Genomic DNA, 127,098 nt, shown 5'->3' with positions numbered 1-127,098 from the left:
GCCAACCGTGCTAGTCGGGGTGCGGGGGATGGACTAAAAATTAAACACTCAAACAGCAGTTTTAAATAAGTAGGTTTTCAATATAGATTTTAAAAATGCATGGCTCCAGGGGCTTCCTAACATAGTAATGTTGGAAGGAAGAGCGTTCCAGACGGCCGCAGAAGCACATCCGAAAGCGCGCGACGCTGCGGTGGCCGTCTTTGTTCGATGGCCAGCCACAAAAAGCCGCTGCTGCTGCTGCGAGGATGAGCGGAGTTCGCGCGATGGTTTGTGTTCCTTGACGAGATCAGCAAAATATTGCGGCTCATTAGTGGCAAGCACCATGGGAACCTCATTTGCCAGTAAAAATATGATAATTGGTTTTTAAAAACCCTTCTATCTGCAACAAAACTGACACCTTTTTACAAGGAGTCATGTTTGCATAACCGCAACTACCTGCAGTCATAATACAAACAAAAGAAATAACTCTGATAATGTGCACTGTCCTTGAAGTTGATCGTGCGCCTTTTGGCGTCATCTGGTCCAACCCATGTGAGACTAGGCTCTAAGGAAAGCTGTCTCGGGTGTGGACCAATCAACTTCAAGGACAGTGCACATTATCAGAGTTATGTCTTTGTTTGTATTATGACTGCAGGTATTGCGGTCTATGCAAACATGACTCCTTGTAAAAAGGTGTCAGTTTTGTTGCCAGATAGAAGGGTAAAAAAACAATTATTAGTGGCAAGCACTTTGTGTGTAACCAGTGCGACCTTATAATGTAGTCCGTTCAGTTTTGCATGGCCCTTAAAACCACCCATTTAACAATGGGCAGCCACTAAGCAATGGGTTCTTCACCTGGGGTGCACGCACCCCTGGGGGTGCGAGATGCCCTTTCCTGGGGGGTGCGAGACATGGCCAGATCTTTTTAGAAGGCAAATCGTCAAAAAACACAATTAAGCACGGGCGCGTTAAGTACAACTACTTTGTTTCATCGAACCTGTGCATTTATTTACATTATAACAGAAATAATTACGATTGAGAACCAAAGGGGTGCAAGACTGCAGTAAAATTAAAGAACCACTGCACTCAAGGAAGAGCTCATCAAATGATTCAAAACCTGCTGGAGTCAACAATGGGGGGGGAGGAGGCTGGATGCTACGAAGTCATCAAGAACCATTTACAACTGAGAGGAAAGGAGAGGGGGGGGGGACAACAACAGGCGCCATACATTTAAAATCCTTTGAAGATTTCTCACAAAGGTTTCCTCCCATTGCGGTGCAGCAACCCAACCAGCACTCTGCGAACAAGCCGTCGACATTGATTGTTCAAAGAACCATATTTAAAGTAACTACACACCCTGTGTTCAACCGTACAGGTATCATCATCACCATGGTCAACCCACTGCTGGATGAAGGCCTCCACGAGCCGTGTCCAGCACCTGCGCACGAGCCGATTTAGTCGCTCCATCTCCTTGTTGCGCGCGTTTCTTGGACGCGTTCCATTCGTTGGCTGTCGCTACGTCATTTATTCTTGACCCGACCGGCCATCATCCCCTTTCGCGACGTGTCCTGTTCAAGCTCACGTTACTCACGTTACTTTCAAGCTCACGTTACTCACGTTACTTTCAAGCTCACGTTACTCGCGTTACTTTCAAGCTCACTTAACTCACGTTACTTTCAAGCTCACGTTACTCGCGTTACTTTTAAGCTCACGTTACTCGCGTTACTTTCAAGCTCACGTTACTCGCGTTACTTTCAAGATCACATTACTCACGTTACTTTCAAGCTCACTTCACTCACGTTACTTTCAAGCTCACGTTACTCGCGTTACTTTCAAGCTCACGTTACTCACGTTACTTTCAAGCTCACGTTACTCACGTTACTTTCAAGCTCACGTTACTCGCGTTACTTTAAATCTCACGTTACTCACGTTACTTTCAAGCTCACGTTACTCGCGTTACTTTCAAGCTCACGTTACGCACGTTACTTTCAGGCATACGTTACTCACGTTACTTTCAAGCTCACTTCACTCACGTTACTTTCAAGCTCACGTTACTCACGTTACTTTCAAGCTCACATTATTCACGTTACTTTCAAGCTCACATTACTCACGTTACTTTCAAGCTCACGTTACCCACGTTACTTTCAAGCTCACGTTACTCACGTTACTTCAGACATAAGTTACTCACGTTACTTTCAAGCTCACGTTACTCGCGTTACTTTCAAGCTCACGTTACTCACGTTACTTTCAGGCATAAGTTACTCACGTTACTTTCAAGCTCACTTCACTCACGTTACTTTCAAGCTCACGTTACTCACGTTACTTTCAAGCTCACATTATTCACGTTACTTCAAGCTCACATTACTCACGTTACTTTCAAGCTCACATTACTCACGTTACTTTCAAGCTCACATTACTCACGTTACTTTCAAGCACACGTTACTCACGTTACTTTCAAGCTCACATTACTCACGTTACTTTCAAACCCACGTTACTCACGTTACTTTCAAGCTCACGTTACTCGCGTTACTTCAAGATCACGTTACTCGCGTTACTTTCAAGCTCACGTTACTCACGTTACTTTCAAGCTCATGTTACTCACGTTACTTTCAAGCTCATGTTACTCACGTTACTTTCAAGCTCACGTTACTCGCGTTACTTTCAATCATATGTTACTCACGTTACTTTTAAGCTCACTCACTCACGTAACTTTCAATCATATGTTACTCACGTTACTTTCAAGCTCACGTTACTCACGTTACTTTCAAGCTCACTTTACTCACGTTACTTTCAAGCTCACGTTACGCACGTTACTTCCAAGCTCACGTTACTCACGTTACTTTCAAGCTCACGTTACTCGCGTTACTTTTAAGCTCACTTCACTCACGTTACTTTCAAGCTCACGTTACTCGCGTTACTTTTAAGCTCACTTTAATCACGTTACTTTCAAGCTCACGTTACTCACGTTACTTCCAAGCTCACTTTACTCACGTTACTTTCAAGCTCACGTTACTCGCGTTACTTTTAAGCTCACTTCACTCACGTTACTTTCAAGCGCACGTTACTCGCGTTACTTTTAAGCTCACTTTACTCACGTTACTTTCAAGCTCACGTTACTCACGTTACTTTCAAGCTCACTTTACTCACGTTACTTTCAAGCTCACGTTACTCGCGTTACTTTTAAGCTCACGTTACGCACGTTACTTTCAAGCTCACGTTACTCGCGTTACTTTCAAGCTCACGTTACTCACGTTACTTCCAAGCTCACGTTACTCACGTTACCTTCAAGCTTACGTTACTCACGTTACTTTCAAGCTTACGTTACTCGCGTTACTTTCAAGCTCACGTTACTCACGTTACTTTCAAGCTCACGTTACTAGCGTTACTTTCAAGCTCACGTACTCACGTTACTTTCAAGCTTACGTTACTCACGTTACTTTCAAGCTCACGTCACTCACGTTACTTTCAAGCTCACGTTACTCACGTTACTTTCAAGCTCACGTTACTCACGTTACTTTCAAGCTCACGTTACTCACGTTACTTTCAAGCTTACGTTACTCGCGTTACTTTCAAGCTCACGTTATTCACGTTACTTTCAAGCTCACGTTACTCGCGTTACTTTCAAGCTCACGTTACTCGCGTTACTTTCAAGCTCACGTAACTCACGTTACTTTCAAGCTCACGTTACTCGCGTTACTTTCAAGCTCACGTTACTCGCGTTACTTTCAAGCTCACGTTATTCACGTTACTTTCAAGCTCACGTTATTCACGTTACTTTCAAGCTCACGTTACTCACGTTACTTTCAAGCTCACGCTAATCGCGTTACTTTCAGTCATAAGTTACACACGTTACTTTCAAGCTCACATTACTCACGTTACTTTCAAGCTCACGTTACTCACGTTACTTTAAGCTCACTTCACTCACGTTACTTTCAATCATATGTTACTCACGTTACTCGCGTTACTTTCAAGCTCACATTACTCACGTTACTTTCAAGATCACGTTACTCACGTTACTTTCAAGTTCACGTTACTCGCGTTACTTTCAATCATATGTTACTCACGTTACTTTCAATCATATGTTACTCGCGTTACTTTCAAGGTCGCGTTACTCACGCTACTTTCAATCATATGTTACTCGCGTTACTTTCAAGCTCACGTTATTCACGTTACTTTCAAGTTTACGTTACTTACGTTACTCGCGTTACTTTCAAGCTCGCGTTACTTTCGTTCTCTGTATGTCATTGACCTGTCGTGCTCTCTCATCCACGTGCTCCTCTTCCTGTCTCTCAGTGCAATTCCGATGAGCATTGTTGGCTACATATGATGCGAAACATACATTCCAAACACGCTTCGCTCAATGCTTCTTTGTACAGTTTTGTGTATAATTGTTGCACTATTGGATTCCAAATTATCTATGTATGTATGTGTGAGTCCATTTGTGCGTGTAACTCTGTGTGTGTGTCAGTCGATTTGCGTGTGTAACTACATGTGTGTCTGCCTTTTTCGCCCGGGCAACGCCGGGTACTAACCGCTAGTTGTATCATAAACAATTACGTTTACTTCCAGGAGGCTCGTAATTTAAGTTTAAATTTAAGTTTTAAACTACATACACATTTGCAACAATTTAGCGGAAGGGATTGGAGTCAACGAGGGTCCCTTCACGGCACTGCAGTGAATTTATATTTTGAGTGCGTGCGCACACACACAGCTTCTGCAGCTCTGTATCTCTGCGATTTGCAGAAAACATTGAAATCTATATTGGGTGCAAAAATGTGCGTGCAGGAACAGTGACGTACGCGGCACGAGGGTTGTACATATACAGCTATAAACGATTTTAAAAAGATTTAGTTTTTATTTAGCAGGCAAGGTCCACCAAGCTGCATAGCTCTTTTGCAAGAAGCGACCTGCCCATCACAAATGATAGCTCAATGAAGTGGCCGATCATCACGTGGAATGTATTGCAGCCAAACAGTCTAAACGCGTGATGTAGATTTTAAATGTGGAGGGGAAAACCGGAGGACCCGGAAAAGAATCCACGGGGAGAGACATGTAAACTCCAAATACACAGGCAAGGTAGTTAGCATCTCGTTACCGTGGCACCCTATAGACATATACATGCATGGAACACACAGGTGAGAACCAATTTAAATATGCATCAGAAGATAACAGTGATCGAATTATTTCAACAATGCCGTGCTTGTGATTTATTTTATTTTATACCTACGTGACTTTACCGAAAGAACCAAAGAGTATGGATTCCTGCAGTCACGAAAACTTCAAATCAAGATTGAATGCCGTGCTGTAAATGGTTTTTAAAAAATACCCATACAGGACTGGCAATTTAAAAAGGTCTCCAGTTCGATATCCCAGCCACTTCCCCCACCTCTGGACACCCAGTAGTTAGTTGTATAAATGGGCGTACAAGTTAGCAGGCAGGTCGCGTGCGGTAGGATAAAGTGTGGGTATTCTCCCACAACTTCCAAGATGCCTGGTCGGTGTGGAAAAATGTGCAGAATTAACCTCGCGAGAAGCTCTCTCAGGAGGTCCAACTGGCGGAGGCCCTCCTGCTATTAGTCGCGTTGAGCAAGAAATTACGAGGCCGAGCCTTCACCCATTTTTCATTTTAATATTAAGCCCAGTTCAGGTTATTGGTCTGAGCCACTTACTTTGTAAATGTCTTATGTCTGTGCCACTGTGTTTTTTGGCTCATTTTCAATGTAACACCTGGCTACATTTTGTAACATTCAACATGTATGTTGATATTGCAGTGTAACGTTTAATATTTTTTCTCAACATCTCAGTGCGGCTTGGCTCTTGCATGCCATCACCAGATGCTTGCTGCTCTTCCCAGAAAGATATATATATTTATATGGATGATATCGCCAGGTTCCTAGCACGTTGTGATAACCACTATGCCTCTAGCACACTTCAAATAAGGTTCTTACGCACTTAAATACTGAATAGTTTGCAGCATTTTAAAATTCGAAATTCTATCAATTGCATCAGTACATTATCACCCGACTATGACTTATATCGGCTGACGTTGATTATTTTTAGTAATGTATTTGATTTTACAAACATCCTCTTAAGCCTCGGTGGGTAAAGTACACGCAGTTTACATCACATGCAATCAATCAGTGTGCCATATAATGAGCATGCTGGACTGTGTTAAAATTTAGCCTGCATGGCTAAGTGGCTGTCAAAAAGTATGCAGCCATTATGTTCAGGGCCATGTGATACTGTCAAACACAATTGAAATGGTCCATTGAGTACACATTCAAAGGCTGGGCCCCACTTAGATGCAAAAACGAGTTTTATATTTAACAAGAGACAATTATATAATTCTTTTTTTTGTCAGTTTCAAGAGCAGGGAAATGCGCTGCATGTGTTGTTCAACAGGGGGGCTTGCGGCATAACGACTACCCACCACAAGATTTGGACACAAAGAGACAAAGTCTATTGTGCAGAATTGCAAACGGTTTGGGCATGGATTATACCCATTGGAATGTGGCAATTACTTGCCAATTTTTTTTGTCCGTTAGGCTCACAAGTTTTCCCATCATCCTTCGCCAACCAGATATTCTTTGGTCGTGAATGACAAACAGGAAAATAATGACAACCTGTCCCTTTTTGTTGTTGTTTTTTGGAGGGGGCAGAACCAGAAGCAGTAAATCCAAATCGAGGTAATATATGCAGCAAACCCGAACCAGTTCCTTCCTTGGGTTCCACGTGAAGGCACTGGATGATGCTGATGTATTCAAGAGTGTAGTGATCTTTAAAGTATGCTTATGTAGCAACAAAACTGACAACTTTTTTACAAGGAGTCATGTTTGCATAGACCACAATACCTGCAGCCATAATGCAAACAAAAAACATAACTCTGATAATATATGCACTGTCCTTGAAGTTGATTGGTCCACACCCGAGACAGCTTTCCTTTAAGCCTAGTCTCATATGGGTTGGACCAGATGACGCTAAGGAAAGCTGTCTCGGGTGTGGACAAATCACCTTCAAGGACAGAGTTATGTTTTTTGTTTGCATTATGGCTGCAGGTATTGTGGTCTATGCAAACATGACTCCTTGTAAAAAAGTTGTCAGTTTTGTTGCCAGATAGAAGGGTAAAAAAACCAATTACTGTATCATATTTTTTACTGGCAAATGAGGTTCCAATGGTATGCTCATGTACTTTACAGACTCGCTGCAGGCAGAGTACAGCATTTTTTTTTATTAATCACAAATTAAATTTTGAGCAGATCAAGAATTGCAAACGCCGTTTAAAATGCATTTTCGAAGTTGTCTTTGTTATAAACCTGGACTTAATACAAGGTGTATTGCTACCCAAGTAACCAGCCCCACATAAACAGCCATCAGGAAAGTATGAAATGACGAAAATCAAGTGTAGAGCATACATCTCTTCCTCTGTCGCAGCCTTATCCGCTTAAGTTGCATATTTATTTTGCTGTCTTCATTAAAGCCTTCATTTAAAAACAGATTAAAGCCCATTGATACAAAATAAATTTCCATAACAAACTTGGGAGAATATAAACATAAAAAAACATAAAAAACACGAAAATCAATGCACCAACAGTCGTATTGTTAACACATGGTGGAGTAGTGGTGGTGGTGTAATGGTTAGTACAATGTGCTATGAAACATATAAGCCAAATTCTATTCCCAACCATGGTTAATATGAGTGACGAGTGATAGCTTCATCGGTTTTGGGCCTCCCCTATGTGGATTTGGTTTTCAATGAAGGCGGGCGGGCGGACATGGTATGAGCAACACCAAGCACTCGGGTGTCATGCCAGTCTTGATAACTGCTCGCTAATTGCTTCCCACCAACACTCCCTGAAACAACGTGATGAAGTATGGTCAAAACACCTCCCCATGGCTAATAAGGCATGGGGAGGCCTTCATCCAATAGGGGATGATGAACAAAGGGCTGCAATTATTGCAATATGCGTAATTTATACGGCAAATTATTCAATGAGTGACAGTAATCGTATCACACACATCACAACTTAATGAGGCATTTAAAAATGTTGGAAGCTCAGATAGTTTTATGGTCTATCCAACATACAGTGGATGAATTCTAGATTTGAAGCTTTCGTGACTGCAAGGATTCATATTCTTAGGTTTTTTCGGTAAAGTCACGTAGGTAAAACATCAAAATTAATAAAAAATAAAATAAAATAAAGATCACGACGTTTTGGAGGCAACACAAGTCTCCGTCATCAGGTGGGACCGTCAGCAGCCAGATTAGCTGCATCAAGTGAGGCAATGATTCAAGATGTAATCCCTTAAAAGCGAGTTGAGAGGGGATTACATCTTGAATCATTGCCTCACTTGATGCAGCTAATCTGGCTGTGACGGTCCCACCTGATGACGGAGACTTGTGTTGCCTCCGAAACGTCGTGATCTTTATTTTATTTTATTTTTATTAATTTTGATGTTTTACCTACGTGACTTTACCGAAAAAACCCAAGAATATGAATATACAGTGGATGAGTGGAAAGGCAAAGTCGTAACATACATCTCGTGAATTACTGCAAGGTAAACATCCTAACCATGGGGATCTCATACTAAAGTAATTTGTCTTATGGATGGCATCACCATGAGCCATGACCTGTCCACTTCTAAATGAAGGCCTGCGCCATTTCTAAATATTACGGTCTGACAGTCTGCAGAGCTCTGGCACGAGGGTTGACTTCATCGCCGCATATCCGCAGTGGACATTCACTCGCGCGTGTGCACTTTCCTTGGGCTGCCAAAGCACCGTTGGTCTCTGGGCACAGGCCATCGTACCCCCCCCCTTAGCCACGACGTGTCCTACCCAAGCCCGAACTACTTCTCGTAGCAGTCAATATCGCCTTATGTGTTCCGTTCAAAAAAGACTCTCTGTAATTCCAAACTCACACCTCAACCATGCGTCTTTGCATTCGTGTTCCATTCGCTGTCAATACCCGCGTTTCTTATCCACGTCATACAGGAGGTTATATACACTACTCCGTTTAACACGGAGGCTTTCGCCACCAATGTTATCCATAATAAAAGTTTTTTTGGGTTACGCTCATGAAAACAAATATTTCTTCCTGAGCAATATTAATTTGTTGATTTTGATTATCAAGTTCTCCACATGGTTGCCGGGCTCACTCTCCGTGATCGGGCGAGGAGCTCGATAATCCGGGAGAGACTCAGAGTCGAGCCGCTGCTCCTCCGGATCGAGAGGAGCCAGTTGAGGTGGTTCGGGCACCTGGTAAGGATGCCCCCCCCGGTAGACTCCCCCTGGGACTCTACCGGGCAAAACGTCCCACTGAGCCAAGACCCCGGGGCTAGCCCAGGACACGCTGGCGGGACGATGTCGCTCGGCTGGCCTGGGAACGCCTGGGAATTCCCCAAGGAGAGCTAGAGTCTGTGTATAGTAGTGTATAGTGTATAGTAGTGTCGTGCTGGAGTCTGTCGCAAAGGAAAGGGAGGTGTGGATCGCCACTACTCAACACGCTGCTGCAGCGACCCTCACCAGGACAAGTGGACTGAGAAACGAATGAATGAACATTATCAAACAACTCCCATTGATGGTTTTAACCCGAGCATGATGGTTTGCACAAACACTGCGATAAATCATGTCCACTCAAAGCAATGACATCCTCGTCCAAAAAGCACCTGTATGTCAAAATTTCACAAGTGGGGATTTTCCACCAGCAAAACGTTTCCAATAAATAAAAGCACAGAACGACTTTTGTAGAGAATGGGCACGTGATAGAGGAAATCTTGTAGTCCATTTCCATGACAAAGCCAGGTTCAGTAAGGTGTCTCTACAATCGACCACATCTATCAACTCAGTGATTGTAAGCATGCCCACACTATTAGAGGAGTCAGAGAAGGAGAAAAGTGCTTCTGTCAAAGTTATTCAAAGGGACTTTGGAATGTTTTCCAGTAAACAGAACTGGAGAAAAAAAATGCGTACATATATAAATGGAGAAAATAATAAACCACTTGAGATGTTCTGATGATAGTCATTATAACAACCAATGGAAATTAACTAACAGATTAGATATAACCAACTCTAATAGGGACAATGTTGCTTACTATGCCCAGCTGTATGACCTTATTCATCCATAAGAGGTTTTTTGGGTTAGATCGCGTGAACATAAATGTGTCATTAAACCCGCCACCACCCGGCACAGCCATTTAGTAAGGTTTGTCACGCAAACGGAACATGCCAATTCGTTACTAGTATAGCACACCGGTGTGTTGGAGAGTAAATGCACAACATTTACAATTAGAGTACGACCTTATTCATTCTAAATCATGCTTGAATATTGCTGCTGCAAAAAGGGACTGCAAAAGCTTTACATTATACTATAATTTTATAATAGCCAGAAAATTCAACCGTTTAACTTTCTTAACCCCTAGTGTTGTCTTCATCAACATAAACTCAAATAGGTATAACTTTGGTGTAAATATAAAGTACGGTACTTATATTCAAACAACGCATTAATAATTGTCTACACAGTACAGCACTGTATTTTTTTCCTGCTGATAAATATTGATGGCAAGAACACAAGCCACACAAAAAACACTTACACTTTTGTACAACTACAGCATAACACCGCTCTCTTTTTTTTATCACACCTTGATGCACGCGGCTATGTGTGAAAATTAATATTTTCGAGTGCACAGTGGCGGGACACAGGGCCACATTAACCGATAGGCCACATTAGGCAATTTGCCTAGAGCCTACGAAAACTAAAGGGCCGACGAAAAAAATGTTCACCATGCTTTTTGTGTTTGCATGATACCAAAAAAATGTAACCAAGATATCTTCATGAATAAATATATTCATATAGCAAGGATAGGCACAGTGTTCCAAATTAAATCTGCTTATCTATGGCACACAGCGCGCTCCCATCGAACGAGGTCACAGACAACGGCGGTAGTAGCAACATACAATTGCCAGTACCAAATGTAGAAAGTCATCACCACCCAAGGCTTATGATAAAGCAGTGCCAAGTGGCCTACAAGAACCTTCATCCGGCCCTGGTGGTACATACACATCCCCAGTATGTCACGAGAGCATAGCTTGGTTTCCTTTAAACATTTTGCCAATATCCCCGAATCCATTACCTCACGGTATAATTGATCAGCGTGTTCGTTATCTTACGGCATAATTCATCAGTTGGCCCGGCTGCCTTTCAGTGGCTGATGTTAAGGTTATGGCTGCAGGCAGTGTTTTCATATTTACGACAAGTCACATTTTTAGGCAACTGCCCTATTTATGTGCACGGTGTGGTCTCGGCCACATGCAGGCTTGTAGCTAATTAACATTCCAGTACACCACAAATGACCGCTTCGTGTTTATAGGAGTAAAATGTGACCATAAACCGTTTATAGACAGTTTTTGCTACACTGTAATGACCACCACACTAATATTAAAAATATGACGGTACATTGCTGTACTTTTTGTCTACAATTTAACTTAAACTTGGACATAAATAACATCCAAAATTTCATCTCAATTATTTTTTTCTGTGTCTTTCCCATCTTTTAAACCGATTGGTTGTGTTAATTGGCAAACGAGATGGAGCACGTGAATACGATGACAGTAATTCTCTAATCTGATTAACAGAAGAGCACAGCAATTAGCTATCTCTGTTGTCTCGTGTATTTACAATTTGTGGCAGCGTTATGCAGCAGCTGAAGTCCCCAAACAGCTCAAGAGGCCTTGGATTCATGAAAAAAGAGGTCCATCAAAAACCAGCCAAAATTAAAATCCTAAAAAATGATAATGAATGTAAAAATCAAATGAATCTCTCTCATCCTCTGTCATGCCTGCATCTTTCTACTCGTGAAACATATACGTCGACATTTCTCTGAATTCACTACATCTCTCGATTGCGTCTTTTCTGTATCACTTCTGCTACCTCACGAGGGATGCGTTAACTGAAAGAGGGGTCCCTTCCAACAATTATTTTAGCCTCTTGGCATTAAATGGCCTTGCACTTCTGCTGTTTACAAAACATGCCACACTGACAGAACGTGTCTTGTGACTAACAGGTTGATGCCACGAATGGCAGACGCCGTTATTTTAATATTGCAAGTATCATTATTCTGTATTTCTGAAAAACATTCACACCCCATCTTGACTTGTCAACTACTGTATAACCATCGACAGCTGGATGAAAGCCTACTCAAAGCATTGCCCTCTCTCGGGTGCTGTGATGTAGCACAACTTACACTAGATGTATCCAAAATGTACTACTTGTTGAATGGATCAAATTTCACATTGTGCTTCCAAAAAAAATGAGACAGCATGCAGGCCACAGGAATGGTGGCTCTTGTTAACAGCTTGTACATCCAAGAGCATTACACTTGCTCTCCCTGGGACCCCAGCATGTACACAGGGCATATCCAGAAAGCCACCCGTGACCAAGTGATTTAACAGCACGTATCAATGAATTAATTGAAATCCCACTCTCGTTCACGAGTGCCCAGAGAATGGAGAGCATCACATTTCTATTGTACGCCGACGCAAGAACCACAATTTAAACTTTTGTTCGGGTGACAATGGTTGTATACGCAAGGCGTTCGTCGTGAAAGGTGTTACCCATTGTTAAAGATGTATAATTATACAGCAGTTTGAGGGGTGCAGTTGAATGTTGGGGTGATGTGAAGGTAAAGTCTATTCCTAAAAACGACAGAATACAAAAACATCTCGAGTGATCTTCAACACCGTATAACAGGAGTGCCTGAAACAATCACACCATGTTCTCTCGCTGTGGTTGTCCCCACCTAATGATGGACGCTTGTGTTGCGCCCGAAACGTCGTGATTTAATTTAGTTGTTTTCATTTATTTTATTTTTTACCTACGTGACTTTACCGAAAAAAACAATGAATATGAGTAATCACACCATGTTTCAATTTAAAGCTTTCGTGACTGCAGGGATTCATCTTCTTGGTTCTTTCGGTGTTTTATTTTTATTATTTTATTATTTCCATTCTACGTGACTTTACCGAAAGAACCAAGAAGATAATCACACCATGCTTAGCAAACGCCTTTGAACTCTCAAATCTCAATGCTGTGTGTGTTGCCAACACACTAGGGAATACAAAGCCGGTTTGGAGGGATTAAACTTTAAAGATAATATCTTCACACTATACCAAGTGTGTGTGCATCTTTTTTTATCAACCTCGTTCAAGCTGCTAAGTATATTTCTTTAGAAATAGATAATACCTTTATTATGGACATACTGTATATTACAGCATGGTACGGTACTGTATCGTCTACACTTTATTAGCTTTCATAAGAATCTTCTCTTGGGGAAATGGGCCAGAGGTGGGGCAGAAGAGACCATTACAGTATTTGGATATTTGACATATGCACATATTTAGTAGCATACTGACTGTAGGAATTCCGGAGAGTTTTGGCCAGTCTGTTAAAGTAATATACGGTACCTGGTTTTGTGGTCGAGATTCTTGTATTTTTTTTAATGTGTGGTTTTTTTTGTGTGTGTGTGTGACAGTTGTAACCTCAGTAGGATGTGTTGCACAAACAAACACCGCGATAAATCATCTCCGCTCAAACCAATGACATCCTTGTGCACTGGTGGGGTTGTTTTTATTTCCTCCCCCGCCAGCTAAACGTTTCCAATAAATAAATGAAAGCACGGTTATAGAAATAGTCCTTGCTGCAGAGAGTGTGCCACCAGCGCCATACACTTGGGCATGTCATCCCAGCGCTGTGGAGGCAAAGGTCGGTGGCTCTCACGAATGTTGTGAAGCTCCCATACCCAGGAAATGACAGTACAGTCGTGAATCAAGTGGACTAGTCGCCATCTGTTTCCATCTGTACGGGGATAGAGTTGCCCCCTCGTGCGCGTGGTAGGATACACACTCGTCATTAATTCTCTGAAAACTTTTTTTAAAATTAAAAAGAAAAACAATGCAGAACCTTCCTGAAAAAGAGTGATACGGACTCTGTGTGGCTCGCCTGCAAAAAGAAATAAATAATGTGATGATTTCCTGGAACTACATTTGCATGACCAAGCCGTGGATCACATAAACTATCAATCAGCCTCTAAAATAGTAATGAAAACAAGCACCTGTAGTAACACAGTAGTTGTTTTTTTTCTACCAGTTGAAAGGGTAAAAACCTATCACTATATTTTGCCACTGGTAAAGGAGGTTTCATAGTGTAAATGAGCTCTCAATACTCTGATAGTGAGCTGTCTTTGAGTTGTACGCCTTTTGGCGTCATCTGGTCCAACACCAATGGAGACTAGGCTCTAAGAAAAGCTGTCTCCAGTGTGGACCAATCAACTTCAAGGACAGTGCATATCATTATCATTATCAGAGTTGTTTCTTTTTATTTGCATTTTGACTGCTTGTGTTGTGGTTATTGCAAACATGATCCCTTGTATAAAGGTGTCAGTTTTTTGTTGTTGTACCAGTTGAAAGGGTAAAAACCTATCACTAGACCTGTAGTAACACCATTAAAGGAATACGTCTCTTGCAGGATGTTCTATGGGGGTAACTTAGACACTTTTCACTGTCATGAATTTAAACTGCCACTCAAGAATACATATTTACTCTACGCTTACAACTCTGAGTGGGGGCTTTCTTTTTCCCAGCAGGACCTGTTTGTATATCACTAAAACAGGTTTACAATGGCAAGCAAGCAGCAGCACATTTCGACGTCTTTGTTTGTTGCCCATTCATTTGCAAACTAAGCATGTCCCACAATTGTCTGCACTTAAAACACTCCCACGTTCCAGGAATACCTTGTGTTTCCTGCCGTTGTTTGGTGGTTTCTGTGGGAATAAAGGAATGATACATGGACATTCCTTAAAGTATGGATTTCCAAAAAAAAAGTGTTCTCGAATACATACGACCAGACATTTTTCATCATGAGGTCTCTGGAGAAAATACAAACTTGGGTAACTTTATAATTTTAAATACTGTATATGATTCACCCCACCCCTGACTCACGTTAGGATTCCTGTTTCCGACATATAAGAGTCCTGCCACAAAGAATCATGTCTTTCTGAGTTTTATTTGCATTTTTAAAAAATGTTCATTACATTGTTGGAGTCGTGGCTAGTACCCTGAAAGGTTTAACCATTGTGCTGTTGTGGATTTCATTCCAGACTTCAGAGCGAAAAGGGGGGGCTTCATCCTCGTCAACTCAGTTTGAAAATCACTGCTGTGCCCGAATAAACCCATTAGTGAGAGAGACTCTACGGGAATGAGCTTCATTCTATTGCGTGGGGGAAGGGAAATCGGGGTAAGGATCTCGATTGTTGTCTCTACCCTTCAGTGGTAATTGCTGTACCTACAATCTCCTGTAGTGGAATAATTGGGGACAATTTATTCCAGGTCAGCCGACTTATATGTGGCCTTCCTGACGTATAGTCAGGATGAATCTTAAGCTTATTCGAAGATTCTCTTTTTTATTTTGCTTCTATTTCTACATATCCTCATCGCCTGACAAAATAAGGGGTATTCTGTACACGTACGACTATCAGTAGCAGTTGTTTCTATTACAAATCTCCCGCAGAGAACAGCAGACGTGACTGATAGCTTTGTAGTTTTGTTATTTCGTTTTCTTAGGTGACCACTGGACCTGTTTTGCTTTACAAGCCGAAAAGAGGCATATCCGTATTTGATAGCGAACGATCTTCTTCATCCAAATTCTTTTACAACCTTCAGCAAGGCAGACTCCTACGCGTCAACACATTCGTGTATGTCAATTGAAAGATTTAATAAGGGCGACATACATACGCCGTTCTTACAGGATATGCTTTTGACAATGAGTAATCTCGTGTTGTAAATCTGCCCGTATATGCAAACAGTATACAAGTTACTTCATGACAAAAGATTACATCTCACTTCACGACTGGTTGCGCATTTATGTATTTTAGAAAAATGGTTGTCAATGATATGCTATGTTTCTCTTGTACAAAATACAGGTACATGCATGCAGTATTATTTACGAATCATGGATGTGGCCTGTCGTCATTTTCAGTCGACGCCCCTCAATTACGAAATCACTTGGCCCCTTAACCGCATCTTAAATCAATTCCGACCAAAGTTGAGTTTTTGGAAGTAAAAATGTATGAATAGGCTTGACGAAAACCATCGCAAATGTTTTGATTTAGACCGTGGCTGTTGTCATGCTTGTCAGCTGCCTTAAACAATTTGTTTACATTCTTTCACGGGATTAAACTATTATGGAAAGTCCTCTTATTCACACACCCCTGTTCTTAATATCTGCGATTACCTAAGTTTTTACCCATCCTCCTTTGCAGAATGGCTATTATCCAACATTATTTCGCAGGAAAAGTGAAGTCACTTTGGTGGCAACCTCACGGATAAAGGTGCACGAAGTTCACCCCATAACAGGAGCTGGCTGTCGCCTGATGAAGCTGGTTGTAATTACTGGCGAAACGTCGTACTCAGATTGTCAATGCTCTCCAACACACCGGTGTGCTGTACTAGTAACGAATTGGCATGTTCTGTTTACGTGACAAACCTTACTAATTGGCTGTGTCGGATGATGGCGGGTTAAACGACACATTTATATTTTTACACGATCTAACCCAAAACATACTATATAATATGGAGGAGCTCTGTATTTGCATCTTTGTGTTAAATGCCTGAGGAGGAGGGGGGGAAATCTATAAATGGGCTTTTTACGACCACATTTGCATGAGTCATCAGGATGCATTTCCTCCATCTGTATGTGTGTGCTTGCTGGTTTATGCGCATGGGTATGCATTATTCATGCAGAAACATTCATTTAAGAAGTCTGGCTTCTAGACAAAAAAAATATTTTTGAGCTGACATCAGAAAAACAATGTTGAACCGTGGCCAAACAGTGAGCAATGTCTAATCCTGGAATGGTAAAGATACAATGGATCGCAGTGGCATCAGCAGCGATTTACCCACTACACTAGAAACCGGGGGAGACTTGAGTTTCATTTCTGACCATGGCCAACATCAGTGTTGAGAGTGGTACCTGGACCAGTCGTGGGCACTCCCTTTACCAGTGTAGTCAGGTATGGTCACGGCATAGGGTGACCTTAATCCAGAACGCAGTGAAATGACAAAGGGCTGTAATTCTAGATTTGAAGCTTTCGTGACTGCAAGGATTCATATTCTTAGGTTTTTTTCGGTAAAGTCACGTAGGTAAAAAAATAAAATTAATAAAAGTAAAATAAAATAAAAATCACGACGTTTCGGAGGCAACACAAGCTTCCGTATCAAGTGATACAGCTGTCGTGGCTGTGACGGTTCCACCTGAATACGGAAGCTTGTGTTGCCTCCGAAACGTGATTTTTATTTTACTTTTATTAATTTAAAATTTTTTAACTACGTGACTTTACCGGAAAAAAACTAAGAATATAAAGGGCTGTACTGTAATTTACACATATATTAATTTACTCAAACGGCTATTAAAAATTATTTAAATTACTCTTAACAAGCTAATACTGTACCGTGACATCATGCCCTTGGCCTCTATATGCGTACATTGTTACTAACAGCGAAGTAAAGGCATAACACATGAGTGAAGTGCCCCACACGACTGGAATAGCAACATTCGTGTGTGTTTCTGGGAAGAGCCACAAGCCACGTGCTGCAGTGCTCACGGGCAAACCACCCTGACACAAGAACAACATCATTGCACGATGCACAACCACCTCTTGAAATATGCGCATCGCTTTGCTACATTATTTAAGGTGCACTACTGATAACCATGACATGTAAGCCTGGTATACACCCCATATATGTCAAAATAAATATCAGAAGAGAATATTGTTAGTAATCTTGGATCTATCGGTAAAGTCACGTAGAAGGGAAATAATAAAATAATTACATATTTAACAATATAATTCTCACGACGTTTCGACTGCAACACAAGCAATCATCATCAGGTGTGAAATCCACAGCAAGAAAATAAAAAAGTGCTGTGGATTTCACGCCTGATGATGATTGCTTATGTTGCAGTCGAAACGTCGTGAGAATGTTATTGTTTTATATTTTAATTATTTTATTATTTACCTTCTACGTGACTTTACCGAAATAACCAAGAATATGAATCCCTGCAGTCACGAAAGCTTTAAATCAAAAATAGAATATTGTTGCCTATTTGTTAGTGGTCATGAAGATGGAATTTTTACTTTTAATTGAATAGTGTTAATGATCAATATTATCTGTTGACTGGAATGGCAACTTTCGATGAATCACTTAGCAAATGACAAGTTCAGCAAATGAAAAGTTCAACGAATTACATATTTCGTGAAGACCGCCATTGTCACTTTCATAATTACAAATGTCCTATATGTGTCAATTCTGTAGAACTACTTATAAAACACGTTAAGTAGGCTGGAGCTTGACTTCGAATGTTTACAACTAAAAGTCTAAACTTTGGGTCCGAATTTCATTATTTTGAAAGAGGTGACAATGGCCTGGCACGTTCGCCACTGCTGAAAAGTTTCACGGTTCAAATCCAGCGGCTGCCCTGGTGAATACACTGGGTGTTATTGACCGTAACAAAAATACGCTCCGTCTCCTTCACAAGTGAACGTTAAAGAGTATGTGATGGCAGTCGCAAGAGTAGCCCCATTCTAGATTTGAAGTTTTCGTGACTGCAAGGATTCATACTCTTTGTTTTTCGGTAAAGTCACGTAGATAAAAAAATAAAAAAATTTAATCACGACGCCCAAAACGTCGTGATTTAAATTATTTAAATGTTTTACCTACGTGACTTTACCGGAAAAAAACAAATAGTAGGCCCATTGTTTCGCCAGCTTCACGGTACAATTTTTTGTTACTACATTTGAAAAGAAAACAGTACTCGAAAATGTACTCAATTGTAAAACTGCATCTCAATCATCGCCCTCCTACTGCGACGAAACTTGGCAAGCCCCTTCCTGAAAAAGCCACGAGACTGGAAAACTTCCCTGGGCAAACAACAAACACAATAATGTCTCAGGCAGACGGTGCATGCGAGCAAGATGAGATGCATCACTATTGTCGGACACCATCTCCACAGCAATTGCACGTTAGGAATACTTCAAAACTGCCAGCTCTTTGGGGGAGAGATGCTGCTCAACGTGTATCCATAGCGGTGATAATTGGATCACAAAGGAAGCGGAATAGCTTCTCAAAAATACAATTTAAGAAAAAAACATTGCAACGTTGGTTGGCATGATGAATTAAAAATGTTCAGTGGAAAAGGACGAAACTTCAATGTTGCTTCAGTCTTCCCCGACATCTGCATGTATACAAAACATGACATACAACACCGCATGGCTTAACACGTTTTAGCCTTTCGCGACCAATATCATCCATAATATAATACAGGCTTTTTGGGGGGGGATTAGATCACGTAAATACACGGCTTAAACACTCACAAGTTAAACACACTGGCCTGCATTCGACGGTGCCAGGGGCAGGCAAGGTTTTACCATCGGAGTGCCAAACGCCCGTGTCACCATTCACGTTGGACTCAGCACCACCCCACACCACCCCATCCCATCCACGTTGTAGCTACAATGTCCCACTTCATTCTGGGCTCAATTTACCTCCAAGATGTGCACGTAGCTCGCAGGGAACCAGCCACGGATGCCGTCCTTCTCGCCTTCCCACCAGCCATCCTCCGTGGTGTGGAACACGCGGAGTGTGTCCCCTGCTCCGAAACTCAATCCTTGCTGATTCATATCGCCCGTGTACTGGTACATTGCCACGCACATTGTACCAGCCATGGCTCTTTTGTGGCGTTGGTTAATGTATCCTTCTTGTTATTCTTCTCCTTCTTGTTGTTGTTTACTCGAAATCGATCGGCCAAGTAGACAATGGCATCGGTCTGCTTGTAACAAGAGCAACAACACAACCTTGAGAGTGGCGCAGGAGTTGAGTGCGATGCGGCTGCTGCTGATGCCGCTCGCTGCAGACTGAGACCCCGGGGGCTCTCCCAGCGGCCAGGAGGCGCGGCTACGCAGTGTCCGTCTCGCACACGTGTGTGTGGTGTGTGTGTGTGTAGTGTGTGTGTGGTGTGTGTGTGTAGTGTGTGTGTGTAGTGTGTAGTGTGTGTGTGTAGTGTGTGTGTGTAGTGTGTGTGTGGTGTGTGTGTGTAGTGTGTGTGGTGTGTGTGTGTGGTGTGTGTGTGGTGTGTGTGTGTGGTGTGTGTGTGTAGTATATGTGTGGAGTGTGATCAGTGTGTGTGTGGTGTGTGTGTGTAGTGTGATCAGTGTGTGTGTGTGATCAGTGTGTGTGTGATCAGTGTGTGTGTGATGTGATGATGATCGCCGTGACTAGTTTGACGACGACTGTAGCGTGGCGACCACTATTGTGACCAGCGATGCAGTACGCGTGTGATGATCACCGTCTATAACGAGTGCACGTGGTGTTGTTGTTGTTATTGTTGTTGGTATTTGTGCGATCAAGGTGCGATGCGCGGTGTTTCACTCCACCTCGCCGCCGTTGGAGCAGCAGTGTGCGTGATCCCTCGTGTCGTGCAATGAGACCCTGCGTGTGAGAAGTGGTGAAGCACCACCACCACCAACCACAACCAACCACCACCAACCACAACCACCCCCAACCACCACCAACAACCACAACCAACCACCACAACCAACCACCACCACCAACCACAACCACCACCACCACCACCAACCACCACCACCAACCACAACCAACCACCACCAACCACAACCAACCACAACCAACCACCACCACCAACCACCACCACCAACCACAACCAACCACCACAACCAACCACCACCACCAACCACAACCACCACCACCAACCACAACCACCAACCACAACCAACCACCACCACCAACCACCACCACCAACCACAACCAACCACCACAACCAACCACTACCACCAACCACAACCACCACCACCAACCACAACCACCACCACCAACCACAACCAACCACAACTACCACCACCAACCACAACCAACCACCACCACCAACCTCAACCACCACCAACATTTTTTTATCGTCTTGCATGTTCGATTCTGTTTTAAATTAACCCCTACTTTTAGAAATGTATGAAGTTTCAGAAAACTAAATGGCGGGTCACAAGACATCTGGACCACGCTGTAGAATGGATTTGACAGTGTCCTTTTGTCAGTGGTGGATTTAGAGAGGGGGGGGGTGCTACGTACCCCCACGCCTTGCGTTTCACCCTGAGGGTGGATATATTTGACCATACTTCACCGCACGCTGATTAGTGCGGGCTGGTGGTTGGGTGTGTATGTGTGTGGGGGAGAGATGGAAAGGATGGTCCAGATGTCTTGTGACCCCCAAATTGATTGACCCTTCACATATTTTCCTACTTTGCATGTTCGTTTCTGTTTTAAATAAACGCTACTTTTTAAAATATAAATGAAGTTTTTTTTTATAAAATGTGGGTCACAAGACATCTGGTCCACCCTGTCGTATGGACTTTACTGCACTGCCATCTCGTGGCTACAATGCCTATTACAGGACTTGACTTTTGAGTTTGTCCACTCAGAATCTTTACGTTTTCCCTTGGTGGCCGTCGATAAAATATTCGTTTGTTGAGAATGTGAATATGAGTGGTATGTTTTCGCATGGAAATAAATGTTACAATATGAACTTAAACAAAGTGTGTTTTTGTTGTTGTAATCTTGAGACTGATTGCATGCTGAAACTAACATGGCACGCATTACAAAGTTGGAAACCATCAGTCAGTCGCCTTTCATTGACTGCAGCAAGGCGATCCACAGAGCTCAACAAAACTCGTGTGTCATCACAAATGCTGATGAGACCCAGAAAGTCGAGACCGGTCCACAGCTTTCTTTACTTAACAATGCTGCTGGATATTGGTGGTGGAAAAGCCGAGAGAGGCCCGTGACTAAAAGATGTGTATGGAAGAGGTCTGTTTCTGACAAGTTGTTACCAGTGAGAAATGCACCTGCAATCACCCGTGGACTTAAGTAGATGCAGAACCAAGTGAGCGGTCGACAGTTTGTGATCAGACACAATTCCGACCCCCTTGTTACAGTGCCGGATTAAGTTGGTGTGGGGCCTGTAGCATACAGTATGTTATTAAGGTGCCATAATTTTTTTTAAAATACGTAAAATGTTAAAACACAAAAATTTTACTTGCATAGTAAAGTAATTGTATTTTTTTTATTTGATATAAGCTAGATAATACGACAAATTGTTAACCTTAAACACCCAGTTAATAAAAGTTTAAGGCAGTATAGTACTAGAGTAATAGAGCAAGTGCAGAATCACTAAACCGGAATTGATAGCTTGAAAGCTTTTATCGCAGGACCCTTGAACGTGCGGGGCCCGTAGCTACATGTGTAGCTACTGTTGATCTGAGGATAATCCGTCACTGCCTTGTTATGAGCTTGACACACGACTGTTTATGGTGATTACACACGTGAGTTGTGTATACGTTGAAAATAAAACTCCAGAGAAAGGTTGACTTTGAAACCATTTTATTGATAGTTCCTACATCAAGTCATTTGCAGTAACTTAATTACTGTGCTGTACTTGAGTTGCATTGCTTGTGTGCAAAGGGTTTCAGAATTATTCTGATTCTCCAGCCTGTAACAACAACAAGAAAAGCAAATTAGCACATTGCAAAAATGTCTAAACGATGCAGTATCAGCAGCTCTTAACGTGACTTTCAAAGTTAAGTGCTGTTTTTGATATTTACAAAGAGCAATGCTTAACAAATACCAGACTTTAATCGCAGTTCATGAGTAACTCTCATAGATCATGTGCCTATCCCATCAATCGTGAACGGCAGACACAAACTTGTGCTAGAACACACAAAGCGAAGTAGACCTAGACATGTGTTCGGTACAATACTGTTCTGTCCAGAGTGATGGGTTTTCATGTGAAACTACCTTCAGACCTGAGAATGTGATTTAAAAGCTTGTGGATACCCACATTAAACCCCAGGCAGCACGTAGTGCTGAGCTAAGCGACCTGACAAGCATTGAGTCCCACAGTCCAAGCAGCCACTCGTGTTCACCGGAGTTTCTCACTGGAATAGTGGAATGACAAAGCGTACCTTGACAACACCGCTATCCCGGGAGCGGGCCCGCAGCTTGTTGACCTGAGACTCAGCGATGTCTGCACGCTCGTCGGCTTCCTCCAGCTCGTGCTGCAGCTTGCGGTACTTAGACAGGTTGGTGTTGGCCTGTTCCTCCTGTGGGATTTTTCAAGCGGCAAATACAAATGCATTGGTAAGGTGTGCAGTATTGACGCGTGCGTTTTCAGACGGTGCTGCACGTTGTTCGGGGATGATGTCCGACGTTCTTCCTCCGAGGCACCGGGGAGAAAAACGTCGGACATCGTGCCAAACAAGGCACGGTGCAACTCGAGTACACGTCGGAGGGCTGTATAAAACAACTGCGAATACCTGCGCTGCGGTGATTACGGATGCATTTTCTTTTACAAATGTGACCCAAATATTAATTTACCATTACAGTATTATATTTGCTTTTATAGCTAAGGTTTCCGAATCTTTTTTTACATAGTACCGGATGTTTTGCTTTGGCCTATGCATTATTTTTGAAGTTCATCGGGATTCTTATTGACTTTCAAACACAGTACTTTTAAAACCAATTTTCATATAAACTATGAAATATATGTAACTAAGTGCATTGTGCATATAAACGAAAGTAAAACTAAACTAAATAATGGGTGTTCCCATTGGTCTTGGATACGGTAAGAGTCTTTGATTCGTGATGTTACTCTGCATTACAATGGGATGCGCAAACAAGGGAGAACGATGGTAAATCGGTAGATTAATTATCCACCATCTTCTATGGAAATGATGCAGGTAAGATCTTACCGATTCCTCCGACTGCCTCTTGTAAGCCTTCACTTTGAGCTGCAGCTTGTCGACCAGATCCTGGAGTCGCAGGTTGTTCTTCCTGTCCTCCTCGGTCTGTGAGATCAAGTGTCATAGGTCAGAAATCTGCATTGCCTTCAGTGCAGGTGACACACTCATCTCATCACAATGAAATGCACCAATAAAGTAAATGTTTTAAAATATGTCAACCTGTAGCATACTCCTATTTAAATTTTTTTTTAAAATTTACATTTTTATGTAATTTGAATATGTACAAAATATCCCATAGAATGCAACACTTCACGGCAATGAACAAAAATGTTTTGCAGTATAGCCATGTCAAGTGAAAATAAAAGGTGAAGATAAAGAGTGAAGATAAAGTGGTGCAAGTATTTGCCTGGTAAGACAGCTCCTTGATCCTGCGCTCGTATTTGCGGGATCCCTTGATCGTCTCAGCCGTACGCCTCTGTTCAGCATCCAGCTCAGATTCCAACTCGCGCACCTTTAAAAAAACACAAAAAATGGTTAGCCAAAGGTGTGCACGCTATACACTGCGGTAATACACAAAATGAGGGAAAACCCAACACTGACACGTTTGAAATATGTAATATTTGTACACCAACCTATGAGTAAAATTTAAGTAGAGAAAAAATTATACTTAAACGAAACTAGTTTTTGTTTTAGCAGGTAAGGCTCACTGAGCTATGTAGCTCTTTTTCAGAAGTGACCTGGCCACAAATCATAGCCCAATGAAGTGGCTCATCGTGTGTAAATTTCCAGCAGCCAAATACTCTGTGGATGGAAAACCCGAAGGACCCGGAGAAAAATCCACATGACCACGGGGAGAGAGAAACGCAAATTCCAAGTATACAGGTGCCAGGGTTGGGTTTGAACCTACAAACTCCTGCATACCAGGTGAGGAATTTAACATCTCGCCACCTTAATTGAACTAACACTCCTAGTTTCCAAATGTCACGTTCAATCCGTGTTCTTACCCTGGTCTCGAGCTTCTGCAGCTGCTTCTTGCCGCCCTTCATCGCGATCTGCTCGGCCTCGTCCAGCCTGTGCTGCAGATCCTTCACCGTCTGCTCCATGTTCTTCTTCATCCTCTCGAGATGAGCGCTCGTGTCCTGCTCCTTCTTCAGCTCCTCTGCCATCATGGCGGCCTGGACAATCGGACGACAATTACGGCTCAGCTCGTAAAATTACGAGCACGTCAAACGTAAACGCACAATGGGAATTATCGCGCGGAGGATGTAACATTGTATATGTGCTCACATCGGTAATGGCCTTCTTGGCCTTCTCATCAGCATTCCTCGATTCCTGAATACTTTCTTCCACTTCTGACTGGAGTTGAGAAAGATCACCTTCCAACTTCCTCTTGGTGTTGATCAGGCTCGTGTTCTTTAAAAGAAAGTTCAATACATTGTCATTAGAAACTGTTTTCATCGTGTTAACATTGCAGTGCAATTTCAGAATTATTATTGACATTTTTTTAGGTGGGTTTTTTTTCTTCAGTTTTTGTTGTCACCTGAGAATGCAGAAGCTGCACTCTCTCGGTGGCTCCCAGCAATTCCTGCTCGGCCAACTTGCGGGCCTTCTCTGTCTGCTCCAGAGCCGATCGCATCTCTTCGACTTCGGCCACCAGGAGGTTGTTGCGGCGTTCAAGCATGGCGGCCTGTTCCTTGTGGTCTTCGTTTGCGCGGAGGGCATCGTCCAAATGAACTTGGAGGTCCTGAAAATTCAAAGCGGCGGCAATTAAGTTCCGGCGAAGACGAATTATAATGAACGGCATTTTACAACGCGTTCACTATTGGAAGTTAATAGTTTACCAATGATGTATGAAAGAAAGAAAATACATTTCACATTTAGGATAATCGGTTGTGAAGATGTGTGACTCATATTTACCTTGATCTGTCCCTGCACGTTGCGCAGGTGCTTCTGAGACTCGGCCGCCTGCCTGTTGGCGTGGTTGAGCTGGATTTCCATCTCGTTGAGGTCTCCCTCCATCTTCTTCTTCAGCCTGAGGGCCTCGTTCCTGCTCTTGGTCTCTGAGTCGAGCGTCGCCTGCATGGACTCCACGGTGCGCTGGAAGCCCCTCTTGATCTGGTCGATTTCCTCGTCCTTCTCGGCGATCTTGCGGTCGACCTCTGCCTTCACCTGGTTCAACTCGAGCTGCACCCGGAGAATCTTGCCTTCCTCGTGCTCCAGAGAAGCCTGCACATTCGGAATGAGATTCCATTGAAAAATCAGTTCGCTTTGCAAACGTAAAACATGTGAGGTTTGCAAAAAAAAGTGTGCATTTTACAAATTGTGAAATAATTTGTAGACATTTTAGTTTGCTGCTAGATCCATTTTGTTCCCATGGCTGCATTGCATCACCTCAGCCTCTTCGAGGGCAGCCTGGATATCGCTCTTTTCCTGTTCAATGGCCTTCCTGTTCTTCTCAAGCTCGTGCAGGCTCTTGCTGCTCTCGCCAAGTTGTTCGGTGAGGTCTGAAATTTCCTCTGTTGAAATAAACATCGCACGGGACCATTGCGTTAAACACAGCTCGAACATTATTACAATTCACATTAAAATAGGCTTGCTTTAGTAAGGTTATGAAATTTTCCTTGAATTGAGGACATTTAATTGCATTTAACCAAAACTTTCTTAACACTATCTGCCTGTTTCACAATAGATTATTAAAATGCTATTTTGCACAGATGGAAAGTTAAATAGGCAAGGTTAAATGATAATTAACGTACAAGTAACGTTTGAGTATATATATTAAACGTACCCTGGAGGTTCTTGTTCTCTCTCTTGAACGTTTCCAGATGATCCAGTGTCTCTTCATAAGCATTCTTGAGCTTGAACAGCTCTGTGCCCAGAGATCTGGACTCCTTCTGTGCAGCTTCCAGCTCAGCCTGGCTTTCTTCAAACTTCTGCTTCCATTCTGACAGAACCTGGTCAAGAGGTTACAAAAGTTGTTGTTGTTGTTGTTGTTTTTTACGATACACACAATGCGTCACAATAAATGTTAGCAACAAAGGTGTGCAATGACATTGAGCTGCAGTGCATTCGAAGTACCTTGTCGAAGGCCTTCTGCTTCTTGTCAAGAGCAGCAGCAGCTGAGTGGGCCCTCTCCACGTCGATCATGAGGTCCTCCACTTCACCCTGCAGACGCTGCTTGGTCTTCTCGAGGGAGGCGCACTTGGAGTTTGCCGCCTCGACTTGCTCCTCTGCGTCCTGGAGACGAGCGGCCAGCTTCTTCCTGCAAGGCGTTGAAAGGCAGAGACACGTTTAGTGCCTAGACCTCCGGTCGAAATCACCTCTCATTTAAATGCTCAATGTGCGAGGGCTATAGGAAGCGTTTAGTGAAGATAATAGTTTCAAGCAACACGCAGACACGTGTACATAAAACACTCGGCCTTGTGCAATATGAAGGAAAAAAAACATCAACAGTTCGTGAAGAACTGCATCACACTCTTAACGTAAGAACTCATTGCAGGTCTCACTTGGCATCCTCCAGCTCCTCGGTCCTCTGGATGGCGTCGGTCTCGTACTTGGTCCTCCACTGGGCCACCTCGGCGTTGGCCTTGGACATGGCCCTCTGCAACTCGCCCTTGGCCTCCTGTTCCTCGTCGAACTGCTCGCGGAGGAGGTCGCAGTCGTGCCTTGCCGACTGCACGGCATGGGCCAGGGCGTTCTTGGCCTGCACGGTCGCAGAGACGCGGCTCGTGAGCTCGCTCCGTAGGGCGCAATGGCAGTGCCATGGCGGCGTGTCCAGGTCAACGTCAATGCTCGTCTCTTACCATGTCGATCATATTGGAGTAAGATACGGCGTCATTTTTAGATATTTGCAGCATTCGTACACCAGGCAAATATGTACTGCATTGAAATATACCGTATAGTAAAATATACAAATAAGGAGGTCCCTTTGAGGAGATTGGCCCGTAAACATACCTTGACTTCTTCTTCAAGCTGCCTCTTCAAGTCCTCGACTTGCTGGGTGTAGGACTGCTTTCCTCTGGAGAGCTGAACAACCAGAACTTCCTTCTCCTCCAGCTTCCTCGTCAACTCACCTGTTGGTTTACGGAAGCGAGCGACACACGGACGTGGTCATTTCACGTGGCAGTTCAACCGCAGTCCTCATTGACAACACAACGTTAAGGCTGCTTCCATTGAGCGCGCGTGAACGACCGCTGCTGCAGAGCACTTGCCAGATTCAGTCTGGAGCCTTGCTCGCTGGGCTGTGATGTCATTGATGGTGCGGATGTTTTCGTCGTCCTTGGTTTTGAGTTCGGAGAGCTGATCCTCCAGTGACCGGGACAGTTTCTCAAGATTCACCTGCACGCAACAAAAACAACCCAGAGCGTCGCTTTTAAGTGTACGGTGTACACACACACACGTATTTAAAACAAAGGAAAATAAATTATTATGAAATAATGCGTACAACGGTTGAGACAGCAAGCAGAGTTGAGCTTGCAATGAAGTTTACAGGGTTTTTTTTCCCGTGCGTATCATCACTAAGGAGAACTAAAGTGCGTCAGTGAGCTCGTTAGTGTCTCTTCAGAAGTGGGTCGTGATAATATGTTCAGTGTATATTTGTCTATCACTTGAAAACAGTGTATGAGGTCAGCGTTGTCAACAATTAATGAGGTAAACTGCTTTCAGTAAATTACATGCCCAATTGTTTCTTTACATCCAAAGTGATGTGAGTACCTTGGACTTTGTGATCTGCTCCATGTTGCTGCTGAGATCATCGACTTCCATCTTGAACTCGCTCTTCTCCTTCTCCAGCTTCTGCTTGACGCGCTGCAGGTTGTCGATCTGCTCCCCGAGCTCGGCTACGGAGTCGGCCTGCTTCTTCCTCAAGGCGGCGGCCGTGGCTTCGTGCTGCAGGGTGGACTCCTCCAGATCTCTCCTGAGCTTCTGGAACTCGGCCTCCCTCTTCTTGTTCATCTCGATCTGAGCCGAGGTGGCTCCGCCGGCCTCCTCCAGCCTCTCGCTGATCTCTTCCAGCTCCCGAGAGAGGTCGGACCTCTGCTTCTCCACCTTGGCGCGAGCGGCACGCTCGGCCTCGATCTCCTCCTCCAGCTCCTCGATGCGGGCCTGCGGTTGGCATCAAAACACAAAGCACTTGTGTAAGGACTGTTGTCTCGTGAACTCGTTTTAAAGTTCAGAGAGATTTTTATTTCGTGCGGCGTGTGAACATTGAAGAACTCCACCTGAAGTTCCTTGATCTTCTTCTGCAGTTGAGCGGACAAGGCAAGCTCATCCTCAATCTTGCTGTTCAGCTGGCTAATTTCAAAGTCCTTCCTGAAAAATGAACGCGCAAAAAAAATGTGTTACCTGCACACAAATACAAACGCGTGTGCGCGGCGACTGCTCTGATACGAAATAAATTTGTGTTGTGAAATTGCAGAGCACATACTTCTTTGTCTTCTCATCAATCTGCTGCTTGTCATTCTCCAAGTCCATGATGGACTCCTGGGCCATCTTAAAGTCGCCCTCAAGCTTTCTCTTCGTCCTCTCAATGTCCATACGCACTTTCTTCTCCTGCTCCAATGATCCTTCCAACTGCGCAAAGTGTCAAACGTACACAAAACAACAGCAACCCAAGATGAGACACACGCACGACCAATTTCGCAAGATGCATTTAAAATAAGTCAAACATATCCGTGTTAAAATATATAGTGAACACAAAACTGCAATGGCCAAAATTAGGTGCTGTTTAAAAGACCACAAATTTAATTATAAATAATTTAAAGGATGTTTTATTTTGGGGGGAAAGTAACACTACAGGTGGAATACTACAGGGAAAAGACCGATTTGAAATGACAGCATGGTAAAGGTGTGAATGGAGGCACTTCGTGGCGAGAGAAAGTACTTTAAAGGCTGCAGGAGAACAGGAGGGAGAATCGGCCAAGGTGGTGGACAAGTCAAAGGGAATTCCAGATGCGAGGGCAGCAGGTTTCTGACACTGTTGCAATTATTGTTCAAGTTTTAATTCACGCCGCAGCTCTTCCATTCTCCACCAAATGACTTACATCGTCCACTTGCTGCTCCAGCTTGGCCTTGGCCTTGGTGAGGGAGTTGACTTTGTCCTCCTCCGCCTGGAGGTCGTCCAGCGTCTGCTGGTGAGCCTCCTGCAGGGCCTTCTTCTCCTTCGTCAGCTTGGATACGTTCTCGTCCAGCACGGCCATCTCCTCGGTCAGGTTTTTCACCTGGAGAGGAGAAAACAATGAAGCCGAGTTAATAAAGCAAGAAGCACCGAACATGTGATCGTGGCGAAGCGGACGCGCGTTTACCGCTTATTTCAGAGAGCTTCCTAGTTTGGGCACAACGGCCACCCTGGTGATGACTGTGGCTCTTATATCTGTAGACATCCACCACTTCATGGTGGATGTTGAAAATTCAACGGTCCAAATTTCATCAATTGTCCCCATACATTATTTTATTGTGGGAAAACAGCGACGCAATCTCTCCTTACTGGCAGATTAATGCCCATTTGCATTGCTGCATTCACCTTGTGCGGCACAGGCAAAACTCCCACTGCGGGTCCCCTTGGCTAGACTCCAGCAGGACGCCGCAGTGGGTTGAGGTGAGATGTGATACGGGCATCGTAGCCGTGCAATTCCTTCTTCTCAACGTTTAATCACGGTGCGAGTCGTACAGCGCCGTGGTGAACAAACCTTGTTCTCAGTCGCGTGCTTCTCCTTTTCCACCTTGGCCAGAGTCAGCTCCAAGTCATCGATGTCCTTTTTGAGCTCAGAGCACTCGTCCTCAAGCTTCCTCTTCTTGGCCGTCAGCTCCGAATTCATCTCTTCCTCCTCCTCAATGCGCTCCTGCATTTCTTTCAGTTTGCTCTCGAGCTGTATCTTGGCCTTGATCAGCTGGTCGCATCTTTCTTCAGAGTCGTTGATGGAGTCTTCCCCCTTTTAGAGGCACAAAACAACGTAAGTACGTGGCTTTTGTGAATGGTAAAATTAAGTATGTATCTATTTTTTTTATCGATGTGGTTTGTGGTATGTGGGTTCAGCGAACAAACTTACACTTTGGACTTGCATGAGCAGGTCATTTTTCTCCTGCACAACGGAGATCAATTTCTCCTCCAGCTCCTTACGCCGGGTCTCCGACTTCTCCAGGGCCTCCTTGGTCTTGATGAACTCCTCCTTCATGTTCGCCATTTCCTTCTCGGATTCAGCGGACTTGAGCAGAGGCTTGATCTTGAAGTACAGGTTCATCCACGGCCAGTTCTTCACACCCATGAAGGCTCTGATGTTGTACTGGATGACGATCAAAGACTCGCTGAAGGGAAAAAAGAAATGTATCGTTATTCACGAAGCAATAGCTTCTCCCAATTTCCAGACGCATAAAAAACTGAATATTCAATGTGTATACTTTTACACAGGGAGCCAGATCGCCGATAGGGTGATATTTTTGCTGCTTCGCATGTTTGCGAAAAGTTAATGACTCCGTTTCATTAGCCAACTAATGATTATTGCAAAGAACTACCAATCTACCAAACTGCACTGTTTAGGTCTACAGCGGACATTAGAGACTACAGTTCATTTGTAAGCATCATCATTGTTCGTCGTATACAAATTCTAAACATCGTAATATATACACAAACACAATGAAGCATACAGTATTTACATATGTTCAGCATAGCATGTAAGGGGGCAGTGGTGTGAACTCAGAGAACCGAGATCGATGGCAGGCCACAAGCGAACACCAATGGTAAGTCGTATCTGTCTGTACCAGTCCTGACACCCTCCCCTCTCCATCTGGACTGGCCAGCGTTAACGAAGTATGGTCAAACAGCCCCTCCTGCCCTACACGGCGTGGGACATCTTTAATCGATCAGTGGATTGACAAAAGGAGCTGTAAATTACTCGTTTATACGCTGCGTTTATACGGTGTGTAAATATCGAAAGAGATGCGTGTGTGTGTGTATTTACCGTCTCTCCAGCATCTTCTTGAACTCGACGCGGCTCAGGTAGCCACGGCCGAGGGCCTGGGTGCGCGTGAGCAGGAGGGACAGGCGGTCGTCCCTCATCTCTTCCAGGGTACCCAGGAGACCAGCGCGGAAGAACACCTGAGAGACAGAATGAGGCGGAAGGCCAAATGAGGTTTCTCTTTTGTCCTTTTCGAATGCTCATGGGTGTCCTGTTATGAGTATCAGGAGAAGCTTCATTCTCAACGTCCAGGCAGTGCGCCACAACTGCACGGTATGAAACATCTTCTGGGAAGGTAACATCACAGGACTAGGGTACTTGTGATATCCCTTCAGTTTTGGTATTTCTTGCAGTCTCATAGCTTTTCCATTCACGTAATTACATTAATTAAGTTAGGCACACGATAACCGTTAAGAACAGGAAATGTGCTTGGGCACCTGACGGGATGATTGTGACGATGATGGTCAACGATCAATACAGACGAGAGGATAAAACACGCAACGCTGCGGAGATCGATTCATTGGGTCGGCTCACGACCAGGAACCAGATGCACGGTTTGCGTCATGAGAGCATGTGGGGTGGCAATATCTTTGGGAGCCTTCAGTCACCGCTGGTTACACGTCGGGCCAACGATGACGACTACCACGACGACGTTTACCTTGGTGTGTCCGAACTTGTACTGCGTTTCATCGAGCTCCAGGGAGGCCATGAGTTTCTCGCAGGCCTTCTTGCTGTCGACGAACTGCCCCTCGGGCATGGCGTTGGGGTTCAGCACGCGGTACCTACGAGGCACGAGAGAGCACACGGGTTCACGTGTGACACTAACGCTCGCGGTTTGCACGGCACAGCCTGTAACGACAGACTGCTGGAGGTGTTACGGAGGTTGTAGTTGTAGCGCTCGGATCCTGGCTTCTAATCCGTATGGCTGATGTAGATGCAGAGCAACAACTTACAGATTCTAATCGAGTGAGTCAGCCATGATTATACGGAGTTCTCAAGTGAAGTGAGATGCAGCCTGTCATTAACGACTGATATCTATCATACTCTTTGGGTCTTTCGGTAAAGTCACGTAGATAGAAAAAGAATGAAAAAATAACGATAATTTTTTCTATCTCAGTGAGTTTCCCGAAAGACCCAAAGAGTATGAATTCCTGCAGTCACGAAAGCTTTAAGTCAAGATGCTATCTATCATTTTACATTTGGTGGTGAACTTAATTTGACGAAATTTTTACTCTGAAAATAAATTTAAAAACATCGGTTTGACTGTCTGTCTGCACTCACCGCTGCTTGAAGTCACCGTAGACGATCCTGTTGGGGAAGCCCTTCCTGCAGATCCTGATTCCCTCCAGCACGCCGTTACAACGCAGCTGGTGCATCACGAGGTTGTTGTCCATGGTACCTGGGTAAATCACGGTGAACAATGATGGCCACTGAGCGAGAAAAAAAACTTCACGTCGTTTTTTTTTTCCTGGGTCATATTTGTTTGAGAAATTGTCATAAGTAGGTTTGCCCTCATATCAATTTCAATGATATACTTTATAAAATGTCACGGTCTGATGATTACCGCGATGGAGGTTTCTCATAGCTTCGTACAATAACTGTAATTTTCCATTTGTCATTTATTTTGTACTTTGCTGTGCTTCACGTGTTAATACGGATTTCTTTAAAGTTATTTAACTGCGTTGCACTCAATATAAGCCTGCAATGTCTTATGATCACTGCAACTTAAAAAATACAAAATTTTATTAACTATTAAATGTATGATGCCCTATAACCACCAACCATTACTCTAGGCAACTATTACAAAGTTACAACATAATTTTAGGAAAATGCAACCAGCAACGGCAATCACTATGGGACGATGTTTTACAAAACAGACGATATCATTATTTTTAATATTATACCGATTCAAAAATTCATTTTAAGCATTGCTGCACGTATGAATTGTCAGCGTGAGCATTGCAAGACAAACCGGGAGTCTTGGTCTCATTGGGGATCAGGCAGCGCACAAAGTGGGGGTGAGTTGTCTTCAAGTTGGCCATCAGCTTGCTCAGATTCTCCTATAATCAAAGATTTAAAACAAAAACACGTTAAATGTCGCCAAGTCACTCTTCAAAATATGCATTGGGTATTGGGCCAGTGGGTCTGCTCCCCATCTCTCTATCCCCTGGCTCTTCACAAACCGGTTTAGTTTACGTTCATGGTGTCTATGCGTGCGCCACAACGTGGCGTGACGGGCACGCGCGTGGCCTCGACGATAGTCACTAAAAACATTTTACTGAAAGATGTATTCGATGCACGCGTGAATTATTTCGATGAACAAAATTCAATTGCCACCCTTTGCGTGACTCACCCTGTGCAGCGCAGACACGGTCTGGAAAGAAGAACCCTTCTTCTTGCCCTTCTTGGCACCGGAATCTATTTGCGCGAAACAAACACGCAAGGTTAGGGTGAAGCGGCGGAGGTAACGGAGTTAACTAAAACACCCACTGCAGCATTGCGGATTATTACAAACTGCGTAGATTTGCTTTAGCCCACCGGTGTGTTGAAGCGTGAAACCACAACATTTACAATTTTTGAGTACGACGTTTCGCTGGTAATTGCATCCAGCATCATCGGGCAATTCGTAGGAATTTGTCTTTTGTCAACGTGACACTTTTTAACTGATTGGCCGTGTCGGGTGGTGGAGGATTACGACACATTTATAAATAACGCGATCTAAACCCAAAAACGTTGATTATGAATAATATTGGTCGCGAAAGCCTGCTACGTGTTAAACTGCGTAGATTTCATGACGTACACACAAAGATTGTTCCCACCTTCTTGGTTCTTTCAGGTAAAGTCAAGAAAAATTGAAGTAATAAAATAATAAAAATCAAACATAATAAAATAATTCTCACGACGTTTCGGCCACAACGCAACCGAAAGAACCAAGAAGATGAATCCCTGCAGTCACGAAAGCTTTAGATAGTTCCCACGTTGACCGCTCACCTGCATCAGCACCGGCAAAGGTGGCAAAGAGAGCGCCGAGCACTTTGAGGCTGGCCTTCTGGTAGACTTGCACCACAGAGTCGTTCAGTGGATCCTTGTTCTTCTCCAGCCAGCCAGCGATGTTGTAGTCCACGTTGCCGGCGTAGTGGCCGAGGGAGAAGTGAGCCTCGTGCTTTCCCTTCGACGGCTTGGGCTTCTGGAAGAATTTGTTCTTGCCGAGATGCTGGTCGTACAGCTTCTCCTTGAAGGTCTGATCGTTGGCTTTGGGGAACATGCACTGCTCCTCGAGGATGGACATGATGCCCAGAGGCTGTAAGTTAAAAAGAAAATGGGAAGAATACAATTGTATCATTTTAGATGTCTTATTGCCGTACTTGTTTGTAATCTGTCACTCTAAGTGCCAAGCGGTGATTTACGGAATCTGAATATTGTGCGACCCAAACCTTCTCGATGAGGTCGATGCAGGCCTGCAAGTCCATGCCGAAGTCGATGAAGACCCAGTCGATGCCCTCCTTCTTGTACTCCTCTTGCTCCAGCACGAACATGTGGTGGTTGAAGAACTGCTGCAACTTCTCGTTGGTGAAGTTGATGCACAGCTGCTCGAAGGTGTTGAACTGTGGAGAGGACAGAGGCGACATGGTTCTCAAAAGAGGCATAGTTCGCAGTGCAGAGACCAATACACACGTGGCCTCGATTGCATGTAAAGATTTGTTTTGATACAATTATTGTAAAGAGGGAGAAAAAAGCACTTACATCGAAAATTTCAAACCCAGCAATGTCCAAGACACCAATGAAGTGCTGTCTGGCTTGCTTGGTGTCCAGTGACTGGTTAATGCGGATAACCATCCACAAGAAGAGCCTCTCAAAGCAAGCCTTTCCAAGAGCACCGATGTTGTTGTACACCTGTAAGAAAGGTAAATTTATAATATGTCAGATGATGGAATATAATTTACGTTTATGCATAACGAACAATGGGAGAAACACATTTTAATGCAACTTTAAAAAGGGGAACCCCCCCCCACAAATGTAATCAAAGTACCTGTGGAACGGTCTGGCCTTTGGTGACATACTCATTTCCGACTTTGACCCTTGGCAAGCAGAGAGCTTTGAGCAGATCGGCAGAGTTGATTCCCATCAAGAAGCAAGCCTTGTCCGCATCTGTGAATGCAGATGCATACTTGTATTGAGGGTGAATATATTTACTTGGGATGATGCCATTATGTACTGATCAGCACAAGCTGGACTGCTAAATCCGATTCGATCTTCCAGGTCTGTGTATAGTGTAGTAGTGTATAGTGGTGTATAGTAAAGTGTATAGTGTAGTAGTGTATAGTGGTGTATAGTGTAGTAGTGTATAGCCGTGTATAGTGTATAGTAGTGTAGTGTATATAAATGTATAATGTAGTAGTGTATATTAGTGTGTAGTGTAGTGTGTAGTGTATAGTGTAGTGTATAGTGTAGTGTATAGTAGTGTAGTGCTGGAGTTTGTCGCCAGGAAGAGGGAGGTGTGGACCGCCACTACTCAAAACGCTGCTGCTGCAGCGACCCTCACCAGGACAAACGGACTGAGAAACGAACTAACGAACGCTTAGGAACCCAAAGTAGATGGGCATTTTGACACCACTCGTTTTACCTTAAGTTCAACACGATAACATACAACTGGGAAGGTATCGTTTGGAGATTGAAATTAACTTTTGGCATCAAACATCTGGTGGGGCGTCATTGATGACGCCCTGATTGATGGGCACGTGTTCTCGTACCTTCTGAGCCGTCAGGCTCCGCCTGCTCCTCCCGCTGTTTCTGCTTGAACTTCATGTTGCCGTAGTGCATGATGGAGCCGGTCAGCTTGTAGATGCTCATTTTCTCCTCGTTGGTGAAGCCCAGGATCTCGATAGCGCTCTGAAATTGAAAATAAAATACCATTGCACAGGCGTTATAACTTTATACATCCGCAAATTGCTGAGTGCCTATCATTTTAACCAGCATGACCCCGTGGTAGCCGGTGAGTGAATATCTATACATTAAATTTCGATTTAAAGCTTTCGTGACTGCAGGGATTCATCTTCTTGGTTTTTTCGGTAAAGTCACGGAGAAGGAAAATAATAAAATAAAATATAATTATTATATTATGTTTTATTTTTATTATTTTATTATTTTCCTTCTACGTGACTTTACCGAAATAACCAAGAAGATATATATATATACATTGCTGGAGCATGCAAGCCCATGGGGGTTTCTGTGTAGTTTATCATATTTATGTTATAAATTACTTACTTATAATATTCAGATAAGTGTTTTCGAAATTGAGGTTTTCTTCCAAAATGTTTTTTATCTAGTGGGAGCTGGTCCCCAATGATAAGCCATCACCCAAAATGACATTTACCTATCACTTAAAACATGTTTTATTCATTATTTTAAAAATGTAATAAGGTTTGTTACGTGAACAAAACGTTCCAATTAGTTACTACTTCAGCAGAACGGTATGTTGGAGAGCAAACCACAACATTTACAATCTGAGTTCACGTTTCGCTGGTGAGTGTAACCAACATAATCATGCAGTTCCCAGATTCGTGAAAAAGCATTCCTGTTTTTGGTCTTAAATAGGGTAAGTTCATGTCATCAGTGTGTCCCTACAAGTCCAAAGGACCCCGGGGGTTATAATATTTGTGTAAATTCTAATTGTTTATGTTAATGTGTGCATGCCACATGGTCTTGTGCGTAAGATACTAAATTGATAGTGGTTATATTACAGCTATATCCATTTCAATGGAGGTACACTAACTATCTGTTGCTCTTATTACTTAATGATACTCTTCCAAGAAGCACTGAGCCTATGGCTATCAAAAAGATTGAAATTTTTATTGTATTTCTCTCAAGTTCAATAGATCTTCTCATTAGTCTTGGCCAGTAATAATTCGTTTTCCACAAATCAACGTTATCAAAGTGAGTGTTTTAGTTGTACACTGCCGTGCTCACATCCGTTGCCATCAGTTCCTCTTTGTCGTCGATGGATGAGACAGTAATTTCACCCTGGCTGATGAATGGGTAGTCGTAAGGGTTGGTGGTGACCAGCAGCATATCTGTTCACGCACAGTCACATCCATGGAAACAGACACGGGCATCAGCCTAAGGCATTGAAACACGACATGAAGCGTGGATTTGTCAGGAATATTTGACACACGCATTCACCTGCACTTCAGGTTGGTTCTAGACAAAAATTAATGGACGAGGATTGTTTATTTCATTGTTCTCAACAAGGTTCTAACCATACGTGCTCGGGATCGTGGTCATGTAAGCCGTACCGATTCAGCACACGTGCATTCAGTTTACTTCTGTTTTACTATGTGACATTCTGACCTAACTGGGTGAAAGGCATTTCGCGACAATGCAGAGAGCATGATTGTGGAGAAAGACATGCCACGGGAAACATACCCAGGAGCTCAGGCTTCTGCTGAGACAGGATTTGGAAGAAGATGTGGTAGTTTCTCTCTGTTGGGAGCTGGAAGGTGACACGGGATTTCTCCAGCAGATCTGTAAAATATTAGAACGTGAAATATCAGAAGCAAAAAATATACTCATTGCACGTGTTCATTTTTGTTGTACCATGCCAACACAGTGCAAGGTATTTGCAGAACGGTGTTTAATACTCACAAGTTTCAATATCTGCAGAAGCAAGCTTGCCAGTGGCACCAAAGTGAATTCGGATGAATTTTCCCTGGAGAGTTGGAAGACACATTTTTTCACGATTATTATGACATTGGCTGAGACACCGATGAACCGCCATTCGCTTGCATTTGATACAAAGATGTGAAGCAAGGAATAATAAGAAAATGAAATAGAGAGAACACTCACGAAACGCGACGAGTTGTCATTTCTCACGGTCTTGGCGTTACCAAAAGCTTCCATCAGAGGATTGGCCTCGACGATTTGATCCTCAAGGGTACCCTGTTATAGAGGCAACACAGCACCACAACATACACTTTTTGTGACTCACACTTGCCAAGCACTTGGGTTTTTTTTGTTTGCAAACCCACACACTACGTGTCTATATCACCAGTGCATGGCGTGTAATACAGTATATAATGTAATGTGCTCGCTTACACACAATAGTTGTGATATTCTTAACACACGTTGAAAGTGACATTTTGTGCATGTATGCATTAAGGCCAATTTTTTGTTATGTTTATATTTTTTCACAGTTATCACCTGATTTTGCTCTGTGTAATCCCAATTGACTAAATTGTTGGTAATCTTTCAGCATTTGGATATTTACTCTCATGCTGAACTAGTAACTAATTGGCATGTTTATTTTACGTGCCAAACCTTACTAATTGGCTGTGTCTGGTGGTGGCGGGTTTAACGACATATTCATATTCACGCGATCTTAACCCCCCCCCCCCAAAAAAAAAACCTCGATTATGGAGCATCGGAATGTTAGGGCAATACCAGCTCCACTGCATGCTTTTCATTTAGCTATGGGAGAAAGCCCGAGGAACGCAGATGAAACTCATGCAGAAGAGGGGTATAATAAACCAACGCCACACAGAAAGGCACCTTGAGTTAGGATATTAACTCAGTCCCCGCTAGACGTGAGGCAAGCGGTTGACACGCTGCCACCCTGCCACCCAATCGGCCTCCAGTGTAAGTAGCACTTCGTAGCGACACAACTCCCGTATCCGAAGGGTCGTGAGGTTATAGTTACATTTTAATACAAGCTACAATATTGAGCCAATAATACACAAGTGTTCAACTCTGCATATTACTGGTAGGAACCCACTGGTTCCACCAACCTACAGGGGATTATTGTGTCCGTCCGTCGTGGGTGGGGAGGGGAGGGTCTGGAGGGGCTGGGTAGGGAAGGTGGGGCTGGGTGGGGAGGGGAGGGTGGGGAGGGGCTGGGTGGGAAGGGTGGGGAGGGGCTGGGTGGAGAGGGGCTGGGTGGGGGTGGGAGGGGTGGGGCTGGGTGGGGAGGGGCTGGTCACCCCGTGGTGCTCTTATAACACTCGTTTAACCTACTCACACCGGCTTGTGCCCGCCCTCACAGTCAGCCGTATTTGCGTTGACCCTGGCCATTGACCGAGCAACCCGACGTTCCTACCAGCTCCCTCCGCAGGAGGAATGTGTTAAGAAGGCACTGACATCACCATGGTACTCGCTGACACTGACGCTACCGGGGATTGAGCTGTACGCCCATGTAGGCACAGCGTGCACCCACGTGTCTATTTAAAGTGGCTATTTGCAGCAACAATACCTTAATTTTCCCCTCCTGCTTCTTCTTAGCAGAGTCTCCCAGAGCCGCAATTGTTGCGAAGTACTGGATGACTCTCTTCGTGTTGACAGTCTTCCCTGCACCAGATTCTCCGCTGTGGCATAAAATGACAACAACAACAAGAATTGGTACATTTCACAGTAGCACCATGCCCGCTCACCGTTTGACGTAGTACGATGAGTAACTTACATTTTTTAAAATGTATTTAACGCAAGAAAAGTGTGCGTTTCATGTACGACAAACCCTCAACCTCACGCAACGTGTAAAGCCACCAGTTGATAACTACATTGTGGTCATTTTGTCGAAGCCTACCGTCAATAAATGACCGAATAAAAATATTTGCAATCGACAGGCAGCAATGAGAAGTAAAATAGACAACTGTAGACCGGCATCATCATTATGAGGGCTCATAAGTGCCAGCCCTGTAAAGGCATAAATGTTAACTGCTGCCATCTGTCGCTGCGAGCCTCACATATTCAGAGGGCATAGGGCAGTAAACATATGTGTGTGCCATTAAAAAAAATTCAGGGCTGCACTAATTCTCATGTTGTGATGGGTTTTCTCGACACTAACAGAGTTTTTTTTGTGACATTGCAAAGTTTGCAAATTTCAACATCCACAGTAGGAAAATTGTAAGTGTTGAAAATTGTCCAATATATTTTGTCCAAATGAGCAAATGATCACAGTATTTTTTTACCTAGGGTAATTACATTCCAGTTGTCAATAGGTCGTCGTGTTCGCTGCTTATTGTTTGCATGTATACTGAAAAATTAAGCCACACTGTGTGATGGAGAATGAGTTACACTCACGTGATCAAGATTGACTGGTTCTCTCTGTCTGCACGGGGAGAATATACAAGAAGATGCAATGAACAAAAGCAGTACGATTCAACAATTTAAAAAACATGTTTATTATAGTCAGTCCAAAACAATGTTTAATTCGTGATTGGAAAAAAAAGGCAGTGAAGTAATGATGTGCTTACCGCTCAACATGAACTGATAAGCGTTATCAGAGATGGAGAAGATGTGAGGAGGTGCCTCCTGACGTTTCTTCCCTCTGTATCCAGCCACAACGATTGGGTCGTACACCGGCAGCATTTTGTATGGGTTGACGGTGACGCAGAAGAGGCCGGAGTAGGTCTACAAAGCAGCACGACGCTCAACGTTACGCGGCGCTCACCCACACGGCGTCTTTGCCCCAGAGCTGGGTCATACCAAGCAATTACAACAAAGTAGGGTCTGCCACCTCTAAGCTACAACCCCCCGGACATATCGTGAGAAGAAGCAGAATATCTCACAAGAGCAGTCGAGGGGAGAACTCGATGCCAATATTTAAAGATTCGCATATTTCACAGATTTCCCAGGATGGCTGACAATGTTAAAAAGGTCGCAAATTTCCCAGGATGGCTACTGTCAAAAATAGGACAATTCTAGGAACACCAAGACAGGGGGCAACCCATACTACAAGCAGCAACACAATACTGTGCATGAAACACGGAGTGCCGTTCCTTACGTAAATCATCCAGGCTGCGTATCTTTCCTTCAGGTTAAACAGCACAGACGGTTCGTTCAAGAAGGTCAACATGACCATGTCCTCAATTTTGTCGAACTTGGGAGGATTCATCTGGTGGACTTGGTCCTCCCTGACTGTCACAGTCTGCCGGGGAGAGAACGACTCATGTTAGACACATTACGTCACACTGTTGAAGTAATTGATCCGAATTAATCCAGGACAATCGTTACACTGATTTGTTTATACATTGACTTAAAGCTTTCGTGACTGCAGGAATTAATATTATTTTGGTCTTTCGGTAAAGTCACGTAGATAGGTTCAAAGAAAATAACAAAAAAACTACGACGTTTCGATCGCAACACACGCGGTCGTCATCAAGAAATGCTCGTGTTGCAATCGAAACGTCGTAGGTTATGTTATTTTATTTGAACCTATCTACGTGACTTTACCGAAAGACCCAAAGAATTTGTTTATACATTGTAACAAAACAATTAAATGTGTATATATATAATGGTATTCTCGAAATAATGGCCATTGAAAACTTTGGAACACATTTCGTAATGCATACCTGGCCATTCTCAGTGTCGACGGTGACTTTGCCACCCTCGCTGCTCTTGATGGTGGCCTTCACGAACTCGATCTTCGGGTCGTCCACAAAGCAATTCTTCTTCATGTCGAAGGGGCGAGTCTGGGCCTCCAGACGCTCCTTCTCCGACTTGCGCAAGAAGGGAGCGGCCTTCCCAAACTCGTGTAGGTCTCCCATCTTGCCTGGTTTCTAGGCGTGCTAAGGACAACACATGCAGGAATGGTACATAAAGATATAATCTTAATCTGGTGTGTGCATGATCTTCAAAATAAAATGCGCATTAGACGTTTATAAAAAAAAGACAAGTGGGTTATGATAGTGGTTTAATAAATATACAATACGTCTTGTCAATCCGAAATTGAAATTGAATGAAATGTTTTTAGTCCATGAACCTAGGAGCCTTCTGAAGCAATGTTGTTTCAGCACTGAGCAGGCGATCTCTCTGGACCGAGTTTGAACTTTCTGAGGCTCACCAGCAGAGCGAGTTCGCTCTGCTAAATGCTGATAATTGTCTGATGTTACAGCCAACCAACAGCAATGTGGTCTACGTTTAGCACTTAATACGTTTTTTAGATTTACGTTCTTTGGTTGCATTTTTCCCACAGTGTACATTAGATAATGGCCTAAAACATTGCACTACGTAAATTTAAATTAATGTTTTGGTGGCTGAATAGACCAGCAGTTGGACTTCATGGAAATTGGATCCAGTTTAGTGTTGAGGTTATGAGCTCTAAATCTTCCGGCACGCAAATATATGTAAATATGAACTCGAGTTGTATACATTTCTCTAAAGCTAATGTTAGACTCTAAAACATACTTGTCTGGAGTAGGCAACATTCATGTAAGTGTTTTACTTTGTGTCTCAAATTTGAAAGCGACCTACAACGTAATGATAATCCTTTCTGTGTAGCAACCACGTGTCGTTTTTTTGTTCCCATTAATAATAATCAAGTTGGTTTCCCAGCTTATGAATGATGAATATAATTTTCATGGAAAATAAATAGTCGTATCAAACACTATCACAGCTGCAGCCTCTCATTATAACTGTGTTTAGTGTATTGCATGAAACAACAGTTCACTTTCTCGTTGTCTTTGGAGTTGGAACTACCTCCCATTGTGTCTTTACAACAACAAAACATCCCAAAGCATTGCTCAATTAAAAAAAACAAGTTGTGTTCTGCTCTACCATCATTTGTCCTATTGATTGCTGCTTGCTTTGTGCTGTCGACCATTGTTTCTGTGCTGAGCATTCATGATTTATAACAAAATTAAATAAAAATTAAGGCAATATATATCCAAGGATCAGTTCAGGTATCACTTTGATTATTTTTTTAGCCATGGCGATAAGTCAAAACTTGGGTAAAAAAGGTCATACCCACTGATCCACCCTTGTGACTTAACGATTTCGGAATTTCTCCCGTATAGATCCCTTCTCTCTGCCTTAGATGCAGAAAAGCTGGTCCATGCCTTCATCTCATCTCGCATAGACATACTGCAAATGTCGTACTCCTCCCTGGCGTGGCTAAGGTGCTCATCAATTTGCAGCATGTGGCTGCTACGGTGTTAACCAGAACACCTTCACATCATTTTCCACCCGTTTTGGCCTCACTGCACTGGCTTTCAGTTTGCCATATAATAAGTTTAAAATCATATTGTTAACTTACAAAACAGTTAATCATCTTGCCCCAGCCTACATCATTGACATGTTGCACCCATATCTCCCCTCAAGGTCCCGAATATCTAAAGATGCAGATCTTCTCTGAATTCGCAGGTCAAGATTTTGGTCTATGGGTGACCGGGCTTTTTCCCGTGTCGCCCCGAGGCTATGGAACGCTCTTATTCCACGAGATATGAGGGATCTCTCTGAGCCTGTGGACATTTGTAAAATGCTAATTGAAACCTATTTATATGCTTCTGCTTATTAAACGTTTAGTTCATTTAGTAAATGATTATTTAAGTGTTTTTATAACATTATTTTATGCTGAGTGTCTGCCACTGCTGTGTCCTATACAGCGCTTTGAGATCCTTTATGAAAATCGTTATATATGTAATTATTATATTTAAACAATTTAATTTGATCTTGATTTGAAGTTTTTGTTCCTGCAGAAATCCATACTTTTTGGTTCTTTCGGTAAAGTCACGTAGGTAGAAAAAATAAATCGTTATTATATATCTGAATTTGCCCGTGGGATGGTTATACAGTACTTTACTGCTTTTGCGTTTTCATATCTTCTTTTACAATGAGATGCAATCAGAGCAGCTAAATCAAATGTGTAGTCCAGTTGTGTTCGAACCGTAGAAAAAAATATTGTTTTTGTTGTTAAGCTAAGCTCTTTGTTAAATGTAATATGTGCATTCACGTGCAAACGTAAAATACTCAAAAACGCAAAATGTAGTAAAACTCACCTTTGTATAACTTGAAGGTAAAAGCAGCAGCTGAGCCTTAAAAGGAAAAAAAATAGCAATTACCACATACGTCTCGTGAAATATCGTTTTTTTAAACAATCAAGTGTGATGCTATGCAAATGTACCAATTGCTTGCGAAAAGTTCACGGAGGAAGAGAGACACAGAGACAGAGACGGCGCTGATGGGCCGACCACACACCTACCTCCCGCTGCCACCCCAGGGTCTGTGCCCTCTGAGACGCTGCGGTGATACATTTATAGGCGAGAATTACTCCAGACACAGCACAAACGTCGTGCACGCCCTCATTTGCATGCGGGCACGAGAGAGAGAGAGAGGCACAGAGATTGACAGAGCTGCCACCCGTTGTCTCACCCCGTTACGCCCACAAGTGGCAAGGTCTGTTGCCTTTAATGGTCGTTAGCATCCACTTTAACTTTTTTTTTTAAAAATAGACCCTTTTCTGATTCAGCGACATCCCGACTCTGTGACTGTCGCGAGAAAGAAGATGCCCCCCCACTCCTCCTCCTCCCCTACAGCTCCTGCCTCATTTGCCGCTGCGGCTCTGCAGGGGACAACGCTGCCTTGTCTCGGCGCGCTGAACTCGTTTGTAACCTTTGATTCGTCCTGGCGCATTTTCACAACTTTAATTCGTAGCCTGCGGTGCGCGCACGAAAAGAGGCGATGTGTAGCGCGCGTGTCGATTCCTGGCCACGTAGTTTTTTGAATGAACGTTTTTTTGAATGAAAGTTGTAAACAAAAAAACGAAAAGGTGTAAAAGAAGAAAATCTGCGAAAAGTACGTATCGATATAGTTAATTAATTTTATTTAAGAGGACTCCGCAATTACAGTACATCGGCAACCGCCAGTATACACGCTTAAGACATTCTTAACTTTCGATTTAAAGCTTTCGTGACTGCAGGGATTCATCTTCTTGGTTCTTTCGGTAAAGTCACGTAGAAGGGAAATTTAAAAAAATGTATTTTTATTACGTTTTATTTGTATTATTGTTTTATCATATTTTTATTTCCCTTCTACGTGACTTTACCGAAGGAACCAAGAATACATTCTTAACTGTAATTTGATCATCTGTTACGCAATATATTACAGGCAAGTGACGAGCAGCTGCTGCTGCCAGGCTCAGCGCTCGAGGCTGAAGGCAATGTCGCAGAGTGCAAAGCAAATGAAGTCCTCAACGTTTTCGTGGTGGCGGCGTTAACATTCTAAGGTGGCTTTCTCGCTTAAATCGACTTCGGGCGAGTTCTCTGATATTGTTCTGTAAAGCAAAGGTTTTGAATCGCAGGGGTTATCGCGGTTTTTTTTTACAATCTTAATTGCGTGCAATTCAGTGTTGGTCTGATGCCTGTCCACTGAGTGTCTTCCTGAGAGCCCGAGTAGTCGCTATGATTTCAGATTTAACGTGAACTATATTCAGGGTGAAGTTTTTGTCGCTAGCATGGGGCTGTGTGACAATACAACTATTGAAGAAGACTCTGTATAATTTGTGCTGTTCATCGTGCAAATATGAATAAGGGAAGCCGAATAAAAAATACTTGGTGACATTTATTGGGTTATAATGTCTGTGAGCGCATCGTTTCTCAACATATAACCAAGCCAGTGGAAAGTGTAAATGTGAACGTGACATTTTGAAGACGATGCTTTATGTATACAGGATGTGCACAGAGTTAGAGAGAATCTGTAATAAGCATCTGTTAATAAAATCAGTATCTGTAAAAAAAAAACAATACCAATGTGCATATATTATTGTGGATTACTTTGAACACCTTTCAAGATTTTTGTTGATCTCCTTTCAGCCGTTAAAACTTAACATTCCACGATTAGAGGACTTAACATGGAGCATGACAGCTTGACATGTTGAATGAGGGCCACGTGGGGCATCTGTCACTCACGGAGTCCAGCAAAGTCACACGTGTCGCTGTCACGAGGAGGGGGTGAAGAGGGACAGCACATGCAAGCGAATTTGCAAGATGACTTGAACAAACGTTCCTTCCCGAACCTGGTCAAAATGTACGGCGCATTTCCTCGGCTAGAAATCACACGTTGGGCTTTGTGTCAATAAATTGCTGCTAATACGATGCATTGTTAAGTCGGGAGAGAACCACTGAAATGAATGCAATCTTAAGCGGAGGGGGGGGGGGGAACTGTCGAAATTAAAATCGTAGTAATAATTTGGAGGTCTCTGTCCAGCCAATGCTGTTTGAGGGCTCCCCACAGTGGTATTCATGGAGGTTGCAGACCACACTTTTCCACGCCGGTCAGTGCGGTTTGGTGAAACGGGACACCGGGACCAGTTCGGTTATCACTCGACGTTCATCTTAGCCGTGCTTGGCAATGATGAAAGAAACAAAAATATGTATCACTCACTGCCGATGTCAGCTGTGGCTGGGGATATAGTGGAGTGCACAAATCACTGTGGCACGACATCAGAGGCGCAATGGGCCCACCTCTTGGAAACGGTGTCACAGGACCTTCGGGCACTATTTTCGGAATTGCCCAACAAAATCCTGAGACACTAAAGGGTTCCACCTTGTGCCGCACAGGGCCTCCTGCCACTGGGGGCCCCATGGCGAGACTGCAGCAGAGCACGGCAAGGGTTGGGACGAGATGAGGTGTAAGGTGCTTTGAGTTGCTGAGGCATTTGAAGCGTCATACAAACCTTGATCAGTAATTTCCCTACGATGCAGAGGTGTTGTTTTTCCGCCCTTCTTAAAACGGTGTTCCCATCTCGACGCCACTCAAGAGGCAATGTATCCATGCACCCGTCTCGCTGCCGCCTCTCACGGCACGAGACTGCTCACACCGCATTCGCACGGGGAACATACGTGGATGTTTCTGTTACAAGGCTGGCCATCGGACAAAGACGGTCGCCGCATCACGCGGCTCTTTCAGATGCGCTTCTGCGGCCGTCCGGAACGCTCTTCCTTCCGATATTAGGAAGAGACTACAGCTGTGCACTTTTAAATCTAGATACAAAAAAAAACAAATTTCTTTAAAACTGCGTTTGTTGTCCTTCCCCGTACCTCCTATTAGCACGGTGGGCTACGTACGGTGCGAAAGAAGTTCAACACACATACGTGGTCAGAAACACAAATAGGATTGCAGATGCAATGAACATTTGGGACATTTGAATGTGACTACCTGCCCGCACTGCATTGTGGGGAGCGGTAGTGTAGTGGCCGGCGCGCTGCGCTACGAACCCGGAGACCCGAGTTCGATTCCCGCTCACGGCCGACACCAGTGACGATTATCTGAACCCCTGCCCCCCCTAGGTCGACTCAGCCTCAAACGAGCACCTGGTGTGATGTGTAAACATCGCCACTGGAGAGACAAAGGCGGCGGGGCACGGTGTTAACACCCCTCTTGTGCTGTGCGCCTGCCCTCACAGGCTGCTCAGGCTACAGGACGGATCTTTGTCTTGTTGAGTGGAAGTGCCAGACACGAGCTCTGCACTGCCCGAAGGCAGCGTGGGCCTTCAGAGGCCAATCGCGTGAATAATGAGTGATCAATGTGGTTAACTTTTGAACGTAATTAGGCACACACTGAGCTATGTCAAACTGCCTTTGATAAGTGCAAAACACATCCCCCCTGCAGCTGTGCAACTGAGTTCTGTTGAGTAATATAAGATGAAAAAAAGTAAGAAACCGTTCAGTTTTCAGTGTTTTTATTGATTCATTTTATTATTATTTATGACTGTACCTCTCACACCAAAGTACTGCATATCTGCATTCTTTGAGAACATAAATGTAGTAGGTATGCAATAATAACAATGGGTACAGTTCAATACATGCGCTGTTTTTATTCTTCAGCATCACCTCTCACCTAAAAACACACACACAAAAGACACGCGTTAAAATCAATTGGACATCGGTAACAACATAGCGCCTCTCGGGGGGCGAGAGAACTGCTATCAGGGGGTTTCCCTGAGGCAACACCAACAAAAACGCCACTCCGCGCTGGAATAATTGAGATGAAATCTAACGCAAGCTCTCGATTTAAAGCTTTCGTGACTGCAGGGATTCATCTTCTTGGTTTTTTCGGTAAAGTCACGTAGAATGGAAATATTAAAATAATAAAAATAAAACAAAATAAATCAGGTGAAGACGGCTGCTTGTGTTGTGGCCGAAACGTCGTGAGAATTATTTTATTATGTTTTATTTTTATTATTTATTATTTCCATTCTACGTGACTTTACCGAAAGAACCAAGAAGATAACGCAAGGTCCTTTGGCTGTTGGTTCAAGACTGAGAAGAGAGCGTCAGTCAAAGGAGGTGGGGGGGGGTTCGATGGGACGCAAATAAAACTTAGACATGGCAACGGCACGGCAAAGGGACTTCGCCCAACAGTAGGTAGATCGTGACAACTGATGATACTTGAAAATGTTGGACAGATTTTCCAAAAAGTTATTGAACAAACGACACGGTTAAATTTCGATTTAAAGCTTTCGTGACTGCAGGGATTCATCTTCTTGGTTCTTTCGGTAAAGTCACGTAATTCACAAGTAACATTACAAATGTATTTTGTAATATAATTACGTGACTTTACCGAAAGAACCAAGAAGAACGACACGGTTGTTTAATCCCTTTTCTGTCTCTTAACTCCCTGGTTAGGGCCATTCATCAACTTCTTCTCTAAACTCTGTAATTGGATAGAGTGGATTCATGTCAGTACATGTAATTCAAATCAGCAATGTGTTTATCATGAAAGTCATTAACCGTGCCCTACATCGATAACACCACAATAACTGATCAACATTCTATTGTAAATGTTATAATGCTAAAGAACCTCTTACATGAATATTGGATGTCTGTGGATTGTGCAATTTCTTATTCATTCAACCATGAATCTCTGATGCTTTGACCTGATTTCAATAAAATATAAAAACAAATATACTTGTTTGTCTTGTGTTTTTTGTTATCACAAGTAACATTACAAATGTATTTTGTAATATAATTCCTGTCAAATATTAGCTTGCGGTTATCCAAAACCATATGCCATCAACAAAATGTAAACTTCTCTAAACTGTTGAACTATTTCAACTGAAAATGCCGTTGTTACCATCATCATATGGAGCTCTCACAACTTTGCGTGTCATGAGGTGTGCTTACCATTCAAAGATATGTTCCATTAAAAGACATATATATAGATTATATCAGGATACATTACTTCGTTGGCCACAGGTAACCGGGTCATTTGCCTATCAAGTGAGGATCAGTGGTGATGCTCAAGCGGCGTTCTCCGCTGCAAGGCCCCGCGGGTCACTGACGGCCCCTGGAGGCCTTTAGTGCGGCCCCTGACACGTGGCACCCCGACAATAAAGACAAAGATCCCCCGTATAGCCTGTAACAGACTGTAGGGACAAGTGCTGTTAGCGAGCACCCATGAAGGCCGGAACGGTACACGAGAGGGTGGATGGCCAGCACCACGCTCGACCGCCTTTGTCTCCCTAGTGCGATGTTTACACATCGCAACAAGATACTCATTTGAGGCCGAGTCGACCTAGGGGAGGCCCAGGACTGGTTCAGATAATCGTCACTGGTGTTGACCGTGAGCGTGAATCGAACTCGGGCCGCCAGGTTCATAGCTCCCACCCCGACAATCGACACAGAGTGACAACACCCCCCCCCAGCCATCACCGTAATCGCACTGCTGGCAAACCCCCAATGGTTTCAAACGTGTGGTAGCACCTCGCGCTGATGATGTCTTATCGGTGAAAGTAGCCCTCCTTTGCAATTAGTGAATAACGCTGCGCTCGACAAATGCAAATGAAGCAAACGCTTCGAGCCTTAAAGCCATTCAAGAAAAAAAAAAATTGCCGAACCAAATATCAGCTCGAATTCGACTCCTGATACTACACATGCATAGATGATTCTCATAACAATCAAATCTCTCGTCGTTATTTTGCCGGTAATCTCAACTCTCATCTAACTCCATGTGTCACTGCTCTACATCGTCCTCATCCGTATCTCTCCTCTCAGCTCACCGCATCTCCATCTCTTGCCTGCATCTATTCTGTCGTGTGACGAGGGTTTATAAAAAAAAACACACACAGCGTGTAAGGGCAGGCACCAAAAAAGAAAATCTACTTAGAGCCTCCCGAAGGGGCCCGCACCACCACTGCCAAGCAATAACGATTTGTCAAACGCTAATCAGAAGCGCTATGTGAATACAACGCGCTAAAGAATATTGTGCGTACGTGGACTTCGTTGTTTCCCGTTTACAAGGGACGCTGCTGTCGGGTGATGGTTCGCACACTTGACCTGTAAACCAGAGTTTGCCTGTCCCATCTCAGCAGTTTAAACAACGGGGTAAATCTCTTAATTTCTTAGCACGTCTCTGTCCACGCAGCAGTATAAATAGGTACACCGCATCTTCTTGGTTCATTCGGTAAAGTCACGTAGAAGGGAAGCAATAAAATAATAAAAATAAAACATAATAAAATAAAATAATTCTCACGACGTTTCGGCCACAACGCAAGCAGCCGTCCTCAGGTGAAGAATGAGACATTACCAAGCTAGTTCGTTGAGTGGCAGTTCGCGTGAAGTGTGGGTGCTCTCATCTCTAAGTTTTTTGTATTTTACCAGGTAAGGGGCCATCCATTTAGTAGGTACGCAAAATCTGTCAAAACTTGACCCCCCCCCAAATCCTATAGAACGGCCGATATTGAATCCGCGTAGAAACGATCAAGGATTAATAATATTAACGTGTTTAAGCAAACAGATAGTCCACTGCCAAACTATCTAACTTATTTGAGGCCAATGTAGACAAATTATTATCGAGGCTTCACCCCCCCCCCCCCCCCCCCTTTCATGCGTACGTACTTTTCTTTTTCAGAAGCGAACTGGCCACACGTGATAGGTCAACGTAGTGGCTTATCATGTGGAAATGTATAGCAGCCAAATACTCTAAATGCACGTTGAGAGAGAGAGAAAGAGACGCAGACTGCCAATATACAGCAGCAGGCGTCAGGGTCGGGATTGAAGCCACGACCTCCTGTATACCAGGCGAGGTAGTTAACATCTCCTAGCCACTGTGGCGCCGCTTTCAAGTCGTCTGTCCAGCACGGAAGAGTAGGCAAAGCACCCTCGAATAGGGGCTCTCTATGGCTCCCTCTCGTTGACGCCCTTCTTCCAGCAGTGACATAAGCAAGTTTATTTTCAAGGCCGCGCTTAACCACGTCTTTCTCTGTGCTGACTTCATCAACGTCACGTGGCTGATGGGTCGTGAGGAATGGGTTCAGGCAAAGTGCCTGCAGCTGCTCTCTCTGCTCACCGTCTCAGATGTCCTCTTTTTAAGTTTCACCCATCGAAGCATTTCCTTCAGAGTTAAAATGTTATTTGTTTATTTACCTATTCAAAGCTTTAAACCCCTTGATTTACAGACACATGTTGCTCAAGAACTATTAAGCTATAAAACAAACTATATTAATTTGACTCAGTAAGGCCGACTCAGCTTTTTAGATATTTTTCAGTAGCGACCTGGCCACAAGTGATAGCTCAACGAAGTGGCTTATCGTGTGGAAATGTATAGCAGCCAAATACTCTCAAAGCATGTTTCTAAATGTCGAGGAAAAACCCAGAGGACCCTGAGAAAAATCTACGCCACCACGGGGAGAACATGCCAACTCCAAATATACAGCAGGTGTCAGGGTCGGGATCGCACCCACGGCCTCCTGTATACCAGGCGAGGTGGTTAACATTTCGCCACCATGGCACCCATTTTCATAGCAATCAATGTAACAACCTTTTTGTAAAACAAATCTTAGCTGGCTTGTTTACACTTTTGCGCCGACTTCAGTATTTTCTTGCTGTGGTTGTCCCACCTGATGAAGTTCGCTTGTGTTGCGATCGAAACGTCGTGATTTGTTTTATTTATTTTATTTCTACCTACGTGACTTTACCGAAAGAACCAACGAGTATACTTTTTAAAGTCTTTGTGTGGTGTCACCGATGTTTTAACAACTGCTCTGGGTCCTGGCAAGATGCTCGTATTTTAATGTGCGGTGTCGAGTCTCTGCGAAGCTTGTGTGATACCGACATGCCCTTCCACGCCGCACTTCCACCTCTACATTTACTCTGCACACGCCACTACTGAGCCCATCACGTGGTGCATTATCAGCAGCAGAATTTTTCCCACTTTCTTTTGACGTGTTCTGGTATTGTTTAAAAAAAATAACACAACTCGAGTTGACAGAATTTGATTCCTTCCCAAAAGCACTTTGTCTGTTCCAATAAAAACGACAGGCAATTGCCTGAAAACTGCCCGGTGCACTTTTGATGAAGTAAACATGTCAACAGATTGACGTCAATATTTACGCAAGCTCAATTGTATGAAGAACTGTTTGCGTTAAGGACCTAACAACATGTAAACAACAACATGATCACAAGTGAATAGTTGCAATGTGAAATCTGTATTTGCGTGAACATTTTTATTCTCTCTCAACATTGGCACTGAGTTAGTGACGATGACGTCCATTAACCAGTTGTTAATTCGTGGGAATAGGGGGAAGTCTCTGTCTGAACACGTGGTCTTCTTTACGAGTTGGCTGTGTCGATCTGTTATGGACGTGGTCGTTTTTCTGCACAAAGTACTTTCTCGTACTTTGTAATCGGGATACTGCCGAAGTGAAATAGTTAGCAGCCTGTGCTTGTAATCCAGAGGTTTGCTGCTTCGATCCCACCTCTCAGGCTCTCTCTTGAACCCCTTCACACCAGCAGCCGGCCTGCCTCAGTGAGTCAATTTGCGAGGCCAAGCCTTTTTAAAATCCTTTATATTAAGTTCACTTGCTTGCTTGCTTGCGTGCTTGCTTGCTTGCTTACGACCGTTCAAATCTATCGGTCGTTTTTTAACCCACTTCCCGTGATCCAATCGAGCTGACATTTTGCACACAGACTCGTTGTGCGTGACAATTAATTTTCGTGAAAAAAAATTCAAAAATTGTACACTGTTTAGGGAAAAAAAATTCAATATTTAATTACCAATTGCTTAATGGTGGCAGACAATTATCTGACCCATAGGTGGCAGCCATCTCAAGCCAGAGGACGAGAGGACTCTAGCCGCCCCGATGCCACGCATATAAAGGATTTATAGTGAAAAAGTTTGTTTTTACGGGTTAATTTTTTTACCTTTTGACTGGCCACATCACGAGACTTGGCCCTCAGCTTGTTGACCTGAGACTCGGCGACGTCAGCTCTCTCCTGAGCCTCATCCAGCTCGTGCTGCAGGGTGCGATACTTTGACAGGCTCACATTTGCTTGCTCCTCCTGCACCGCGGACGATGGGATGCAGCTTTTACAACGACCAAAGATTGTGGGGTTTATGGGGCCTTAACATTTTAGGGCTACACGTCCAAGATCACATTTCACCGGAGCATGGAATTGAAGATAGTAAATTAAATACCGACGCTTGTGATGTCTCACAGCAGCCACTAACGCTTTGGTGGCTGTCATTTTTTGAAATTGAAACCACTGCGTCTGCCAGATCGAATAGCTGTTTTTAATGTCCTAAGTGAAATGCAATTGCTCTGTAAATAGTGTGAATTTAATATAACATCCCAGACTGATTAATAACCTGTTGAACATCACATGTTGATTCCTCTTGAGTGAAGGATTTACGCCTATGTTTGTTATATTTAGCACTTTTTTAAGTACTGTACATTTTTATTTCCAGTTTAAATTATTTATTTCACCCGTGGTGATTTGTAAACGCAGCGTGTCGGGTAAATCGGCAGAGCCACGGTTAGTCTATCGGCTGGTCGCATGTCTGTCTGGCCAGTGTCGAAGGATAACCTTCGACAGATTGAATTGAATTAAATGATGACGTCACCCTGATGCTGCTCTATTTAAGACCGGAAGCAACAGGAGAGCTTCACCAATCTTGCCCGATGAAGCTGATTGTAATTATCAGCGAAACGTCGTACTACTCAAATTTTAAAATGCTGTTGATTCTCTCTTCAGCACACCGGTGGGCTAAAGAAGTCAATCAATTTGTTCTTTGAAACCGTGACACATGTTTTACTGTTTGGCCGTGTCGGGTGGTGGAGGGTTACGACACATTTATAAATAATGCGATCTCACCCAAAAACATATATTATGAATAAACGTTTTTTGTCAAAGTGCAACATTGTAACTGTGTTCGGTGGAGCCCCAGTAGAAGTGATCTGTCTGGGCATTGTTACAACTCACAGCTTCCTCTGAATGTCTCTTATAAGCTTTGACTTTAAGCTGTAGCTTGTCAACCAGATCCTGCAGACGCAGCAAATTCTTACGGTCTTCTTCAGCCTGTGGATATATCGCAGCACCCTTGAACTCAAGCAATGCTTAAAATCTATGAGAATACATCATGGTAAATGTCTATTGTTGCGTTTATCGCAATACTGCTCACAGCAGTTACCTGAAAGGAGAGTTCCTTGATTTTGGATTCGTACTTTCGTGTCCCCTTGACGGCTTCAGAATTCCGTCTTTGTCCAGCGTCAACTTCAGCCTCCAACTCGTGCACCTGGGAAACATAAATTGTATCGGTGCTGCCTTGGTGTGTTTATTTCAAACAAGCATATGCCTCCCTTACAGAAATACACTGACTTAGACATGAGTGGCGTGTCACATGGCATGGAATCTATCTCGGTTTAAAGATGCAGCAATGTACAAAGAGGAAATGGAAAGACCACTGGCTGCAGATTTCGTGAAGAGAAAGAGTCATGCATCACCAGTCCAAAAGGCCAAAGCACTATCAGAGGAATCTCTGAAGTTGGGTATCAACTATTTCTGAAAATTCCAAATTCCTCTGACAGTACTCAACCAAGTGTCAGTAGAGGATGACGACTGGTGACTTCCCACAAAATGTGGAGTCACTTATCGCAGATGCGTGACGGACTGAGTCAACTCTGCTTGGCATTTGAACCCAGTAGCGATTAAATCCTCTATCTCGGTAATTTAATGTACATAATGAGATACAGAGATGGATATCGACTAACATTAGTTCCAGTTTTATAGTGTTGGTCTTTTATCAATCCACTACTGCAGATATTCCTCTCGACACTGCGTTGTCACGGGGGTAGTTTGGCCATACTTCACCACGCTGGTCAATACGGGTTAGTGAAGGAAGGAATCCAGGACTGGCTTGAATATCACTCATCCTGGATGTCATCAGTGAAACAGCGATCGAACCCAGGTCACTAGGTTTGTAGCGCAGTGTACCGACCACTGCGCCATTGCTCCATCCCCCAGCAGTACGCTAACACATCCGACGGGATAATTACCCTGGCCTCGAGCTTCTGAATGTGCTTCTTGCCGCCCTTCATCGCGATCTGCTCGGCCTCGTCCAGCCTGTGCTGCAGATCCTTCACCGTCTGCTCCATGTTCTTCTTCATCCTCTCGAGATGGGCGCTCGTGTCCTGCTCCTTCTTCAGTTCCTCTGCCATCATGGCGGCCTGGCCAAACGGGACGGCAATTCGTCACGACGCGACTTAATAAAGACACTGACATCGCGAGAATGCTCGCGTGCGTATGGTGGACTTCTTTCATAATCAACGTTTTTGGGTTTAGATCGCGTTATTTATAAATGTGTCGTAACCCTCCACCACCCGACACGGCCAATCAGCAAAAAAGTGTCACGTTGACAAAAGACAAATAGTTCACTGCTTTAGCCCACCGGTGTGTTGAAGCGTGAAACCACAACATTTACAATTTACCATTCTGGCGAATTGCCCGATGATGCTGGATGCAATTACCAGCGAAACGTCGTACTCAAATTGTAACACATTTATAAATAACGCTATCTAAACCCAAAAACGTTGATTATGAATAATATTGGTCGCGAAAGCCTCCTACGTGTTAAATGGACTTCTTTCGCACCGCACGTAGCCGACCGTGCCAATCGGACTCGTAACGTGGACGTTCGTATCACGTGATGTTGTTTCGTGGGCAACGGTATCAGTGGAGTTTGCTCTGCCCCCAGCGGAACGTTCAACATTGAACGGAGCGATGCGGTTGCTCACGTCAGTGATGGCCTTCTTGGCCTTCTCCTCCGAGCTTCTCGACTCCAGGAGCGCTTCCTCAGCCTCAGACTGAAGTTGGAAAAGGTCGCTTTCTAGTTTTTTCTTCGAATTTATCAAACACATATTCTGAAAAAAAAGAACGACGTGACGGCACATGTTTGTATATGCACATGTCAATAATTATTATTCACAATAAAAAAAATTGTTCATCAAGAAACCTTTTTTTTTATTCTGATCGAGCCACAACTCTTAACCACTCCATCACTATGCCCTTTGAACCCATTGACGAAAATGTCATCTATTATATAGTTTTCATTTAAAGGCCACAAAGTTATCGATAAACGTGTTAAGTATTCTACATATTAACTTGGAATTCTTTGTATCGTATATTTTGAAAAACGCTTTTTTTGCAAACATGTTTAGATTCATCGTACAAAGTATTAACGGTACATACAGGATGCCGAACCTACAATAACTCACGTCACCGATAAACCAGGACTACAAGCCTGTGTATTAAAACATATATCTACCATTGAGCTAATTCACAGTATTATTGTTGTTGTTGTTGACTTACAGCCATCTGTCAATCCAATGCTGGATTAAGCCCCCCCCCCCCTTCCCCATGCCAACTCATTCAGGGCGCTCTGTGATCACTCCACCACCGCCACCGTCACACTGATTAGCACGGGCTGGCGAATTTGGGAGGACTGCCCAGTCCCGGTTCAGATATCAAATCGCCACAAATGGGCAGCAATCGAGTTGGGGTCACTGGGTTTGCGCCGCAGTGTGCCAACCCACGGTTCCAATGCGCCACCAATACGGAAAAAAATCACTGCGTCTTTACACGCTTCAGTTTTTCCCATCACGATGAGAACCTGGCTCCTATAAGTGTGGCATATTTTAATTACTTGTCCATAATACGGATCAATGCTACATTATACTTGTTTCAAGCGCGATTACAGTATTGTATAAAATATATTTTTACAAAATTGATATATCTAAAATATCTGCACTGTCTAAGATTTTATTGTTTTGTCTCATCCATGCTGTGTTCAACCAGCGCGGCAAGTGAAAACAGGCCCCAAACACTCTTTCTCTCCCTCTGGTCATTTCTCTTTCGAATTTCTTATAATATTTCTCAAATCAAGACTTGCTGCAACGCTTGTTCACGACACATTCACTCGCCCCGCGGGGTCCCCTTGGGCCTGTGCACAGAAATGGCGCGTTATGTTTTTACCCTTCAAACCCCACGCCTGATATTACAGTGGAAGAATTCAGATGTACTGCGTGTCACTCATCAAACACATTTAGTCGTGTGTGAGAGTGAGAGAGTGTGTGTTGTGTGTGTTCATGGTCATTTGAGACCGGAATCAATCAGTCAAGCACCACCGTTTGAGCTTCACGATTAATCACGGGAATTATACGAATTTGTATTATTACACGCTTTTTATTTAACTCACTCTGTCTGTTGTTGTCGTATCCTCAAATCTTGTAACTCAATTTTTACCCACTTCCCAATGTGATATCGACTGCAAACTTGGTATACGTATGTCATACTGATGACAATACAATATTCTATCATAAAAATAAAAAATAAACATGTTTAAACAATCTTTTTTATATGTTTTGTTTCGGCTTTGGTCTAATTGTCCACGCTCAACTAACGTTGGCTGTAATTGCCCACAGCCCCCTTACGTTGTGGCAAGCTTCGGGGCCACTTCCTGGAGTCGTGGAGTTCTGCCATTACTCGTACGGTACATTTAATTAAAGCGTGATTTTTAAACATTTAACATTTTTGTCGTTGCCTGTGAATGCAGCAGCTGCACTCGCTCGGTGGTGGCAAGCAGCTCTTGCTCTGACACCCTCCTGGACTTCTCCGTCTGCTCAAGGGCGCTCCGCGTCTCCTCGATCTCGGCCTGCAGGAGGTCGCTGCGGCGACGCATCATCGCGTTCTGCTCCGTCAAGTCCTCGTTGCCGTGCAGCGCCTCGTCCAAATGCACCTGAAGATCCTGGAATCGGGGCACATTTGAAAGAGAGGGGTGGGGGGAAAAAATTTGAGATAAATGTGCGCGGTGTTGCTTTTTTGTTGCTGTTGATAATGCCACCGCGAGTGGAAGCATCTACCCACGAGAGCTGTGGTTCTAACCTTGACTGCAGCCTTGCACCCCATGGGTTCTCCATCGCTATGGGAGGGGTGGGGCTGGGTGGAGAGGGGAGGGTGGGGAGGGGCTGGGTGGGGAGGGTGGGGCTGGGTGAGGAGGGGAGGGTGGGAAGGGGCTGGGTGGGGAGGGGAGAGGAGGGTGGCGCTGGGTGGGGAGGGTGGGGCTGGGTGGGGATGGGAGGGTGGGGAGGGGCTGGGTGGGGAGGGTGGGGAGGGACTGGGTGGGGAGAGTGGGGCTGGGTGGGGGAGGGGTGGGGTTGGGTAGGGAAAGGCTGGTCACCCCGTGGTGCCCTTATAAAACTCAACGTTTAACCTACTCACGCCGGCTTGTGCCCCCCCTCACAGTCGGGCATATTTGCGGAATACACCACGCCGCCCTTGACCCTGGCCATTGACCGAGCAACCCAACGTTCCTACCAGCTCCCTCCGCAGGAATGTGTTATATTAGTATGCAGGAACACATTTTGTACCCGGCAACAACAACACCACCACGGTGTTTCTAATTTTAGCACCCTCAGTCACTTCTGCCCCTGCTCGGGCACCTTGCAGGCCACCTTGAGCTGTGTGTGTGTGTCTGCAAATGCGTGACCTTCATAGGTGCTGCTCGCTAACAGCACTTGCCCCAACAGTCTGCTAAGGCTACACGGGGGAACCTTTGTCTTTGGTGGCAAACGGCAGTGTAGCGGTTAGCGCCCTGAGCCTACGAACCCGACGAAGCCGAGTTCAATCCCCGCTCACGGCCACCACAACACCAGTGACGATTATTCTGAACCGGTTCCTAGGTCGACTCAACCTCAAATGTGTATCTGGTGCGGTCTGGAATCATCACCACTGGGGGAGACAAAGGCAGCGAGGCGTGGTGTTAACCACCCAACCCCTCGTGTGCCATAGTGCCTTGCCTTCATAGGTGCTACTCGCAACTGTACTTGCCCCAACAGTAAGTTAAGGCTATAGGGGGATCTTTGTATTTGTGCAAATGCATGGCCCGCCAAAGGGCCGTTCAACCCTCAGTCAGGAAATGATTTCCCCAGCCCTACCATAGAGCCAACAACAACCACTCTTGGCATCCCACAAAGTTGTACTTGTTTTTTTATCAACCAATAGGGATGATTAGTTACATTGAACAAATATTTCAGTGAAAAGGCCCAACCAAGGTAGAGGTGCAGTCTTACACAAAGAAAGCCAGGCTCTGTACTTGTAACGTGTCAAATAAAGGCTGGTGAATGATGCACTGAGCAATACCTTCATTTGGTTCTGCGCGTTGCGCAGGTGCTTCTGAGACTCGGCCGCCTGCCTGTTGGCGTGGTTGAGCTGGATTTCCATCTCGTTGAGGTCTCCCTCCATCTTCTTCTTCAGCCTGAGGGCCTCGTTCCTGCTCTTGGTCTCTGAGTCGAGCGTCGCCTGCATGGACTCCACGGTGCGCTGGAAGCCCCTCTTGATCTGGTCGATTTCCTCGTCCTTCTCGGCGATCTTGCGGTCGACCTCTGCCTTCACCTGGTTCAACTCGAGCTGCACCCGGAGAATCTTGCCTCCCTCGTGCTCCAGAGAAGCCTGTAATCAAACATTAAAACCGCAATTTCTTGCGTTATTAATATTTAATACTAGATAGCCATTGATTTGAAATTTAATGTAATAAAAAAACGTCCTTGAAGTTATATATTTGCGTATATATTTTTCTTATTATAGCCCCGTGGTTTATAATAGAATATCCGAATCAATCTAAAAAAAAACATTTATATTTTTCCTCGTTATTCCGGCACTGTTATTGATGAACGTGTTGACGTTTTTGTAATGCAATTTACAGTGGTTCTGCAGAAACTGCAGATGATGCGGTTGATAATGGAGGCCGCGGGACACGCGCTCACACTTCGGCGTTCACCTCCGCTTCCTCGAGAGAGGCCTGCAGGCCCGCCTGGTCTTGCTCGAGCTGCTTCCTGTACTTGTCCAGCTCGTGTACATTCTTACCACTCTCTCCGAGTTGTTCGGTTAAGTCAAAAATCTCTTCTGAAACTCAAAAAAAGTTCACATTTAATTCATCGATTCAGACGTACAAAGGGAAACGACTCTCCGGTGCGTTATTCGAGGCGCTACCACGTGTTGTATGCACGTCGGACTTCTTTTGCACCGTACGTAACCAACCGTGCTAATCGGAGGTGCGGTATCATTTGGCGCGGTGTCTGAAATTTCCCTCTTAGCGCGGGAGTCGTTCCTGAAAAAGCTCCCAGCACGTGCAGCGAAGCGACGGACATCGTTGCCAAGCGTCACGTGGTGCTGCCCCGAAAATCACACCGCAGAGCGCGAGAGCCGACGCGGTGGAAGAGCGAAATGGCATTTTTTTTAAATCACAAAAACGGATGTAATTATTTCAGTCGGCAATAGGACAATGATGCGCTCGCAAGACAACGCGTTACTACCCTGGAGGTTCTTGTTCTCTCGCTTGACTGTCTCAAGTTGATCCAGCGCCTCCTCGTACGCGTTCTTAATCTTAAACAGCTCCGTGCTGAGCGAGCGTGCTTCCTTCTGGGACCCCTCGAGCTCAGCCTGGCTTTCCTCGCACTTATGTTTCCACTCGGACATAACCTGGATGACAATTACATGGCCATCATCCAAAGAAGCACAGCGGCACAACTTTATCCACTCGTGCGCAATATGTGCCTCTGCGCCGTTTCGTTGTGACATATTTTTTTAATGGAATGAAATGTTTCATTTACAGCCCTTTGTAAGCCCACCGTCATGTGAAGCCTCCGCTTTGCTGCGTCAGTCGTGGGGTTTGGTTGACCATACTTCAAATACATATCGGTGATCAACCACATCAGGACTGTATTAAAAATAAGAATAGGTTTTACCCCTTTTTGGCAATAAAACAGGAGTTGTTAAGATGTTTAAACACCAAATAAATACCTTTTGCAAGGAATCAAGTCTGCATTAACCGCACGTACTTGTGGGGAACATGCAAATAAAACATGCTGTGATAACACTGGTCAACACACTTTTTCTGACGGTTTTAAGGTAATTTTGGGGTGCTGATTCCAAATCTGGCATCAGTTTTTGTCTATCACATCCGGTTTTTTAGATTTCAAATATTGCATTTTCAATAAAAACTGCAGAAGAAAAATATTAAATAAATGTGGATATCTACATAATATTATATTATAAACACACTATCCTAAAAATACAGCACCATATTTTAACACTAAAGCAGTCACTGACTCGCAACAACTTGCAATCATAAGTGACAGAGTTAATTTCGGGTAAAATAAATGGAAATGGGGTATGCCGATAGCATAAAAATTAGATGTGATAGAGCAAATCTGAGATCAGATTTGGAATCAGCACCCTGAAATTAGTCTAAAACAGCTGCAAAAGTCCAGGCCAAAATTTTTTTTTTGTTGACCAGTGTAATATGTGGCATTGTACTTGAAACGGATTGGCCTACACCAGAGACAGCCTCACCAGTGTCAGACCAGAGAATGCCTACAGGCGAAGAGTACAAAGACAATGTACGTATCAGAGCATCGACAGCTCGGGTTGAGCAGCTATATCTATGAAGACCTTTTTTTCCAGTATCAGAGTATGAAAAATGAGAATAGGTTTTACCCTTTCTGGCAATGAAACAGGAGGTGTTAAGATGTTCAATGTGCACAACTCCTTGGCCACACCATCCAGGACCTGCCATTCGACTAACCGTAGAGTATCAATTTACACTGCTGGGTGGACGGACGCAGGGCGCTGCAGAGGATTTAAGAAACTTGCACCGTTGCTTCAATTGCCGCGCGCGTGATAACGAACAGGCGACCTCCGGGTCGCAAGTCCAGGGTGCTAGAACACCACGGCGGCATCTCACATCACAATGTCGTCGTTAGCATTGTGCTGTGATGTGTTCTTACCTTGTCAAAGGATTTCTGTTTCTTGTCGAGAGCTGTTGCAGCTGAGCGTGCTCGCTCCACGTCAGTCGTGAGGTCTTCGATCTCCGCTTGCAGACGCTGCTTGGTCTTCTCAAGAGAAGCACACTTCGCGTTGGCCGTTTCAATGTGCTCTTCTGCCTCCTGGAGACGGACTGCAATCTTCTTCCTGCAAGGCAGCGACAACATTGAACGAGGACGGGTCACTGCCCGCGTCCGCGTGTCCGAGGGTGCCCGGGTTGCGTTGCGAAATCTCATCGCTGGTCTCACTTGGCTTCCTCCAGCTCCTCGGTCTTCTGGATGGCGTCGGTCTCGTACTTGGTCCTCCACTGGGCCACCTCGGCGTTGGCCTTGGACATGGCCCTCTGCAACTCGCCCTTGGCCTCCTGTTCCTCGTCGAACTGCTCGCGGAGGAGGTCGCAGTCGTGCCTTGCCGACTGCACGGCGTGGGCCAGGGCGTTCTTGGCCTAAATGTTTCGAAATATTCGTTAATTTCGTCAATGACGGAGACGGTTTTTTTGGGCCTACATCGCGTAAATATAAATGTGTCGTGAAACCCGCCATCACCCGACACAGCCAATTAGTGAGGTTTGTCACGTAAACAAAATGTGCCGATTAGTTGTGAGCTCAGCACACCGGTTGTGTGTTGGAGAGTAAACCCACAACATTTACAATTCGAATACGACGTTTAGCCGATAATTACAACCAGCCTCATCAGGCGACAGCCAGAATTGTGGAAAATTCCTCCTGTTTCATCATCATCATCAGCCATGATCAATCTGCCGCCGTATCTCACGGACCGGCTGCGATGCACAAATAAATCTCGTTCCCGGATATGGGCTGATTTCAGCACTCCGTATCCATGACGAACGGAGGAGGGCCTCTTGGGCGCCTTCGTCAATTTCGTTCCCGTACAACGTCCCACCGTGCGAAGTGAAACACCGCGCATCATGGCAAACAGCGCAAAGGTAGCACCTCAAAACATGTCGGTAGAAAATGACGTCTTCGTGTTGTGTTAAAAAGTTAATGCACAACACGTTTACAGGTTACTCTCTCTTTTACACCACGTAAAGCATCGCTTCCCATAAGCAATTACTTGTTACAAATGAGTACTGGAAATAATGCACCCATTTGTGGTGGTGGGGGGGGGGGGTGCCACTTCTGCCCTCTAAGATTCCCATAGCCATAATTACAATCACGAGGTTATATAATTTTACTGGCTGAAATATATACTTTGTCTTCCTTGAGGCCCACACAAATAAACACTCGCAGGGGACAACGTGCGTACCGATCGTGCTAAATATAGCACCAGGGCCTGTCGAGTCTAATAATAGTAAGTTATTCCCAAGCGAGATATTCTCCAAGGGACAGCTGCAGCATAAGACATTCTTTAAGTTTCGATTTAAAGCTTTCGTGACTGCAGGGATTCATCTTCTTGGTTCTTTACCGCAAGAACCAAGAAGACATTGTTTAAGCTTTCGGCTGGTTGGCACCGTAACTTTTTTTTTCTTTTACGAAAAATGCACGGGACCGACGGCCGGCTCCACGTACATTTCCGTGACTGCGTGCAACTGGCAACGGGATGCAATTCAGATGCGCGTGGGATAAATGCCCAACTTGGAGAAAATCATGGGCGAAGGTGGCAGCCGTCAATCGATCAGATGGGGGAGCGAGTGGGAAATGAGTCGGCATGTGTGTGTGTGCATGTACAAATGAAATGAAAAAGGCATGCGAATGCGGAGGAACGGGGGGGGGGGGGGGTAATGGTCACGGGGTGAGACTCACTCGTGCGGTGTTCATGAGGAGTAAAGCGATGATTGGCAATGACGATGGCCGGTATCCAAGTCGGCATCTCGGGTTTCGTTGGTACCTTCACTTCATCCTCGAGTTGTCTCTTCAAGTCCTCAATTTGTTGGCTGTTGCACTGTTTTACTCTGGAGAGCTGCCCAGTCAGAGTCTCCTTTTCTTCCAGCTTACGAGATAATTCGCCTGTTGGCGGTGAACGTGTCGTGTAAAAAAAGAAAACACAGTCGAAAGCATTTTAAATGTGAAATGTGAATGTTACGTTATATACAATGTTGGGAAGTTGAACTTTACCACGTGATTTCTTTTCAGTATTTTGACATTAATATTTTAATGCATTCATTATGATAGAATAAATATTTACCAACTTCTGTCTGCATTCTGGCTTTTTGAGTAGTAAGTTCATTCACGGAATGGAGCTTTTCCTCGTTAATTGACTTCAAATCAGAAATCTGATCTTCCAAAGACTTGGATAACCTCTCAAAATTAATCTGCAGGGAAAAGGAAAAGAAAAAGAGCTTATGAAAGTACGAATAAAACACAATGGGCACTCCATAAACAGCTGAGGCAAGGTAGCAAAGGTGTTACAGCCACAGTTGCCTAAACCGGTCAGGATAAACAGGATCTGCGGTTGGAATTTCCTGCCTCAATACCGCCCAGAAACAAAATTCATCGATGCTATACACAGAGAGAATGCTTTCACGGGTTTGACCACCTTGGACTTTGTGATCTGCTCCACGTTACTGCTGAGGTCGTCGACTTCCATCTTGAACTCGCTCTTCTCCTTCTCCAGCTTCTGCTTGACGCGCTGCAAGTTGTCGATCTGCTCCCCGAGCTCGGCCACGGAGTCGGCCTGCTTCTTCCTCAAGGCGGCAGCCGTGGCTTCGTGCTGCAGGGTGGCCTCCTCCAGGTCTCTCCTGAGCTTCTGGAACTCGGCCTCCCTCTTCTTGTTCATCTCGATCTGAGCCGAGGTGGCTCCGCCGGCCTCCTCCAGCCTCTCGCTGATCTCTTCCAGCTCCCGAGAGAGGTCGGACCTCTGCTTCTCCACCTTGGCGCGAGCGGCACGCTCCGCCTCGATCTCCTCCTCCAGCTCCTCGATGCGCGCCTGAAATACAACGGGGGGATTCCACGGGGTGGAAGTTTGGAAGTTGCTCTCCGGCGTTCGTTCAGGTTGCACCGCGCGTTGTCCGACGTGCAACTGAAGCAACGTGGGGCGAAACGTGGGTGCATCACGCCGGTCATGGACATGGCAACATAGGGCACAGGGGTGGCAGCTACCCCCCCCCCTAAGTTCCCCCCCAATTTTTAGACGGGAGGGGAGTGGTGGTGTGTGAGCCATGAGCTGTGCCCCTACAATCATCTCGTTGCGTGACCCCAATTGATTCTTGACGCAGGTCTCCATGGCCTGCGTCGGTGTGCGTTATCTAAGTATTAAACACGAGTCATCTTACTTTTTCCCCCAGGGCACCCCTCGGTTGAGCTTCAGCGTTCGTAATAATAAGTCAAGTTGCCTTATCGGCGCCCTCCTTTTACCTGCAGCTCCTTGATTTTCTTTTGTAGCTGAGCTGAGAGGGCCATTTCATCTTGCATTTTTGAGTTGGTCTGTCCGATTTCCACGTCTTTCCTTTATAAACAAAATCCAAAAAATGATTACACGTTGTAATGCGCAGTATACCATGCATATAATCGCACGTTTCAAAAGCAGGGTTTTCAAACTGGGCATGTCGTGTGCGATTCACGCTTCTGCTAACAGGGCTGCTTCTCCCGTGTAAGCTGAAGACAAAGAACTGCACACACAGCACTGATCTTACAATAAGCAAAGCATCATGGAAAACAACGGCATGAGCGGTCTTGCAGATTTAACCTGCATCCACTCATTTGAAATGACAATCCAACATTATTGTGCTCAATTTCCCCACGTGCAAATGCACATTCCGCTTGTTGTGTACAGCCTCTTCATATGCAGTTGCGTTTAGCTGCCACGCAAGTTCACATTGCAAATGGTCGTGAATGGTAATGGGTGGTGCTGTGGGCGGTGTGCGAATGGCACACACAGACGATATTACGGCGGGGCACAGAGAGGGTTCCGAACGGTCAGCCACGCGCGGTGCTTCGCGAGGTGAATTCGGTGCTCGGCTTACTTTTTCATCTTCTCTTCCAGCTGCTGTTTGTCATTTTCTAGGTCTGTCACAGCCTCCTGGGACATTTTGAAGTCGCCGTCCACTTTTCGCTTCGCCCTTTCGACGTCCATGCGAGTTTTCTTTTCCTGTTCCAAAGAACCCTCAAGCTGCGCAGAAATGAATGTAGGGCGTAATGAATGATTGTACACATTAGCATTTTGCCCTGGAATGAATAAATTAATATTGCATATACAGAGTGCTTCAAAAAAATGTTAACAATAATATGGGACTATCGTTTTTTTATGGAAAAAGAACTGATAATACACTGTAACGTGATAACAAATGTATGTTAAGAACTTTAAAAATTCACTTGTTCGCCATCATTGTCAACACGTGCCTGGAATCTTCCCCAGGTGGTCTCCAAAGCCCGGAGGCACATTTCTTGTGGTGTTGTTGCCTCAACCAGTAATGTATCTGCCATTGCTTTCTGGGTTCATTGTCAGATGAAATTCAAAGAAGTTTGACGGAAACGTGATCGTGCGGTGATGTTGAATTCAGCCGTGAAAAGTCTGAAGCCACTGGTGAGGAGCTTTTATTGGTCAGAATTTGGTCAATACATTGGCAACGTATTAATAATAATATTGATAATCCATAATAGTGGTTTTTGGTGCTAGATCACGTAAATATAAACACGTGGTTAAACCCGCCACCACCCGACACAGCCAATCAACACGGTTTGTCACGTAAACAAAACGTGCCAATTTGTTACTAGTTCAGCACACCGGTGTGTTGGAGAGTAAACCCACAACATTTACCATTCGAGTACTAATACTAATAATACCTGACAATCTTGTCAGGTGGTGGGACGGTTCATGACAAGAATTGTCGAACCTCACAAAAATAATATCCAGGGACTACCTTGACTCCTCCCACCCTCAACCAGTATATACAAATACTGTTTCTTGGAATTTCTCTCACTTGATACAGCAAGCGTGCTGTGACGGTTCCACCTGAAGACGGAAGCTTGTGTTGCCTCCGAAACGTCGTGATTTTTATTTTATTTTAATTTTACTTTTATTCATTTTAATTGTTTACCTACGTGACTTTACCGAAAAAAAACCTAAGAATATGAATCCTTGCAGTCACGAAAGCTTCAAATCTAGAATTCTACAACACCCAGCTAATTTTCGGGATCGTCACGATCCATGGTCGTGATCAATTCATTGGGAAAGTTTATTTCATCCTCCCCCCTCCCTCCCCGCCTCGCACCTCTGTCCACTGAGCAGTATTAACGGGTTGACCACGTTGGGTCGATCGGCCGGCCACACGCAAACGACTCGCAGGGCTGCGCCATGGCAGGGTCGACGTACCTCGTCGACTTGCTGCTCCAGCTTGGCCTTGGCCTTGGTGAGGGAGTTGACTTTGTCCTCCTCCGCCTGGAGGTCGTCCAGCGTCTGCTGGTGAGCCTCCTGCAGGGCCTTCTTCTCCTTCGTCAGCTTGGCGATGTTCTCTTCCAGCGCTGCCATCTCCTCGCTCAGGGTTTTCACCTGCGCGACAAGCAAACGTGTGGGTTTGTTTTCTTGTTAGTTTTTAGTTTTTTTGTTTTTTGTTTATTTAATTTTTTTGTTAGTTTCTTTGTTAATTTTTGTTTTAGTTTTTTGTTAGTTTTTTTGTTAATTTTTTTGTTTGCTATTTTTCAATTTTTGGTTGTTTATTTTTGGGTTTTTTGTTAGTTTTCTTGTTTATTTTTTGTTTGTTTATTTTTGTTTTTTGTTAAAAAAAATTTGTTATTTTGTTAGTTTTTTTTCTTTGCTGCAAGGCACCGCTCATAGGCAGAGTTTTTACTCCTATATTTGGGGGCAGCGGGGGGGAGAGGGCAGGGGTTCACTTTGTCCCTCATATTAAAAATCGCAGGTGCATATAATTAATTTATTTTGAATCTTAATTGTAAACTACTGAAAATAATTTAATAAAGGTGTCCAGTCCGGAGGGGGGGGAGGGTTGCCCCCCAGTGCCCCCCACCCCAAACTCTGTCCATGAGCGTTTGTGTTACTTTTTGCTTGTGTACCATTGCAGAATCAGAATCCCAATCTGTATTTATACTAGAGGAATCTGATGCGCTATGAAGCTGCATTGCAAACGAGAGCTTCGCCAAATACTTTGACACCGCATATACAGTGAGGGAAAAAAGTATTTGATCCCCTGCTGATTTTGTACGTTTGCCCACTGACAAAGAAATGATGAGTCTATAATTTTAATGGTAGGTTTATTTGAACAGTGAGAGACAGAATAACAACAACAAAATCCAGAAAAACGCATTTCAAAAATGTTATAAATTAATTCGCATTTTAATGAGGGAAATAAGTATTTCACCCCCTCTCAATCAGAAAGATTTCTGGCTCCCAGGTGTCTTTTATACAGGTAACGAACTGAGATTAAGAGCACACTCTTAAAGGGAGTGCTCCTAATCTCAGCTTGTTACCTGTATAAAAGACACCTGTTCACAGAAGAAATCAATCAGATTCCAAACTCGCCACCTTGGCCAAGACCAAAGAGCTCTCCAAGCATGTCAGGGACAAGATTGTAGACCTACACAAGGCTGGAATGGGCTACAAGACCATCGCCAAGCAGCTGCGTCAGAAGGTGACAACAGTTGGTGCGATTATTCGCAAATGGAACAAACACAAAAGAACTGTCAATCTCCCTCGGCCTGGGCTCCATGCAAGATCTCACCTCGTGGAGATGCAATGATCATGAGAACGGTGAGGAATCAGCCCAGAACTACACGGGAGGATCTTGTCAATGATCTCAAGGCAGCTGGGACCATAGTCACCAAGAAAACAGTTGGTAACACACTACGCCGTGAAGGACTGAAATCCTGCAGCGCTCGCAAGGTCCCCCTGCTCAAGAAAGCACATATACATGCCCGTCTGAAGTTTGCCAATTAACATCTGAATGATTCAGAGGACAACTGGGTGAAAGTGTTGTGGTCAGATGAGACCAAAATGGAGCTCTTTGGCATCAACTCAACTCGCCGTGTTTGGAGGAGGAGGAATGCTGCCTATGACCCCAAGAACACCATCCCCACCGTCAAACATGGAGGTGGAAACATTATGCTTTGGGGTGTTTTTCTGCTAAGGGGACAGGGCAACTTCACCGCATCAAAGGGACGATGGACGGGGCCATGTACCGTCAAATCTTGGGTGAGAACCTCCTTCCCTCAGCCAGGGAATTGAAAATGGGTCGTGGATGGGTATTCCAGCATGACAATGACCCAAAACACACGGCCAACGCAACAAAGGAGTGGCTCTAGAAGAAGCACATTAAGGTCCTGAAGTGGCCTAGCCAGTCTCCAGACCTTAATCCCATAGAAAATCTGTGGAGGGAGCTGAAGTTTCGAGTTGCCAAACGTCAGCCTCGAAACCTTAATGACTTGGAGAAGATCTGCAAGGAGGAGTGGGACAAAATCCCTCCTGAGATGTGTGCAAACCTGGTGGCCAACTACAAGAAACGTCTGACCTCTGTGATTGCCAACAAGGGTTTTGCCACCAAGTATTAAGTCATGTTTTGCAGAGGGGTCAAATACTTATTTCCCTCATAAAAATGCAAATCAATTTATAACATTTTTGACATGCGTTTTTCTGGATTTTTTTTTTGTTATTCTGTCTCTCACTGTTCAAATAAACCTACCATTAAAATTATAGACTGATCATTTCTTTGTCAGTGGGCAAACGTACAAAATCAGCAGGAGATCAAATACTTTTTTCCCTCACTGTATTTGAAGCGACCGTACGGCGGTGAACTGGATTGGTTCAAGGATGTTTGAGGTTTATTCCCCTCCCAAGTGCCCGGAGCCGCCTTACAACAAGGCTCGTCACAACGCACCCCAACGAGCCCGCGGCGCGACTCCGAGAGCACATCTGGGGGAATCGGGTGCCGTGCGCCCGAATGAATTGTTGCGGATCGCGGCGATTCATTCGATCGCCCCACTACCAACGCGCACGCGCTCGCACGCACGCATGTGGGCGTGAGCGAGCGAGCGAGAGCTTGAATTGAACCCACCTTGATAATTGGTTTTTTACCCTTCTATCTGGCAACAAAACTGACACCTTTTGTTTACAAGGAGTCATGTTTACATAGACCACAATACCTGCAGTCATAATGCAAACAAAAAACATAACTCTGATAATGTGCACTATCAGAGTTATGTTTTTTGTTTGCATTATGACTGCAGGTATTGTGGTCTATGCAAACATGACTCCTTGTAAAAAAAGGTGTCAGTTTTGTTGCCAGATAGAAGGGTAAAAAACCAATTATCATATTTTTTACTGGCAAATGAGGTTCCAATGGTTGAACCCACCTTGTTTTCAGTGGCATGCTTCTCCCTTTCGACCTTGGCGAGGGTTAACTCGAGGTCATCGATGTCCTTCTTGAGCTCGGAACATTCGTCCTCGAACGCTCGCTTCTTGGTCGTCAGCTCGGCATTCAGTTCCTCCTCCTCGTCGGCCCTCTCCTGCGCTTCCTTGAGTTTGGCTTCCAAGTGGATTTTCGACTTGATCAGCTCATTGCATCGCTCCTCCGCATCAGACATCGTTCCTTCAACCTAGAGCACAAGGTAATGCCGTCGTTGTTGTTATGTATTAGAAGTTACGTACATATTGTTTTTAAGTCATCGATCTTTCAGAAGTTACATTAAATAGAAATTAGGACGTTGTTTAAAATCACTCGAATACTCTAAATATGGTGATTTTGAAAGCGCATTTTTTTCTACGTATATTTTTATCTTATTTTAAGAAAATGTAAGGGGTCTGATACGTTGACACGCTGACAAACGGTATTTAGTATATTTTCCATGTATTCTCGCAGTCCTCTGTGGAACCGGATCGATATGTTCAGTTCACACGCAGGGCTGAGATCGATGTTGGCAGCAGCATGGGTTGGTGACGGCATGCAGGGGAGGCCTTCATCCAGCAGCGGTCAGACAATTGGCGAATAAGAATGGTGCTGTGACAAATGCTGTGGCGGTAGCAGCATTAAGGTGCCCGATGACTAGAAAGGAGACGCTCGTTTTCAGGATGACGCTCGCCAAAGACGACGATGTAACCTTACGCTCTCAACTTGCATGAGCAGGTCGTGTTTCTCCTGCACAACGGAGATCATCTTCTCCTCCAGCTCCTTACGCCGGGCCTCCGACTTCTCCAGGGCCTCCTTGGTCTTGATGAACTCCTCCTTCATGTTCGCCATTTCCTTCTCGGATTCGGCGGACTTGAGCAGAGGCTTGATCTTGAAGTACAGGTTCATCCACGGCCAGTTCTTCACACCCATGAAGACCCTGATGTTGTACTGGATAACAATTATTGAATCCCTATGTACACACACACGCGCGCGCGCACGCAAAACAAACATCCCATTTAGTGCCCTGCTTTTAGACACACAGACACACACAAAGATCCCCATATAGCCATATTGATTGCTGGGGTTAAGTACTGTTAGCAAGTACCTATTAAAGCAGGCACAGGACACATCGCTGTCAACCCACACCAGTATTCTTGTGCAGGAAAATTGAGTTTTCCGGTCCATACGGCGTACAGCCGTTTAAATACGGGCAAAAATGTCTATTTGTTTGCGTTTCTCCCTTTTAATGGGACTTTTTAGGATGAACGTTGAGATTTGTAAGGGCACGGGTGTGTCTGTAATAAGGTCTACATTGCTCTGTAATAAGGTAGGGCACTGACAAGGGGTTGACAGCTGTGAGGACATGTGGGTGGTATTGCCAGCACTCTGCCCAGACTGGCTGACTATGTCTTCCTAGTGCTGTACTGATGTTTCCACAGAGGAATAAATACTAATTTCAGGCTGAGTTTACCTAGTAGTAGTCCAAGACAGGCTGAGTGAGATACCACATGTAAAATCATGATATCCAAGGCCATGATTTGAACCCATGTCACCGTATTCATCATTGTGGCCACCACCACTCCCCACCCAATCGTAAACGCACGCACATCCCAAGCAATTGAGTTCAAACTAAACTACAGTACTTTTTACAAAGATAACCTTTTTGGACACACGCACACACACGCACACGCACGCACACGCACGCACACGCACACGCACGCACAAAGACAAAGATCCCCCGTATAGCCTTAACAGACTGTAGGGGCAAGTGCTGTTAGCGAGCACCTATGAAGGCCAGCACGGCACACGAAGGGGTGGGTGGCCAGCACCACGCCCGACCGCCTTTGTCTCCCTAGTGGTGATGTTTACACACCTCACCAGGTACTCATTTGAAGCTGAGTCGACCTAGGGGAGGCCCAGGACCGGTTCAGATAATCGTCACTGGTGTTGGCCGTGAGCGGGAATCGAACTCGGGTCGCCGGGTTCATAGCGCAGCGCGCTAACCGCTACACTATCGCTCCCCACACACGCACACACACGCGCACACACACACACACATGCACACACGCACGCGCTCACACGCACACACAAAGATCCCCCGTGTAGCCTTAACAGACTGTAAGGGCAAGTGCTGTTAGTGAGCACCTACGAAGGCCGGCACGACACACAAGGGGGTGGGTGGCCAACACCACGCCCGGCCGCCTTTGTTTCCCTTGCAGCGATGTTTACACATCGCACCAGGTACTCATTTGAGACTGAGTCGACCTAGGGGAGGTCCCAGGACCGGTTCAGATAATCGTCCCTGGTGTTCGCCGTGAGCGCGAATCGAACCCGGGTCGCCAGGTTCGTAGCGCAGCGTAGCGCTAACCACTCCACCACCGCTCCCCATACATGCACACACGCGCACACACGCACACACACACGTGCACACGCGCACGCCGTCGCTCAACCTTGTTTCCATCAGCTGCTTCATCTTCTTTCGCATGAGGTAGCCGCGCGTGACGGCCTGCGTGCGCGTGAGCAGCAGGGAGAGGCGGTCGTCTCGCATCTCCTCCAGGGTTCCCAGGAGGCCGGCTCGGAAGACGATCTGGAGCCACGGAACGAGTCGAGCGGACAATACAGGGGGCCAATTAACGCAGACGACGGATTCGAATTTCAATCGAGTGCGCGGCTGTGCGCGGTATCTGGTGACACTTTGGGCAATGACACTTCTTGAGAACAGAGGGACGAGGAGCCGTGCTGTATTTACAGATGGTTAGGGTTCTGAGATTACTGGACGGTACACTTAAGCTCTGCTGAATCCTTTCAAGAGTGATCCAGGATTCCTTAATTCGTGTCCAAAAGACTCAAGAGTCGAACCTCTTGTTGGACTGACTCCTCCTCACAACCTCCCGCACGATCCATCTCCCTTCTCTCCATGATCCATCTCCCTTCTCTCCATGATCCATCTCCCTTCTCTCCATGATCCATCTCTCTTCTCTCCACGATCCATCTCCCTTCTCTCCACGATCCATCTCCCTTCTCTCCATGATCCATCTCCCTTCTCTCCACGATCCATCTCCCTTCTCTCCACGATCCATCTCCCTTCTCTCCATGATCCATCTCCCTTCTCTCCACGATCCATCTCCCTTCTCTCCACGATCCATCTCTCTTCTCTCCACGATCCATCTCCCTTCTCTCCACGATCCATCTCCCTTCTCTCCACGATCCATCTCTCTTCTCTCCACGATCCATCTCTCTTCTCTCCACGATCCATCTCCCTTCTCTCCACGATCCATCTCTCTTCTCTCCACGATCCATCTCCCTTCTCTCCACGATCCATCTCCCTTCTCTCCATGATCCATCTCCCTTCTCTCCACGATCCATCTCCCTTCTCTCCACGATCCATCTCCCTTCTCTCCATGATCCATCTCCCTTCTCTCCACGATCCATCTCCCTTCTCTCCACGATCCATCTCTCTTCTCTCCACGATCCATCTCCCTTCTCTCCACGATCCATCTCCCTTCTCTCCACGATCCATCTCCCTTCTCTCCATGATCCATCTCCCTTCTCTCCATGATCCATCTCCCTTCTCTCCATGATCCATCTCCCTTCTCTCCATGATCCATCTCCCTTCTCTCCATGATCTCTCTCCCTTCTCTCCATGATCCATCTCTCTTCTCTCCATGATCCATCTCTCTTCTCTCCATGATCCATCTCCCTTCTCTCCACGATCCATCTCTCTTCTCTCCATGATCCATCTCTCTTCTCTCCATGATCCATCTCCCTTCTCTCCATGATCCATCTCCCTTCTCTCCTGATCCTATTCTCCATGATCCATCTCCCTCTCTCTCATGATCTCTCTCCCTTCTCTCCATGATCCATCTCTCTCTCTACCATGATCCATCTCCCTTCTACTCCATGATCCATCTCCTCTCTCTCCATGATCCATCTCCTTTCTCTCCATGATCCATCGCCCTTCTATCCATGACCATCTCCCTTCTCTCCATGATCCATCTCCTTCTCTCCATGATCTCTCTCCTTCTCTCCACGATCCATCTCTCTTCTCTCCACGATCCATCTCCCTTCTCTCCATGATCCATCTCCCTTCTCTCCACGATCCATCTCCCTTCTCTCCACGATCCATCTCGCTTCTCTCCACGATCCATCTCCTCTTCTCTCCACGATCCATCTCCCTTCTCTCCACGATCCATCTCCCTTCTCTCCACGATCCATCTCTCTTCTCTCCACCACGATCCATCTCTCTTCTCTCCACGATCCATCTCCTTCTCTCCACGATCCATCTCTCTTCTCTCCACGATCCATCTCCCTTCTCTCCACGATCCATCTCCCTTCTCTCCATGATCCATCTCCCTTCTCTCCACGATCCATCTCCCTTCTCTCCACGATCCATCTCCCTTCTCTCCATGATCCATCTCCCTTCTCTCCACGATCCATCTCCCTTCTCTCCACGATCCATCTCTCTTCTCTCCACGATCCATCTCCCTTCTCTCCACGATCCATCTCCCTTCTCTCCACGATCCATCTCCCTTCTCTCCATGATCCATCTCCCTTCTCTCCATGATCCATCTCCCTTCTCTCCATGATCCATCTCCCTTCTCTCCATGATCCATCTCCCTTCTCTCCATGATCTCTCTCCCTTCTCTCCATGATCCATCTCCCTTCTCTCCACGATCCATCTCTCTTCTCTCCATGATCCATCTCCCTTCTCTCCATGATCCATCTCTCTTCTCTCCATGATCCATCTCCCTTCTCTCCATGATCCATCTCTCTTCTCTCCATGATCCATCTCTCTTCTCTCCATGATCCATCTCCCTTCTCTCCATGATCTCTCTCCCTTCTCTCCATGATCCATCTCCCTTCTCTCCACGATCCATCTCTCTTCTCTCCATGATCCATCTCCCTTCTCTCCATGATCCATCTCCCTTCTCTCCATGATCCATCTCCCTTCTCTCCATGATCCATCTCCCTTCTCTCCATGATCTCTCTCCCTTCTCTCCATGATCCATCTCCCTTCTCTCCACGATCCATCTCCCTTCTCTCCATGATCCATCTCCCTTCTCTCCATGATCCATCTCCCTTCTCTCCATGATCTCTCTCCCTTCTCTCCACGATCCATCTCCCTTCTCTCCATGATCTCTCTCCCTTCTCTCCATGATCCATCTCCCTTCTCTCCACGATCCATCTCTCTTCTCTCCATGATCCATCTCTCTTCTCTCCATGATCCATCTCTCTTCTCTCCATGATCCATCTCCCTTCTCTCCATGATCTCTCTCCCTTCTCTCCACGATCCATCTCCCTTCTCTCCATGATCTCTCTCCCTTCTCTCCACGATCCATCTCTCTTCTCTCCACGATCCATCTCCCTTCTCTCCATGATCTCTCTCTCTTCTCTCCATGATCCATCTCTCTTCTCTCCACGATCCATCTCTCTTCTCTCCATGATCTCTCTCCCTTCTCTCCACGATCCATCTCTCTTCTCTCCATGATCTCTCTCTCTTCTCTCCACGATCCATCTCTCTTCTCTCCACGATCCATCTCCCTTCTCTCCATGATCCATCTCCCTTCTCTCCATGATCCATCTCTCTTCTCTCCACGATCCATCTCCCTTCTCTCCATGATCCATCTCCCTTCTCTCCATGATCCATCTCTCTTCTCTCCACGATCCATCTCCCTTCTCTCCATGATCCATCTCCCTTCTCTCCATGATCCATCTCCCTTCTCTCCACGATCCATCTCCCTTCTCTCCATGATCCATCTCCCTTCTCTCCACGATCCATCTCCCTTCTCTCCATGATCCATCTCCCTTCTATCTATGATCCCTCTCTCTTCTCAGCTGACTCTTCCATGCTGCCCAGATGCCTTTGAAGATGAGGGAGTATACAGCGTGTATTGGATCTACGTACATGATTTAAAATGTATTTCTGCATTTTGGAAATTACCTTTGTGTACCCAAACTTGTACTGGAGATTATCCAGTTGCAGAGAATCCATGAGTTTCTCGCATCCAGTCTTGTTGTCAATGAACTGCCCATCTGGCATGGCACTCGGATTAAGGATGCGATACCTGCGCATGAACGGTGGCAGAATTTAGCAACAACACAACGTTAATGAGTATGTTTGTGGTCAGAGAATGTTCATCACATCGGTTGACTTGGCATTTTTATGATCGTTAGAGATCATTTGATTTGACTGGTTTTATATTCTTTTGTTTATGCGGGTGAGAAACATTCAGCCTTAATCTGTTTTTCAAGAATGGTAGTTGTATATATATAAAAAATACTAATTTAGAATAAAAACTGCACAACTGACTGTCATCATTAATGATGGAGTTGCAGAATTGAACATCAAAAGTAATTGTAGTAGTTTAAAGCAAAGTCAACCCTCCTCCACGTGGCCCTATGGCGCACGTTCATCTTGCGCTATCTCACCCATCAATCACCGATGCGTCGCAATATTGGTCGCGAAAGCCCGCGACTTAAAATCACGCTCCGCTCAAGACACGCGCGCCCGCGTCTGTCTGCACTCACCGCTGCTTGAAGTCCCCGTAGAGAATCCTGTTGGGGAAGCCCTTCCTGCAGATCCTGATGCCCTCCAGCACGCCGTTACAGCGCAGCTGGTGCATTACGAGGTTGTTGTCCATGACCCCTAGAGAGAGTCAGGGGCATCGATGAGCAATGGTGTTTACATTTCAGAAGTGCATCGATTGTAGGACTAATGAGATTATGAGGGGGGTCCCAACTGGCATTTGAGATGTTTCGAGGGCAACGATTAATGAGTCTGCAAACCGCACGTGACTGGAGTCCCCAAGAGAGGGAACGCTTCGCCCACACGACCTGCTGTGACCACACCACGTGTCAGAAACATGGCCATTAGCAGACAAAATAGAATTGAGCTTAAACTGAAAAAGCACAAAAATAAGCACACTTGGAATTGCAATGCGAGGTCGACAAATGAACACTTGGATTAGGGAACGTTAGACAGGTTATGAGATATATTATTTTATTATTTCCCTTCTACGTGACTTTACCGAAAGAACCAAAAATATGAATCTCTGCAGTCACGAAAGCTTTAAATTTAAATGCATATATTATCATAGTATGTTTTTTGTTTGCATTCTGACCACAAGTATTGTGGTTAATGCAGACAGGATTCCTTGTAAAAGGTTTCACTTTGGTGTTTTAACATCTTAACACAGCTGTTTTGTTGCCAGAAAAAAGGGGAAACCCTATTCTCAGGTTATGAGATCACTCAAAACTGTTAACAAAGTGGGTATGGGCAGAAACCGTCGCTCGAAGGTATGATGGCAGACGGTCATTAAAAAGTAACGGAGTGGCAGCCAAGTGTGGGAACCTCATCTGAGAGGACATCCACCGCGGGAGGGCATGGAAGCGAAGAGATCGGCCGTGCCAGGCGGATCGCTGCGTCGCAGGATCACGAGAGATGGCCACAGCTTGGGGGAGATCTTCATGCAGCAGAGGATTGACCAACGCTGATAACGATGATGACGATGATGACGATGAAGATGATCATCATCGTCATCATCGCAATCTGCTTAAATCTAAAATGAAACAATCTTTAAAATCCTTAATTGAGGTTACTTTAGGTTAGATCACGTAAATATATAAATGTGTCGTTAAACCCACCACCACCCGACACAGCCAATTAGGAAGGTTTGTCACGTAAACAGAACGTGGCCAATTAGTCACTAGTACAGCACTAACCGGTGTGTTGGAGATCCAAGCCACAACATTTACAATCTGTGTACGACGTTTCGCCAGTAATTACAACTAGCTTCATCAGGCGACAGCCAGATTCGTGGAAAAATCCTCCTCCTGTTTCGTTCTTAATTGAATTGGCATTTGAGTTGGCACGTTCTGTTCACGTGACAACCCCCATTACTAATTGGCTGTGTCGGATGGTAGCGGGTTTAACGACACATTTATATTGACGCGATCTAACCCGAAAACCTCGACTATGGATAATACTGCGTGTTAAACTAATCTTTAAAAACGCGCATTAACCTGCGTTGGGTGTTGGAGTGAAACGTTTACGCCGATGAAAACGTCAGGGCTCGAGTGCGACGCTCTCGGTGCGAACGTTCACAAGTGACACACGGACGCACCTGGGGTCTTTGTCTCATTGGGAATGAGGCAGCGGACGAAATGAGGATGGGTTGTCTTCAAATTTGTCATCAACTTGTTGAGATTTTCCTACAGGAAAGACACGCGTTCGTTGCGATTATAACACCCCCCCCCCCCTATTCGCGCAAAGATTTTTAACTGCCACGAATTAAAAATTGTACAACAGTCACGTCAGGTGCACCAACATACTATTTGGTTCTTTCGTTAAAGTCACGTAGGTGAAAGCAAAACTAAGATTACAAATAAAAAATAGAAATAATTACAGTTATTTTTTTCTTGCTGTGGTTGTCCCACCTGATGACGGAAGCTTGTGTTGCTTCCGAAACGTCGTGATTTAATTTAGTTATTTCAATTTTTTATTTGTATTCTTTTTTTTATTTTCACCTACGTGACTTTACCGAAAGAACCAAAGAGTATGGATCCTTGCAGTCAAGAAAACTTCAAATCTAGAATGCACCAACATACCCTGTGCAAAGCAGACACAGTTTGAAACGAGGATCCCTTCTTTTTTGCTTTCTTTGCACCTGCGGCATCTGTGCACACATGACAACTGAGAGATTATGGCTGGACGTGCATTCAGATTAAATCAGTGACTGTCGGTTGGAGCGCTGGCACCGTGCTGAGTGCGCTGTGCTCTGAGCCACACGGCCTGAGTTTGAGTGCCGCGCGTGGCTAATTATCCAGTCGCCTTTACCCAGCAATGGCTTGACACATGCCTATTATACTGGTAGGAACCTCCTGGTTACACCAACCCACAGGGGATTATTGTGTCCGTCGTGTTGGGAGGGGCTGAGTGGGGAGGGAGGGGCTGGGTGGGGAGGGGAGGGTGGGGAGGGAGGGAATGGGTGGGGAGGGGCTGGGTGGGGAGGGGCTGGGTGGGGAGGGGAAGGTGAGGAGGGGCTGGGTAGGGAGGGTGGGGAGGGTGGGGCTGGGTGGGGGGTGGGAGGGGTGGGGCTGGGTGGGGAGGGGCTGGTCACCCCGTGGTGCCCTTATAAAACTCAACGTTTAACCTACTCACGCCGGCTTGTGCCCGCCCTCACAGTCGGGCATATTTGCGGAATACACCACGCCGCCGTTGACCCTGCAGGCCATTGACCGAGCAACCCAACGTTCCTACCAGCTTTCTCCACAGGAATGTGTTATAATAAGCGATTATTATCTGAACAGGTTTTGCTTGAAAATGTAAATTAATTTAATTTGTTTTCACTTGGATGGTCAAAGGGCTGTGCATTATTTAAAATAAAGATATATCGAATGCTTTATCTTATTTAACATGATAAATGTATATAAAGACAAAGATCCCCCCTATAGCCTGAACAGAATGTTGGGGCAAGTGCTGTTAGCGAGTAGCACCTATGAAAGCCGGCACGGCACACGAGGGGGTAGGTGGCCAGCACCACGCCCAGCCGCCTATATCTCCCGAGTGGCGATATTTACTAAACACCGCACCAGGTACTCATTTGGGGCTGAGTCGACCTAGGGCAGGCCCAGGACCGGTTACAGATATTCGTCACCGATGTTGGCCGTGAGCGAAAATCTAACTCAGGTCGCCGGGTTCGTAGAACAGTGCGCTCACCGTTACACTACCGCTCCCCACAATAGATCTATACACACACACACACACACGGCATGTAATATAAATACAAATCATGAATATTAGCTGTAGTATTAGAATCGTCGCGGCCTACCGGCATCGGCGCTTGCAAAGTTGGCAAAGAGAGCGCCGAGCACTTTGAGGCTGGCCTTCTGGTAGATCTGCACCACAGAGTCGTTCAGTGGATCCTTGTTCTTCTCCAGCCAGCCAGCGATGTTGTAGTCCACGTTGCCGGCGTAGTGGCCGAGGGTGAAGTGAGCCTCGTGCTTTCCCTTCGACGGCTTGGGCTTCTGGAAGAAGCTCGATTTGCCGAGGTGCTGGTCGTACAGCTTCTCCTTGAAGGTGCTGTCGTTCGACTTGGGGAACATGCACTGCTCCTCGAGGATGGACATGATGCCCATGGGCTGAAACAATACGACGAGCGTTTCAAGTGCACGTCACACGTTCCTTCGTGTCACGCAGCGGGCAGGGAAATTCACAGGCTCAACCGTGGAGACCATGCCGATAGAAAGGCCTCCACTAGTCGGAGCTCTAGTGGGCTCCTCTAGATGAGATTTTGACCAATTCCTCCACACCTCCTGAAACTGTGAACAAGCGGGTATGGGCAGGACGCGTCGCTCGAAGGGATGATGGCAGACGGTCAATAAAAAGTACCGAAGTGGCAGCCAAGTGTGGGAACCTCATCTGAGAGGCCATCCACCGCGGGAGGGCATGGAAGCGAAGAGATCGGCTGTGCCAGGCGGATCGCTGCGTCGCAGGATCACGAGAGATGGCCACAGCTTGGGGCAGGTCTTCATGCAACAGAGGCTGATAACGACGATGATGATTATCATAATCATCACCATCTGCTTAAAAAAAAAACAATCTTTAAAATCCATAATAAAGGTTTTCGGGTTTGATCGCGTAAATATAAATGTGTCATCCGCCACCACCCAACACAGCCAATTAGTAATGTTTGTCACGTAAACAGAACATGCCTGATAAGGATGATAACGACGATGACAATGGTCATTGTCGTTTGGCCTGCTGATCGACGATCTGCGGCGTACACTCCAGAATGGGAACAATGCCCAGGACCGCAGTAGATACTGCTGGGGCAAATCGCTCGCGCTCCGAGTTGCGGTGACTGGCGTTGTGTGCGAACGGAACCTTCTCGATGAGGTCGATGCATGCCTGCAGGTCCATGCCGAAGTCGATGAACTCCCAGTCGATGCCCTCCTTCTTGTACTCTTCCTGCTCTTGCACGAACATGTGGTGGTTGAAGAACTGCTGTAGCCTTTCGTTTGTGAAATTGATGCACAGCTGCTCGAAGGTGTTATACTGAAAATGCATTAACAAAAACGATTGAGAAAGTATTTATGCAAAGTGCATGAATTTTTTTTTTAAATAGGTAATTATCGAGTATCTCTTGAAAAAAATACATAATTTACCATAGCTGATACATAAGAATCATAGCTAGATAACATTTTGCCACGGTGGCGAGATGTTAACTACCTCGCCTTGTATACAGGAGGTCGTGGGTTGGATCCCGACCCTGACGCCCGCTGTATATTTGGAGTTTGCATGTTTTCACCGTGGTCACGTGGATTTTTCTCCGGGTCCTCCAGTTTTTACCCTCCATATTTAAAATAAACGCGCGTTTAGAGCATGTCCACATTATAAGCCACTTTGTTGAGCCATCATTTGGGGCCGGGTCGCTTCTGAAAATGATCTATATAGCTCAATGGGCCTTAACTGGTTAAAATAAATACAAATATATAAATAAACAGAATTTCACATATATACAGCAATATGTTTCATCTCAGAATCTCTGTTGATCCTGGAGAAATTCTCTGAGCAATGAAGCTCTTTTTTCACATGTGTTAAACGGAAGAGCTTCCTGGAAAAGCAAAGTGTCTTGGAATTCAGTGTGGATTTAACAAATAAGTGTTAACTACTATTATTATGATGGTAATGACCGAAATACAACAATGACACCGGTACTTACATCAAATATTTCAAAGCCAGCAATGTCCAGCACGCCAATGAAATGTTGCCTCGCTTTCTTTGTATCCAGCGATTGGTTAATGCGAATGACCATCCACAGGAAGAGTTTCTCGAAAACAGTCTTTGCCAGAGCACCAATGTTGTTGTAAACCTGCGAGAGAGATTTAAGTCGGCATAATAATAAAAAAAAACCGATTAAAACGCCACTTAAAACATCAACCAAAACGTGTCTGTTGTGAGTGCCTGCAACGTTGCTTTAATCTCCCACCTGTTTGACTGTCTGGCCTTTGGTGACAACCTCGTTTCCAACTTTGACCCTTGGGTAGCAGAGGGCTTTGAGGAGATCAGCAGAATTGATGCCCATCAAATAGCAAGCCTTGTCCGCATCTGTCGGTCGAATTAAACGGACGTACACGTTGCCAACTTCCTTTTGTGGAGGGGAAGGGTGGTTTGTATTTTTCTCAAAAACTGTAATTGAAATTATTATGGCTAGAATAAGCATGAAGCGTGGAGAGACACTTGCTTGGAATCGCACTGAGAGCCAGTTAGGAGAGAAACACATGAATAAGGGAACATACGAGGGTTAATAACATCATCCAAACTGATAATAGTGTTTTACCCTTTTATCTAGCAACAAAACTGACACCTTTTTTACAAGGAGGCATGTTTGCATTGACCACAATGCCTGTGGTCGGAATGCAAACAAATAACACAACTCTGATAATGTATGCACTGTCCTTAAAATTGATTGGTCCACACCCGAGACAGCTTTTCTTAGAGCCTAGTCTCACATGGTGTTGGACCAGATGAAGCCAAAAGGCGCACAACTCAAAGGCAATGTACCATCAGAGTATGAGAGCTCGGGGTAAGCAAAAAAAAAGTGTCAGTTTTGTTGCCAGATAAAAGGGTAAAAAACCAATTATCATATTTTGCTACTGGCAAAGGAGGTTCCAATGGTATCATCCAAACTGTTCAGAAAAACTAAGTGGGCTTGAGCAAGACACATCGCTACAAGGGAAGATGGACAGGAATAACAACGGAGTGGCAGTCAAGCAGTAGAACGCATCCTAGAAGACCTTCAGTGAGCAGATGGAGCAATGGCATCAGCTCGCGCGTGGGTTGTTGCTTTGTCGATTCATGGGGGGGTGGTGACGGCTTGACGGCGACTTCATCCAGCAGTGGATTGGCCATGGCCGATGACGATGAGGTTAACATCTACAGTGATGGCCCTAAGGGGTTTATATTCTACTGGGAAAAACCACGGCTCTCTCAAATGTCGATCTGGTTTTATGCTCAGGTTTTAATGAGGCGATGCCTCCAGTTAATGTTGACGGTGGTAACGTTTAACCCCACGCAGATGCGGTGTGCAGAAGTCAGTCGGGCATGGATAATGAATACCACCGAGATGTGTGTGTCTTATACAGTGTGTCTATGCACTTCTAAATCTAGATTGAAGACTCAGAAAAATTGTAAAAAAAATCAAATGTAAAACTGTTTAAGCAACCAAATGGTAGACACTTCGTATTGTATTTGGGTTAAGAGAGGTTCTGTAGTATGACTATTATTTTTATTTATTAAACTCATTTGTTTTGTGTTCAGTTTGTTGTCCTTCCCCCCCCCCCCCCTCGTACGGTGCGAAAGAAGTTCAGCGTACACACGCAAACGCACGCACGCACGTACCCTCCACACCGTCGGGTTCCGCCTGCTCCTCCCGCTGTTTCTGCTTGAACTTCATGTTGCCGTAGTGCATGATGGAGCCGGTCAGCTTGTAGATGCTCAATTTCTCATCGTTGGTGAAGCCCAGGATGTCGATGGCGCTCTGTACGTAGACAATGGCACGCAGGTCGGTCGACGCGGGGTAGCGAACCCGATCGTAACGACGGCGGCATTTGATGGGCCAAAGCGACAGGGTCTCCTGCGTCAGCACGCTGCAGATGTCCCCCGCCAGCTCGGAGATTTACGGATGGACTGATGTGTGAAGGAGTAGGAAGGTGCGAGAACACCTTTGGAAGGTAACGGTTGTACGATACGCGGATGGGTTGCCGGACACAAAATTTGAGCGCAAACTGCTTTGAACGTGAAAGAATAATGGGTTTTTACCTATTCAACATCTTAACACCTGTTTTATTGCCAGAAAGGTAAAACCTATTCTTATTGTTTCATGCTTTGATACTGGCGAAAAAGGTCACATTTTGTAGCTGCTTTAAACGTACTTTGCCGTGCGTGGAAAGTTATTTACCGTACTTTGGAATTAAGTGAATGTACGCGAGATGAAGGGCGCATGACTGTATGCAAACAAGTCAGAGCAAGTCAGATATCTGAATGTCCATGGGGAATAGCTGTCAACCCATTCGGTTTAACACACACTCTTGTACAGGGAAATGGAGTGTGCAGATCCATGCGGCTACAGCCGTTTCAATACGGACAAAAATGTTGTCTATTTGTTTGCGTTTCTCCCTTGTGATGGGACTTTGTAGGATGCACGTTGAGAGTGCACGGGGTGACCAATGGGTGAATTGGTCTGGAGTAATAAGGTAGGCACTGATAAGGGGTTGGCAGGTATGATGGGAAGTAACCAGTATTTCCACCGCACACAAACACTGCACTGAGTGTGGATGGTCAATCGGTCAAGGTCGATATGTGCCAGCCTGCACGTGAAGTAATACAGATACGTTTGCTGATTCTTGTTTCTGCTTACATCAGTTGCCATGAGCTCTTCTTTGTCATCAATAGATGCCACGGTGATTTCACCCTGACTAATGAATACATAGTCATAGGGGTTTGTAGTGATTAACAGCATGTCTGTAAAACAAACAAACACACGAAAGACATTCAAATACAGATACACTAAGAATAATAACACGACGCAATTTGGAGCTTCCGAAGCATCTAAATACTACACTTGCATTCAAAGTCACTTGATGATTGCGTAAATAAATTTAATTAATTTAATTGATAGTAGAAGTGGACAGAAGAGAGGTGGAAAGTTTATCTGTACACGGGCGGGGGAGGGGGTGCATTGAGTGGGGAGAGGAAAGACAAACACAACAATTGGACATTCAACAACAACAACAAGACTGTGCCAGTTTCCAGATGGAGAGAAATGTCGGTTAACAGGGGAGAGCCATGAGAACCTAAACACCTTCATCTGAACGTGAAACGTAACATTGGCCCCGTGACATTTCGACGGGCCCATTAAAATAAATAAAAACCCACCGATGAGCTCCGGCTTCTGCTGAGAGATGATTTGAAAGAAGATGTGGTAGTTCCTTTCGGTGGGAAGCTGGAAGGTGACGCGGGATTTCTCCAGCAGATCTGCGAGGACGCATTGCTCGTTGGCAGATTAAATCATTAAACGGCAACGACATCGCCGTCGCTCGCACAAAAAAAAAACGCCACGCGGCGGTGTTTGTGACTGCCAAATAAACGTCGTGACAAAATCAAAGGCTTGCGCTCACAAGTTTCTATGTCGCAAGAAGCCAGCTTTCCGGAGGCTCCAAAGTGAATTCGGATGAATTTTCCCTGAATAAAAGACAACCGTGATTAATGATAATAATGAACAAATATACAATTGGAGATTCGTCACGTGCAGTCAATTCAGCAGCACGAAACAGCAACTGGCGTGGGGAGTTAGGGGGGAGGGGGGGTGTAACAGAGTAGCTGCGCTCTGCGAAATCCTTAATCCCTAAAACCTGAGTTCTATTCCCGGCTACGGTCAACATCAGTGGCAGGGGACGTCTTGATCCCCACGCTCACCCACCCCCTCCCCGCCCCCCTTGCCCAACAACCCTCTCACCAACCGGGACCCGACCAGCGTGGTGAAGTATGAACCCGCACCTCGTCGGTTGTGGGGGGAGACCTTCATCCGGCAGCAGCGGATTGACTGACAGAGGGCTCGATATTACAGCAGAAATCAGTATGCAGCAACCACCCGGGAAATATTACAATTTCGTGTACATCGTTGCTCACTCACTCAGTCGCGCTTCTGCGGCCGTCTGGAACGCTCTCCTTCCGATATTAGGAAGCCACTGGAGCGATGCACTTTTCAATCATCGAGATTAAAAACTCGTTTCTCCGATTAGCACGGTTGCCTACGTACGCTGTGAAAGAAGTTCAACATACCTACCCACAAGCATACTCACAAAACGCGAGGAGTTGTCGTTCCTGACGGTCTTGGCATTGCCAAACGCTTCCATGAGAGGGTTGGCCTGGACAATTTGATCCTCTAGGGTGCCCTGCAGCATTGAAAACAGACACCGCTCAATCCTCTGCGACGTGCCGACAAATACCACTGCGCCGGACGTATCGAGACACTCGGCGCGCGTAACGGTGACTGCGGGTTTGACGTGCCTTCATCTGGGACTGCGAGGCCTCCTTCTTGGTGGCCTCGCCCAGCGCCGCGATTGTCGCAAAGTACTGGATGACTCTCTTCGTGTTGACCGTCTTCCCCGCACCGGATTCTCCGCTGAGGAAGTCGGAGGCACGGTGGTAATGTCGAATAATTATCAAGGCGTCGCGATGGGCAATGTGCCGTCTAACACCGTATAAGCACATTTTATAAAAAATATATATATCGCATTGGTAGTGATTCAACATTCACAGTACATATTTCTAGATTTGAAGCTTTCGTGACTGCAATGATTCATACTCTTAGGTTTTTTCGGTAAAGTCACGTAGGTAAAAAAATAAAATTAATAAAAGTAAAATCTAAATAAACTTAAAATCACGACGTTTCGGAGGCAACACAAGCTTCCGTCTTCAGGTGGAACCGTCACAGCACGACAGCTGTATCTAAACCTAAGAATATTCACAGTACATATTCTAAATTTTACTTTCGTGACACAACACAAAGCTCCTTTCAGTGGAGGCCCTTTCTGTCAGCAGTGGCGTGAGCAAGCCGATGCAGCCCTGCGCCTTTGCCAGACCTTTGACCGATCAAAACACAGAGGAGACCACGACGTTCTGACATTTTCAAAATTTCTAATTTAAATTTTTTACCTACGTGACTTTACCGAAAAAACCTAAGAATATGAATACGCAACAATACCGTCACCAGTGGCGTCCGAGTGGTTGGCATGGGCCCTGGTGCCAAGGAATCAATTCAGGGTCCCCTCCATCGAATGTCCTCCTCTCCTTGTGGCCCAGTGCCTGGGGTCCCCTACTCTGGGCTGTGTGCGTCTCGGTGTGGTTACCATTCCCGCACCCCCCCCCCCCCCAAGCTGCACCAATGTCTCTTTATAAACCGAACTCACCTTTACATCATCCGCACCTAGTTTACACAACAAAGGCTCATTCCTAGCAGCGTGCTTCAGCCGCACCGAACCTCACAAAAATAATATTCAGGGCCTACCTTGGCTCCTCCCACCCTCAACCAGTATATATACAAGGACTGTTTTCTTGGAATTTCTCTCACTTGATACAGCTATCGTGCTGTGACGGTTCCACCTGAAGACGGAAACTTGTGTTGCCTCCGAAACGTCGTGATTTTTATTTTATTTTAATTTTACTTTTATTAATTTTAATGTTTTACCTACGTGACTTTACCGAAAAAACCTAAGAATATGAATCCTTGCAGTCACGAAAGCTTCAAATCTAGAACCAATTTCTCACTCGCACACTTTGATTCAATACGTTGCGAGAGGCATTTTTTTTACTTCTTCTTCTCACGGATGATACAATTGTTGCACACCACACAAGCGCGCGCGACATTTACTCACGTGATCAGAACCGACTGGTTTTCTCTGTCTGTCGACGGGGATATGACAAAAAGCGTCGGTTAAAGTGTGACAAGAAGAGCAAATGCACAATATGCGGCGTTATGGGACAGACACCGGATGTGCCAAAACAAATGATTGCAATGTGCAGCTAAAGTCCATGCAGGTCTTCACGTGTTTGTAAAAAAATATATATATAAACCTTCAAATATTTTCTACTCATTCAATTGTCACACATTCACTCCAGCAATGATATATTTCTGCATGAATTTCAATAATCCAGTACCAGCACGTGACTGACAATAAAGAATGCTCTGCAATGTTATGGCAACTGTTTAAATAAAATAAAGCATGTAAATAAGGAGACGATATGCCTCCTCCCATCGCCCGAATAGTCGACTTGATTATTTTGTTGCTGTTTCCACAACATGCTAATGGTCATTTGTGTTATGTATGAAATGGTTAGACGTTGAACTGGGACCTATATCTAACACAGAGGGTCATTGCCTATCTATAAACATTTGTCAGTTCACCAGCATGGATTCAACCAAGCCTACTGATGAGACACTGAATTCTGAAACCGATCGAGAGTTTGCTTGTGTTGAACCCAATGGTACTTAGATGATACACTCCCAGAAGGCAGTGTGGCTGACGTTACGTGTCAACAATAATGTTAATTTTTTATTTATTTAAAGCTTTCGTGACTGCCGGGATTCATATTCTTGGTTCTTTCGGTAAAGTCACGTAGAAGGGAAATACATTTTCAAATTTTCTTGCTGTGGATTTCACACCTGATGATGATTGCTTGTGTTGCAGTCGAAACGTCGTGATAATTTGTATTGTTTTATATTTCTATTATTTTATTATTTCCCTTCTACGTGACTTTACCGTAAGAACCAAGAATATTAATGTTCATGTCGTTTATGTGAAGGGACAGATGCGGCAAGCAGGCGTGCAGTCTGCTTGCCTTGTTGTTGTTGTTGGTATTCTCCCAAAGTGCTTAATGTCGTGGCTGTGCAAAAAAATGAAAATCGTGTACAACCCACCTGTCAGCATGGACTGATAGGCGTTGTCAGAGATGGAATAAATATGAGGGGGTGCCTCTTGACGCTTCTTCCCTCTGTATCCAGCCACGACCTCCTTGTTGTACACGGGCAGCCATTTGTATGGGTTCACAGTGACACAGAAGAGCCCGGAGTAGGTCTGGGGATTGCAACGATTCGTGGTCAGAGAGTGACAATTCAGAGTCTGTCAATGTCACGCTGAGTGCGGACAGCGATCACAAAACCTCGCACATTCCAAACGACTCTGGAGGCTATTTGTAGTGAGGAATGTTTTCCAATTAAAACGCTTCAGATGAGACCACGACGTTCTGACACGTGTCACGTTGACATCTTAATCATGTGTCCACGGTACTGAGCCACGGTTAATATACTTAGCTGGAATTATGTAACTTTGCTCAGGTTAAAGAATCTCCTCTTCTTGGCTCTTTCGGTAAAGTCACGTAGAAGGGAAGTAATAAAATAAAAAATAAAAAGATAATAAAATAATTCTCACGACGTTTCGGCCACAACGCAAGCAGCCGTCCTCAGGTGAAGACCAGGTCTGTCGGGGAGACAGCTGTCTCACATGGCTAGAACGATTATGTTTTATTTTTATTATTTTATTACTTCCCTTCTACGTGACTTTACTCAAAGAACCAAGAAGATGAATCCCTGCAATCACGAAAGCTTTAAATCGAAAATTAAAGAATCTCATTCGTGCATTAATCCATTTCAATTGTTTAGATATCTTTTTTTTCCTTTGCTACTTTCATAATTTTCATTCATTTGCCAATGCTGAAGTTACAACTTTTACAAACGCTGACGTTACAACCGTGCCAACAATATGCACGCGTTAGTCGTAGAACGTACATAGATCATCCAGGCAGCGTATCTCTCCTTGAGATTGTAGAGGACAGCCGCTTCGTTCAGAAACGTCAGCATCGCCATGTCCTCGATTTTATCAAACTTGGGAGGGTTCATTTCGTGTACATCCTCTGCCTTCACTGTGACGGTCTTTGGGCAGAGTTTGACAGGCCATGCGATAACAACACAATGAGAACAATATAACACTCGAAACATCTGCAATGTATCAACACAAAACGTTATGCACACGTTGAACATTAATAAGCAATTATGAGCTTTCTTTTTTTTCATGAAATATAGCACACAAAGAAAAAAACGTTATCATATAACATTTCTACATGGGCTAGAACGATTACATTTGGCACAATAAGTCAGATCTATATTCACAAATTGATTGTTATTTGGGTCTCCCTTACGTGACAGCCCAGAGGTTGACTGGTGTCACTCATCGGGACGCATCAGACAAAATCTATCCATAGCTTCACGTCTCATGCTAAATACTTTAACATATATGATCCCCATCATCAGTAAACAAAGTAAATTGCCTCCCACGGAGTACCTGTAGAATGTGAAAGCTGGTGGAAAAGCAGACACACCCCACTACCAATGATGATCAAAACAGATAGATTTTATTTTTACCTGTCAACTACAGTAACTTTAACAATCAATATGAAACATTTCTCTCCTATGTTTTTTTCACGTTGTACCACGTGTTGTTCTGCACGATGTCCGACGTTTCACTCAGCGTGCTGGGAGCCTCTTCAGGAACGGAATTTTCCCAGCACGTAGAGTGTAACATCGAACATTTATCAAATGTCTAATTGATTATATAAATACAGAAACATTTATTTTATTTTGTTTTAATAGTGCAGGCTGGAAACTACGTTTCAAACTAGGCATACAAATCTATAAACTAGGCATAAAAATATATAAACTAGACATAGAAAAAACGTCGTACTCAGATTGTAAATGTTGTGGCTTGGCTCTCCAACACACCGGTGTGCTGTACTAGTAACGAATTGGCACGTTCTGTTTACGTGACAACCCTTACTAGTTGGCTGTGTCGGCTGGTGGCGGGTTTTAACGACACATTTATATATTTACGCGATCTAACCCCAAAAAAATCCTGTATTACCGATAAAAAATACATATAAAAAGCACACATCCAATATGCATATACAACAAAGCATCAGCATTTCCTGAAGAAGGACATTGTGGTTCGCTTGTCTGAGATTGCCCTCAATTTCCTCACATGCATTTTGATGATCTCAAACAAGCGTACCACAATGCATTTCTTCAGGAAACGTTGACGCTCTTTGGCATGCACACGATGGCTGTGTGCTTTTACACATTTTTTTGCGTGTGTGTCTTGTTTGCAACAGCACGAAAACACACACTGAAGAAACTACAACGGCTCAACCACGAGAAAACCCTGTTAAGTGCCATATTACACATATATCATCAGGTGTGTCCAACAGAGACCCATCGCTGTCAATCCCTTATCAGTGCCCTACTTATTACTGGCCAATTCAGACCTTATTGGTCACCCCGTGCCCTTATAAATATCGACGTTCATCCTACAAAGTCCCATCACAAGCGAGAAACACAAACAAATAGACACAAAACATGTTACTCAACTTTTTTGCACGTATTGGAACGGCTGCTCGCCGAAAAGACCTGAAAACTCAATTTCACTGTACAAGAATACGTGGTAAACCGTATGGGTTGACATGTATGGTATAGTAGTGTAAGTGCACAGTGGTATAGTGTGCAGTGTATTGTATAGTGCAGTGTGTAGTAATGTCGTGTATAGTGTCGTGTATAGTAGTGTATAACAAACCTGTCAAGCCCTTATCAGTGCCTACTTTATTATAGACCAATTCAGACCTTAGAGGTCACCCCGTGCCCATTATACATCTCAACGTTCATCCTACAAATTCTAGATTTGAAGCTTTCGTGACTGCAAGGATTCATATTCTTAGGTTTTTTTCGGTAAAGTCACGTAGGTAAAAAATTTAAATTAGAATGAATAAAAGTTCCATCACAAGGGAGAAACACAAACAAATAGACACAACAATATATTTTTGCCCGTCTTGAAACGGCTGTACGCTGTATGAACCTGCAAACTAAATTTCCCCGTGCAAGAAACCGGGGTGAACCGTGATGGGTTGACATGGTACGGAGAAGTGGACACACACACGTGGTATGTACCCGGCCATCTTCAGTTTCAACGGTGACCTTGCCACCGTCACTGCTCTTGATCGTGGCCTTAACGTACATGTCCTTGACGTCGACCACGTAAACTTCCTTCTTTGTGTCAAAGGGACGGTGCTGAGCTTCCAATCTCTCCTTCTCAGACTTCCTCAGAAATGGAGCAGCTTCCCCAAAGTCACGCAGGTCGCCCATGTTTGGCTGACGATCTCTCACAGAGTGCAAGCAACTGTGTCTGAACGTTTTTACGGCAAAAAAGACAACAACAACAATGATAATGTTGTTTCAGACTCAAACGCATTTTGGTGTAGCTTCAAAAATAATTTACCTCTAAAGACATATATATAGAGAACGCATTTTTATCATCATCAAAAACAAACACTTTCTCGATGCATACAATATGAAAATATTGGCATTTCATGCAGTTAACTTACAATTACAAATATTGACTTTTACAAAGATGGTTATGCTTATGACTACAATATATACAGAGATTCGAAAACATTTTTTTAGGAAAGAAAAATAATGAAGCCAGAGACGTACACTGCACTGGCTGGAGTTCACCACGGCGTTTACCCACAAATGTATCGGTGTACTTTTATAATGGTCATTTTTGCTTGCACGTCAAATAGCTAAACTAATTAACGAAGGCGTTAATTCATCGGTAATTCACTTGGAAAATTGGTCCGTTACTTTCCAATCGTACAATTCAATTTCCAAAGATAGATTGATCTTGAGCAGCAAAACACGATCGCACGTAGGAAATACGCTCCAATTGACCTCCTATTGCATAATTTGACGTGCTCTTGATTGGGTGCTTATATGCTTACATGAAAAATGAGAAAATGTGAATCGTTCTGCCTTCACGTAACCAAGGATTATAGCAAGACAGCCGCGTGGTGGCTTATGGGCCCGGAGGGGAAACACGTGTGCTGATGGACGTTGGGAGCTCGTAACCACAGATGATGAAAGCATCGGCTACAATTCTCGGGGGTGAAATTTAGAAAGCGCTGCGGAGAGGCGCTGTGTGTAGCCTTCTTGGTTCCGCCAAAGTGTTTGCCCACTGGAGAGGCCATCGACATGCCGACAACACGCAAACACAACCAGAGGACATCACACACGGGAGAAGCCATCGGCACGCCGTTCTCCATACACACCAGCTGTGAATGTGTCAGAGTAAATTAACTATGCACGCGTGACTGCTAACTCACGCGTGCTATAATGTCACCTCTTTTGAGATATATTTAGGATTGCATCGTGTTGCATGTGCTTGCTCTTTTTAAGATGTGAAGTTGTTTTAAAACATTGTAATTTAATGTTCTCATGTCTTCTTTTTTTTTTTTTAAACTGTACATCAGGTATCATGTCCATATAACATACTTTGTAAAAAAACTGTTTGCGTAGATCTGTTAGCACAAAATTTAATTTAGAAAGAGCCTCTGTGCGACTGGAAAGAAAGCCAGCAAGCTTGCCTGCCCGATCACTACTTTAAGCCTGCCAAGATGTTCGTTCAACAATGTCGTGCAAGGAACCAAACTCAATTACAAAACAGACGCACAGTGGGACCGCTTAATTAAAACCCGTGTGCTGCTATTGTTGTTGTTGTGGCCTTGTTGTTAGATTTCCTTAACGTTTTAAACCGACTTGAGCGTGCTTAATTTATCTGACCCGCTTGCAGACGCTCATTTACAAACGACCTTTCTCTGCGCACGGCTTGACTTTCAAGAGTGGGGTGGTGGTGGTGGGGGGTTTACATTTTTAGCGTGAAATCAAATCCGCACCGTCAAGACGGCGAACTCTATATTGGTCCTGCGTACTTACATGGGGCTAGCCACTGATCCTGCTGTGACAGCCAAAATGAAGCATTCCTTCATAGTCATCAACTCTTGGGTGACTGACGCGAGAAGCAGCTGGTTCATAATCACCCTACAGTATTACTTAACGCCATTCACAGCAATTTTTTTTAAAATGTCTTCTGCAAGCGAAACGCTCAAATTACTACTGCACATTGCCATTCCAGTAAACGCAGTGCACCTTCACGAGCCACTCTTCCCTCGACTGCAACAACTTAAGCGCGCTCCGTGATGGTAGGTTGTCTGCTGCCTTTGAAAGCTATAAACTTGAATTATGTTTAGAGTTATTGTTTTTTATATGCGAAAGTGTCGTAAATTTGTTCAAATGTGTTTTTTTTATAACCTATGTAAAAATGTCATGAAAAGTGGGGACTGTATTTATGTATTTACACGAAGCATCAAGGAATGCAAATGCCCACGTTGTTTCAAGCCGCGCAGATATATTCAATATTTTTCGAATTTAGATATATTCGCATTTGTTTTGCATAATAAGTTCAAGCTTCGCGGACAGTGGTTATGTTTAACTTTAGTTTTCGCATTTAAATCCATGTATTGTGTTACGTAGTTTTTGCTTCATGAGTTACAAATCTTGATACAAATGTGAAAATGCACAAAGGTATGATATATATAAACAGTCAAATGATCTGCAATCATTGTGACCTCACGTGGCACCCACTATGCGTGCATAAATCACATTTCGAACGTCTTCTCCAAGGTAAAACACAATGGACCGATGAACTTAATTGTCTGCATCAGTGTTCTCTTATGTAACATGTTGAAACGCGTTATGTGGATGTTGTAACAGCTGGGGAGCTACGTTGTAAACAGCAGAGGGCAGTGCAACAAAATCCACGGTAGCTCTGTAATTCGATTCCCCCCACCTTCACCCCGCACTGACCAGCGTGGTGAAGTATGACCAAATATTTACCATAACCAGAAAAACGTGTTTAGGGCCTTCACCCAAGCAGTAGGTTCACAAACTGGTTGTACATGCACATCGTACATAAACTACCTTCATTGTACTTACGTTTATATATATGGTTGTAAAACAGAGACGTTAACTTTGTTACAAGCATGCAAAAACAGCAAGGCACATTAAACGAATATGAGTTGTAACAAAATTTTAATAAATGGGTTTGAAATATTTCAGAGTTGATATTAACACTGTGTGTCATGCCATATGGAGTCTGGAGCGGTATTTCATTAAAAACAAACATGTGACTATAAAATAAAACACTGAACAAACGTTTTGAAAATATGAAATTTCACCGTGACCGAAAGCTCAATGAAAAGAGATGGAAAACATTGGAATGGGGTTGCTGTGCTTGGATAATAAACTAAAATCTAATTTCTCCTCGGTCTGAGCTGATGGCAACCTGATGGCACACTTGCACATGGAACGGCTCATGCCACAGCCAAAGCCATCATTTAACTCTGTCACCCAGCAACTGATTCAAAACATATTTAATTTCCCACGGGCATAGGTCGGGCTGTATTGAGACTGATGCTCACAAGAGGAATGGTTAAACGTATTACACATTTTTACGTGCGTTTTAAGCACATTGCTTGGGACTGCATTAAAAATCTATATTTTATAGTGGAACAAGACTTTCAATAAAACTCAAGGATAGTGCCGTATAAGTAACAGGCGAATACCTATTTATATACTCTGCTCAATTGAGTAAATTCCTCAACAGAAATCATCGCTTAAATTTACTGGTAAATACAGCCGGATTTCATTGCGGTGCACATTTCCAGGTGCAATATGTCCCACGTGACCGCCGGGATCTTGAAACTGACCCACATTACTTGGAATGCGAAGATGTTCACGTGAGATTAATGATGTTGATCGATATAGATCTGACGTTAAAATTAACCTGCAGCCACATGACCTGCGTGCAACCGAAGGAGGTTGAAACAACCTTCAGCCCATTTGGCTCAATCATCCGTCTTGATGGCCATGATGGCACATTTACAAACGCCCAAAATACACACTTTGGAATTTTATTTCCTGTGGCTACTCCAGTCCTCTAACCGATTGCAATTTACCATCCTCTACTCTCGTTAGGTTTGTCAAATAATAAAATAGCACCTGTGCCCCACTACCTCACCACAGCAATTATAGTCAGAGCATTTTTAATAAGGGAAATATATTTGAAACTTAATAACCTGCAACATTTTCCTTTTATTTATGAAACCATTGTACTTGGTTACTTTCTTCAGATGGAATATCTCATTTGCAAGTGTACAGGGTGTCAAGTGATACACTTGTCTCAAAATATAGAAATATTACATATAACCATAAGTATATTACATATTGTAGTACATTAATTTTGCACATGTTTCATTTAACCTCTTCAAAAACTTTAATAACATTTCTATCATGATAAATACAGGTGCTATCATTGTTTGGGGGAATTTGAATGATGTGGTATTGGGATTATATCTCGCAAACCCGCATAAAAGTGTGCGTGAGTGGGTAAACGAGAGAAATGAGGTGTCAATTCAGCACACTTAGAGTATGCATGTGTACACTCCCTTCTTGTCCACATTTTAGTGGCAATTAAAAGCTTACGGAGCAAGTGGTGTGGTCCCAACAGATCTGGTTTTGTCTCTGATATTCTGTCCACTGTCCAACATTATCTGGCCCTTAAAGTTTAATAAGATGGTGGACAATTTATGACTTCTAAGTGTTTATTAATGCTCCCATGTTGTAGGTGTAAATTAATTTTGTTGTTTGCCTTAAAATACAATGGCAAACAGGATGTTAAATTATAATTACGGAGTGACTTTTAATTTATTGGTGGAGACTGACAACTCCATCGTGGGTATGCAGTATCTATGCAGAATTCTCTGATAATTTGGTAAAAAGTGATATTATTGCGACGGAGTGGTCGCAGATGTAACAATGACCGCCAGTGCAATCGTGCGCATCAGGGAGATTACAGCCTAACGCTGTGTAGTGTTCGAGGGAAGAGGGAATATGTGCACCATCTGCACCACTGGCATGCACTTATTACGGTGAACGTTCACCCCCATCGTTTCGTGACAAGGGTCAAAGCGAAAGCCTCTGCCGCCCTCTAGCGCTCGAGACTGCCCAGAGCTGCTGAATAGTTAACCTGCAGATGACGACTCGTACTTGCAGAAGCTCGAAGAAAATAACGATGCAGACCCAACACACAATAGTGACTGGCATATATCGATAAACTCACGCCACGCGGTTTGTCGCACGTGACATAAGCTTATTTCCATATCGTGTCGAGTATTGACGTAACTGCGGATGAGCGTGGAGTCCGGCAAAAAAAAATGTGTGAATGCGTCACTTTAAAAAAAATAACAACGACTGAGACAAGAAGGCACTTAACACCAAGGCAGTTTCATTAGTTTCTTTTATTTTTTAATGCACTTTACATACATTAGATGTGTAGATCCTAAGCAGCAGTAAAGTCAATCGCTGTATTGTACAGCGAATTGCTCTACGGTAGTTCGATACCTTTGGCATTACTCGGCTTCAGCCTGCAAGGGAACAAAAGTGGAAATAGAGTCAGACTTACAGCTGCCTTGCATATTCAGTGACAAGTGCTTCGACATTTCCACCCAAAGCGAATAAGTGATTGCGTCAGCTGGTGCAGCTGGACTTTTAGGCACGCAACAGAGTGATGGTGAGTCTGCGTTTCGGCGATCGCATAGCAATCGCAGGAGGATTTATCCACAACTCTGGATGTCGCCTGATGATGCTGCTTGTTGTAATTACCGGCGAAAGGTCACGGTACTCGAATTGTAAATGTTGTTGTGGGTTTACTCTCCAACACACAACCGGTGTGCTGAACTAGTAACTAATTTGCGTTTTTTGTCATAACTAAGGTTTTTTTTGGGTTAGATCGCGTAAGTATAAACGTGTTGTTAACCCACCACCACCCGACACAGCCAATTAGTAACAAAACGTGGCCAATTAGTTACTACTTCAGCCCACCACCGGTGTGTTGGAGAGTAAATCTACAACATTTACAATTTTGATTTGTGTACGTGACAAACCTTACTAATTGGCTCAAACGAGTGGTGGCTGATTTGACAACACATTTATACTTACGCGATCTAACCCAAAAACAACTATTTCGGCAAGCTATTACAATTGTTGTTAATGAGAAAACAAGAGCATAGGTTGGAGAATTTTCAAAGAAAGTCCGGATAGGGTTTGTATAGGCATTTGATCGTAATCTCCAGGGGATGGCTGAGCCCCCTCCCCATCAAGGCCCAGGGCCCCCCTTCTAAATACATATCCTGTCGCCAAGTCTAAACAACGTCGGTGCAACATTCACGCGGCGGCCAGGAGCTAGAGCGAAACAGATGGTGGACAAAACCAGGCCACGTTCCGTTGCTCATTCTGTTCGGCGTTTAACGTGTTCAAAGTTTCCCGTAGCGTTGGCTGTCACGCTTTCTCCCCGAGGCCCCTTTCGACAAGGTCATGCTGACACCGGTTTATGATCTCCGCTCGTGTCCTCGGTTCAGAACCGACATTCGACGTTCGCCTAACGGACGTGGGCTGCGCCGCGGTGGATGATGCTGTAGCAGGGCACCTCGCGTTCGTGACCTCGTGACCTTTTTTAGTGATTGTCTTTAACCTTTCCTACACTTTTCACTCCTTTCGTTTTTTTGGGAGGGGGGGGTGACCGGGGGGTTAGCATTGTTTGACATCGTAACTTTCTGACCCCTCCATGGGCCCTCCCCTTACTGGACATCTGTGAAAAAAGAGCTTTGTAGCATCATCGGATTCCTCCTCCAAGTCTAAAAAAGATTCTAAAGCTCCGATTGAGCTAAGTTACCTTGGTTGGGTGCACGTCCCGGGAGCGGGCGCGCAGCTTGTTGACCTGAGACTCGGCGATGTCCGCACGCTCGTCGGCCTCCTCCAACTCGTGCTGCATCTTGCGGTACTTAGACAGGTTGGTGTTGGCCTGCTCCTCCTGTGGGCACGGGGGGAACAGCGACGCGAATCAGAACAGCCTGCGGCGGCGGATCGTCGCCGCGAGGGCCACCGCGTCGCACGCTTTGAGATGCGATGCGCACGACACTACACTCTATTATACACCTCACTATACACTATTCTATCCGATACAAAACACTACACCATACACTACACTTTTGGCTAAACATCGAACAAAGACGGTGACCGCATCGCGCGCTTTGAGATGCGCTTCTGCGGCCGTCTGGAACGCTCTCCCTTCTGGTGTTAGGAAGCCTCTGGGAATTATGCGCTTTTAAATCGAGATTTAAAAACGTATTTCTTCAGAACTGCGTTTTGTGTTTAGTTTCTTGTTCTTCCTCTGCACCTCCGATTAGCACACTTGGCTACGTACGGTGCGAAAGGAGTTCAACGTACGGTACATACATGCACCGTGCCTTCCCATGCAGGTACATCGCTCTGCGGCAGGGGACCCCGACTGGCAGCTGTCCCTGCCCGGGCACAGGGTGAACGCAGCACCCACCCGACAAATGGGCGTTGGTCTGCCAGCAGGGGACGACGTTGACACGTGGCTTTAACCCAATTGGGTAAATCCGGAGCCATCGAACACGAATGCCAATCTCAGGCGCACGTGGCCTACCCATTTCAGAATGACGTCACGGGTTCCGCGATCCGTAACGCCCAGTGCGAAGCAGACGGCGTGGCGGTATTGACCAGGGTGGCCGCCGGGCTTGAACCGAGAAGCTCGGCCTCGACGAACGCGCTACCCAGCTGGGCCGCCTTCACCGTGCCGAAGTCACCCGCGTAACGCGCGCGGGCAACGCTTAGCCTGCGGCCGCAGAGCACCTGCTCAAGGCGAACAGCACGAGAAACGGATGCTTACCGCTTCCTCCGACTGCCTCTTGTAAGTCTTCACTTTGAGCTGCAGCTTGTCGACCAGATCCTGGAGTCGCAGGTTGTTCTTCCTGTCTTCCTCGGCCTGTCAAGGGAACGTCACTCTGATTAGTTCACCATTTACAGAGATCTCTGAATTGATCCGTTTTGCATCTTTACTGGGAGTGATAACCCGCTGTTCTCCAACGGGAAATCGGTTGCAGCTGTCAATGTCATTCTCAGTTTAACACGTAGGCTTTCGCGACCAACATCATCCAGAATAACCTACATCATGAATGTCACTCTCTTCTCGCAATCCTCCTGTGATTCGGACTCACTAAAACTAATCTGCTTTTTTATGTAATAATAAAATGGCAAGATAATATGTACTGTGTGGGATTTCTTTTTCAATATTTCTCCACGATCTAAAGAATATTCTGGAGAAAGAAGCACAATCGGATCGCAAACTTAAAAGTTGGAGCGATTTTAAAGGAACCGTGTCACTTTTCTACTCCTACCTCTTCGGTGTGTCGCTACCTAATACTGTCTTCCAAATTTCTTCCCCCGTTTCAAGTCAATAAAAATTTTAAAAATTTACACTGAAAATCCCGTGTAGCCAGCTACCCAGCTAGTTTTTTGGTGGAAACGGCCCCGCAGCCACTAATAACAGAGTTAGTGTTGGGGTGGACAGAAGCCCAGTCAGCAGCCAGCCGTCGAGTTTTTTTCCACCATAGTTAAAAATCAACATTATTATTGTAACACAGTAATTATTTGAATCTTTCGTAAATAAATGAGTTGTTCCATCAGAAAAATGGAACCCGTTTGAATGGACATTTTTCGATACACGAGGACCATTCGTAAAAATGCTGTGTTGCCTTTTGGCGAGAAATACATCACGTTACCTGGTAAGTCAGCTCCTTGACTCTGCGCTCGTACTTGCGAGCTCCCTTGATGGTCTCGGCGATGCGTCTCTGTTCGGAATCCAGCTCGGACTCCAGCTCACGCACCTTAACAGCCAGAGGAGACAACATGGCTGCGTTAACACGGACGCACGCATCGGAAGGGGGTCAAACTTAGGGCCCCGGTGGGTTAATGCACCGAACCAATCTTGCGTTGTCCGGTGCAATCGTCACCCACCCTGGTCTCGAGCTTCTGGATCTGCTTCTTGCCACCCTTCATCGCGATCTGTTCGGCCTCGTCCAGCCTGTTCTGCAGATCCTTCACCGTCTGCTCCATGTTCTTCTTCATCCTCTCGAGATGAGCGCTCGTATCCTGCTCCTTCTTCAGCTCCTCTGCCATCATGGCGGCCTGGACAATCGGACGACAATCCGTCACGTCGCGACTTACGGAGAGGCCACACGGTGTGGAAAACGTTATTTCTCTCTTTTTTGCGTTTCGAGGTAATTGCCACGACACAAATGTACGTTTGGAAATTTCGGACGTTATAAATTACACTGGACAACACACTTTTTCTGGCATAAGGTATTCCAACGGGTTTAAGGTAATTTTGGGGTGCTGATTCCAAATCTGGCATCAGTTTTTGTCTATCACATCAGGTTTTTGAGATATCAAATATTGCATTTTCAATAAAAACTTCAGAAGAAAAATATTAAATAAATGTGGATATCTACATAAAATGATATTATAAACACACTATCCTAAAAATACAGCACCATATTTTAACACTAAAGCAGTCACTGACTCGCAACAACTTGCACTCATAAGTGACGGAGTTAATTTCGGGTAAAATCAATGAAAATGGGGTATGCCGATAGCATAAAACGAGATGTGATAGAGCAAATCTGAGATCAGATTTGGAATCAGCACCCTGAAATTAGTCTAAAACAGCTGCAAAAGTCCAGGCCAGAATTTTTTTTTTGTTGACCAGTCTTATTAAGGTTACGTGGAACTTGTAGTCGATCATGCGGTGATGCGCGGTGACGTGTATTGTTGTTGTGGGTGTCATTCTGGAGAGGACCACAAGCACAGCTGTCTTACATCAGTGATGGCCTTCTTTGCTTTTTCATCAGCATTGCGGCTCTCCTGAATGGCTTCCTCGCACTCGTTCTGCAACTGGACGATGTCTCCCTCGAGCTTCCTCTTGGTGTTGATCAAGCTGGTATTCTGTGAAGAAGAAAAAAACAATTATACAAATTGTAAATGTTGTGGTTTCACGCTTCAACACACCGGTGGGCTAAAGCAGTGAACTATTTATCCTTTGTCAACGTGACACTTTTTTACTGATTGGACGTGTCGGGTGGTGGAGGGTTACGACACATTTATAAATAACGCGATCTAAACCCAAAAACGTTGATTATGAATTATACACGGGCAGGTACGGTCACGTGGTTAAAGATTGCACCGCAAAGCTAACGGGATGCCTTTACATTTACGCGTAATTAATTAATTAACAAACAAATCCGTGCCTACCTACTGTATATATGCCCAAACAGAACAGTGGTATAACATGTTATACACACGCATTACTGTGAGGGATGTTGCCACGGTATAATGGTGAGCGCATGCAGGGGTCGCAGGTTCAATTCCTTGGCGCAGCAATTGACCTTTAAAGCCCCCGAACCCCGTACCACCCAGGGTTAGTCGATCGGCAGATCGCCTGTGGTGGAGCTACTCCACCCCCACCTCGTCCAAGACATCCGGCCAGGATGTCAGAGCAGGCAAATAAAATCGCCTCTTAGCAGGGCACCCTCTCGAGATCCCACCCTGGAGAAAACCTCCTTCCCGTCTGCAGCAGCGCTGCGAGAAATCGATCTCGGGACGGTTTTTGTCTTTTTATCCGCCCTCCTTACAGTTCCTGTCCACAAGCACCTGGGAATGCAGCAGCTGCACCCTCTCGGTGGCGCCCAGCAACTCCTGCTCGGCCACCTTCCTGGCCCTCTCCGTTTGCTCCAGGGCGGTGCGCATCTCCTCCACCTCGGCCAGCAGCAGGTTGTTGCGCCGCTCGATCATCGCCACCTGCTCCTTGAGGTCGTCGTTGCTGCGCAGGGTGTCGTCCAGGTGCACTTGCAGGTCCTGGCGGATTCAAAAGGCGTCTTAACGGGGGCGCTCGTGCGTGGCGTTACAGCACTGTTACGCCGGCGGGGACTAAGACTGCGGCGGAAACAATCGACGGTCGATGAGTTTCAACTGTCCCCGCGTGTGTTGTTTTTTTTCTTTCGGGAATTGCGTCTGACGTTTTGCACCCACCTGCTGGGAGCTCGCCGTTGCCAAAGAAGCAGCGCGAAACGTCAGACAATCGCGCCCAAACACCACTCGGCACAACCGTAACACGCGCCGGAGAGAGAGGGTGCGCTGCGTGTAATTTTTTAGCCCATCCCGAGATTTGTGCTGAGTGCTGGACAGCTCCCCCACCGTCCCCCTCGTCGTTGTTTTCTGTCACCCCTCCTCTGACACCCCCCGGCACGTTATGCCGGACTTGTGTGCGTGCCTCTATAACGTTGTACACACAGCGTGGCCACGGATACCCACGCAGTAGCAATCGCGGAGCATTACCTTGATCTGTCCCTGCACGTTGCGCAGGTGCTTCTGAGACTCGGCCGCCTGCCTGTTGGCGTGGTTGAGCTGGATTTCCATCTCGTTGAGGTCTCCCTCCATCTTCTTCTTCAGCCTGAGGGCCTCGTTCCTGCTCTTGGTCTCCGCGTCCAGCGAGGCCTGCATGGACTCCACGGTGCGCTGGTTCGACCTCTTGAGCTGGTCGAGTTCTTCGTCTTTCTCGGCGATCTTCCTGTCAATGTCTGCCTTCACCTGGTTCAGCTCGAGCTGGATACGAAGAATCTTTCCTTCTTCGTGCTCAAGAGACGCCTTTGAGAAACAAAACATGAAGAAAATGCATTAATGACCCTTCGCAATCAAAGGACTTTACCGACTGGTGATTGGAAAAGCACGTCAGCTGGGTTCACTTCAAGTCCCCCCGTTTCTACCGGAGCATTTACCTCTGCCTCCTCGAGAGCTGCTTGGATTTCAAGTTTCTCTTGTTCAAGCTGCTTACGGCTCTTCTCCACCTCGTGCAGGGCCTTTCCGCTCTCGCCAAGCTGCTCCGTGAGGTCCGAAATCTCCTCTGGAACGAAAGATGGAAACGCAAAATGAAGCATCTCATTGGTCCACTCTTGTGTCTAACAGCGACATCTGTTTTCGCCCACTGTGCACGGGAACGTTTTGTCACATTTGCATTACCCTGCAGGTTCTTGTTTTCTCTCTTCAGTGTCTCCAGATGATCCAACGTTTCCTCGTAGGCATTTTTAAGCTTGAAGACCTCTGTGCTGAGCGATCTCGATTCCTTCTGAGACGCTTCCAACTCGGACTGGCTCTCCTCATACTTCTGCTTCCATTCTGACAGAATCTGTCGCGGTTTGAAAGAAAATATTCACATCGGTTAATTACGCAATTAGGCCAACCATCGAACAAAGGCGGTCACCGCATCGCGATCTTTCAGATGCACTTCTGCGGCCGTTTGGAATGCTCTTACTTCCGATATTAGGAAGCCACTTTGAGCTATGCATTTTCAATATAGATTGAAAAGTCACTTCTTTAGAACTGCTATTTCTCTTTAGTTTGTTGCCTTTCCTCCACACCTCCAATTAGCACGGTTTGCTACGTACGGTGCAAAGGAAGTTCAACATCACAACAACCGCCATTCACCACTAACTGGCGGTGACATCACCACGGCGCTTGTGCCAAGCTATGTGCACTTTAAGGCCACGTGAACTGTCGAACGCCCGCTGGCAAGAGGTCACGGGACAGACCAAGGTGGTGCCATGGGTCGACTGACCGAGATGACTGGCCGATGCAACACCTGCGCCCCCCTACTGTGCCAACTCGCTCTGCGATCTGCCTGCCCGGCGTGCACATGCGGACTCTTCTTCATCAGCAGCAATACGCGACACGTGCCGCTGGGGTTGGGGTCAGGGGCCATTACCTTGTCGAAGGCCTTCTGCTTCTTGTCAAGAGCAGCAGCAGCTGAGTGGGCCCTCTCCACATCGATCATGAGGTCCTCCACTTCACCCAGCAGACGCTGCTTGGTCTTCTCGAGGGAGGCGCACTTGGAGTTTGAAGCCTCGACTTGCTCCTCCGCCTCCTGGAGACGGGCGGCCAGCTTCTTCCTTCACGGTCGGCACAAGAGGACACCGTCAGGTTCGCGTCGACGAGAACGACGTTGTCATTTAGCCGCGCCCCGGTATTTGCGCTGCTCCCGTAGTGAGCAAGGCTCTTGCAAAGGTAACGCGAGCACGTTGTAAAACAAGACCTGTTTTAGTCCCAGCCCTTGTGTCACTCCACCGCCGGATGAGGGCCTCACCATTACGCCCGTGCAGATTGTGAAGAGTATTTGACCACATCACACTACGCCGGTTGGTGCAGGCTGTTGAAGGTGTCGTTGGTGGTGTAGAAGTACGACAATGCGTTCAAATGTGAAGTGACTACTCACTTGGCTTCCTCCAGCTCCTCGGTCTTCTGGATGGCGTCGGTCTCGTACTTGGTCCTCCACTGGGCCACCTCGGCGTTGGCCTTGGACATGGCCCTCTGCAACTCGCCCTTGGCCTCCTGTTCCTCGTCGAACTGCTCGCGGAGGAGGTCGCAGTCGTGCCTTGCCGACTGCACGGCGTGGGCCAGGGCGTTCTTGGCCTGCACGGTCGCAGAGACGCGGCTCGTGAGCTCGCTCCGTAGGGCGCAATGGCAGTGCAATGGCGGCGTGTCCAGGTCAACGTCAATGCTCGTCTCTTACCATGTCGATCCGTGTCGAAGCATTGAAATTTAAATGTCAGCTCTGCGCACCCATTTCTTTCATCGAAGGCAGACACTTTGCTTATGCTGCCGCTGCAGTATTTTGTCTTTGGTGCCAGCACCTGCTCTTTGTTTTTGTTGACGTAATATTTGCTGCCATTATCGTAACTGTGAGCACACTGGACTTGTGCTCGGGAGGTCACCATCCAGTTCAATCTCCAGGCGCGGCGGTTGACAAAATGGGGCAAGCATCGTAAAATTTCCCCGGCCTCTAAATCACCCCGATTAGCGCAGTTGGCTATACGTACTGTGCGAAAGAAGTTTAATCGTTCATCTATACCTACAGCAGTGCAAGTGCGGGTACGCCACATTTGTGGGTACGGTTATGGGTTATCCCAGCTACCCCAAGATCAGTGTAGGCCACATACTCCCTAGATCTCTCTATTTTGGAGGTCCTTCTGCCGGCCAGTGGCACGAGCAAGAAATGACAGGGCTACACCTTTTACCTTGCATCACATGTCAATTAAACATCTCCTTGCCCGAGAGGCAGCTGTTTCACGCACCTTAATCTCCTCTTCCAGTTGCCTCTTGAGGTCTTCCACCTGCTGTGTGTAGGACAGCTTCCCTCGGGAAAGCTGCACCACAAGAACTTCCTTCTCTTCCAATTTTCTTGAAAGCTCGCCTGTGATAAAATGCACAGACGCAAACTTGTGAAGCGAATCTTTTTGTTTTCACGCACCGTGTTTGGCATTATCGTCGCTAAATTTCTACGAGTGCTGGCAACTAACAAAACGTAATTGCCTTTTTCATCAACGTTTTGAGATTACTATGGTACGCAGTGTTGGCATGCCCTGCATAAAGCCAGGCAATGCGCAAAGGAACATATCTGTAAACTGAGTTTTGAAATGTCGGTAGAGTGAAATTGAAACATTATCAGCTGGAGGGTAAAGGAAAACGAATGAGTCGGTACTTTGACAAATTCAGGAAGGAGGAAATCAAGACTCTTAAAGGAAGGCGGCGTAAACTTGATGTGGCACATTGTCAGACAGCAAAGCCTTGCTGAAGCAAGCTCTAGAGTGGAGGATGCTGGGTAAAATAACTAGAGACCGAAAAGAAGGGGCTACAGGTCGACTTGAACAACAGAAAGGAATATTCGTGAACGGAAGAGGAAGGATGATGTTGGACTCTAAGGAGAAGGCTTGAGCCAAGAACCTGCCTTTAGACAGAGGGGAGACAAATATGCATACCGTTTTCCGCCAGCAGTCGAGCCCTCTGAGTGTTGATATCATTAATGGAACGTATTTGTTCCTCTTCCTTGGTCTTCACTTCAGCAAGCTGGTCTTCAATTGTCCTGCAGAGCTTTTCAAGATTGACCTGCGCATTAAAAGATGCGTAAACGTCAGTGTTAGGTTCAACACATCAAAGCTAGAATTATTCCAAATTCAAGTTCAGAACCAAACTTGATATCATGTTTTTTTTTGTGTGCAGCCATTAATAACTGGGTTGAGATCATCAACTCACTGCACTTGAGAACCCGGTTCGCAATCACGTGCATTCTAACTTAGGACCTCAGTGTTACCTGCTCATGAAGTTTGTATTTTAAAAGGTTACCTTGGCTTTTGTGACTTGTTCCAAGTTGCTGCTGAGGTCATCGACTTCCATCTTGAACTCGCTCTTCTCCTTCTCCAGCTTCTGCTTGACGCGCTGCAGGTTGTCGATCTGCTCCCCGAGCTCGGCCACGGAGTCGGCCTGCTTCTTCCTCAAGGCGGCGGCCGTGGCTTCGTGCTGCAGGGTGGCCTCCTCCAGGTCTCTCCTGAGCTTCTGGAACTCGGCCTCCCTCTTCTTGTTCATCTCGATCTGAGCCGAGGTGGCTCCGCCGGCCTCCTCCAGCCTCTCGCTGATCTCTTCCAGCTCCCGAGAGAGGTCGGACCTCTGCTTCTCCACCTTGGCGCGAGCGGCACGCTCCGCCTCGATCTCCTCCTCCAGCTCCTCGATACGGGCCTACTGGCAGAAGACCGGTGTTACCATTGCAGTTCAACATCACACAAAACCGCAGCAAACTATTCTAACAGAAAAAAAAAAAACTTCAAGGAACGCACAACGTTCGTGCAAACTCGGAAACCATTGTGCCGGCACGCTCGCTTAATCCACCTGCAGTTCCTTGATCTTCTTCTGCAGTTGAGCGGACAGGCTGACTTCATCCTCGATCCTGCTGTTCAGCTGGCTCATCTCAAAGTCTTTCCTGATGGACAAGAAGAAGAATGGGGAGATCACGCCAGCCGTTCGTTAGTCAATGTGCAGCTCGCAAGCTGAGAGTGACGCAGGTGCGTATTGGCGGGACGAAGGGCAACAGGAGCACGTACTTCTTCAGCTTCTCGTCCAGTTGCTGCTTGTCGTTTTCCAAGTCCATGAGGGACTCCTGGGCCAGCTTCAGGTCTCCTTCCATCTTTCTCTTGGTTCTTTCGACGTCCATGCGGACCTTCTTCTCTTGCTCCAACGAGCCCTCGAGCTGAATGCGTCAAGGGGAGAGCGTGGAAGGCGCAACATTGTCGTTAAAAGCATCGCGAACGAACACTTGCATTCTTAAAACTGCAAGCCATGCATGACCATCTCTCTGCAATGACATTGCCTGAAAATGTTCCCTATTAGACAGTCATCCCTCATTTGAAGGCAACTCGAGGTACGGAATTTTCCTAAAACCGTGACTTATGAATAAGGGAAGGAATTCGATATACGTTACGTTAAATTCGCATTGACGTTTTTTTTTTATCTCGAAGGTGTGCGTTGTTAAAGAGAAAATCGGTCTTTCACCACGTGCTGTTCGCACTGCACTGGACTGGGTTCCACGCTCTCCGTGTTGTTGCTCGTTTCGGTTCGGTCCCTCTATGTTGATCACACCTTGGGAGATGATCACGCGCATCTTGAGGGATGCCAGAATATGTTTTTTCCCCCCTTCTAGGGCATTGTTAAAGCCTAATGTGTTGAGTTTTTGGTACGAGTGCTTCTGCACGTGTGTGTCACTGGTCAATGCTGTACCAAAGACACACCCCCCCCCCCACCTCCCCCCCTTCTAAAACGATAAAATAATTTTGAGATCTTACATCGTCCACTTGCTGCTCCAGCTTGGCCTTGGCCTTGGTGAGGGAGTTGACTTTGTCCTCCTCCGCCTGGAGGTCGTCCAGCGTCTGCTGGTGAGCCTCCTGCAGGGCCTTCTTCTCCTTCGTCAGCTTGGACACGTTCTCGTCCAGCACGGCCATCTCCTCGGTCAGGTTTTTCACCTGGAGAGGAGAAAAAAATTAAGCTGAGTTAATAAAGCAAGAAGCGCCGAACATGTGATCGTGGCGAAGCAAGTGCGCGTTTACCGCTTATTTCAGGGAGGTTCCTAGTTTGGGCACAACGGACCACCCTGGTGATGACTGTGGCTCTTATATCTGTAGACATCCACCACTTCATGGTGGATGTTGAAGATTCAAAGGTCCAAATTTCATCAATTGTCCCCATACATTATTTTATTTGGGGAAAACAGCGACGCAATCTCTCCCTACTGGCAGATTAATGCCCATTTGCATTGCTGCATTCACCTTGTGCGGCACAGGCAAAACTCCCACTGCGGGTCCCCTTGGCTAGACCCCAGCAGGACGCCGCAGTGGGTTGAGGTGAAATGTGATACGGGCATCGTAGCCGTGCAATTCCTTCTTCTCAACGTTAAATTACGGTGCGAGTCGTACAGCGCCGTGCTGAACAAACCTTGTTCTCGGTCGCGTGTTTTTCCTTCTCGACCTTAGCGAGCGTCAGCTCGAGGTCGTCAATGTCCTTTTTCAGTTCGGAACATTCGTCCTCGAGCTTCCTCTTCTTGGCAGTAATCTCGGCGTTCATTTCCTCCTCCTCTTCGACTCGCTCTTGAATTTCTTTGATCTTGCCTTCCAGCTGGATTTTGGTCTTGATCAGCTGGTCACACCTCTCCTCTGCATCATTCAGGGTCTCCTCGCTCTGCGTCAAGAGAAGGGATTGATTTGATTTGACGTGGCACGTCAACGTTTACATTTTTGGACAAGACGTAGAGATGGCAAACATAACTCGACACTCTGGGTGTTGTGACAGTGTATGGTAAATTACAACAGCAGACTGTAGCAGACTTTAGTTTACAGGAATATTAATATATCTTTAAGGTTCATGATTATGAATACACAACAACAAAAACTATCCAAATCGAGGCATTTCATGTTATTGTAATACTTTATATTAAACATCACATTTCAGTGTATTCACATCACACTCAGGTGTCTTAACCAACAGTAAAGAGTGCGAACTTACACTCTGGACTTGGATGAGCAGGTCATTCTTATCCTGCATAACGGAGATCATTTTCTCCTCCAGCTCCTTACGCCGGGTCTCCGACTTCTCCAGGGCCTCCTTGGTCTTGATGAACTCCTCCTTCATGTTCGCCATTTCCTTCTCGGATTCGGCGGACTTGAGCAGAGGCTTGATCTTGAAGTACAGGTTCATCCACGGCCAGTTCTTCACACCCATGAAGGCTCTGATGTTGTACTGGATGATGATCAGAGACTCGCTGTAGGAAGAAGCAACGAACCACAAAGATGACGTGACATTGTCCATAGTTACATAAATTATTGTATAAGAGAGTGGCTTGCTGTTGAATGTGTGTATGTGCCTGTGTGTGTGTCTCTCAACGTACACATCGCCTGGCACAAGCGCCATAGTGTCGTCGCCGCCACTTAGTGGCGAATGACGGCTGTTATTGTTGTTGTGTAAAAAAAAGACATGCAGGAAGACTAAACAACAGATCCTATTTACCGTCTCTCCAGCATCTTCTTGAACTCGACGCGGCTCAGGTAGCCACGAGCGAGGGCCTGGGTGCGCGTGAGCAGGAGGGACAGGCGGTCGTCCCTCATCTCCTCCAGGGTACCCAGGAGACCAGCGCGGAAGAACACCTGAGAGACACGGCATTGGTGAGTAGGTGAGTATCGGCCTGAGTGGCAAAACTGAAAATATGCTGGAGAATACGATTGTCTAACCAGGAATGCTTCATTGAGCCTGATAAATCTCCATTTCAGGAGGTTTCTTGCTATAATTTTTGTTTGTCAGTAAGAGGGGGGGGGGGGGCGGTGATAGCTGTGTGGTTTTTCCAATGTTCGTGATTCATGTTTGTGACCAAGTAATTGTTGTTATATCTTGCAATCGTCCTAATTTATGAGAGCTTCACTGTGACCTATTGGTCATCTGTGAAAAAGAGCTCCATATCTCATCGGATTCCTCCAGTATAAATTCATATTCTGATTCTATACACCCTCAAAGAACCCTCGGTTTATATTCATAACCGGGTTAGAGTAGAATCTACATGAGACACACAACGGCAGAAAAACTACACAAGGATCGGCCTTGCATACCTTGGTGTGTCCGAACTTGTACTGAGTGTCATCGAGCTCCAGGGAGGCCATGAGTTTCTCGCAGGCCTTCTTGCTGTCCATGAACTGCCCCTCCGGAATGGCGTTGGGGTTCAGCACGCGGTACCTACGAGGCACGAGAGAGCACGCGGGTTCACGTGTGACACTAACGCTCGCGGTTTGCACGGCACAGCCTGTAACGACAGACTGCTGGAGGTGTTACGGAGGTTGTAGTTGTAGCGCTCGGATCCTGGCTTCTAATCCGTATGGCTGATGTAGATGCAGAGCAACAACGTACAGATTCCAATCGAGTGAGTCAGCCATGATTATACGGAGTTCTCAAGTGAAGTGAGATGCAGCCTGTCATTAACGACTGCAGTAAAACCTCTTGAAACCAGAAGACATTCGAGAAGAGATGTTCTGCTGATGGGGGGGGGGGGGTGGTCTATAATTCTGCAAGTGATTACATGTTAACAAAATAAATATGTTGGAATTAGCTTTGAATATCATTGACACAGTGACTATGAAACAACACCACGTAGTGCAAATGTACAATGGGGTTCTTATGACATGATGCTGACAGTACATTTGTAATAAGTGGGTAAAAATAATAAAAAAATAATTTATTGAAAATAAATAATAATAGACTGCTGGGGCTTCAAACTGCTTTAGTCGTGTACAAAAGCGACCTTTTATAATGGAGGATATGAGTGGACTTGTATCAGTTTCACCTTTATTGCAGCCTCGCCCTCAGGTATGCCGTGGCTTTTGCTCCATCGTACTTTGCCAGTGACAATAACGGTGACAATATCTAGAAGGGCCTTTACGTATTGTGACCAGGGCTGGATTAAGGCACGGGGGCTTTAGGGGCTGCAGCCCAGGTGCCTCCAGTCAGCTGAAGGGGGCCTCCAGAGATTAAGTGAAAATTTGTGAATGCCGAATTTTATTTGTTGTTAGCCTTGTAAAAAATAATTTTCTTTAACTTTTTTATCCTTTGGAAAATATTACTGGGGGCCTCACAGTACCTGGAGCCCAGGGGCCTACACAATCTTAATCGGGCCCTGATTGTGACCTACGTAGCGCCAAAGGGTACGGCGGTCGAGTTTGCAACGACGTCCCACGTCTGTCTGCACTCACCGCTGCTTGAAGTCACCGTAGACGATCCTGTTGGGGAAGCCCTTCCTGCAGATCCTGATGCCCTCCAGCACGCCGTTACAACGCAGCTGGTGCATCACGAGGATGTTGTCCATGGTACCTGGAGATGGAACGCACGACAGGTCAATAACCCTCACCGGGGATGCAGCCACACATCGGTAGTTGGAGACAGCCTACCCCAGCGGTTGCTCCCTGTTGGTTACCGGTGACCTTACAGACTCAATCTCTCCGGCGGCGGCACATCCCAGCGGCAGCGAGTTTGCCGCTTGCTGCAGAGACTCGGTGGATCGGATCCGGCAGGACTGCCCTGCTTAATGCCGCGGGTGTATTTGCTATAATGTCCGTGCCATCTGCTTCATAGCAGACGTGAAGGATGCCTGATGTCATTGGAAGGAGAGTAGGTTTTTGTCCCCGCAGTGTGCATGTCGGGTCTCTACAGATATGAGGTTTCACAGAGGCAGGTTTGGATTCGGTGATGAGTCCTAATAATCACGAAACCGGTCTGCAGCTGCCATTGTCTCACCGCTGCCTGTTGGTTAGTCACATTTGCTAAATGTACCGATGGTGACTTTAGACGAGATGACCACAATGCAATTCCTGAGGAACAAGTGGTTTTGCATAATACAGTACTTGAAAGGTACTTTAAAGGCTGCGAGGTATTTTTTTACACAACAGTGCACGTGTTTGTGTGTTGTTGAAACCTTTAGTTTTCCGGACTGTGCTTTTTCTGTTCTTATGGGTTTTCCTGTCATTTACAGATTTGATTATAATTCTTGCCCAAAACCTATTTAATACACACGTTTAAACAAACTTAACGGCTGTACTACAATTATATTGAATCGATGCAGCAGCGCTAAACCGACAAAGAGCTTCACAGCTCTTCGGATTCCCCAAGTCTAAACTAAGATTCTGATTCTGCCTCCCACACGCATGCTCCTGGTCACATCTGCGCTACACAAACCACAGGAGGTGGCACTGTTGTCAACCCCTGTACAATCTTAATTTGGAGCTAACCCCTCCCTCTCTCCGCCCCCGCCCCCTCTCTCTATTTAAGGCCTCGTCACAGAGACGTTCTCTCTCTGTGTGCCTATGTGTGTTCTCTCTCTATGTATCTCTGTGATATCTGTCTGCTTATATGTCTGTCTATAGTTTTCTGGTTAGATTTTTGTTGCTATTTCATTTATACCTAATGATGATTGCTTGTGTTGCAATCGAAACGTCGTATGCTATTATTTCATTTATTATTTTATCTTTATACGTAACTTTACCGAAAGAACCAAAGAGTAACCCCTGTACAGTGAAAGCGAAGAGAGAAACCCAACATTTGGTCAATAATATCCGATTTTTTTCTAATATTAAGGACAACATCAGAATAGCTCAAATAAAAATGCTGCATGGGTTATTGAAATATTGAGTTTTCCTTTGTTGCTTGTACCGATTAAAAAATGCTATTTTAGGCATTGCTACGCGTAGGAATTGTCAGCGTGAGCATTGCACAACAAACCGGGAGTCTTGGTCTCATTGGGGATGATGCAACGCACGAAGTGGGGGTGAGTTGTCTTCAGGTTGGTCATCAGCTTGTTCAGATTCTCCTGCGAACGACAAATAAAGCAACGGATGCAAGTTTAATATTTCTCCCGGCAGGACGAATGCAGCGTCCAGTCGGCGGCAATGCCCGGCGCAGTATTTTTTGTAATTGCTGACGTGAAGCCAACGTGAAGTGGCACGTGTTCCCGTGGCGCTGTATTACCCTGTGCAGGGCAGACACGGTCTGGAAGGAGGAACCCTTCTTCTTCTTGCCTCCCTTGCTGCCGGTGTCTACACAAACGAGCCACGGAAACAGAACGGGGGGGGGGGGCGGGGGGGGGGGCGCGTTGAGCTAAACGTGCTCCAAAAAAGAACCACGCGCTTGTCCAGAGATCAAGTTCGATGTGATTACGTATGAAAGAAATGCGTTTTGCGTGTTCACCGTGAAGGGTCGTAACAAATCTAATGTACGTTTTTAGGAAGCACGCTGTGAAAATGAAAATTTTTAAACTAATTCCACGGGCCGGAAATATAAGCTTATCACCACTTCCAAAGGCATTCCGAATCAAAGCAAGCCTGTAACCAAATCACCGAAAATATACCTTATATCTCATCAGACCTTGAAATCTAAGCAGATTTAAGTCTGGACTAGTGCTTGGATGGGTGACCACCCTGCACAAAGCTGCCACTGCAGGCTGCTGCAAGGCTACATCGTCGTCAGTAGGCACTGCAGTAAAACCCGCAGGTGCTCTTCAGTTCAGAAGCCCCCAGCATCTGCGCTCCATGCCTTCACCAACCAGCACTGACCAGCGCGGTGAAGTATGGTCAAATAAACCGCAAGACCTGCGAGGGGGTGAGGAGGCCGTCGTCCAGCAGTGGATTGACAAAAATAGGGGCTTCGAATTAAAGCATGAGATTTTTTTTTTAAATGATGTTGTAAAGTGGCTCTTTAAGATTTCGGGCAGTGGACAATGACTTACAATTAGGCATTACAAAAAATACACCTACAGAAATGTTTAGAACCTCTAAGACATTAATTTATCTACTTCGTATGGGAAATCCTTACCGCTATCAACACTAGCATAGGTAGCGTAAACAGCTGCCAGCATCTTCAGCGCTGACTTCTGGTAGAGCTGCACCACAGAGTCGTTCAGTGGATCCTTGTTCTTCTCCAGCCAGCCACCGATGTTGTAGTCCACGTTGCCGGCGTAGTGGCCGAGGGAGAAGTGAGCCTCGTGCTTTCCCTTCGACGGCTTGGGCTTCTGGAAGAATTGGTTCTTGCCGAGATGCTGGTCGTACAGCTTCTCCTTGAAGGTCTGATCGTTGGCTTTGGGGAACATGCACTGCTCCTCGAGGATGGACATGATGCCCATGGGCTGAAACAATACGATGTGCATTTTAAGTATCGTCACATGTACAGGCTTTGTCTCGCAGTGGGCTTGAAAATTAAGAGGATCGGCAAACAGAGACCAGAGGTCTGCGATGGGTTAACGCAACGTTAACGGTAAAGTTGCATCGCTGCAATTGCTCACGTGACTGCTGTCAGAAATGGCTCCACTGGAGGAGCTCTAGAAAACTTATCTCTGGGATATTTTATCCAATTCTTCCACACTGGCCACATCGACATCTTGGAAGGGGTGGGAGCATCCACGCTTCACCCCCACCACATCGACCTGCCGAACTAAGTGTGGTTGTACACATTTATACTGCTGGGTGGACAATGGCAGGACGATGTAAACAAACAAAAAAATGTGCCCGTTGTATCAACTGCCTTGTCAGAAGTTCAAATCAAGCTGGCACATCTCCGGGTTGCCAGGTCCAGTGTGCTCACCGTTATAAAACGGTACCATCCCAGTGTGCCAGAACGCACATGATACCTCCGGCATGACCGTGGATAACTCTTGTTCGCCAACCGTGGCTATAACATACGAAGCGTCTCTCTTTTGAATTACAGCGCAGCACTGGCCGTTGCAAAACACTAAAACGCCACGGCATTCAAGGCTCGAACCTTCTCGATGAGGTCGATGCAGGCCTGCAGGTCCATGCCGAAGTCGATGAAGACCCAGTCGATGCCCTCCTTCTTGTACTCCTCTTGCTCCAGCACGAACATGTGGTGGTTGAAGAACTGCTGCAGCTTCTCGTTGGTGAAGTTGATGCACAGCTGCTCGAAGGTGTTGAACTGTGGAGAGGACAGAGAGGCGTTTGGCACGCAGAACAATATGGTTTATCTTCTTTGTAGTTTTTGTTATCCAATTATGCTAAGCGCTCGAGAGAGTGATTTCAATTCGATATTTCACCAGATGCGGATATAAACGTCACACTAAACGTGCAGGGTGAACAATGCAGTCCGCACTCACGTCGAAAATCTCGAAGCCGGCAATGTCCAGCACACCGATGAAGTGTTGCCTCGCTAATTTGGTGGCAAGGGTCTCGTTGATGCGGATGACCATCCAGAGGAACATCTTCTCAAACACGGATCTTGCCAGGGCACCCACTGAGTTGTGCACCTACACAGAATAAGAAAGTTTTCCGTTAACGAGCAAAATTGTCTTCAATTTGTTTTATCGTCGACTTGTTTGTCCCGTCCGTCAAAGATTCAACGGGTCTCGCGAGGACATTTGGCAATTTATGTTTTAGCGCCACACATTTGAAGTAGCTAAACAACTTTTTTTTACAAAGTGTATACACTTCAGGTAACCTCTGTGCATCTATCAACACTGTATCTGCGTGGATAGAAACTTCAGATAACCTCTGTGCACCTATAAACCCTGTATCTGCGTGAATAGAAACTTCAGATAACCTCTGTGCACCTATCAACCCTGTATCTGCGTGGATAGAAACTTCACATAACCTCTGTGCATCTATAAACCCTGTATCTGCGTGGATAGAAACTTCACATAACCTCTGTGCACCTATCAACCCTGCCTCCAAAGCGGTGGATTACAAGTGTGCAGTACCAAACCAGTCAATAACAATACTAATAATGCAACTGCATCAAGTAAGACATCAAACTGATACACCGCAAAAAATAGCTTAATTCATAATCAAGTCCATAATCAGTGACGCTTCGTACTTAGGGGCTGGTGAGGATATGCCCCACGAGTGAAACAAGTAAGAAATCCTAACAATATTTATCTGCTCGTAACGATTAAGATGATAACCTTCACACACCCTCCCTCTCCACGCGCCATTTCCCCTCATCCCCAAGAGGCTTTTTGTGCCCCCCCCCCCCACCGGTATGTTTAGCCACCACTGTCCGGAATAGGACGGCAGAGAAGGTCACACAGTACCTGCTGGACAGTTTGACCTTTGGTCACGTATTCGTTGCCGACTTTGACTCTGGGGTAGCAGAGACCTTTGAGGAGATCTGCGGAGTTGAGGCCCATGAGATAGGCCGCTTTGTCAGCATCTGAAACAACAACAACAACAACACGTGGAGCAATACCTTTGTGTTAAAAAAAGAAAATTGTTGATTTGTGTTCATACAATGGCTAAATTTAAGCCTACCTTAATATTCCACAACCAAGTGCTGAGCTTCACGTGATTATTTGCAGGATTATGACATATATGAGGGATGCTTTGTAATATATATCCAAGATGATTTCGTAAATAGGGGAGAAATAACTAAAGTAATAATGCTGTACAGATGAGTATTACTTCGCTTGTTTACCCGGGAAAGCCTCACTGAGTCTCAAGACTCTTTTTCAGAAGTTTCCTGCCAAGTTTTCACAGTAGGGGGGCGATGTTGATACGCGCGATCCAAATCAAGCGATTATTTTAGCATTGGGATATTTTGGGCTAATATCAGCTATATTGTGTGTGTATTTTTTTAGCTATGGGAGGAAAGCGGAGAACCTGGACGAATCCCATTCAGCAGTCGGCGAGAGAGATCATACAAACTCCACACAGAAAGGTAGCAGGGAATCGAACCCAGGTACGCCTTGCTGTGAGGCACGAGTGTTGCCTACCGTGCCACCGTGCTGTGCAAATTCTATTTTATTCTTACTTTTTTCGTACGGCTGCTGATGTAGATGCAGAGCAAACGACTACAAGTTAACAATCAGGTGGTCAAGCCCAGATAACCGCATCAGGAGCAGTAGCGGAGTAGTGAATCATCGCTGCCGTGTCTCCATCGTATTTGTGGATCGGACACTGCGTCGTTCTATGTTGCACGGTCTCCGCTGTGGATGACCACAGTCGCAAGCTACTACTGGAGAGTTTTTAATTCTCCATTTGTGCATCAGGTATCCAAATTATATGCAATTAGGGGACAGGAAGACAGAGCTGGTGGTAATTAGGGGAGAAATGGAAATTATCATTTGTGCACTTGGAAGTTCGCTGTACCCTCATTGCCGTCGGGCTCTGCCTGCTCCTCCCGCTGTTTCTGCTTGAACTTCATGTTGCCGTAGTGCATGAGGGCACCGGTCACTTTGTAGATGCTCAATTTCTCATCGTTGGTGAAGCCCAGGATGTCGATGGCGCTCTGTACGTGGAAGAAAAGAAAAACAAGGATATCATTAGAATGTTAAAATGCAACACAACACCGCTGCTTGTACTCTGTATGTGTGTGTACATATATATTAGGACCAATGGAAATAAAACAATAATAATTAAGGTCCACGATATACTGAAAACCAACCATATGTTTTGCCATATAGAGATCAAACATCCAGGGCAAATCTGTGCTGAGAGTGAGTAATGACAAAGCAGTGTAAATTTAGTTAAGCTTTCATTTTTGTCATTACACCAATAAACGCTGAACAAATGAAATCAACATTGAGAATGAACGTTGCAATGCAGGGGATATCGTGGGAGAAGTTGTACATGGGGTTGGCAATGCAGTCTGCCAATGAGCTCCTCCGGCCATACCCAAAAGTCAAGGCCTAGCTCCACTATGGGCAGATGAAAAATTTAATCAACGTGAATTGATGATTTACGTGACGGGACTCACGTCCGTGGCCATTAATTCGTCTCCATCATCGAGGGACGGCACGGTGATTTCACCCTGGCTGATGAAGACATAGTCGTATGGGTTGTTGGTAATGAGCAGCATTTCTGTGAGGGACGATATAAAATGGGGAGAAAATTCAGTTGTAAGATAGGCAAAACAAACTTGCGATCCATGCTTCAAATGCAAAAATTAACTCGTAAAAACAAAGTTTTTCACTATAAATCCTTTATATGCGTGGCATCGGTTTTATTTTATTATTCTTTTCTGTTTTTCTTGAGTAAGAGTTTCATTTTTATCACATTGGTATTTTAAATGAAACATGAAAATTTTATTTTCCTAAAAAGTGTAAAATATTGGAAAAAAAAATTCACGAAAATACATTGTCTGTGTGCAAAATGTCAGCTCGATTGGATCACGGGAAGTGGGTTAAAAAACGACCGAAAGATTTGCGCGCAAGCAAGCAAGTGAACTTAATATAAAGGATTTAAAAAGAAAAACCTATGAAGGTGAGTGATACCGTAAGAGTGTGTCTTGACAAAAAACTGAAACTTCAAAAGATGAGTACGCCTTTTTTTTTACCCATGAAAATCTAATAAAAAGCAAACCTCTCGTGAAAACTTACCTAGAAGTTCTGGCTTCTTTTGAGATTCAATTTGATAGAAAATGTGGTAGTTCCTTTCCGTTGGAAGCTGGAATGTTACTCGAGATTTCTCCAGGAGATCTGAAAATCAGTGTCATTAAAATTACTAAAATCACATTGATGAAGATTTGTGTTATGTCTTACGTTTACTGAATCCGCTTTAAAGTATGTTTAACACAACAATGTAGGCTCAAATGCATTGTTGTTGTTGTTGTTTTCTTTTTACGAAAAGGTAAAGGTGCAGCCCTGCAATGTCCTGCTTACACCACTCATGGGAATAACGCTTTCACTAGAGGGCCCCTCTAGAAGGTATTGGCCTACTCTTCCACACAGCAAGACATCTTGGCAGAGGTGAGAGTACCCACACTTCACCCCACCGCATGTGACCTATCGATTAAAGAATATTTTTTGTAAAAAAGAAACCTATATTTTAATGTTTAAACGGTTGCCAATTAGACTTTTGTCCACATATTTAATATATATCTTATTGGACACACAGACTGAACTTTTTTCTTATTATATTTGCACATTAAGCATATTTACCAAATATACAATAATGCATGTTTTTCTCCAACTAAAGATTAATTTGACTAAGACACGGACACACAAAGGCCTATTCAAGCAATATAATATTGTGATGTGCCCATGGTAAGTGAGTATGCAAGACTACCTAGCTTTTCTGTTTACAATAATACCTTCAAATTAGAGATAAGATTAAGTATGGTACTTTGCAGCACAGCCATCACTTGTTATTAATATGCAATTAACTATTTAATGATTATTTGGAGCAAATTATTCATAAAAATCAAGCAAACCGTGCCCAGAATGGCTGGCATTTAGAAATTTAAAAAAAAATATTGCAATTACCCTACCAATGCATGCAACAGGCTTGACACATTTTAAAGTTCCTTTTCATTTATTTGAGTCTTGAGAAGGTAATAAAATAATAAACCCCACATTTTAAAAATATCTATTTTTAATATCCCCTGAATATAAAGGCTATGCTTTACATATAAGCACATCACTCCATCTAAATAAAATGACGACCCCATTTAATTGACAAATAATAGAATATATTTGTGTATGCGTGCATGCTTTCTAACTTACAAGTTTCAATATCTGCGGATGATAGTTTTCCTGTGGCACCGAAGTGGATTCTGATGAACTTGCCCTGTGAGGGGACAACGTCGGTTTAGTGACATGATACTCGCACTCGTGGCGTTTGCGTGTAAAAAGAAAAACAAATCAACAAAGCCTGCGCAAGTTGTCTCACTTACAAAACGCGACGAGTTGTCATTTCTCACGGTCTTGGCGTTACCAAAAGCTTCCATCAGAGGGTTGGCCTCGACGATTTGATCCTCAAGGGTACCCTGTTGAGTGAAACCAAACCATGAGCACGATTGACTTTGGGGGGAAAAAAGAGATCACCGTCGGTGTTAACAATAAGCAAAGTAGTTTAACACATAGGCTTTCGCGACCAATATTATTCATAATCAACGTTTTTGGGTTTAGATCGCGTTATTTATAAATGTGACAAATTAGTGACACTTTTTTACTGATTGGTCGTGTCGGGTGGTGGAGGGTTACGACACATTTATAAATAACGCGATCTAAACCCAAAAACGTTGATTATGAATAAGCAAAGTAAGCAACATCTTCGGGCCTGATGCAGGTGCAGGGGGCCTGGGTATCGTGAAAGAATAGCGGTGTATCGAGCATCAGCCAGAATTCACATCCTTATTTTAAAAAATTAAAACATCTAATTAACATGAAAGCTAATTCATCTAAACTGATCTATATCTGGTCTACATCGCTTTCATCTCGCTACATCTCTGTCTTTGTCTGCATTTCTTTTATTTTTATTTTATTTCGCGACACATCTTTATCTTGTCCATGTCTCTTCTGTAATTTCGCTTAGGAGTTTATACAATTGAATTGGGGAAATCGCAAACAAATATATTTCCTTTTTGGGCCCGTAATGGACCAGCACCACTACTGCAGATCATCACGTGAACTGATGAGTTTCAAGTGACTTGCTGGGGGCACGACCCACAGTAACACCCATAGGAAGCCCACATTGAACCGTTGACCAAGTTAAGAGGTAAGCCTTCTCACCCACACACTGCACCCTGATCGTACAAAAAAAGTGGGTGTAAATCATATATTATTCTGATACAAACTAGAACGTGTTCTCGCTATCTCAACTGACCTCCACGATGCATTATTGTTCACGTGTGCACATGCTGTCGGCATAAATGGCGCGATGTAGAATTAAAGTAATATCATTGTAATATAAATGTTGGCAAGTTTATGCATCTCTGGCTGGTAACGTACGTGCTCAACGCGTCCGATCATCAGCCCTGAGCCAGCCTCCACGTGCATGTACGTATCGAGTGTCCATGAACGAGCGTCAGTGACAGTAACTGCCGTTGCTTAAGCCCGTCGTGAAGACTAACAACGTTGTAACAGGAATTGAAACGTAATAATTGGTTTTTAACCCTGTTATCTGGCAACACAACTGACACCTTTTTTACAAGGAGTCATGTTTGCATAGACCACAATACCTGCAGTCATAATGCAAACAAAAAACATTACTCTGATAATGTATGCACTGTCCTTGAAGTTGATTGGTCCACACCCGAGACAGCTTTCCTTAGAGCCTAGTCTCACATGGTGTTGAACCAGATGACGCCAAAAGTCGTCTATGCAAACATGACTCCTTGTAAAAAAAGGTGTCAGTTGTGTTGCCAGATAAAAGGGTAAAAAAACAATTATCATATTTTTTTTTACTGACAAATGAGGTTCCAATGGTGTAAAGGAATTAAAACGTCGCATTTTTTACTATTAAAACGTTGGGATAAGAAACCTACCTTTCTGCTTTCCTCCTTCTTCTTGGTAGCGTCGCCCAGGGCCGCAATTGTTGCGAAGTACTGGATGACTCTCTTCGTGTTGACAGTCTTACCAGCACCGGATTCTCCGCTGGGTACGGGAAATACCAAAAAAACAACGGTCACTGTGGATCGGAAGCTGCATTCATAGTGCCCGGGCGAAATTACATGTTTCTCCTACAGACAGCACCCGGTGTCATAACACCCCCAGGATGCGCTGGGCGCAGTGCTTCTTGTTGATGGAATGTAACCAAATTATTTGGTGACTGCCATTGGCAATGGTACACGATGGACAAACAGCAAAACTAAACAACGCACGGCCCATCATGCGCTATGAAGAAGGACCCATTTGCCAGGGATGGTGGCTGTTATTTATCTGTAGAAAAACATCATTTTCAGGCATAGTCACTAATGAACGTGCCGAGTTTTTATCACTTTTTATAGGAATTGTTGGTGTAAAAAAATGTTAAATGACTTACGTGATGAGGATAGACTGATTTTCTCTATCTGTAAGGGATATAAATTACAGAATATGTAATGCACAGACTTATAAACTAAAACATTGAAATACAATACTAATCACGCTCTATATGCAGGGTGATTGATTTATAGATAGCCCACTAAAATAAGGATACATTATTGAGAACACAACTTCGTTTAAAAGCTTCCGTATCTCCCTCAAATCTCAATATACACGGATTACATCACATCGTATTATCCTCTGTAAGACATGGAGCCATCACTTTCCCAAAATTATCTCTCTTCTTGAGACGATGGTCCCTTGCGAATGATTCCATTCCATCTCCATTAATTTTCCAGGTAGATATACATTAAATTACATCAATTGTCTAAATGATATAGCAGTAATAGTTGGGCAGTTTCACTTGACCGCCCATAAGAGCTTGCGCGTGCCAGCACAGTGAGACAAAGCGTGTGTTCGCAACGTACCAGTCAGCATGAACTGATAAGCGTTATCAGAGATGGAGAAGATGTGAGGAGGTGCCTCCTGACGCTTCTTCCCTCTGTATCCAGCCACAACGATTGGGTCGTACACCGGCAGCCATTTGTATGGGTTGATGGTGACGCAGAAGAGGCCGGAGTAGGTCTACAAAGCAGCACGACGCTCAACGTTACGCGGTGCTCACCCACACGGCGTCTTTGCCCCAGAGCTGGGTCATCCCAAGCAATTACAGCAAAGTAGGGTCTGCCACCTCTAAGCTACAACCCCCCGGACATATCGTGAGAAGAAGCAGAATATCTCACAAGAGCAGTCGAGGGGAGGACTCGACGCCAATATTTAAAGATTTGCAGATTTCACAGATTTCCCAGGATGGCTGACAATGTTTAAAGAGTCGCAAATTTCCCAGGATGGATACTGTCACAAAGAGGACAATCCTAGGAACACCAGGACAGGGGGCAACCCATACTACAAGCAGCAACACAATACTGTGCATGAAACACGGAGTGCCGTTCCTTACGTAAATCATCCAGGCTGCGTATCTTTCCTTCAGGTTAAACAGCACAGACGGTTCGTTCAAGAAGGTCAACATGGCCATGTCCTCAATTTTGTCGAACTTGGGAGGATTCATCTGGTGGACTTGGCTGTCCTTGACTGTCACAGTCTGCGGGGGAGAAAATAACTCATGTCAGACACATTTACGTCACACTGTTGAGGTAATTGATCCGAATTAATCCAGGACGGTCGTTACATTGATTTGTTTATACATTGACTTAAAGCTTTCGTGACTGCAGGAATTCATATTCTTTGGGTCTTTCGGTAAAGTCACGTAGATAGGTTCAAAGAAAATAACAAAAAAAACTACGACGTTTCGATCGCAACACACGCGGTCGTCATCAGGAACGCTTGTGTTGCGATCGAAATATCGTAGTTTATGTTATTTTATTTGAACCTATCTACGTGACTTTACCGAATGACCCAAAGAATTTGTTTATACATTGTAACATAAAAATTAAATGTGTATATATATAATGGTATTCTCGAAATAATGGCCATTGAAACTTTGGAACACATTTCGTAATGCATACCTGGCCAGTCTCAGTGTCGACGGTGACTTTGCCACCCTCGCTGCTCTTGATGGTGGCCTTCACGAACTCGACCTTCGGGTCGTCCACGTAGCACTCCTTCTTCATGTCGAAGGGGCGAGTCTGGGCCTCCAGACGCTCCTTCTCCGACTTGCGCAGGAAGGGAGCGGCCTTCCCGAACTCGTGCAGGTCTCCCATCTTGCCTGGTCATTAGGTGTTTGGGGGGATTGCGGTGTCAGAAACAAAATTAATGAATGACTGTTTTTGTTTTTACATTTCACCGCTCCGCATAATTTTGTTGTTGTTGCGGTCGTGTTGTACGGCTGTCCAGTGACGGGATTGCCCCGCGTATTGTACGGCGTTTCCACTCCACGTGCAGCGGATCTTCTTCAGGGGTCGTCAGATATCGTGCCAAAAAACAGCGCACGTGGTACGACCCGACAACATACATGGAGAGCTCCGTCATATAGGTAGGAGGGGGGGGGGTTAGATCGCGTAAATATATAAATGTGTCGTTAAAGCCACCACCACCCGACACAGCTAATTAGTAAGCTTTGTCACGTAAACGGAACGCGCCAATTTGTTACTAGTACAGCGCACCGGTGTGTTGGAGAGCAAAGCCCGAAATATTAACAATCTAAATATCATTTACCAGTCATGCTCAACAATAGAGCAAAGTCAGTCATCTTTCATTGCCCCTTTCAAAAGAAAGCGAGATAGATAATATGGATAAAATTTTGAAATTATTAACAAAATAAATGTGCACACAGTACGTCTCCTTACCATATCCCTCTCTTCAGGTAAACATTTTAAAGTATTTTTTGACACAACCCATTGACCACATGGCCTTCCAGGACTACATTGTTCCAGAAGCATTGGTTAATAATACAGGCAAAGTCTGGAGCAGTCTCAACAGTCGGTCTCTCATCGCCAGTCAGGAGCAATTAAACTCATGCTGATGAACGTCCAGAAGCCAGTCGAGACGTATTGTGTGATGATTTATTGATTTTTTTGTGTTCTCCACAATTAATCTGATTGTTTGGTGTTGCCTGATATCATTAGTGAGCTTGTTGATGGCAATTGCATTCAAATGTTATCAAAAAGTTTGCATGCGTTTTAATTAAATTCCCCTATAACTATGAGCACGTATTCTTTAATCCCTGCAAAACATTGGCTGGTACAATAGTCTTCAAAATTCGCCCATAGTTCACATGAATGCAAATTCTAGAGGCTATATACAAGCCTAAAGACATGGCTCTTAACTGGGGAAATTTCATGCAAAATTACCTACTGCCTACCCTAACCTCTGATTGACTCTTCATATAAATAAATCACATGGATATGCCTCCTCTCCCAAGGTTTTGTACAGCATGTTGAGATGTAGTTGCACTCAGAAGCTATGCAAATCCAAATTGCATTGTACATGCAACAACTGAAGCATCTGCAGGGTCTCCAGCACATACCCTGCAAGAACTTACAGCAAAGTACAAGAGTACTTGTGACTATTGTCACCGCAATACCATTTATACGGAATAAGCAGGCAATGTTGATGCCTTAAGCTTTTAAAAATAAAAGCATAGTGTGAGTGCAAAGTGTTTGCTATTTTACATATACGTACGTTGAAGGGCTTCTCTATATCACAGCAAATACTGAAAACCCTTGGGGGGGGGGAAAGAAAAACAATATTAATCGTTAATACAGTCTTTATTTTCTAATGTAATATTTTTCAATAAAATCACCACATTCCGTGGGCGTGGTGGATTATCGACACGTATTGGCTTTGCAGAGACGGAACTCACCTTTGCAAGAAGCTACCAAGGATCTCGAACGTTTGCTCGTGAGGAGAGGCTTATATATACTTGGTGAGATGCTGTAGGCTGGGCCAACGGAATTACTTTCTACTGAGATATTGTGTTAAAAAAAGGCTGGGGTCATCAATTCCTGCGCTAGTAAAAAAAAATGCTACAACTCAGCGGTTTCTAAAAATATCCCCAAGCACCGCACGCCCATCGGCGCAGGCCGCCGCTCATGAGTCCGAATATATTTTATAGCTGTTCAGCTTCTATTTCTTTCAACATTAAATAAAATATTCAGAGGCGCAGCGTATTCAAACAGTTTTTTGGCGTGCAGACTTTTTGGACGTTTTGGAAACAGGTGTTGTACATATGGACTACCCGGCCAGTGGGGTTCTTTAACCAACAGTTGATAGAGGTGGCACTAACATTTACATTTTCACATGCACCATATCATACGAATATAAGACATATGCAATTGGTACCTAGTGCGACTACCTATTGACGCCGGTCATCCCAATCAAAGCGACATTCACAATAAAAAGCAAACGCAAATTACTTTGCAACCGTGAAGATATATTTATTGTTTTCCATCGTTACTTTTTGTTATTGTGCTCACTTACCAGTGCATTTACGTACATACACAAGAAGCAACGTTCGTTACAAACAAACACAAATAATAACAACAACCAAACAACAGCAACATGGAAAGTCCGAAATAATTATAACGGCAGCGTTCAAGAAGACATTGTGCATTCAGCTAAACATCGTCTCCAGAAC

General features: G+C 44.9%; 3 protein-coding genes and 1 long non-coding RNA gene across 5 annotated transcripts; 1 reads left to right on the top strand and 3 right to left on the bottom strand.

Moving 5' to 3' along the window:
• Window positions 1-22,454: 22,454 nt before the first annotated feature.
• Window positions 22,455-44,853, bottom strand: LOC133353662 (myosin-1B-like). Its single transcript, XM_061570084.1, has 41 exons — window positions 44,749-44,853; window positions 44,546-44,581; window positions 42,122-42,337; window positions 41,554-41,697; window positions 41,024-41,180; window positions 40,851-40,878; window positions 40,024-40,135; window positions 38,625-38,717; window positions 38,424-38,487; window positions 38,205-38,303; window positions 37,749-37,852; window positions 36,533-36,671; window positions 35,812-35,930; window positions 35,526-35,675; window positions 35,216-35,386; window positions 34,773-35,082; window positions 34,135-34,199; window positions 33,754-33,841; window positions 33,063-33,180; window positions 32,440-32,563; window positions 31,785-31,921; window positions 30,876-31,131; window positions 30,516-30,758; window positions 29,871-30,047; window positions 29,255-29,400; window positions 29,049-29,139; window positions 28,543-28,932; window positions 28,041-28,167; window positions 27,784-27,902; window positions 27,336-27,532; window positions 26,908-27,091; window positions 26,618-26,783; window positions 26,221-26,345; window positions 25,747-26,055; window positions 25,370-25,573; window positions 25,117-25,242; window positions 24,834-25,004; window positions 24,236-24,340; window positions 23,839-23,934; window positions 23,053-23,190; window positions 22,455-22,580 (listed from the first exon to the last, which is right to left on the bottom strand). The coding sequence occupies exons 3-41, from the start codon at window positions 42,314-42,316 to the stop codon at window positions 22,563-22,565; spliced, it is 5,805 nt and encodes a 1,934-aa protein (XP_061426068.1). The 5' UTR covers window positions 42,317-42,337; window positions 44,546-44,581; window positions 44,749-44,853; the 3' UTR covers window positions 22,455-22,562.
• A 3,394-nt stretch (window positions 44,854-48,247) lies between these two features.
• On the bottom strand, window positions 48,248-92,720 carry LOC133353661 (myosin-4-like). The gene is made up of 39 exons (XM_061570083.1): window positions 92,492-92,720; window positions 90,287-90,430; window positions 89,420-89,576; window positions 88,377-88,404; window positions 87,010-87,124; window positions 86,802-86,894; window positions 86,118-86,181; window positions 85,876-85,974; window positions 85,358-85,461; window positions 84,340-84,478; window positions 82,928-83,046; window positions 82,661-82,810; window positions 81,823-81,993; window positions 80,768-81,077; window positions 79,545-79,612; window positions 79,061-79,148; window positions 77,466-77,583; window positions 76,879-77,002; window positions 73,388-73,524; window positions 71,652-71,907; window positions 70,903-71,145; window positions 67,913-68,089; window positions 66,564-66,709; window positions 65,956-66,046; window positions 65,138-65,527; window positions 64,787-64,913; window positions 64,490-64,608; window positions 62,890-63,086; window positions 62,605-62,788; window positions 61,132-61,297; window positions 60,597-60,721; window positions 59,960-60,268; window positions 58,362-58,565; window positions 56,557-56,682; window positions 55,819-55,989; window positions 54,954-55,058; window positions 54,746-54,841; window positions 53,687-53,824; window positions 48,248-48,383 (listed from the first exon to the last, which is right to left on the bottom strand). Exons 1-39 carry the CDS (start codon window positions 92,684-92,686, stop codon window positions 48,360-48,362), a joined length of 5,817 nt encoding a protein of 1,938 aa, XP_061426067.1. The 5' UTR covers window positions 92,687-92,720; the 3' UTR covers window positions 48,248-48,359.
• A 4,996-nt stretch (window positions 92,721-97,716) lies between these two features.
• LOC133353663 (myosin heavy chain, skeletal muscle, adult-like) lies at window positions 97,717-126,414 on the bottom strand. Of its 2 annotated transcripts, XM_061570086.1 has the most exons (41): window positions 126,325-126,414; window positions 126,144-126,183; window positions 124,529-124,733; window positions 123,961-124,104; window positions 123,431-123,587; window positions 122,962-122,989; window positions 122,465-122,573; window positions 120,872-120,964; window positions 120,702-120,765; window positions 119,577-119,675; window positions 118,955-119,058; window positions 118,348-118,486; window positions 117,294-117,412; window positions 116,361-116,510; window positions 116,012-116,182; window positions 115,070-115,379; window positions 114,227-114,294; window positions 113,981-114,068; window positions 112,459-112,576; window positions 111,325-111,448; window positions 110,732-110,868; window positions 110,231-110,486; window positions 109,664-109,906; window positions 109,018-109,194; window positions 108,280-108,425; window positions 108,068-108,158; window positions 107,528-107,917; window positions 107,164-107,290; window positions 106,480-106,598; window positions 105,621-105,817; window positions 105,114-105,297; window positions 104,372-104,537; window positions 104,131-104,255; window positions 103,691-103,999; window positions 103,007-103,210; window positions 102,176-102,301; window positions 101,315-101,485; window positions 101,080-101,184; window positions 100,188-100,283; window positions 99,168-99,305; window positions 97,717-97,860 (listed from the first exon to the last, which is right to left on the bottom strand). In XM_061570086.1, the coding sequence occupies exons 3-41, from the start codon at window positions 124,721-124,723 to the stop codon at window positions 97,846-97,848; spliced, it is 5,802 nt and encodes a 1,933-aa protein (XP_061426070.1). In that variant the 5' UTR covers window positions 124,724-124,733; window positions 126,144-126,183; window positions 126,325-126,414; the 3' UTR covers window positions 97,717-97,845. The 2 variants fall into 2 exon arrangements, with proteins under 2 accessions (XP_061426070.1, XP_061426071.1); XM_061570087.1 differs by lacking the exon at window positions 126,325-126,414 and having other exon boundaries at window positions 124,529-124,728.
• Window positions 110,481-122,078, top strand: LOC133353664 (uncharacterized). Its single transcript, XR_009756426.1, has 3 exons — window positions 110,481-110,894; window positions 117,837-117,937; window positions 119,357-122,078. It is a non-coding gene; the product is annotated as an uncharacterized LOC133353664 (long non-coding RNA).
• Window positions 126,415-127,098: the final 684 nt, after the last annotated feature.

The sequence above is a fragment of the Lethenteron reissneri genome, chromosome 44 (genome assembly GCF_015708825.2).
Source record: "Lethenteron reissneri isolate LAM-NWPU_2019-01 chromosome 44, ASM1570882v1, whole genome shotgun sequence".
Lineage (NCBI taxonomy): Eukaryota > Metazoa > Chordata > Hyperoartia > Petromyzontiformes > Petromyzontidae > Lethenteron > Lethenteron reissneri.
The sequence above is the reverse complement of the archived record's forward strand: the minus strand, read 5'-3'. Positions and strand labels throughout refer to the sequence as shown.

Coding starts and splice junctions, on each gene's coding strand:
- LOC133353662 (XM_061570084.1), bottom strand. CDS start 42,316: ATGGGAGACCTACACGAGTTTGGGAAGGCCGCTCCCTTCTTGCGCAAG. Junction 29,401..29,870: donor TGGAGCAGCAAGTGGACGAT/GTAAGTCATTTG, acceptor CACTTTGCGCAG/TTGGAAGGATCATTGGAGCA. Junction 28,933..29,048: donor AGAAGATCAAGGAACTTCAG/GTGGAGTTCTTC, acceptor TGCCAACCGCAG/GCCCGCATCGAGGAGCTGGA.
- LOC133353661 (XM_061570083.1), bottom strand. CDS start 92,686: ATGGGCGACCTGCGTGACTTTGGGGAAGCTGCTCCATTTCTGAGGAAG. Junction 61,298..62,604: donor AACAGAAATCCTTTGACAAG/GTAAGAACACAT, acceptor ATTGTCATCCAG/GTTATGTCCGAGTGGAAACA. Junction 55,990..56,556: donor CCAAGAAGGCCATCACTGAC/GTGAGCAACCGC, acceptor CCGTTTGGCCAG/GCCGCCATGATGGCAGAGGA.
- LOC133353663 (XM_061570086.1), bottom strand. CDS start 124,723: ATGGGAGACCTGCACGAGTTCGGGAAGGCCGCTCCCTTCCTGCGCAAG. Junction 123,588..123,960: donor ACGCAGCCTGGATGATTTAC/GTAAGGAACGGC, acceptor GCTGCTTTGTAG/ACCTACTCCGGCCTCTTCTG. Junction 107,291..107,527: donor AACAAGTCACAAAAGCCAAG/GTAACCTTTTAA, acceptor TTTAATGCGCAG/GTCAATCTTGAAAAGCTCTG.